Genomic DNA, 132,607 nt, shown 5'->3' with positions numbered 1-132,607 from the left:
GTATGTATGTGAAATGGCATTATGCTTGTTCCTCACATGCAGACCGAGGAAACAGGATGTTTCTAGCTAAATTCTTCGTTTAAATTCTACCTCAGAGCCGTGGCAGAAGACATGCCGAATCTACTAGAGGCCTGCGCTGCTACTGCGGCGAGCTGCACATCGACTCGTCGAGGCGAAGACCTACTGCACCGCACCGCAAGAGTGCACAACCGGAAAGACGGAAGCGCGAATGATCCGATTTCCATGTGAACAGCAATGTTCTTTGTGCTTAGCCTGCATCTTTTTCTTGTCGTTGAATTTTGCGTACATGTAGTTTAAACCCCCGCATGCTCGAGGTTAGCGTGACCCGACTGAACGGCCGCGCAGCTTTGAAACGATCGGGATCGATATGCATGCATCGCCGGACTTAGGTACACGGTAGAAAATGTGCGCTGCACATTTCGTTGCAGAAGCTGACTCTTGGAATTTTGCAGAGTGTGCCATGCAAGTGATCGTTGCTACAACCACGCATCCATGTTCCAACGGCTGGCCTACCCCGAGGCGCATAAATGTTCAACCGTGGACGTATCAATGATCGAAGAGAGGACAGATTTTCACAATATTGGGCGCGAAATCGATAGCTACCAGTGCTCAGTGTTAGAGAAATTCTGCCTTGATCATGCGCAATTCAGTGTTTCAGGTGTGGTCTGTAGCTATAAGTTTGAACAGTTCGCCTGTCAAGTCAGCGGCGCCAGCGATGGACCGGCGGAGCGATGTTCCACATTACACCGCTGGCTAGCTAGAAAGCCTACCTAGGCGGCGTTTGACATTCAGCTGCTTTTTGTGGGCCCCGTAATTTAAAGCAACGCCTTCAGAAACGCGTTAAATGTTAAAAAATGTATTCTCTTCAACAGTTTCACTCCAGGCTGTCAAAGCAGGCGGACGTTGATAAAACAGTTGAGCACTCGTCTTTAGAAATCTGTAGAATCGCCTTCAGTTTGTAGAATTATTGGAATAGGTCACTTTCCGATCGCTGGGACATAGACCCGCGTGACAGCGCTGTCACGTGAATAAGGACCACACCAGACCGAAAGCTTGTCTCATATAACATAGCTAACCAAGGTATACCTTACAGCATTGTATTGATTTTTATGGTGCATAAGCAACTAATTCTGCCATGCACCAAGAACAAGGTGTAATGTATTTATTTTGTGTGTAATGACTAAAATGTTCTTTAGGATGTAGCTTGTTTAGGAACATTTTAGGAAACCAAAAATGCAGGAAATTTGCACGTCTCTCCTAGAATCATGCTGGTATGGAAAAGGATCTGTTGCAAAATTGTACAAAATGTTTCCTCTTATTTTCTCGACTCTGGTGCACGTGTAAGATATGGTTTATTGTTAGTTCATCTCCACACTCCTTGCATAATGGTTTGTCCTCTTTCATAAGTATAAAGCTGTGTGTGAGGTGTGGATATGTGTTTTGTGAAGATGACCTAAAGTGGCCTCCACGTTGTGTTTTTGATTACTGCATGATTTCCATTCCTTAATGACAGGTTTGACAAGTATAGTTTGTAGTTTATTTCATTGTTTCAAAAATCCTGCCATTTCACTCTCACTTTTCTTTGTACAAGCTTCTTGGTATCTTCATGCAGCATATTCACCCTCTGTAATTTAGCATTGCGTCAAGGTAACCTAGTTATTTCTTTTCATCACCTTTCAAGACAACTGTCCCGATTTCATAAAGTGTAGGGTTTCTGACGACAGGAACTCCTTGGAAGTCGTAGAAATAAATGAGATCCACAATCATGAGCTATCTAGGTAGATAGGTGTGCATATACATGTCCATCGCTCAGTGGAATGGTGTCAGTACGCTGTTAGAACAGGTCTTGTGGTAACAACAACCATTGTCTGAGGTGGTCCTTTAATGGGCATTGAAATGCTATGTAACTACAGGTACTGATAGAACTCTTGATCATGTAATGTGATGGTGCGATCCTTGCATGCATATTAGGTATACATTTCAGAATCTGCAGTGCACCACTTGACCATTTGCCACCAGTTTGTGTGAAAATGTATTTGTCATGCATGTTAACCAGTATTTAACAGATGACCCCTGTGCACAAGCCAAAAGTGCCATGAGCCAAATGTCACGAGGCCACACGACATGACAGGAGCTGTTAAGTCAAGCTTACAAAGTTATATTTGAAATATGTTCTGCGACGTTTCAGCTCCAATTAAGAAAGGTTGAGGCTTACAGAGGTCTATGCCAGGTTGTCTATCACCTAACAGGGCAGCCTACGACCGTATGCTAATGAGTATATCTGAGATAACAGAGACATGAATTAAGGAATTAGTAATTATGTTTGTAGCAAAGGGCATGTAAATTAACGGGAATCCACAGTGAGATCTGCAGACAAGAACCATTAATGCTGGCACACCATACCCTTAAAGGTGGAGATTAGGAGTCTCCCTAATTTTTTTTCTGCTCAACGCTTGTCATTTCCTTCGTTCTTCCAGATGAGGAAGATGTGAAAATGATAGCATCGAAAATTCCAGAGACCATCGTTAACAAGGATGCTGATCCCAACAGCGTAAAAAAGGAATTTCAGAAAAGATGGGTAACTAGTAATGCTGGCAACAGTTGAAGCTAAGTGGAAAGGCATGAAATTGAAATGTAACATATGCAGAGATATGTTGCGAGACGACCAGTCTGTGGTGTGCGACATCTGTCTCCGTTAGTTTCATCAAGTGATTGGCCAAAGCAGATGGGGCTTGTGGTTTTGTAATAAGTGCAGTGTAGTAGCATAGATGCAACCTTGCCCATTAATAATTGGAGTTGAGTAAGTGCATTGTTTTGTTTTTGTAAGATGTTCATGGTTTCCATGCAAACATTATGAGAAATTTTTTCCTAGAGAATGTTTGCTGAAATGTGAATATAATGTGCAATAAAACTAATGTTTTATTGCTATTTACTTTTTCTTGTATACATTAGTTCTGTGAAGAAAACCACAGGCTAGAAGGAAATGTAATGGCATGCATTTTGATGCTTGGCCCCGTTGTGCTGGCTCAGTAGTTAGAGTGCTTGGCTGCTGAACCCAAAGATGCAGATTTGGTTCCAGCCACAGCAGAGGCATTTCAATAGAGGCGAAACAATAGGCTGTCATGCACCGTGCGGTGTCAGTGCATGTAAAAGAACCCCAGGTGGTCGAAATTATACCGGAGCCATCAACTATTGTGTTCCTCATAGCCGTAGTTATTTTGGGATGCTAAACCAGATATATAACACATCATACTCTGAGTATCAGTTAATCATACACTAAATGATCAATTTTTTTCTGCATGGTACAGCAGCTGTTGTACAATTTTACTTTAGCCTTCATGAAGAATATCACACTGGCTCCACATGGCTTTCTGTTGACCCTTGATATGCGTCACAATCACACACCCGAGTATGTATTTGTCTAAAGGCACCTATGCATGCAAGGAGGGGACCATTACTTTCCACTTGTCAGAACTGAAATGCATGATCCACATCATTTCTGTAATTCAACTGCTTGCTATTTGAACTGTCCAGCATTGATGCAAGTTTCAAAGAACTGCAATTAGAAAATTAATCTAAGCAGCAAACCATGCCATGAACTGCTTCGGTTTCATCTTTAGCAACTGTTTGGGAACTAAAATTAGCCAAATGTTGCAAAACATAGATGAGAGGTTACAAAATCTAAAAAACAATGCAGCCTACCTGTGGCATGTAGGGTTTCACATCCTAAAGTGACATATGTAGCTATGAAGAATACCATAGTGGAGAGCTCCAGACTAATTTGACTGCCCAGGCTTTCTACTTTGCATTGACATCTTGCAGAAAACAGAAGCATTTGCATTTCACCTGCACCAAAGTGCGACTGCCATCACTGGTATTAAACATCACGACCTTGGGGCAAGTAGCCGAACGTGCCACTAAGATGTCGCAGCGTGTACATACATGCTATACATGTCAACCTTTCTAGCATTAAAGCTGTCACATGCATGGCAGATATTCATGTTCAGCTTTGGACTGACAAGTTTAAAAGTGTACTATTTGTGTTTTTCTAGCATGAAAAACAAAGGAAATTAAGGAAAAGCGAAAAAAAATGAACATAATATGTTGAAAAAACACTAGTCATTAACACATAAAGCATATTCGTTCCTTTATTAATGATAAAGTGGCCTTCAACAATAGTATAAAGCCTGAAAATTTCGAAAGGTGCTGTGCCAGGCAGCTATTTTACTGAAACCTTAACCATTTCACCTGTAGGAATGCGCATCCCGGCGGTGTGGGCTGGGCACTTATTTTTCGGTCCACTCCAACATGCGAAAACTGCATCATGTGCATTCCCATTTTCCGAGTTTTGAGCTCTGTAGTACAGGCTAACAAATTGTCGATGACTTATTTTCGTCTGATTGTTGCACAGCGCGTGTAAATAAATTACTACTGCACCTAATAAACACTGACATGCACGTGCAACATCGCCGATCATAAACGGACACACTGATGTCCGTCCGGGCATCGGCGCACTCATCACAGCACTCTTCGTAGTCTCACACAGCACTCTAGTAGGACGTAATCCGTAATCACAGCATCTCACGGTAAGCACAAACCACACCTCCAGTTGTACAACAAACACGAATGACGCGATGCTTGGGCTAGAGACACGCCGGCGGTGCCCAGCTTTTTCAGCGCCGCTTGTACTACGTAGAACTTGCAGCACCAAACCTCAATGCGAGCAGAAAGCGATGCGTTACGTGACGCATCTCATCACATATGGAAGTGAGGAAACTTTGAAGAATCAAAACTACATAATTACATAACGACCGTCGTAGACGCTAATCCACATGATAACGAGGACCAAATGAGCGGGCGTGCGGGCCGCGGGCTGGCCGTCAACACCGCGATTACATGCGCTTGCGCTCTGGTCGTGCTTGCCACCCTGCCGCGGTCCAACTCACGTAAACCTATCATCATGCCATCACGTAGTATATCACCCATTCTAGGCACTATTCTTGCCACTGTACTATTCTTTGTGATTTCACATTTCACGCATGCAGTATGTATACATACTTCTTGCACCTCGTACGTATGTACACCATGCGTACACCTCATACCAACTTCGATTTGGCTACATATGGCTACCATGTTGTTGCTACAACCATAGAGAAAGAGATTGGTAAAGAGCGGACACTCCCATAGGGCCCAGCGGCCCATTTGACTGTAGTGCACCAAGCGGCCGGCGGCAACTCTTTCCGGTCTTGCTGAAAGGCGCGCGATTTGAATGCTAGCCATGCGCTGCGCCCTTCCCTGCCCTTCTGGCGCATTATTTTGGTTTTAAATAATCTGCTAGTGTTTCTATTTATTTTCAGCATGCATAACGACAGGAAAAATAGATTCCCAGTTCTCTAAACTGACCATCAACGCAGCTGCGCCACAGCCTTTGCAAAACAGTATTGCAGAAAAGACGCCAAGTGCTTTGTGAAATGAATTTATTTTGCTGCATATAAAACACGAGATGGAACAGATGTAGACGGATACATTGACAATACTTGACACACATTAGGCGATGTGCACAATACAGAAAAATAAAAATACACAAGGTGAAAAACAGCACTTGGGTAGAGACAAAAAATAGCATAACTGATTTCCGAATTATTGCAAATGATATGTAACAAAACGGGCATTATACATAAACTACACAGTCCCTTAGTGGCTACCTTAGCAAGGGTAACTTGTATTGTCCAGGGCAGAGAGGAGTACTGACGCTTAAGGGAAGGCCACACCATTCACTCGTCGCATCTGCCGTGCTTCGGCTGCAGTCCGTAGGTCCATGCAGTGCTGTTGGAAAAGGAATGAACATGATGCAGAAGGTTGCAATGAAATGTAAGGCCACTGCACCGCGCACTCATCTGTGCATGTGGGTGGGTACTGAAAACTTAGTGAGCAGCAATTATGGTCCAGAACAGAAAAGCTGTCATTCGTAAGATTGATACAAAAGCTACTCTTGCAACGTAGAGGTCTGGAAATGCAGGCCTATCTGAAAATGCATTTCTACAAAGCGTGAAATAACAGCCACTAATCTAACAATATTCCTCAAGAGCACTGAACAGCTGAAGCAATGAAGCTTGCCGCATAATAAAACATTTTTCACTTTAACGTTGTCCCGTTAAATGTAACGTCACACCACGCAAAACTAGCCGTTCGCAAAACCGCGGCCTGGCCTCACCGCGGCCGGCGAGCATGCCATGTTGGCTTGCCTTTCATACGCGACTTTGTGAAGCGCAGACCACCGCGCTGAGCTACACTGCCCGAAATGCCTCGCAGTTTTACAAGAATGAAACATTTTTCACCTTGCGGTTGCCCTGTTAAACGCGACACCACGCAAAATTAGCCGTTCGCAAAACCTCACGCCAGGTCACATGTCATCGCGGCCGGCGAGCCATATTGGCGAGCGCCTTGTCATGCCTGTTGGCTGCCCTTCACATGCGTCAGCATGGCCGCACCGGCCGGCGAACACGCCATTTTGGCGCAACGGCGTGCCTTGGTGCCTTCACATGCCACTTTGTCAAGCGTGACGAGCTAAACTGTTCGAAATGAAGCTGCTTCCCGGGAACACAACATATTACACCTCGCCGTGGTTGGGAACTGCCAGAGTTACGGCGTAATGAACTGCGCCTGAACAGCCGGCGCGCCTGTTCACGAGCTGCGAAACTTATTGGCACCGGCCGACATGGTCAGCGTACACTGCTTGAAATGCAGCGTAGTTAAGCAAAAAACGTTGCTCACCGTGCCGTCGTTTCCAACCGCTGTCGTTCTGCGCAGCAGTCCACGAGGGGTCTGTGCCGCACAAGCGCGGCGAGGCACGAGTATAGTGAACTAGAATAGGTGTAGTGGGGCGAGGGAAGCGCCGCGCCAACGGAGCGCGTGAAGCAGGCGGCGCCGAAATCTCGGGCCACCGCGCGGCGGCGCTGCTGCGCCTTTCACTTGGCAGCCTCCTATACTCCGGAGCTCGCTGCGATAGGCGCCGGCTTGTTACACGGAGAGCGCGCTCTGCCTTGGCGTGCTTTTTCAGTGTGTCGTCCTCTGTTATGCTGTTTAACATAGGCGTAATTCCCCAAATCCCATTGTCAAAAGACAATTCAGTGTACCCCGTGACTTTCTCCAGGAAACAGGTAGGGGCCATCCACTGACCGTACGAGAAACGGAACACTTTGTGCGGCAATCTTAGCACGTGCACGCATCTGCGTAGGGTACGCGCGCTGGTTTCAACAAGATCGTCGTGGGCAAGCCTTTTTCTGTACGTTAATTCATATGCGTCTTGATTTCATCTCTGCTGTGTTGTGCAGCCCATGATATTACGAGATGAGCAAACCTCGGCAGAGAAACTATTGTTTTGCTCCTGGATGTAGGACCGGCTACAGTGGAGTGAAGGATGCTCCGAAGTTATCATTATTCGGGGTTCCTGAAGACGAAGCAAGGCGACGCACATGGCAGCGCAACTTGCACCGTGCGGACAAGCCCCTAGAAATGGCGGATGCCGTGTGTGAGCTGCATTTTGAAGAGAAGTATATATTAAGAGACTATGTGCATATCATCAACAGCAAAGAGGTGCGCATACCACGTGGCAAGCCATCTCTTTCACCAGATGCAGAACCAACAATTCTGCCCAACCTTCCCGCGTATCTCTCCAAAAAGCCCTCCCGCGAGAGGCCAGCAAGAAAAAGAACGTCTTCGCAAGTGACTATCGACCTGTCGGCCAAGAGGCAATGCACACAAGGGGATATATCACCGATCACTACGTCCCAGAATGACGAAGCAGCGGAGTTATGTGAGCCTCGCGAGAGTTATGCTAAGCGTTTCAGCTAAGCGAAGTCCCTAAACCAACTGAGCTCTGGGCACTGCACAAGTCGCTGAATTGGAAAATTTATTTACAGAATGCTTCAGCACTGGAGAATTGCACGCCAACAGCATCTCCGACGTGATATCGCTTGTGAGGCAAACATTCATTCATTCTAATGCTGTTGGGTGCAGTGTACACAAGGAAGAGATTAGCATGAAGATGGTCTCTTTCTATGTCCTTAGTCGCTTGCACTTTCTCGTCAAAGGACTGAACAGCGGAAATAGCGCAAAGCAAAAAAGAGCCAAACTTGCTAAGCTGAGCAAGAGTGTGTAAAATTCGCGGCAGTCAGTTCCACCAACGCTGCTTTGCATTTTCTCGGAAATATTTGCTTATTATTGCAAATAAAGCCATTTTGTATATATTTCCAACGCAATCAGACTTTTCACATGCCTATGGGAGCTACATGCAGTGAACGCACGCCAGCCATACGTCACACGGAACGTTTATGACTTTACAAGAGAGGACTATCTGCCTTTCTTCCATAAATGTCTGATGCAAGATTAAACCTCTTAGAGCCCGAATAACTTCAGGAGCATACCTGCCTGATCACCAGGTACTCGCCGAGCTGCTGCGAGCGAGCGCTTGCTTGCCAGGTGAAGGGAGCGGCAGCGCCATCTGTCGGCGTCGGCGCAAACAGCTTCAGGCCGCCGCCTTCCCTCGACCCACTACTCCTATTCTAGTTCACTATAGCACGAGCACACGACCGCTCCCTTTCACAACTTCTTGTCGTCTGCTCCGGCGGGCTACCGCTGCACCGAGTGCCGTCGCGCGTGCGTCCGCGCATGCGCACGTTGGTGCCGCCATCCATCAATCGGCGGCAGCGCAAAAAGTCGCGCGTCATTTCCTGGGGCCAGTTTTCGCCGAGTGACCGCTCTTTACCAATCTCTTTCTCTATGCTACAACCACATCTGGGGATCTCGGACTCGGATCCGTCCGGCTTTCCCGACGGATCCCAAGACCCATATCGGAGAAAAATGCGTTGGGTCCGTCGGAAGAACCCTACCGATCGGGTCCGTCCGCCGTACCTCTGAAAAATATTTCCCGGATCCGTCCGACGGATCCCGAAGAAAAACGCACCGGGTCCGTCGGACGTACCTTTAAGACCACTGATCGGGTCCGTCGGACGTACCTTTAGCCACAGCCTTTTTTTTATATAACCCACTGATAGCGAGCTGGGCTGGAAATGTCAACTCAACAGTGGAGCGACATTATGGCTATGGCATAAATCTCTCTCATGAAAGGTTTTCCATCTGCGATTGGTAATTTTCTTCCTTTTTTGTGTGGCCATTTAATAAGCGTACTCGGCTGCTCGCTGAATCTCGGCTGCAGTTGCGCTCTGAAGCGTGAACATTCTTGTGATCGCAGATAAGAGTTTCACAACAGGAACACTCGATGCGCGTTCTTCCATTGAAAATTACAAACCAGCAAAAATTGTACGGGTTTGCGAGCAGCCAATAAAAATGGTAATAAAAACTTTCGGCGCATATACGTACACCTTGAGGCAGCCCGGCTCTATGAAGCGCGCTTAGTTCGGTCATGTAAAATGCAAGAAGCCATGACGGGATAGCCTTCTGGCGTAAAAAGTTTAAGGTCTCCAACTGAGTCGGAGATCCCAGGTTATCATGTAGATTTGACCTAACAAACATCTTCATATTTCCAACATAACATTTGTCAGAATGAGATAGAAAGGGTGGTTACATGTGGCATTTTCACAGAGGTTGCTCACAGTAGGACAATATATTTTTATTGGATAGCGCTGTCAGCTTAGAACAGGTTTACATAAATTTGTGTATAAAAGCTGTATGCACGAATGAGCAAATGGTATGAAAATGACCCACGGAATTCGCGACATAGTTAAGTGGTTATGCATTAGGCTACTATGGCAGCTGAACAGCTTCGAATTGTTCACAGCCGGGTGACATTCTCGTGTGACAAACAACTTGATCTGAATGCAACATCACGACAATGCGAGCTCTCCAATCGAGTGGCCTTGATCCACCGTCACATTAAGTTTTTCGGGGTACACTCCATGCAGTATGCATCGTTGCCGAGCACGCGCTAGGTGCTGACATGGTCACACTAGACTTGACAGTATATACTAATTCTCGTTGCCTAATTGTGTGAAGCGGAGCTCTTATATCCTTAAAATAAAAGGCTTCTAACACGCCCACGCCTCCCTGAAAGCGCAGCCAGGCGCAGCTCTCCGCGCGCGGCTGTCCCCGAACGGTGGCGCCGTGGCGGTGGCGACGGGAAGTAGGCGCCTCCCGCCGGTTTCGAGCGACGTAGCAGGCCGCACCTAGTGCGCTTCCATCGAGCGGCCGTGAAAATACAAGACAGAAGCCACTGGTCTTGAAAGCTGCACATGTACCCCGTCGGCACTGAAATAATTATGTTTTGGCTTCTTTTATATTGCGGCTTCTATATTGCTGCATCTGAGAAGCAGCACTGTGAAGTGTGTTTCTTACTGGTGCAACACAGCTTGTTCCGCTGCCTGCTGCTGAGCCCAGCAGCAGCTGGGACCAACACCAGCTGGTCCCAGTTGTAGTTGGTCCCAACTGCAGTTGGGAATTGTCAAAAAAACCAGTTGAGTTGGGACCAGCTCATTCCCAACTGGAATTTTTCACCTGAGAAGAGAAAGAAAATAATTGCGATACCACTTTTTATTCGGCGCAGAATATTCCGTTAGCATTCAGGAACACACACACACACACACACACACGCACACACACACGCACGCACGCGCGCACACACGCGCGCACGTGCACACACACACACAACACACACACACACACGCACGCACACACACACACACACACACACACACACACACACACACACACACACACACACACACACACACACACACACACACACACACACACACACACACACACACACACACACACACACACACACACACACACACACACACACACACCGGACGGTGATGTCATGTGTCCAACCAGCCCTTGCCTTGAGGATGTCGAGGACGTGATCCGGAGGCTCCGCCAGCACACAAGACGCCTAGAGGGGCGGAAAGCATGCCGAGGCCAGCTTGGAGGAGAACCATCCTGTTGCCCTCAATAGCCTGATATCGAGCGTGGAGGCAAGGTCATGGCGTGCATGGTGAACATTTTCAACGAGGCGAACACAAATGCCTAATCGATTGTCTGCGGGCTGATATTGCTCACACGCTCACCCGCTTTTTTGTTCGGGCGTGTTCTGTAATGATGTGACACGTTTGCTTTAGTGTTATTATCGTGTGTTCTAATAAACTTCATAAGTAGCGAACGCTTGGGCGACTCATTCTCTCATTTTAATGGCTATATATGCGGCGAGTGGCGAAAAACAGAAAAGGGTTCGTTGTCGCACAGTTGTGTTCGTCAACAAGAAAGTATGATACACGATGATTTGTCGAGTCTGGAAATAATGACAGTTTCGGTTCTGGAATGAATAGTTTAGCGGGACTATCTTTTGCTTTATTTTTTGAGCCTTTTTATGAACAGTTTCACTGGTTTCACTGGCTTTATTTTCTCGTCAGAGATCGTGCGCAGTTGATTTTAAAATAAAACTAAGATTTATAACTAAAATAGTTAACTGCAGGGTAATTATGAAACAATGAATACTACAAATAATACTTTATTACTATATATCTGGCATCAAGTAATGCTTGAAAAATCCACCGTGAATTATCTTAATGTTGGTGTTGTTATTTATTTTTCTTTTTGCAGCCGCTTCTGGCTGTCAATCCAATCCAGCTCCTGTTTCCCCACAACTTTCTCTGCGTTATCCATGATACTGTTGGTTTAGAGTAGCAGAACATTTTTGGCGACGATGAGTAATTTAAAACTTCTTGATGCAGGCAGTGTAATGTCCAAAATGGTTTTGTAATGCTGCTTTAAGGTTAAAACCCACAAAATGTGGTTATCTTAGGCAAATAACGTGGAGACGTTTCGCTGAACGGCATGGCTGTCAAGGAGGTCAGGGAGACCCGATCAAGTAAGTTGTTTTTGGTTTGTTTTGGGGCTTAGGAATGGCTGATTTATCAGTATTTAATAGATACGAATATAGTGTTATTGCAGTGCTGACCTGTATGTCTACTAAAGCACAGTGTGACCTTATCTTTGAAGCGTGATCTCTATCTCGTGAGCTTATTATGTGATGGTAAGTGGGCGTTTCATCGTTTGTCTTTACCAGATTTCTTCTCGTTTCTTTCGAGAATTCTCGAAGATTTTTTCCCCCACTTGGTTGCACCCAACATATATCTGCTAGACCGTTGTAACTGAAAAGTTTGTAACTTACTTTTGCTTTAGGGGTCTTGTCCTGTTCCACTTAACCGCGAGCCGTGCCAACCTTCACATGTATTTCACTGACTGGCGTGCGTGTAAAAATAGTAATTCTAGTTGGAAGCACGGTTTTCTTAATATGTTCTTGGGCAGTCGAGTGTCTGGTTCGTTCCTGGGATTTCTTTTTCCTGGTGTCTCTAATTTGAGCACCTTGCATTTTGTTGCAGCACTTTTTTTTTCGCAAATGCTAACGCGGTAGCGTTAACGCTTCCGTTCAGCGGGAAATCCGGTGGTTTTGTAGTAGCTTTCCGCGATGGGAGCGAAAAATCATGGGCGTACTTCTGGAAGGTGATAGTTGGCAGGTGAAATGGCCGGACATGATTGGGTGGCGAGGCTGTGGACGCCAGGACACCACATTAGATGGCCGAGTTGGCTCGAGCTCGCGCACGGTGAGGTGGGAATCGAACCTGGGACGCTTGGGTCCCATGTCTCATTACCCTTAAGCCACGCAGGAATGTTCATCGTGCTTGGTTAAAGCAAAGCTTTATATCTGTGGAGGGCGGCCTTTCACAGTGTGCAGTTATGACTGTATGCTGACCAGTATGTGTGAGATAAGGGCAGTGAAAGTCAAAGGATTAGTCAAATGATTAAGCAGTGCATGCACACGGACAAAGGACTGAAGGGAAGCTGCAGATGGGAGCCATTGGTGGTGTCGCATCCTACTCTTAAAATCGGGGCTTCACACATAGTATGTTTGAGATAATAGAGGTAAGTACAATTTAAAGGGTTAGTTAAGTGTGTAACTCTGTGCATGCATACAAAGAACAGAAGTGAAGCTGCAGATGGGAGCCATTAGCACTGGTGCGTAATACTCTTAAAATCCGGGCTTAAGTTTCCTCCCCAATTTTTTCACCTGCTTTGAGTCCTTTTATCATTTTTGGGGCCTTCAGTTTGGCCACAGTAGAACCAAGTAAGTCACAAGTTGTGCTCTATAAAACTTGCAATGGATCTCGCATACCTTTTGGTGGAACATGGTGTGGGCATACGTTATTGCTGAGTAAGTTCATATGTTTTGTTTGGTTGGCATGAAAGGACTCATAGTTTTATATAGCACTGTTATTTGAATGTTTGCATTTTGATTATTTTTTTTTGTTGAATATAACAATTGTTCCATTGGAACTTAACTCCTCCGGTGTGCATTTTTGATCTCAGCAGAATAATAGATTTCACTTCTCTTTTGAGTCAGTCAGTACTGTGTACAAACATGCACATAGGCTGAATTGTTAGCATAGAGTGTGTTTTAGCATGTTTGTTTTGCAGAAAAGAAATGGTAACATTAGCATGTGGTAGCTGTATAAGATATGGCCCACAAAAAAACCCTGAATCTTTTCTTTGAAAGTACCTGTGTGGCAATTAATCATGCCATACCCCCACACCCATAACTTTTTTTTTTTTTGGTAGCAAGTGTTTGGCTTAGGTTGCAAAGATGCCTGTGTATTTTTTCCAATAATGAAGTCTACTCCAAAAGTGTGGCAATTTTTGTGCCGTTATAAGTGGCTAATTCCAAAGCGTTTACACCATGAAGCCTCATAATTACATCTCTAAAAAAATGGCAGATTGCGCACCTCTGTTGCGTTAACAAGCCTACATGAAGCTAGCGTAAAAGCCTGTGTTCCTTTGTTGTTTTAAAGTGTATAACGCAATTCTGCCATTATGTTAAAATATTTGTGGCCCCTTAATATGTTATGGATTTTCAAGAATCACCAAAAGTCAATTTCTACTCATAAAACTGATTAGGCTAGCAATAAATCTGTTCATAATGGCACAGTATACTTTGTAGATAAAGCAGGAGACGAAAAGAGAAATGCAACACTTAAGCTGTGTCGCAACTGCAGTTTCGTTCACTGATTAGAAGTAATAAAGATATGGGTTCTTGGAAAGATATCGCATCATTTGTTAATATGTGAAAAACGGGCACATCTTATCGTGTGCCATAAGACACACTGATCATATATATCCAGTTAACATTTCGCATTCAGGAACACCAGCTGTTAGACTATCATGCATGTGATCGGAATATGGCCTGTACTATGTGGCCAATTTTATGGAAGGCACGAAGACCGCGTCCTTTCACAACTGTGGAGTGGCTAGTGCTGCAATTCACCAAAGCTTTCTCTGTAACATGGAAGCAGTCCTGATGTATGTTGTCATGCAGGAACTAAACTTTGAGGTCTAAAAATCAAGATTCGACTTCACCTGGTAATTTCTCAATGAATCACGCTCACATACCAGCTGTCAGATTTTTTTTTTTTTGTCAGTCAGTGAGTTTTTTCCAGTAATCAGTGCCAACTCTTGTGCTGCTTTTGCTTTCATTGTTTTGCTGACACAAACTGTGCTTAAGGACACTGATAAGTATTTTGTATTCACTGTTATATTTGGGTCTCGTGGCATAAAATAATGATAGATATTTGCTAAGAGGTCTTTCTTGAGCAATTCATCAGTTAGAGCATGCTTGCATTGTAGTCATGTAAAATGCTTTGCTTGTTCTGGATAGGTCAGTGATATTCCATAAATATTTAGTTCAACCAACCATTCACTGATACCATTGCAGGCTGAAGCCATGCAATCCGTTATTTTAATTTGTGTTGTTGGCACCGTGATTTAACAGAGTACTTTTTTTTCCCCCTCTGTGCTGTCAGAATGGGATAGCCCCTTGCTGAAGGGTGAAGGGAAGCGTCAGCCCATCATCTTGCAGCAAAGTGTCACAATAATGGCCTACATGGACAAAGACAACCGCTCAGTGACACAGCCGGGCACGCAGCAGACTGGCTCTTTCCTGGACTCCTTTGTTCCTGGCCACTCCAGGGACCTGCCCATTCTAATTGGAGCTGCTATGGGTCAGATTTTTGCTTTTTTTTTTCCCTTGTGTTGACAGTATTGCACTTTTTAGGAATGCAGGGCTACTTGTAATGTAGAAGTGCATTCAAGTCTCTTGAATCGTATTTTTGCCCACCTTTGCATTCACATCACGTTTGCACTTAACCTGGATGAGTGTAAAGCTCATTTGCATGGGATCAATGTCCCATTGACTTGAGTAATGACCACCGTTAGCTTTAAAAAGATCCACCACATTTTGTTCTCAACCACGTCATTATATCAGTACATACATGGTGACATGTCCTGGCATACGTCTTTATTTGTGGGTGGCCAGATAGCTGTGGTATTCAGGTGAGCGTGTGTATGTTAGAAGATTGGCTTTTCCTGAGCACATGTATCATATTGTTACAGCCACAAAGTTAAATGCAAAAAAACCTGCTGTTTGGTTTTCCTTTGTGTTTCAAACGCACATCAAAGCATAACTGGGCTAAAAGGGAGGCCACGAGACAGAACACTATGATCAGATATTGCACAATCCTGAATGAAAGCATAGAATCATCTTTAAATATCAGAGCTGCAGTGGTCACATGATTAGCTGATCTTTGGCACCTGCCTTCTGTGGCCATGGATAAGTATCAAAAGTGTCTAATGCGAGGTTGCAGGGGAGGAGGACAGAAAAAGCAGTTGCTGTGGAAGAAACAGAGGTTACAAAACAAGATTATGGAGGGATCATAGCCTGATGTTTCGAAAACTGTGGTGAGGCTAAAGTTTGAAGTGATAGACTGATTGCTGTTTTGTGTTGCTTGTAGTCGTATCTACACCACCTTGTTTTTGTTGGTTTAGTTGTTCAAATACATCACAGGCTGCAGCAGCAGTATTACATATGAGGGGGTTGTCTGAGAAATGGAGAGAGAAGCGAATTGGACATTGTCATAGTAAATGAAACTACCAGTTAGTGTTCCATTGATAAGCAATGGTTTGGGGTCTCTCTATGAGCCCTTTTATGCATCAAGTATTCAACAGCACATGTTATACAACCTCAAAGAAGGACTGCATGTAGCAAGCGCGTTTATCCTTACAAAAAACTCACTTTATGAATTATGTGACCTGTGGTCGCATGCTGGACATTGTTGTCACAGCTCGCATTGCAGGAATAGGTGACAATTGTCACATTGTCTGGATGATTAGTACGAGTGCGCTTTGCTTGCAGGGGGATGTTTTTATGAGGATAAGCACCATCTTCTCCGTGGCTATAAGAACTGAATGTGCAGAAATTTTGCAGGTATGCCTTCAATAGTTTATTTTACACTTCAGATATTGTTACTTCATTGCAATCCACAAGTTGTGTATAATTACACTGAGGTGCACTTTTTTTTTTTTCTTTTCAGGATTGTGCCAGCTGTTAGTGTTGCCCGAATCCTTAAATTGCAGGGTTGTAACCTCTTAATCAAGGAATACATCGTAGAGTCTGCTTCTGGTGCATTTGCCCCGTGAAGTGTGTCTAAGCACGCAGCTCATTTTTTGCGAATGTGCAGTACTCCCCGTTTTGACTATTCCCACCTATAGAAACTAGTGTGTGTGTCAAATAACTCTAGTTTTGATCACTTATTTGCTGTAGGTAGTACATATGTCATATGTCTTTGATGAGAATTGCAAAGTGTGCACCATGCTTCAGCGTTGCACCGGGCTTCAAGGTGTATCGCACAATGAGGACCATGGGAGGAGGGAAAGAATTTGATCTTTTATTTTATGGAAACCTAAATGAGAACGATGATTGCTTATGCATTGCAATATCTAGTCACTGCAGGAACTTGCATGTAAGGCAAGTTACGAGTTATTTGAATGGGACGTATTATAAATGTTTAATGAATGAAGCGATTGAATGATGCCCTCATAGTTTATGATGAATAAATAGCACTACAGACTAGGACGAAGATCAAGAAGCAAACAGGATGGGCGCTGACTCGCAACTGAAGTTTATTGAAAATACACACAGTATAAATATCCAAGCCAAGCCGCTAAACAAAAAACCAAGTCATAATGACCCAGCACACATACCACGTTCAGGAAACCCAACCTCATTATCTGTTAAAGCGATTGAAGGTTCACTAACACATTTTTCACCTAATCGCATGATATGCCTTTCCTCAATGATTTCCTGGTTAATCTGTGCCGGATGGGCATCCAAAATACCTGTTTGTGTTAGAAAAGGATGGCAGCCATCACACCCCTTACAATGTGCAACCAGATTAGAGCCTTTACCAATCTCTAATGATCTCTTGTGCTCTCGTAACCGAACATTAATACACCTGCCTGTTTGACCCACATACACTTTATCACAAGATAGCGGAATCCTGTATATCACTCCTGCTTTACATGGAACATAGGAAAACTCATGCTTCACCTGACAAGTGTTTCTTTCCCGGACTTTTTTCGCTGCTTTGTTCTTAACTATGCTGCACATGTTTAACAGTTTATTTGGTGCTGAGAAAACCACATTAACGTCAAACCTTCTGGCTACATTTTTCAAATTGTGTGATAGACTATGCACATATGGCAGGGCCACATATCTTTTTGTATCTCTCTGTCCAGCCCTCTCTGGCTCCCGTGAACCTGCGCACGACTGTTTTACTTTATTGATCGGTTTATCACATGTTCTTAATATGACGTGAACGGGAAATTCTGCGTTCGCTAGCCTAGATAGTTGTTCATTAAAGCTGGTGTTATGGATCATCTGTCAAAAGGTTAGAGGTGCAGATTTTAATGAAGCTATCGAAGAAAAATTAATTACACTCAATGCAGGATGTTGATGACAGGCATGTACAAATGTAATCATATTCATCACTAAGCTCACTTTCTCCGTTCTGCTATTCTATGGTTCAGCAGTGTGGTGGACAATGAATTGATCTTGTTTTGTGTTGCTTGTTTGATGACAGGTGCTGTGGGGCTCATTGTGATAATCTTGGCCGTTGTCGTGGTCTGGCACTGCTGCTCAAAAAAGACAAGTAACGACAAAGCTTACGGTAAGTGTGATGTGTAAAACGCATTATGCATAACTGGGAAACCAGGGGTACATTCTGATATCCTAGCAATTTACCATGTTTACGCGATTCTGACCACCCCCTTTTTTTTCACGATTGCGGTGCTGAAAGGGAGGGGAGATCGTTAGATTTGAAAAATTTGAAATACACCCACCCACCCCTTTCCGCAGTTTCAGGTCCGATACCTGAACAAGACGGGCATGAGAAATAGCATTTTATTTGGCAAACATCTTTGGCAAACACGATGACATTCTGTGTGAACTTCAAGCTGAGGCAGCCCTCTTCAAACTCATCCCGACTTCTATTACGAATGTCGAGCAGCTGACACCAAACAAAACAAAGCAGGCTGCGAAGCCTGCAAAACCTTCCAAGCTGCGCCAAATGGCTACTACACGCTGATAAAAGTTATTGGGGTCACTTTCGCCCCGCTTTTGACGTTCTGTACCACCAGCTGTCATGTAGTGTAGGAACACAGCAACAAAAGAAGTAGGGGATCATGCCACGGACGCCTCACCACCTCAGGGCTCCAACGGCTCTAGCTCAACAAGGGGGGAATGTTTAGATTCATGTGCTAACCTTTTTCCAAATTTCTTTTTTGTGAATTAGAGGGGATGCTGAAAATAAAGAAGTGCTTATAATCAGGGAGTGCTTAGAATTGTGAAAGTACAGTAATTGTATGCAGTTTCTTGTCCATTTCTTTCCGAAAGCTTGAATTTGGGATCTCTAGACCTCATTTACTGCATTTTATGCATGTTTTATAATATTTCTTGAAGAGAAAAGGCAGTGTCAGTGAAGTTATTTGTATTTGCGCCATGATTTCAGTGCAACTGATGGCATCGTTTGTGACATCGCTACGCAAACCTTGATGCGGGATTTTTGGGCAAAATTTATTGTGACACAGAGGCAGCCATCTTGGCCCGTATCGACTAAGCAAAAGAAATGGGGCACTTGTTAAAATGCACTGTACAGAGGCATTGTAACCAAAGTGGTACGAATGTAGTGATTGTAGCTCATCCAGTAGTTCATGTGAGCGCCAGCTAGCTTGCTGGATATTTGCCGGGATTTGTAAACAGATGAAAGCCATAAAGTGTGACTCATGAGCTTTATAGCATTTAATACAATCTATATTGTACAAAATGATGACCTGCCACAATGGCTCACTGCCTTTGGTATTTGCCTGTTGATCTCAGAATTACGGGATTTAACTCACCTGTAGCGACCACATTTCATTGGAGGTGAAATGCAAAAACATCCGTGTGTTGTGCAATGCCATAATTAAAATTGATTACAATAGTATCCCTTGAAAATGGTCTTTCACATGTGGCAGATATCGTAGAAAGGTGCAAAAATGTGAGCAGAATACCCCAGTCAGTCGGGGAGGTTGCAGCCTGTGTTTATTCCGAGCGATAACCTTTCCTTTGAATTTGTAGGAACTTTTTTTGAAATCATAACATTTGAACTTGGTGCAATGCCTGTGAAATTGTTGCAGCAGTAAGTTAATCTATTTCCAGAGAGCAAAAAAACTTTGCCCAGTAAGACATTTGCTACAAATTCTTTTTCCTTCTTTCACTGTTCTGCTTCATTGCAGTTTTCATGAAACAGAACTAAACTTTCATGTTTGTTTAAATCAGACTGTATGAATCACATGCTTCGAAAAACCAATAGCAGTGCATGTTTTGTGTGCATATTCTTAGAGTGTTCAACTGATGCTTAAATACAGGGAAAGCCCAAATTGTAACCTCTCAAGCCATAACAAACTAGTGTCAGTGGAATGCACATTTCTTGAAATGTGGGCTTTCAAAGTTTAGAGCCATGGGTGGGAGGGTACCACACCTGCTCTAAGTGTTATTAACGCAATATCATTAATGGCCTTGATCTCCAGAAAACTCAGCGATGAGATTGTCAGCATTGCAAGCGAAAAATCGCAGGTATGCCTCTGGCAGATACATAGTAGTGGACAGATGACATGGCTGCATTCGTAGGTGCTGCCAACTCTGGCTTCACCTTTGCTATGAGAAAGTGAGATCTAAATCCAGCCTTCTAGTGTCTCTAGGCCACGCAGGCACTTTTGTGAAGCTTGGTTTAGAGGGGCTTTATATCGGTGTTAGGTGGTCCTTCATATAATGTGGCAGTTTACAACAGTATCAGGGGTGCAGCAGCTGCGCCTATTGCACCTTTTTGATACAGCGGCATATTTCTGCACCATAAGTGCGAACTTTGTTGAATTTGCGCCAAAATACGCTGAATACCCGCAAAAGTATGTCATGCTCAGGGACAACTTTCTGCGACCGTGATATGGCCAGTCACGACGTTTCACACTCTAGCGCGCGTCACTGGCCTTTTATTTTGAAATGGCGTCACGCCGTTCTAGCGCCTACTCATGCTTTCCTCTAGCATTCACATGCTTCCTCCACTGTGAGTATGCTGAACCGTTTGCGGTTTGAGGATGCTTCAACGCACGGGTCACAGTTCGTGCGGTGAAGCATCCCTTTAACGCAAAGGGGCCGTTTGTAACGAGGCACCACTGCTACTGCGTCGCACTGGTAAAAGGGCCGTCGTGGTGCTTGTGATTTTGGAGCAATACTTCAATGCTTTGTTTTAAGCGCCGCATGCTTTTAATGGATGTATCTAGTTTTTTTTTATGTGGCTTCTGGAAGTATTCTGTATTTCGTTGGACCATTCATGTGCAGCAAGGTTGTTATTTTGCGGTCTCGCCGATAGACTCTACTCACTTTCCCTTCATCAGGTAGTTTAGGAGATGCATCAGTTATGGCTTCTGTTGGTGATAATATAACTTGATATGTTAGACGTGAATTCTTTTTGTGAATTGGGAGGGGGGGGGGGGTTGGGGGGAACGCGCAGAAGCCCAGATTTTGAATTCCATAACACCATAGTGTAGCCCAAGACTGTCAAAATTAACGTTCACTAGTGCCGGAACATCGAAATACTGTAAAGTCTGCTGTGTGCATGAATATCCTGAATATCTGTGCCTAATATCCTGAGTCATCGCCCACCTCCCCTTAATCAAAATATCCAGTGAAAACCATAGTCATCACCAGCCTCTAGAAAGCGTATATCACCAACCGAGGGCGTGCTCGCTCATCACTTTTCTTTGCTTAGGACTTGCTTTTGTATCTGCTTTCGGTATTTGCCCTTTCGCCTTTGGTCACTATTTTTCTTTTTTTTTTTTTCTGTGTTTGCTTTTGAATCAGTATTGTATTTTTTGGTACTGCACTTGCTTTTGGGCACAGGCTGATAGCAGTCACGGCTTCGTATTAGGCTCTTGTGGAGCTGCCGTCGCGCGACACAAGGTGTGGATTTCGCAGACAGTAAAACATTGTTTTAAGAGTCTTGTGAGCAAGATCTCCGGATTGAGATTGTCAAACCGCGCTAGATGCAAAAAAGAAAAAAAAGCACATTCTGTAGCTTTTATTATTATTATTATTATTTTTTGCACCGCAAAGTTTGAAAAATAAACTTCCTTGATTTTATGGCTCACTCTTTTTTTGTGTGTGTGTGATACCATGCCTTGCGGTACAAAATGCTTATTTAAAGAAATAGCTGCACGTCGGATTCCTGAACGAAATATGCCAAGCGCCTGTGATAGGTGGCCCTTGTTAGATTTCCTTTGAACCACATCCATACAATCCAATATTCACATTTTTTTTTTGTCCCGAAGGTAAGGTTTCTTCCCTGTTTAATGGCTCCAAAATTTTAATTTATGCTACAAAGTGGAGGTGTTTTTTTCCCGTGAGCTGCTCCAAATACGGATTTTACTGCTCCGGAACTAAGATTTTGCTGCTCCAAAAATTGCTAAAAATCCTATTTCTGCTACTATTGCACCCCTGCAGTAGGCTAATGAGCATGTGTGGGATAATAGCGGCATATGTTAAAATGCCATGAGTAATAAAGCGAGTTGCAAGGTGCACATACTCGAATGAAAAAAGCAAGGGTCGCCAGCAAATGAGAGGCAGTAACATTATTGCGTCATACCTTTAAAGTCTGAGCTTTTGTGTCCCATCAATTCTTTTTTTTTTTTTTGTACCTACATTTTGCAGGTAAGATGTGGAAAGGGTTGCAAAAGTGAGAGGACTGAAAAACGGTTTTTAATAGAAATATGTACGGTCCCCTTTCTCCTGTGAGCACAAAGAACAGTTTGAGGTTTTCCATGACATTTTGAGCCTCATGATAAGAACCTTAACTGAGGATGAGTTCTTCATCGCGTTTCAGCATTTCAGGCAGTTTCATCTTACGATGCAAGAGACAATAGACACAAAATGCAGAAGCTCAATAGTTGTCTGGAGCCTTTTTCTGTATGTACGCCTCGGCGTGTTGGCATAGTGGTTAGGGCGCTTGATTACTGTGGTCAATGATGCGGAATCGAATCACGGCCGCGACGGCTGCTTTTCGTTGGTGACAAATAGCAAGGTGCCCACATGCTGTGCGATGTCAGTGCACGTTAAAGAACCCCAGGTGGTCGAAGTTTCCTCAGCCCTTCACTACGGTGTCTCTCATTGCCTGAGCAGCTTTGGGAGGTTAAAACTCATAACCCAACCCAACCAATCCCAAACCCCAACCCCAACCCCAGTCCAATCACAACCACAAAACATTGATAAGATGGCAGATGGCTAGTTTGTGTGTGAGCTTTATTCCTGCTTCTGGTGTTAAGCTCCACTTAGCTCGAAATAGGTCTATTTGCATGAGTGAATCATCTAGCTCTATACAACAATGGGTGAATTAGTATCAGTGGATAACATGACCTTGACTTCACTGCCAGCTCAGCAACTTATGAACTTAGTTTCCACCACAGCACACAACTAGCCAGCGAAAAGTTTGCATTAATGGAAAGAACAAATGCCCAAAAATATATCCTCAAAGAACTTGAAGCTTTTTTCTTTCTTTTTCAGTAAAATATTATCATCATCATCACCACCACAACAACAACAACAACAATAATAATAATAATAATAATAATAATAATAATAATAATAATAATAATAATAATAATAATAATAATAATAATACAGTATCAGAGGTCTCCTTTTTTTTCAATTGCTTCATTAACCTTTCTTTCTCCCCTTGCATTGCAGTTGTGGAAAACTTGAGCCGCAGTAGCAGCATATCAAGGCCACCAGCTGCAAGCATGGTGCAAAGGTAGGGGTCACTACTGAATATTAAATGAAACCCATTTTAGCACAGACCCCGCCGGGGTGGCGCAGTGGTTACGGCGCTCGACTACTGTTCCCAAGGACGCGGGATCGAATCCCGGCCTCGGCGGCCGCTTTTCGAAGGAGGCGAAAAGCAAGGCGCCCGTGTGCTGTGCGATGTCAGTGCACGTTAAAGAACCCCAGGTGGCCGAAATTTCCGGAGTCCTCCACTACGGCGTCTTTTATAGCCTGAGTCGCTTTGGGACGTTAAACCCCACAAACCAAACCAGACCAAACCAACCATTTTAGCACAGTACTTTTTTTAATACGACTGATTCCAGACCGCAATAGCGCAGTGGTTAGGGTGCTCAAGTGCTCTAACCAAGGATGCGGGATTGAATCCCGGTAGCAGCGGTTGCGTTTCAATGGAGGATGTCAGTGCAGGTTAAATTACCCCGGGTGGTCGAAATTTCTGGGGCCCTCCATTATGGCATCTCTTATGGCCTGAGTCGATTTAAGATGTTAAAACCCATAAATCAAACCAAGCCAATGCCACTTGTTCTTTGGGGCATCACGTCACACAAGCTGAGTTTCAGCTGCACAGCCTAAATTTCTGTACAGTCGAACCCGGATATATCGAACTCGAAGGGGATCGCGAAATAGTTCGATATATCGATAATTCGATATACAAAAATCGGCTTGTGATGGCACTTATGATGCCAAAAAACGATACCGTATTTGTCGCGTCAGCAACCCACTTGCACAATGAACCCACCCTGCACTTTTGCGCGGAGAATTTCAAAAAAAAAAAAAAAAAGCGTTAAGGCCAGCTCGCTCACATGCAAGCGATTGAGCGATCTCAGGGACGAGCGGCAGCAACAGAGCAAAAATTTTCAAACTTGTTGGAACTGCGTCCCTCTCGCTGCTCGAGCCACCGCGGCAGCTCTAAACTAGGTTTCTGTGTTGCCGCGGCAGAAATCGCGAGCGTTTTCGCTTGCATGTCGATGGCGCGCGTCACTCTGTTTCGGTTGTCTCATCCACAGCTCATTTTTTGGCACCGTGCCAAGATGCTGCGCAACGATAACGTCTGGGCGCGTTTATCTTTTGACAGCTCCTGCGGTGACAGGGAGCGAACTTGGCAGAGTGCCCGTGATGGCTTGATTGCACAAGTCTGGTTCGATTTATCACTCCGCGCTTGGGGCGGCCGTCATAATCGCAGCAGTTGACCGCGTGCTTTCGTTGATTCATACATGCAAAGATAACGACTCTCGCAAAAAGAAAAAAAAAAAAAAAAAAAAACTGCCGCTTCTTAACGTTCGAATAGCACAACGATAAGAAAGGATGACTCGCAAAAAAAAAAAAAAAGAGAGAGAGAGAGAGCTGCCGCTTTTTAACATCCGCAGGCACCATAGCCACCTCAGCCGCCGCGCGCGCAGAGGGTTTGCAACACATGCTGGAGAAAGCGTTGACGCCTGTCTGAAAACGGGCTGAGCTGGCTTGGCGCATGCGTAGCGCGTGCTGAAGGAGAGAGATAGCTTGGCAAAAGGACGGGCAAACTTCATGTGTTGGCGCGCGGAAAACGATAACTGCAGATGCGCGCGCCTTTGGGGAATGGGCGCGGCGCTGCCCAGACCAGCCGTCGCCGAACTGTCCCCTCTCATTCCTTCCGCACGTGGCTTGAAAACTGCATGCGGCAAACGGCCAAGGGTGGTGCGATCGTCTCTGGGGAAAGCACACTTTCCAGTGCGTGGTGCGGAGTTCGATATATCGAATGAGAATGACCGGTGAAATTAAGTTCGATATATGGCGTGGCTTTCCTATACTTTTACATGGGATTTTCAAGGGGATATTCCGCGAGTTCGATATAACCAAAATTCGATATATCCGGGTTCGACTGTATTATAGGATCCAGCTTGGTATGTCATCCTGCATTGTTTGTGCTGCAAATTTAGATGCAAAAGCAGTTTGAAGTTTGAGTGTCATATCAAGAAATGGCTGGAAAAACAAATTGGCCGATTCTTGTGCACAGGACTGTCCTGGCGTGAAGTCTAGTGCTGTGATGTACTTTATTGCTAACATACGCATGCAAGGGCTAGTAGGTCAAAATTGGCAATCAGTGCAAAAATACAAAGGAAAGAGCAAAGAAGAAAGTTTTGTGCAGGACAAAGTTCTAGGAGCACATGAGCAAGCATCAAGTAGCAACCGTGACCATTGGCATCACTTAATGCACACCTAATTTCAGCGCATGTTTCAAGCATAGTCAGGCATACCACTGTTTGTGTTCTTATGAGGGATGCCCAGAAATTAGTGGTCCTTAAACTTTTTTCTCATTCATTTTTTATCATTCTCATGATAATGCTGGGAAACCTCCGAAGTTGACCAAATAGTACCTCCTGTGTATGTGGGTGTATTTTCACCGCAGTCGCATGAATGGCATCGTCATACAGGTGGATAAACGTGGTAGTGTTGTCGTGTGCGTATTATTCATAAACTGCCATATTATGTGAAAGACCACCTAGCACAGATATATAAAGGCCCAGTTTAACGAAGCCATATGAACAAGCCTGTATGGCCTTGGAATAGCATGTCTCACTCGGGATCCAAGGGACCCGGAGGGTTCGATTTCCATTTTAAGGAGCATACCAAGTTAGCAGCTGCTCGTGACTTACGGGCGACCATCTCTGGCTGGCCTTCTAACCTGCCAACTACCACCTGCCAGGGATCTATGCTCCTGATTTTTTTCGTTCACATCATCGACAACTTCGGTGTCAGTGTCAAATGCTGGCTTTTCTGGAGAATGGGGCCTTTAAGGGGGGATACGGCTCTTTGAGACAAAAAAATCATGAAAAAAATTGATTTTTGAAACTGACATTTTCGGAGTCTGTAGCTATTATTCTTTTAATTCGCCAGGTTTTATATCTCGCGGTGCAGTATTTGGGCCACAGAATCAATTTATAGCATTACTGTCAGCTGAAATCTGCGCAAAAACGTTTTTTTCCGAGGCGCTTAGGTCGTTTTCTACACGCGCGATCGCAGCCATCTTGGTCTCGTTGGAAAGAGCGACTTTTCTTTTCCCATTTCCCGCCACAAGTGCCTCCGCCGGCTTACTGGTGACGTTGAAATCCGAGCATAAAAAAAGTCCAAATGCGCGGTTCTATTCGTCGAGCTAGCACACGTGATTAAAAAGCGCGCTGTGATTGGTCGCGCAAAGTTCCCATCGTCTGCTCCTCCGCAGGCGACGCGTCTTTCCTTGTTCAGTCGTAGGGTTGTGACGAGTGCTGCACGATGTCGGAAGCAACGCCGAAGTTTGCCACGAGTCACAAGGTTGGCAAAAAGAAGAAACGATCGGCCTACAACTTCAAGAAGCGCTCAGTTCCTTTGGCCGGCGTCGAGAATAGTCCGCTGCCAACAGCAAGTGATGCCGAAGCCGTGGACAGTACCGAAGTGGACTTGGGTCTAACCGGATCGCCGACGAGTGAATGTATTCCGGACAGCAGCCGCATTCGGCGCGACACCGAAATATTGCAGCGTACGGAGTTGTTGCAGAGAGAAATGGAAGTCCAAGAAAAGCTACAAGTTCTTTCGTCAACACCAGCCACCAAGCGAAAGATGGATTTTTTCACTCGCGCTGACGATGTTGCGGCCGCGCTATCGGCCATCTTGACGGGCTTCGTTGTCGTCAGTTTGGACTCAATAAACGTGTTGATGTCGTTTGTGATGTGTAAGGTGTGCGGCGGTAGCGTCACGGTAGGGAAAGGTGAACGTGAATATGGCCTCGCCATAAAGATTATTATCGAGTGCGCGTGCTGCGGTGATGTTGTGTCAGCGTGGAGCTCGCCCCATGTGTACGGAAAAGAGAAGTGCAACCCGTTCGTTGTGAACGTCCTTGCTGCGCACGCAATGCAAGCCACCGGGAATCGACAAACGGCACTCAATGACGTTTTTGCGACCATGAACATTTCGCGCAGTGGCCTCTACAACAAAACTTGGCAAAGATACGTGAAGAAGAAGAGCTGCCGCGGGCGCCAGCTCTTGCTGCCGAGAAGTAAACGTCTCTGTGCGTGCAATCGGTCTGGGATCTATATGATGAGTTGCAGGTTGTGAATCCCGGAAACATTGCTGTGTCATACGACTGTTCCTGGGTGACGCGCGGCCACTCGTCCCATATCGGCGTCGGCACGGTCATCGAGCTGTTTACAGGACTGGTTCTCGATCACGTGGTCCTGAGTAATTTTTGTGCTGGTTGCGAGCGTGCCCCAAGCGAGGATGACCCGGCATACAAGGCTTGGAAGGAGACCCATGCATGCCAGAAAAACACCACCAAGAAGGCTGGTGAAATGGAAGTTGAGGCTGCTCTCACCCTCTTCCAGAGATCACTGCAACGGCACAACCTGAAATACACCACCCTGCTCTCAGATGGTGACAGCCGCTCTTTTCTTGCGCTGCAGGATGCCCGGGTGTATGGGTACATTTCAGTTGAGAAAGAAGACTGTATCAACCATGTACAGAAACGGATGGGCACGAGCTTGTGAAACCTCGTCACAAAACATAAGGGCCCTGGTTTGGAGAGCCTTGGTGGTAAAGGCAAACTGACCGCGGACCTAGTGGCAAAGTTGACAAGCTACTATGGCTGTGCCCTGAAGACTCACAAGGGTGATGTGCAAGGAATGAAGAGGGCAGTGATGGCCACTTATCGCCACATAACATCAAATGACTTGGTGTCGGACCACAGCTATTGCCCACCAGGACCGAGCTCATGGTGCCGGCAAAATGCAGCAAGAGCTAAGGGTGAGACAGCCCCTAAGCACCGCTACAATCTGCCTCAGCACGTATGTGAGGCCTTGTTGCCCATTTATGAGCGCCTGTCTGATGAAAGGCTTCTTGAGCGGTGCCAACGGGGCAGCACTCAAAACACCAATGAATGTCCACTTCCTGATATGGTCACTGGCATGAAAAGAACAGCATGCCTCACTGTTCACGGTGCAAGCTGCTGTGGCTGAGGCTGTTATGAGATTTAATGCTGGTTGTCAAAACTCCTCTGCAGTAATGTTGAAAGAGCTGCACCTCAACCCTGGGACACCAAGCATGAATTGCATGGCAGAGAAATACCACCGCCGAGCAGTGGCATCTGCAAACAAGTGCAAGACCACTGCGGACATGTAGCACGCTTTCAAAAAATGCCATTTAGGTAGCCATAGTCAGTCTGACTACATCCCTGGTGCCTTCTACTCACTTACATTGCAAAATATTGCAATATTTTTCTGCATTTTTGATTAAAAGAGAGCCAATCTCTTTTTCTCGTTTTCTCAAAACACCGATTCTTGACTCCTTGCTTATTTGCAGAAGCGATATCTCTGCCTTCAATGGAGGTAGCACCATAATTTTTGTTGTGGTATGTAGCTAAAAGTGCGAAGCACACAATGTTAGGAGTAGATTTTGCAATTTACGTTTAAAAAATTTTTTAAATTTGCTCTAGGTCAGACAGTAGAGCACCCACATTTGAATAATGGACTTTGAAATGCTATAACATCGCTAATATTTGTTTTATCAAAAAAGGGCTCCTAGCATTGTATACATTATGCTTTCTAGTACCTAGCAAAGTGTCAATATGAATTTTTTTTAGTGTGGTTACTTTTTCATTGTTTCTGCAAATTGTGAACAATTAATTTCATCTATCTTTTGAACTAAGTGGCCAATTGGAAAAATAGTTACATATTTGAAATCAGCGCAAGAAACTGAATCAGACTGCCTAGTTGTGTCAAATTTGGTCGAAAATTAAGAAAAATAGCTTTAAGAGCCATGTCCCCCCTTAATGTTATCACATTAACACAGGGGGTGATCGCTAAATTTGTCTTGACTGTACTTCCTCTTGCTGCTGCCTGCAGTGCTGACTTGGCATTGTCGCATTCTCGGCTTTCTAGCCCATATTGAAGTGTTTGCTCCGCGAATTCATATTTAAGAAGGCAGATAAGAAAAGTCTGGTATAAGAAAGCCATGCATGCCTCTGCTTCATGCTGATATAAAGCCATGGGAGCAGGCGGAGATTACACTGAAAAATTACACTGAGATTACACTTACCTGAAATTTTGGGTGCGGGGGTTATTCATTATGGGCAGGCTCCTAACTCAGTACATTTTTTAAAGTTTAGTTGAGACAGAGAATGTGTAGGGCACCACTTAGTGATGTCAGTGGCTGTTAGGAGGTGTTACAGGTAGTAAGTTGCAGGATCCTTACTAAAATGGTAGGTAGATTTGAATCTTCAGTGCTAATTTTATAAACAATTTGGCAGGCACTTATTCTCATTTTCTCGATGTAGAATTTGGCATTAACTGGTGCCTGTTTTTAAAACCACAGTTTCTTTAGGCATTGCAGCTCTTTAAACGCAGTGGCGTTAAAGGTCCCGTAACACAGAAAATTTGGTGTTGTCAGCATCGGCGGAGCTGGCATTGTGAGTGAAAAATTAGGGGCATGGCTCTGATAATTGAACCATGATGATCGGCAGGTGACACAGCCATGTATTGATTTCCCGGCATGTTGTGTAATGTTACTAGACCACATGACATGGCAGGAGCTGTCAACTTGGGATTCTACCTTCAGGTGGGTGGGTGAGATGGAAATCGAATCTTTCAGGACCTTTAGTCGATCAGTAAGACACACTACGCTTCGGCCTGGGCCTTGCAGGCATGTCCGCATGACTTGGTTAAGGCGGGGATTTACAGATATCTATGTTGGGTGGTCGTTAACATAACTGGGTTGCTTACGGCTGTATGCTAATGAATATGTTCGAGGTTATTAATAGAGGCACAAATTGAAGATTAGAAATTAAGTAAGTAGCAGAGTGAATATTCGCAATTCAGCATCTGCAAGAGGAGCTGGAGGCAGGAGCCATCAACCCTTTCGCTGTCATTGATGTGCCGGTCCTTCTGGCATTGTTGCTGGCGTACCCGTCGTACGTTCTTCACTGTGCATTCAGAGATTCACTCTGGAGCACAAAGCGGGCATGTTTGTACTCGTCACGTCGTCTTGTTGAACCGTTTTAGAAGCTCCTAGTATCGCCCGCGCTGCGGGAATACTTTTCTTCTCAATGGGGGAGGGGAGGGGGGTTGCTCCCTACATGCTTCGCTTTTGCTCGCTCACCACGGCCTCGCTCACCACTATCAGCAGCAAGTGAGGTTGTTGTATTCGCTTTCCATCTCTGTCTTTTTTTTTTCAGAACTTGCCACTTGTATTCATTTTGTGGGGGTCCATTGAAAGTGCTCCCTCCACACACGCAATTGTTTTTGGATGGCTGACCGCGCAGGACCTTCGACTGCGGACTGGAGCAATGGCTCACTGATTTCGGATACCAGTCGAGCTCATTCTGCGAACACTAGATGTGCATTTTTAATTAACTATTTTATTTGAATCATGTTCATAATCTGAAAGAAATCACTATACTCATTCCCTGATGATTCTCGAAACCAAGCCGACACTAGGGGTGCATCATGGCCAGAGACACTCGACAGTGAAAGGGTTAACAACATCGCATCATGCTCTTAAAGAAGCTTAGGTGCACTCCCGATTGTTTTCGTTGTCGAATTGCTTATGCTTATCTTCGGTGGCAAGTAAGTGATATAACTGTTCTTTTTCATGGAGGGCAGTCAAGCTTGATGATGGCAGTGTCAACTTGTCAGAGTATGTTCACAGGCAAATAAATATATATGTTGAAAATGTTCCCAAAGCAGTGCACCACTGGCACAAGTGGAGTCACTTGTATTTAAACGAATGCACATGCGATGCATGAAAGTTTGTGCATCCCTTACAAATTTTTATCTCTATCAAGTGTTGCATCGATAAATGCAGTGTGCAAAATGCTTTCCTTGGCTACACTGTTTGCTTATTCGTTCTATAATTTAATGCATGGTGCGGCATTTAATGGTTCCTTTTCTGTAATAATGACATGCTGTTTGCCCGATTCAATCGGAAATAATGTAAAATCCGCATCGTCTGCTGCTTGAGAGAGTCAAACGAGCAGCCATAATTACGGGGTATTCAGGGCAACACACACAAGAAAGAGGACACCACGGGTGTTTTTTACTCCAACTGTTTAATCGGGTGAAAGCAGGTCACATAAATAGCCTTCTCGGCTAATGTGCACGCGTACAAGGTATCAAAGGGAAGGCTTTGCGTGACAGAAATGTTTGCTCTTCATACAGGAAAACAGCTGTGTCACTGATCAAACCTGCTTTTTTTTTTGTTTTGTTTTGTTTTGTTTTAATAGAAGGCTTCTAGAGTTTCGTGAGCCGTCTGATGTCTGCCTCTACCCAGAATTCTCACGTCGTGGTACACAATTGATGCAAGCCCTACAGTGCAAAAACAAGTCGCTCACCCTCATTGTTTTCAGTGTCTTTTGTATATTCCCTAAGTCAGTCATTCACGCAACGTCCTGTCTGTCCAATGTAGGACTTTCCACAAGGCAATGGAATTTCACTGGTGGCGCACTTAGCGAACTGCTGACAACGTTTCTTCTGAGAGCCGACCTTTTTGCTTTTGCACGTTATGCGGCGGATTAGCTGGGCAGGCGTGCCGGGGACAGAAAACTCCACTGGTACATTGAACCGGTTTGCCACTTTTTTCAGGCCGTGAGAAACTTTGTGGACGTATGGAGCCACAACAGGCCTTTCTTTTGCCGCCTGTTGATTACGGCTTTCACTAGCCTTCATCTTCTTCAGAAGTATTTCTGCCACTGGCACTAAGACTGACTCGTGGAAGCTGGCTTCAACGAGCCTGTCCAGTTGGCCATTAAAGCTGGCTTGCATCTCATGTATGCACGATTTCCGGAGTGACGACTCCAAGCAGTGGGTTGCGATGCCCCCTTTTTACTACCTTTGAGTGGGCAGAATCATACTGCAAGAGACCCTTTTGCGCACGAGGGGAAAAAACCGAGCATATGTGCCCATCCAACGCAAGTCAAGAAACTGAAGCATGCCATTATCCGGTAGTTTAAAAGCGAAATTTAGCCCTTTTTCCAAGTTGTCTAAAATCATCTAAAACACTGTCGACAGACAGCGGTGTGCGTCTGTGTTGCGCTGAACACCCTGTAAAACTAGCTCAGTATTTAACTCTCTCAAACGAGCAGCGTATGCCACGATTATTCTTGTGGTGCATGTGCCATAAAAGAATTCACTGCTGCTTTCACTTTAGAGTGGTTGCCTACCCGGAGGAAACGAGATGGAGTAGAACCAGTGCTGCATATTCTGCTTGATTTGGTTCCAAGCAAGCATTCCTGCCTAACTTGTTACTGGAGAAAAGGGACCATAATTTACTTCACTATCTGTTGAATTCATACACTGAGAAGCAGCCTGTGTAGCTGAGAGAAGCAGTTTACATGTTTCGGTTACTGATGCAACACATGACATTGATAAAAGTTTGGAAGGCTGTACGTACGGGTGCCTGAGCAGTGGGGGAACTTCTCTGCAATGTCTTCAGTGACTCAATTAGTGACTGGTGGATCATTGCATCACAATAGCCATTCGAGAGGGCAGAAACAAAAGTTTTCTTGCCTTCAAATGATTTTAAACACTAGGAATGTATTATGAGCAACGCGGTATGGCTTAGAAACAAACGCCTTGGACTCTAAGCTTTTGACAAAGACTGTATATGTTGAGGTTCTGAGTACAACAGCTGCACCTTACGAGGGTGCGGGCTTCTAAAATGATGCAACCGACAGCTTCTTCTGCTATTTTGCTTATTAAGGACACCCTGTGGGGTCACGATGACTTGCTGATTTAAGCATCTATTTCGCATTCAGGAAGTATAATGGGTTTAACTCTTTCGAGACGATGCAAAAACAAGTGATTCAGAGTCTCGGAAAAAAATTGTTGCTGAATGAAAAATTTGCGCGATCCTGCTATAACATGTTGTTACGGAGTGTAGTTGAGAAGTCTTGAGACGACAAGCATGTTTTGGGCAGTGTTCCAAGTGACAACGATGCTGAAGTTAGAGCTGGTGTGTTCGTCTGTGCACTGGTCTTATGGAGGTGTTCACGACTGCGGAGTGGGACTCTAGCCCGATTGCTGCTTGGGAGTGCTCCATAACAATATACTGAAATGCAGCCATTTTGACGCTCTTTCGAGCACATGCGAAATTTTTTTTTTGAAGTATTATACATCACGTGAAGAGAAAGTCACTTTCCATAAATATAAAAAAAAAATGTAAGAATAAATTAGGGCATACAAAACATGCTACATTGCCTCTTGTCCTAGTTGTGAAAATTTGGCTTGCTTATCTGTAAGTTTGTATTTTTTTTGCTGTTGTTCGCGGCCATTGGCCACCACCCAGTTCCCATGGTAGTTGATGAGCATCTGACATACCAATTCCCCTAAAGACACCGACAAAGTATAGTGAAGCCAAATTACCAAGGAACAAATATGCGATGTGGTGAAGTCCATGTTGAAGGCGGGCTGTTCTTATAACAACATTGCTAAACTTCTGAGGCATTGATTTTTGGCTCAGTCTTTTTTTGCTCATTGCACAGCATTTTTTGTGGAGGGGGATGGAAGGTCAGCTGGTTTGCCATCAGAATCGAAAATCTGTTCAAGGAGCTAGTCTCTGAAAGCTAGGTGGTTGAACTTGGCTCAATGTAGCCGAAAGAACTTGATGTATGAGCTGGAAAAAAGTTGATGTTCTGGAGGAGCCACCACACATGCTGGAGCTTTCCTTGCTGCTGAAACTCCAGCGAATAGAGGACACACAGGGGGCATGTGTAAATACTCGAGAGCGGGTTGGACATACGCTTACTTTCGATTACTAGTTGAAGTTCGAGGCTGACCGTCTCATGCAAATTGCCTGTACATAGACGCCCCGGACAGCACAAACAGCGTGATGTAGGATTGGTTCTGCTTTAACTGTTGCTTAGCTATGGGACCGTTTTGCATAAATGTGGTATTATGTTAGTGAACCTGTAATTGGGTGTGAGGACATACCGTGGCACCACCTGTCTGCATCCCCGCTTGACGCACTAAGTGGGATAATGCCTGTTGAACTGCTGCTGTGCGATCGTTTCCTGCGCAGTTTAGTTGCACGCTAATGCTGCATTCACATATTTATTTATTTACACTTCGGTTTGGGCCTATTTCAGCTTAATTTGAGATAGGACTAAGGCTGTCAACCCTGTGATAAGCCTTTGTTTGTGTGTTTATCTGAAGCCTCCAAGCTTGCGCAGCAATAGTGTCAGTGTTCTGTGTTGGCAGTTTGTGTGACGTTAATAATGATATAAGACCATGTGTCATGGCCAAATTGACAGGAGCTGGCAACTTGGGCAAACTTTTGAGTCAGGAATTCAACACACTGGGAACCTTGGATCCGGGTCAGGCACACAATGCTGCATTCACATATTTATTTATTTACACTTCGGTTTGGGCCTATTTCAGCTTAATTTGAGGTATATTAGGCCCATTTGTTCAGCAAGACAGTGCTTCATTGAGTCTGCTAGCTGCCGAAGCGTGGGCCTGGCCGATAAGTTTACTTGGCTGAGGACGTGGACCGGCCAGTGTTGTTGTTGCCATTAAGGAAGGAACTGAAGCTTTCGCACAACCAGTCAGCAGCAATCTGGCAGTGAATCTCAATGATAAGAATACTTTGCTAAAGGAAGCAGACCTGCCAGGCGCTTGACAGATGGTGAGCACTTTCAAATAGCACCAGCGGAAGCGGTGCCGTTCACCTGCTCCCTTGAGCGTATAGGCAAGCGTCATGTTTGTAAACAAAGGTGGCGCTGCGATCGGCAGCGAAAGGGGTGTAGGCAAAAACGCAGCGTGCCTAGACTGCGCCAAGCGACACCACCTTCGAAACCAGTTCGCGCGTGCGAATTTTCTAAAGCGTAAGCTTTGCTTGTGCGTAGAAATAGTTTGGTCTATGTCTGGAGAGTAGTTCAGCACTTTACTAGCCGATTACTGATGGAATTACTTGCAGAAGAGCGCTGCTTTGGGCATCAACAGTGCGCGGGTACGGTGGGCGACTGTAGCAACGTTGGACTGTAGTGACTGATTAAATTAAATGAAAACGAGCAATCGCAATGTATAAAAAAACCAATATATAGTCAACACTGCCCAACTTCCGAGCCTATTGTTTCGCATGGAAGGACGATAATATGTATGATTAGAAGTGCGTTTTTCATGTGACGACTATTTTGATGGGTACCTTTTCTGCTGCTCCAAGCACCTTCACTCTAAAGAACAATATTACCGGCAACTATACCGAACTAGAAATCGTATTTTTAGCTCACTGTACCAGCAACTTAAGTCATACAATTTCACTGAATAAAAACTCTTCTAGTTCTTTGTAACATTCACCTAGTGGGTGCGCTGCCAACTTGTTTTATCCTGCTCGATAAAAAAACGTTCGACGCCTGTTTAATCGCACAGACGCAGTCAGGGGCATTCACAGGTTAATATATAAATAAAAAGCTCGTAATAATGCTGTTCCTTTTTTTTTTTTTTGCTATGAGCGCAAATGCAATGTTCTCCACAATGTCCACGATCACTTGCAGTGCAATTTGCGCGATCTGCTGAGCATTTTTAATATATTGGGAAAATTTTTATTCAAATGCGCGTCATATTATTCTGCTTATTTTTCATCCCCCATAGCCAATTCTACTTAGGGACAATAAACGTAATGTACCGTGTATATCACAATTAAATATCTTGCTCAATCAGAGCTGGTTGTATGGTTAATTCGTTCATTATAATCTTAATGACCTTCAAAAATAAAATTTAATACTCTGAGAAATAGCGCTGCTTGACTTTGTCTGGATCCTAAAGATATTCACTCGATTTATAGGACCGTTGATGAAGAGTGCGTCACTCATTGAAATTCGGGAAAGTGAAAACAGAGAAAAACTACTTCACTATTCTTTTGGCCTGTTTCGGCAATGATCGCGCTGAAGTGACCGCTAATTGCAGTTTCCTTTGCAGCAGCTTTTGTGTCCTTTTCTGTTTGAAAATGTGCACGGGTAGTACCGCAGATGAATGGAACTCGCAGCGCGGTTTCCTAGCTGCGTTTGATTAAAATCATGCGCACACGGAATATCAAGCCTAAACTTCTTATGGCCTGGTAGTATATACACCAAAACGTGAACGAGCTGCAGGCGTTTGTTATTGCGCTATTCGTCGTGTGGCTGAAAAACAATCACGGCAATTAAGAGTTTCAAACGAACTGGTCAAGTTTCAGAGCAGAAGTGCAATGCACGTTAGCTGCCAAGGCAATCCGTCGTCGAAGGGTCTACAATTGTTGCGCTCAATGCCTCTGTCATTCGCTCTCATCTTCATCCGACCGCGAGAAACAAGTGAAAACAGGTACCACTTTCTTTTTTGTGCCTTGTGGCGCGACCAACCGCACCACGCATTGCAGGAATATCGGGAATAATGCTCGAAAACGCAGCAAGCGCCGCGCATCCAATGCAGACGGCCTATGCTTTTGCCTACACCACGAAAGTCACTGCTGTCGCCAGCGCCGCCGCATCTCCACTGATGTCACGGACTGACGCTTGTCTATAGAACAGACAAGTTAGAGTGTGTGGAAGATGTGGTTTAATTTTTATAGCAAGTGCGAAGAAGTGCTTCCCATACAGCGAATTGCTGCGCGCTGGATACCAGTCATTGACAATCTTGGTTCGGGTGCACATATTTGTTTTGTCCGCTCAGAGTAGCTTTGCTGACGCAAACTGCAGCATATCACAGTATTCAATGCTCTATTTCCCATTTATTCAAATACTTTGTCATTTGAAATTACATCAGCACTGCAGACGCTGCCATACCACTGCTCGTGGCTGCAGAATCGATCTTTAGTTCACTTCAGTGAAACTTCCGTGTGAACGCCTCCATTCAGTTGAATGAGACCTGTCTTTCGCACGATCCTTCCTTGTTCTGGGAGCGTTCTGCCCCGGAAGGCAGTATCTTTTCCATCTTGCCAGCAATAGGTCTTCGTTACGTTCACAATTGATTAACACAAATTAAAGCGTGCATCGTTACTTCTGCCGCTACTCACCGAACTGTTTAGCGCGAACTCCATGGATGAAACCTTGCTCGCTGTAATGTCTTCTTCACACATGACAGTGACCACTTGCTTCTTTGCCCATTCAAATCTTGAATAAGGAAGATTCCGTGAGCTTATGTTTTTTGTAACAATGGGAGCTTGCGCCGGGTTTCGTCGTGCATGTCCGGATACAGAACACTAACGGACCGTGGCAACAGCTTAAATAAACTTCAGCAACCTCAGCTGTGATGCAAGATAAAAAATTGCAATGCTAGCCTTCGTTATCAAGCATAACTACAGAAAAAATGTGACTATTAGCATTTAAAACGAACAAATTCGATCGAGCTTCTGCTCCAGCACCAGTAAGAGGGGTCAGGTGATCCCACTTGCTCCCCTAGGTCGTTGCTAGCGCTGTTCGTTCTAGTGGTGGCGCTCGCACTCAATACTTATTGAAATGTTAACTTTTTCAGTGTTTGTTAACTTTTTCAGTGTTGGTAGCTTTTCATGAGTGAAAAATGTTTTCCTTGTTTATATGACTTAAAGGTGACTTACTCTGTAGCTAATAAAAACAGAGCTCTCATAAATCTTGCTTTGAAGGTTTTCTTCCTTTTTCTTTTTTTTGCGTCATTTACTGTAGTTTTACTTTAAGGTGCACTCCAGCATAGATTTGCACCTGCAGTTTTTGAATGCTTGGAAGCTATTGACACTCTGGCATGGGTGGTGTCTGAAACTGTAACATGCGCGGTATGTGAGCAGGATCGTCCTTGGTCATTTTTAACAAAACTGTGGATGATATACGTGGCTTGAGGGCTGCTGACATGCTCTTGTTCTGTGTGTGTGTTGAACACAGTGACTCTGTGATCTTCTTGAGTACAAAGTCTCGTCATCCAACTGGCACCAGGCTGAGCGGAAACACGCCGGATGGGACAAGCTCAGTGGAGAGCATGTCACAGCTTCACTTTGGACATCATGGCTATGTAGGAGAGGTAAGGTTTCTTCTTTATGCTCACAGTTATGAAGCTGCTCAGCATGGCTGAAGTATTTACGCAGGGTAGTTATCAGCTGTGCACATGAAACCGCATATAGGGAAAATCTGAAATGGATTTATTTAATGCTGTACACCCTTAGAGAGGGAGTGGTCTCAGAATAAAATTGAATACTGGGTTGTGGCAATGTTACCAGCTGGCTTCCTCCTTTCAGTGATAGCTAATGTGTATTTTGCTAGACATGTAGCCAAGAAAACTATTGTGATCTGTGGGGGTGGGGGTTTTTTACTTGGCGTTAGCATCAGGCTCTGCAGATTAATTTTCTTTACACACACACACACACACACACACACACGCACGCACGCACGCACGCACGCACGCACGCACGCACGCACACACACACACACACACACACACACACACACACACACACACACACACACACACACACACACACACACACACATGTATATATATATATACATACACATATTCTAGCACCCACACTCAGTGACTGTCGTAAAAGAAGATGAGCCTAAGGCGAAAGGCTCCTAGTGAAAAAGAAGGCTTAGTGTGGTAGACTCACTTGCTAGTTGAGGGCTTGACCGGAACGCTTGACTGGAACGCTACGTACAGCCATATAGGAGAACTCACCTTTACATTTGGTAGATGCTGATCTTTGTTCTCTGCTCTCACGTTGGAGTGTAGCCGTACCCATGCTTCGTTATACCCTGCCAGACTGCTGCTCCCATCTCTTCGACTACCATTTTATGGGCTCCGACAGTGTGACCCCAGCTTTTTCATTGGCGCTGATGACCAGGGTGTTAGCTTTCCTCGTACGAACATGTCAGCTTCTACAATAAGTGGGACTATAGCACCAAGCTCGGTAACATTCTATTTTACCTGAATGACGTAACCAATCTGCGGTTCCACAATCACGAACCCGATTTGCCAACGTGGTCGGCCTTCAATGCAAGCTTTTTTGAGGCATTCGAGCGCTCTGCGGTGTGCAAACTAGGTGCCGAACAACACCTCCGCGCCTGCGCTTTGCTTCCAGGTGAAACATTTACCAGTTATATAGAGGGCGTTGTGGACCTCTGCAAATGCATCAGTTTTTCTGTGCCCAAAGCTTACAAGATTAACAACATCCTGAAGAGTATATATTTCAATTGTTGCTAGCCAGAAATCTGCAAACCATCGTCGAAGTTGTCCAACTGTGTGATAGTTTTCGACGTCCTCAAGAGGCAACGAGCTGCTACTTAATGTTCTGGCGTGCACGATGGATTTTTCCCACTGCTGACAATGTGCAGTCTCGCTTTTGAATAGCCTTCCATCTTTCCCGAGGTCAAGGCATTCATACGGGAAGAAGTGCCTCATCAGCTATTGCTCCTCCGTTTCTGCTGATACCACACCATCGCTCAGACCCACATTTCGATGCGCCATCCAGTAACAAGCTGCAAACGTTTTGCTGCCAAGCCCTCTGCTTTCGCCTGTTCTTCTTGTGCTATCTCTCTGCTCTCACAATTTGATTCTGGGCTGCTGCTTCCTCATATTTCATCATGCCATCATTGACTACCCCCATGCCAGGATCGAATGGTCTCTGCTTTCACCTGCCACCTTGTCTGACAACCCCATCCACGCCGACAATATACTGACGTCCCAGCCTGCTCTGCAGCCCTTGTTCCTGTTTCCTGCGCCTGTTTTTCCGATTCAACTGTTGGTTGGCTTGTGGGGTTTAACGTACCAAGCAACTCAGGCTATGAGAGACGCCGTAGTGGAGGACTCCGGAAATTTTGACCACCTGGGGCACTTTAACGTGCACTGCTGATTCAACTGTTACTTTCACTCTGGCTGATGCCTCTACACGTCGCCATTGCTTACTCCTTCCCTTTGCCTTTTTCACCTGCTGCGGTGGCTACAGCGCAATGTACGTCTACAACCCATTTCCCTGCCCGTCAGTGTTTCTTTGTGGTGAATGTCTTGGTCATTTAGAGTCACTTGATTATGCTATGGCGTATGACGTCTCTAATTATCTGGCACCCCTTCAGCTCGATGCCATCGATTTGCCTGCTTCTGCACACAGCGAATGCTCTACTTTGGCATTTTCTCTTTCTATTTATGCCAGCCTTTCACCCGATCAACGCGACCAACCCATCGACTTGCTTGAGCGTTTGTTCCCTTGTTGACTTTGCCCTGACATCTCTGGGCTGCACTTCCATTGTAACCCACTGCATTGACACTGCAAGCACCCATATCATGTATCAGCTACTGAACGCTATCACTCAGCAAGTTACCGACATGCCTCAGCGTGGTGTCATCCAGCCTTCTCGCAGCCCTTGGACCTCCCCCATTATTCTCGTGAGGAAGAAGGATGGGACTATCCGATTCTGTTTTTATTACCGTTGACTCAACACAATTATGCGCAAAGATGTGTATCCCCTTTCAAGTACAGTAAAAGCTCGTTAATTCAAATTCCACGGGGCCGCCAGGCCAGTTCGAATTAACCAAAATTCGAACTAATGAAAGTGAGCAAAAATGAAGGCGTTTGATGCCCGGAGGGCACGAAAAACATTTATTTAGCAAAAAAGTCTGTTATCATCTTCTGCTTCTTCTCTCTGAGGGCTACCGTACTCACTCGGTCTTGTAGCATGCGAATGCGAAGCAGGGAGTCTTCTTTGGCTTCTCCAGACAACACCCGGAAGACAAGATTATGTCTGTCTTTAAAGCGGTGAAACCATCCTTCGGAGGCGACAAAATCTTCCACATTCAAGCGCAGGGCGAAATCGGCCGCCTTCGCCATGATAATTGGGCCGCTCAGTGGAATGTCAGCGCTTCTCATTTCTTTCACCCACGTGATCACAGCGGTCTCAATTTCCGGATACTTGGCTAACCGAAGCCTTTTTCTGTTGCTGGCGAAATCTTCGGCTTCATAGGCATCCTCGATGGCCTTCCTATTTCGGACGTACGTCGACAACGTGCTTGGTGGAATCCCGTGCTTTTTCGCGATTTCCACTTTGCTGGCCTTCCGTTCATCCACCTCGCGTAAAATAGCCACTTTCTCCTTCACCGTCTTGGCACAGTATTTCCCACGCGAACACATCTCGCGGACACAAGCTCACAACAAGCGGCGTGCAAAACGAGGGCTCACGAAATGCAACACGAAACCACGACCTACAGTAGGTCGTGCACGAAACGTCGTTCCTCGAAGGAGTCGCGGCAGGAAAGACTGTTTAGTACTTGTTCCAGCACCATCGTTCTGCCGTGAAAGCTTCCAACGATGGTTTTTAACAGCGCCGCTTGGCGACGCGCAGTTCGAATTATGGGTGGCGGCGCCAATTTTTGAGTGAATTAACAAGCTGTTACGCGCATAGACTTCTATGCACTGCGGACCGGACCACGATGACTATTTCGAATTATCCAAAATTTCGAATTAACGAGTTGTGAATTAACGAGCTTTCACTGTATTGATGATGCTCTCGACTGCCTGCAAGGTGCTGAATTCTTTTCACCTTTGGAGCTGCGCTCGGGCTACTAGCAGGTGCCCATGGCTTCTGCCGACCGACCAACCGGCCGACCGAAAACCGCTTTTGTGACCCCTAATGGCCTGTATGAATTTAACGTCATGCTGTTCGGGTTGTGCAATGTGCAGGCCACCTTCGAGCGCATGATGAACACAATTCTGAAAGGACTCAAATGGCACATATGTTTATGTTACTTGGACAATGTCGTCGTGTTTTCAAAAGATTTTGCATCCCACCTGGTCCAAATCGAGCATGCCCTTCAGCGCTTGACTGACGCCAGCCTGCAACTTTGGGGCTCGGTACCTTCCTATCATTGGACATTGTACATTGGTCTTTAAGGACGGTGTTCTCCCCGCTCCTGCGAAAGTCCATGCAGCTGCTGAGTTTTCACGCCCGACATCACTCAATGAGGTGCATAGTTTTATTGGGCTGTGCTTTTGTTTTCATCGTTTTGTCCGCAATTTTGCTTCAGTAATCTCACTGCTGACTGAGCTCCTCACCGTTGACACCATACTTTCGTCTTGGACTTCTGACTCTGATGAGGCTTTCTCTATGCTTCGGCGACATCTCATGTCATCTCCGATTTTCCACCGTTTTGACTCTGGGGTGCCTACCGAAGTTCACACTGATGCCAGCAGCATGGGCCTCGACACTGTTCTTGCACCAATGGAAACCTGGCTTCAATAAATATGTGGTTGTGTATGCCAGCCGCATTTTAACGAAGGCTGAAAAGAACTATTCTGTAATGGAAAAGTGCTTGGTGATTTTTGGGTCATTGAGAAGTTCCGACCTGACCTATATGACCGTCCCTTCTTGGTTGTCACGGATCACCATGCACTCTACTGGGTGTGCTCCCTTAAAGACTCATTTGGCCATCTTGCTTGCTGGGCACTGCACTTGCAAGAGTATGACATTCAAGTTACCTACCGGTCTGGCTGTAAGCATTCTGATGCCGACACCTTTTTTTCATCACCTCTCCCGTGTAACTCACTCAACATCTCTCATCATTGGTGACCCATCTTTCCTGGACATTGCCGACATGCCAAATGAACATCGGCAGGACCCTTGGATTACTTCCTTTCTCACGCTTTTATCCACACTGTCTCTGTGCCCGCCTCTCAGACTCTGCTGTCAAACCCGCCATTTCGCCATTCATGATGGCGTGCTTTACCGCCCCAACTGCCCCCCCCCCCCTTCCCCCCAAAGGGAAGAAATGGCTCCTTGTCGTTCCTCGGCACCGCCATTCGGACATATGTGCCTCATATCACGCCAACCCTCAGTGTGTGTGCCCTGAAGCGTTGAAGACTTGCACTAGTTTTTAACTTCACTGTTGCTGGTGGGTATGTACCGCTTTGTCCATTGTTATGTCTGCTCCTGCCAGAAATGCCAGCGTCACAAAAACTCTTCTCGCCAATGCAGCCCTTGCCCAGTCTGAATGGCCATTTGACCGTGTGGGAATTGATCTCTACGGTCCACTGCCCATCACTCAAGCTTGTAACTGTTGAGTCATCGTCACCATGGCAGTCTACCACCTTACCCATTACGCAGAAACATCTTCTTTGCCCTCTGCGTTGGCACACGACGTTGCATCTTTCATCCTTCACCATCTCGTTGTGTGCCATGGTTCACCTAAAGAATTGCTGAGTGACCGCGGCCGTGTTTTTCTCTTCGAGATCGTCGAAGCCCTCTTTCGGCAATGCCGCATTGTTCACCATTCTACCTCAGCCTGTCACCAGCAAAGAAGTGACATGACTGAACGTTTTAACTGCACCTTGAGTGATATGCTGGCCATGCATGTCACGTCTGATCACTCAAACTGGGATCGACTTCTCCCGTTCATCACGTACGCCTACAACACTGCCACACAAAGCGCAACTGGATTCTCCCTTTTCTTCCTTCTTTACGGTCGTGAACCCACCTCTGCTATGGAACCGACCTCTCCCCTATTGCCCTAACGTCTCCGTATCGACCACAATATCTCAAGCAGCCGCATAAGCTGAAGAATGTCGCCAGCTTGCCCGATCTTTCACAATGCAGGACCAGTGTCACCAGAAGTGCCTGCCCAGGATAGGGGTCGTTGCGGCCATGAAGCGGTGCATGCCGACCGCCTCAAGCTCTACTACGGCTCGCTAGTTGTGTATACTCCAAGAGTCAGCAGGATGCCTCCTCCCTCTCCCTGGAGGTAACGTAGCGTAGCACCCACACTCGGTGGCTATTGTAAAAGAAGGTAAGCCTGACGCAAGCGGCATCTGGTGAAAAAGGAGATGACACGGTGTGGAAGACTCACTTGCTAGTTGAACGGTTGACCTAAATGCTTGGCTGGAACTGGATCGCTACACACAGCTAAAGCAGGAAAACTTACACACACATATCCAGACATGCACTCACACAAATAAATTGGTAGATTTGGGAGGCAGATTGGCTGAATGGAGATGTAATTAGTGTTGTTTTATAGTAAGTTATGCTGCGGGAATACCTGCGAATTATAAATAATATATTTAGACAGTCTTGCTACTCAAAAATGTTTAGCTCCAGTTTACATCCCTGTTATTTTGGGAAGCCTCCAGTAATAAAGTTCCATCCGCTTGCTAGGTTCTAACACAGTGCATTGTCTCATGATGCATGCCTTAAAGGAAGATGAGCATGTTCAAGACCAAGAAGGGGTTCTTTCTTAGTTTAGTCATCGCACATGTCATCAAACGCTTGTGCCTTGTACTAAATCTGAGTTGACATGTGGCCGCAAATCACTAGAAATGGCACTGGTTTCATTTTGGATTGGGCAGTGTCTTGTGCACTGTTTAGTCAGATATAAACACACTTGTTATGCAAGTTAGATTGATGCTACTGCAAGCATTAGGCATTTGTTGTGGATGAGCTCCTCCGACTTTGCTATGAATTGCACTTTTTTGCAGGTTGGTGGTACGCGTCCTTTAAGCGAGTGTGGGGTTCACACTGTGGATGTGCCCTACGCACAGCCATCATCCGCAGCCAGTCTCGATGGCGAGGTGACTTTGCAGGTGCCTTCCCTGAGCCAGTGCAGCTCCTATAGCCACAGAGGTAAGCGCAGCTCTGGCATGCTAGTAGTCAAGTGGGGAAAGCTGTTGTTGCATATATATGTAATACATAGCTTGGGGTTACAGGGCCAAGACGAGTAAAGGTAATTTGGGTGGAATTTTGTGGATTGTCTCATCTTATTGAGTTCATATGCTTTTAATGGTCTTGTATTTTATGAGGAAGATTCTAACAGAGTCCTGCATGTCTCTTTTGTGTGAGATTTGTGTGAGCTAGAAAAATGTAATGCCATCCGCAAATGCATAGGGCCTCGAATATCACTTTTGCCATGAGCCGTTAGCAGGAACAGAAAAGGGTCCTTAAACCTCAAGGGTCGTCTGTTAAATCAGGTTTTTAGTGTATTGTGTGACACCACAGATTTTGAGCACCCAAGCTTAGCCTTGCGTGGTATCGCTGTGTGTGGGGAAAAGGGGATCATGGGGAGGCTAGGGTTAACCTTGTGTAAAGCAGCTACCCTAAGTTGCCCCACATTTCATTATAGTTGTGGCGTACAGCTGATGTGGGCGGGATTTGCTCGCAAGTACCTGTCCTGTCTTCTAGTTGGACTCCACAGTGACTGGCTGGCACAACTGCCGAAAAACAAATTCTTTTGTGGCTTCCCTTTCTTCTATACGTGGTCCCCCTTCCAACAAAAGAGGGTGAACTGATTTAGCTGGTAAGTTTTTCCAGAAAACAAAAAAAGGAATCTTCCCAATATACAAAATACCAGGTGGCATATAGTGAACAACCAGAAACTCCATTTAGGAAGATCTCCTCATTCATAGTGTCAAAATGCCTCATGGATAACCTAGCCCCAAAATATAAGATAAAAAACTAAGCAAATGGTGACCTCTTACTCAAAATGCGAACCAAATGTCAGTTCTTCAACCTGAAAAACAGTCACTTGGGGAAATCTCCATTACTCCTGGAGATCCTTGAATGCTGTATAAGAGGCATAACATTTGAAATTGGCTTCTTATCTCTAACTGAGAACACAATGGGAGAAGGACTTGCTGGTCAAAATATTATAGGTGTAAGTGAGATCAAAGCCTAAAAGGATGTCAAAGAAATCCCAACAAAACATCTAGTTCTGACTTTCAGCTGTAGCAGCACACTCCCAGAATCAGTTGAGGTGGGAAATACATCAAAATAAATGTCGAACCACTCATGTCTAATTTAAGGAGATGTTTCAAATGCCAAAACTACGACTGCAAATCAGAAAGCTGCCACAGCTGTGAAACCTCTGTCAGGTATGCCGCAAATGATCACCAATCTGACAACTGTATTGCAGCGTTGAGCTTCATGAACTGGGGTAGGAATCACTTCGCCTAATCTGTAGCCTAACCAACATGGACAGATGAAAAGCAGATTATCATAATGAAAACAAAAGACTAGCGTTCAAAAAGAGTCAATCCTGTCAAAGAGCTCATTCCAATTCATGGCAAAACTGAATCTTGCTCAATGGGGTGCAATGGTGTGGGGGCATCACACCGACCGTTGGCACCTGCCCAGGCCACATAAAGTGAGCATCGAATTCCATGCTCGTGGTGAAAGCGGCTTGTTCTACCACACCACCTCCAAAACAGGCTATGTCCCCAGGGCCGGAGGGTCTTGAGACTTTTGTCCATGAAGCGAGCTCTAAAAACACTGAACACTGTGTGGCACGTTCCTCCAGCACCTCCAAAGAGGTGATGGACATGACAAATTAAAAACAGCTTTGTACTGTCATAGTCACAAAGATGGCAGAGCTCCTTGAAATGGCCCAGAATAGACAAGGCCCGAGTCACATGCCCTAGGTGAAAAAAAACCTTCATCTTCCAATTTTCAAATCATTAAGATTGTGTTCTTTGTATAGTGGAACTGTTGGGCACTTCTAGATAATATTGTTACGGGGAAAGTTCCACAGTCTGATAGCTGTCCACACAACTAACGTTAATTACTGCACAGATCACACCAGCGTCATCTTCTGGGAGTCTGTCGCACTTCATCATCCTCAGCACGACCAGCGAATACCACTAACACTACCTCCTCCCCCCCCCCCCTCTCGGGAAAAGCACAGTCTCGGTACGTTCTACGTTAGCGATGTAGAACGTGCATGGTAGGGCTTCAGACGGGACACATGCATTATTTCGGAGGTTGGCGCTGTGGACGAGGACTTTGGATACACAGATTCAAAATTGTATGTGATGTCAGTCGCAGGGCGCAAAACACTGTAAGGGCCTGTGTAACGGGGCAGAAGTTTTTCGCTCAACGGCGCGGGAGCCACAGCAAGACGAGAGATCCAGGAGTGTAGTGAACATCACAGTGATGACTGTTGTACCGGAGCTTTTGGGAGTCGGGATGCAGAGAGCCTAGCACGAGCTATCTGGCGGGTATCATGAGCGCGGGCGACGCCATCACTGGCGTAAGTACTGGGGGCGTCTGTCGCGGGTAGTGAGGTGTCGAAGGGCATTAAAGGATGTTGGCCAAATAACAGATAAAATGGAGAGTATCCAGCAGTAGAATGGACAGATGAGTTGTAGGCGAATGTCACAAAGGGTAGATGAACGTCCCAATCCCGGTGGTTGTCAGACACATAAATGTGAGGGTACAGTTTAGACGTTCCGTGAGGCCGTTGGTCTGCGGGTGATATGATAGGCTGTGGTGAATTTGTGGTGGACGGAGCACGAATGAAGAATTTCGTTCACCATTTGCGACAGGAAGCAGCGACCACGGTCAGTTAGTAGTTCACGAGGAGCACCATGATGAAGAATCGCGTTTTCTAAAAGGAAGGCAGCGATGTCTGTGGCGCAGCTGGTCGGGATGGCTCGGGTAATAGCGTGCCGCGTAGCATAATCGGTGGCAACGGTGATCCATTTGTTCCCTGAGGCGGAAACTGGGAAGGGGTCAAGAAGGTCAACGCCTACACGGGAAAACGGGTCAGTCGGTATGAGGATCAACTGCAAATGACCTGAAGGCAAAATTGTGGGCTTCTTCCGACGCTGACATAGTTCACATGCGGCAATATACTGATGGACAAAGCGGTAGAGCTCCGGCCAGTAGAAACGCCGACGCAGGCTGTCGTATGTGAGACACCCATGTGGCCAGCCATGGGAGCATCATGGAACTGTTCAAGGATGGTGGAACGCAGGTGTTGGGGAACGACAGGCAAAAGGTCTGCCCCATCTGGTCGCATATTACGTCAGTATAGGGCGTTCTCGTGGAGTACAAATAAGGCAAGAGATGGATAAGGGTGGTCGGAGGTAAGACGGAGGATAAGGGAATGTATCGAAGGATCTAAGTGCTGTTCATCGGCAATGTTAGAAAAGGCCGAGACGGACAAGACACATGCCATCGTCAGAGTCTCTTGGACTAGAGGAGTCGACGGGATGACGGGACAAGCAGTCTGCATGTTGGTGAAGCCGGCCGGACTTGTAGACGACGGAAAAGGTATATTCTTGCAATCATGGCGCCCAACGCCCCAAACGGCTAGCAGGATCTTTGAGGGAGGAAAGCCAGCGCCCAACGCCCCAAACGGCTAGTAGGATCTTTGAGGGAGGAAAGCCAACACAAGGCATGATGGTCTGTTATAACAGTAAAAGGGTGCCCAAACAAATTAGGGCGGAATTTAGTAATAGCCCAAACAAGCGCCAGGCACTCTCGCTCTGTGATAGAATAATTTTCTTCGGGCGTTGATAGGAGGCGGCTGGCATACGCAATCACTCTTGTACAGCCGTATTGTCGCTGAGCGAGTATAGCTCCTACGCCATGGCCACTTGCGTCAATGCGGAGTTCAGTATTGGTGGATGGGTTGAAATGGGCCAAGACGGGTGGAGTAGTGAGAGCAGCAATAAGATCCGAGAAAGCTGCAACTTGGTCAGGCCCCCAAGAGAATGAAACGTCTTTCTTGAAAAGGTGGGTGAGAGGACGAGCAAGGGCTGCGAAGTTTGGGATGAATCGTCGGAAATAAGAACATAGTCCAATAAAGTTTCAAACATCGCTGGATGATCGCAGAGTGGGAAAATCTCTGACTGTACAGATTTTGTCAGGGTCATGCTAAATGCCAAAAGCATTAACCAAGTGACCAAGGACTTTGATATCTCGGTGACTGAAGCTGAACTTTTTTTGAGAGTAGTTGAAGTCCAGTGTGGTGAAAAAGCGTCATGATTGTAGAAAGGCGAAGGAGATGGCTGTCAAGTGTAGAGGAGAAAACAGTTACATCGTCAAAATAACACAAACAAGTGGCCCACTTGAAGCCTCTGTGCAAAGAGTTCATCATGCATTCGAAGGTGGAGCATTGTAAAGGCCAAAAGGCATGACTTTAAGTTGATAGAGGCCGTCAGGGGGGATGAACGCCATTTTTTCACGGTCTCTCTCGTTGACAGAAATCTGCCAGTAGCCGGAACGAAGGTCGATGAACGAAAAGTAGCTGGCTCCGTGCAAACTATCATGCGCGTCGTTGATATGTGGCAGAGGATAGACATCGTTTTTGGTTATCTTATTTAAATCATCATCATCATCATCATCAGCCTGATTATACCCACTGCAGGGCGAAGGCCTCTCCCATATTTCTCCACTTAACCCAGTTCTGTGCTAGCTGCATCCACTTGACCCCTGCGAACTTCTTAATCTCATCTGCCCACCTAACTTTCTGTCGCCCCCTGCTACGCTTTCCTTCCCTTGGAATCCAGTTTGTTACCCTCAGCGACCATCGGTTATCCTCTCTTCGCACTACATGTCCTGCCCATGTCCATTTCTTCTTCTTAATTTCTACTAGAACGTCGGTAACTTGAGTTATTCTCTGACCCACTCTGCACGCTTTCTATCTCTTAATGTTACCCCTGCCATTTTTCGTTCCATAGCCCTCTGGGTTGTCCTCAACATAAGTAGAACCCTCTTGGTTAGCCTACACGTTTCAGCTCCATAGGCGAGTACAGGTAAGATGCAACTGTTGTATACTTTCCTCTTGAGCGATAGCAGTAAGCTGCTAGTCATAATCTGCGAGTGCTTGCCAAATGTGCTCCATCCCAACTTATTCTTCTTGTTATTTCCTTTTCATGGTCCGGATCTGCGGTTACTACCTCTCCTAAGTAGACATATTCGCCTACTACTTCCAGTATTTCGCTACCTAATGTAAACTGCTGTTCCTTCCCAAGGCTGTTGAACATTACCTTAGTCTTCTGCATATTGATTTTCAAGCCTACCTTTCTATTTTTCCTGTCTAGGTCATCAATCATTATTTGTAGTTCATCCCCCGAGTTGCTTAGCAAGGCAATGTCATCAACAAATCGCAGATTACTGACGTATTCTCCATCTACCCTTATCCCTAACTGCTCTCATTCCAAGTCTCTGAATACTTCCTCTAAACAAGCTGTGAATAGTACTGGGGAGATTGTGTCTCCTTGCCTAACACCTTTCTTTATGGGAATTTTGTTACTTTCTTTATGCAGAACTATGGTTGCTGTGCAGCCACTATATTGATACAAACTATAGTCGACGACGAAGCGGAGACAATCACTGGCTAGTTGACGTAGACGATGAAGTGGTTGCTAGTTGGCGTAGACGACGAAGTTGGTTGCCTGGAACCGCGCTCAGACCGCTCTCGGACTTCGGCAGTCTTCTAGGCTCAGGGCGTTGCCTGGACGGTTAGTGCAATACCTGTTACAGTCTGGTGGAGTGCGCTGGGTACTTTTTCCCACGATTACACGCTTCACGACGGATCTAACTCTGGTCCACCAGCGACTCAGTCGCCGCCTCCGCGGACAGTCGCTTGAGGTTGGGCCCCTTTCCACCCCTACGAGCATCACGCAGCCGCAACTCTCGAGCCACCTCGACATGGCCGCTGATCCCAGGCTCTCAGCTCCGATCCTTTGCCACCCACCACGAACACCACCCTCTTTTCACGGCGACGTCTTCGAAGACGCTGAGGATTGGCTGGCTACCTTCAAGCGAGTGGCTCGGTACAATGGCTGGAGTGACGAGCGTAAGCTCAATAATGTTTACTTCGCCCTAGAAAAGTGTGCGTGCGTGGTTCGAAAACCACGAGGGCACCCTTACCACCTGGCAAGCATTTTGCCATGAACTTCTGACCACCTTCCCCAACGCCGATCGCCGCGAGAAAGCTGAAGCTGCACTTCAGTCCAGAAACCAGCGGCCAAATGAAAGTGTACGCATGTTCTGTGAAGACATGACCCGTCTTTTCCAGCGCGCAGACCCCAATATGAAAGAGGAGACGAAGCTTCGCCACCTCATGCGTGGAGTTAAGCAGGAGCTGTTTGCGGGCCTCGTTCGCAGTCCACCATGTACCCTTGCTGAATTCCTCGCGGATGCAACGACCATGGAAACGACGCTCCAACAACGGGCCCGGCAGTACAACCGAGATGTCAGCAGCCTGGCCCCAGATGTTTTTTCGTCGTGCCATGGAGGCGGTGCGAACGCCTTACGTGACCTCATTCGGTCGGTTGTTCGAGAGGAACTCCAACGTTTCCGTCTGTCTCAGAGTGCGCCAGTGACATCACTGACCGAAGTCGTCAGAGATGAAGTACGCCAGGCTGCTCGTGAATTCCCGGTCACCAACGTACTGCAGCGCGGCGATGAAATGCCCACGCACACATCCGTTGTTCCTCAGGCAGCTGCCTACGATCCTGTCGCTACCATGCCTCCACGGGTCGACGACAAACGAACGTACGCGTTCATTGCATGTCAAGCAGCTGCCTGTGGTCCTATTGACCCGACTCCGGTGGTTAGTCACATCAGTCCGTATGACGCATCGGCTCAAGCTGTTGTGCCTGTTACACGCCCTCACAAGTCGGATGTGTGGCGTACGCGGGACCGCAGGCCAATCTGCTACCACTGCGGGAAGGCCGGCCACCTTTACCGTGCATGCCCGTATTGCCGAGTGGGACTTCGCGGCTTCGGACCCGTAGAGCCCTGTCCACGGAACAGCGAACGGCCGCTCGAAATAGAAGCTCATCTGTCGGCCAGTCAGAGGCCTGGGAGATACAGGCGCTATGACTCAGGATCGTCATCTCCGCTGCGGTACCGTTCCCCAAGCCCTCGCAGAGACCCCAGCAATACTGAGCGGCGTTCTTTCTGTCCACACCGGGAAAACTGATTCCAGCGGTCTCCGGAGGCAGGGTCGCTGCTGTCGGAAAAATTGAAGATCCTCCGCTGCCGATACACCGATACGCTGATTTCTCACAGGGACAGGGTAACGACAGCATCCGACGCGCTGCTTCTGATTTGTGCGTGACACTTGACGGAACTGACACGATCGCGTTACTTGACACCGGTGCAGACTATTCAGTGATGAGCCATGCCCTCGCCCAGGAATTGAGCAAAGTTGTGACGCCATGGTTGGGCCCTAGCATTCGCACGGCTGGAGGTCACCTCATTAGCCCGGCCGGAAGGTGCACTGCCCGAATTGGCATCCGCGGTTTCGTCTACGTCGGGGAATTGCGTGAATGTTCTACGTCTTGCGTGAATGTTCGAGAGATTTGATTCTAGGGCTCGACTTTCTGCAGGCAAACGATGCTGTCATCGACCTACACGAGGCACGAGTCACATTCTCGACCAAACGGGCAGTGGCACGCTTAGACACCCGCGATCCCTGTAGCCATGCTCTGCGTATTGTGGAGGATGATGTCACGGTGCCACCACGGTGCAGTGTCGTAATGCGCGTGCAGAATGACCTATTTCATGACTTTGAGGGCATGGCGGAGGGTCATATCCCGCTGCTGCTTGAGAGGGGTCTCCTTGTTGCCCGAGGCCTCGTCCACCTACGGGATGGCTGCACTACCGTTCTGCTGACCAACTTTTCGAACGAATTTCAGCACCTCGTCAAAGGCACGGTGATCTCCTTCCTCCAAGACGTCGCGGAGTGTCCACATTTGTGCACCGTGGAAGAAGCCCTTCAAGACGACACTGGACCTCGTCACGTTCTGCCACCTGTCGAAATAAACATCGAGTTATCGCCGGCTCAGAAGGATCTTCTTTCGGCTGTCTTGGCAGATTTTGCAGACTGCTTTGCAACGTCTTCCAAAGTGGGCCGAACTCCGGTCGCCAAACACCGTATAATAACAGACGAGACCACGCGCCCCGTATGCCAACGCCGATACCGTGTTTCTCCAACGGAACGAGCAGCGATTCAGAGACAGGTCACCGAAATGCTTTCCGACAATGTCATTCAGCCGTCTACAAGCCCGTGGGCTTCGCCGGTTGTTCTCGTCAGAAAGGACAATACTCTGCGGTTCTGTGTCGATTACAGAAAACTTAATCTCATCACTAAAAAGGACGTTTACCCACTTCCCCGCATAGACGACGCACTCGATCGACTGCGAGATGCCCGATACTTCTCGTCGCTAGACCTAAAAAGTGGGTACTGGCAAATAGAAGTGGATGAGAGAGACCGGGAGAAGACGGCTTTCGTGACACCCGATGGCTTGTATGAGTTTAAGGTGCTACTGTTCGGCCTATGTTCTGCACCGGCCACGTTCCAACGCATGATGGACACCGTTCTGTCCGGTTTGAAGTGGCAGTCGTGTTTGGTTTACCTGGACGATGTCGTCATATTTTCGACCACCTTTGACCAACACCTAGAAAGGTTACGCCTTGTGTTAAAAGCTCTCTGAGACGCCAACCTGACAATCAAACCGGAGAAATGTCACTTCGGCTTTGAGGAACATCGCTTCCTTGGTCACGTGGTCAGTGCGAAAGGGGTTTGCCTGGACCTCGAAAAGACAGCTGCCGTTTCCGGTTTTCCGCACCCTACTGACAAGAAAGCGGTTCGACGGTTCTTAGGTTTGTGCTCCTATTACAGACGCTTTGTACGAGACTTTTCGCACATCGCAGAACCGCTAACCACACTGACTCGAGATGACACGCCGTTCCCGTGGGGAAGCGAACAAGAGGCCGCTTTCCTTGAGCTTAGCAGCCGCCTACAGAATCCTCCGATACTAGGCCATTTTGACGAAAACGCCGCAACTGACGTTCACACTGATGCCAGCAACGTTGGGGTTGGTGCAGTACTAATTCAGTGGCAAGACGGTGCAGAACGGGTCATCGCTTACGCGAGCCGAACACTTACCCGCTCCGAAACCAACTATTCAACAATTGAGAAAGAATTTCTGGCGGTAATATGGGCCCTCACCAAGTTCCGACCATACCTCTACGGCCGACCTTTCCGCGTTATAAGCGACCACCATTCATTATGCTGGCTCGCGAGCCTCAGAGACCCCTCAGGACGATTGGCTAGATGGAGCCTTAGATTACAAGAGTATGACGTAACAGTCGTATACAAATCAGGACGGAAGCATCAGGATGCTGACTGTCTGTCGCGCTCACCCATCGCCATATATCCAGAAGAAACGGCCGATGATTTTCCCTTTCTGGGGGCTATTAGTACAACCCAAATGGCGCAGCTGCAGAGAATGGACACAGAGTTAGCGCCACTCGTCGACTATCTGCAGGGCGTCGACGCCCATATTCCCCGTGTTTTTCATCGTGGGCTTCAAACGTGGTAACGTGCTCTACAAGCGAAATTTCGCTAACAGTGAAGAGACGTTTCTCCTTGTTGTGCCCTCCGAGTTGCGCCGAGATATATTGAGTGCCTGTCATGATGAACCCACCGCCGGCCACCTGAGGGTGAGCCGTACACTTGCACGAATTCGTCAAAAGTATTATTGGCCCAGGTTACTCCCATCTGTGCGGGCCTATGTACGCTCATGTCGTGACTGCCAACGTCGGAAGTCTCCGCCATTGAAACCCGCCGGATTTCTTCAGCCTATTGCTCCGCCGAAGACCCCTTTCCATGAAGTGGGCGTGGATCTTCTCGGTCCTTTTCCGAAGTCCTCGTCTGGCAACCGTCGTTGGGTAGTCGACTACCTAACATGGTACGCAGAGACCTTGTTAAAGGTACTGCAGCCGAAGTTGCTCAATTTTTCGTTCATAACATTGTCCTACGTCATGGCGCCCGCGCCGTGGTAATCACTGACCGTGGAACAGCTTTTACGGCTCGCCTAACCCGGTTGGTCATGACTCTGACTCACACTAACCATCGACGTGCGACGGCGTATCACCCTCAGACCAACGGGCTGGTGGAGCGCCTCAATCGCACCCTCACCGACATGATTTCTATGTATGTGGACGCAGAACATCGCACCTGGGATGCGATTTTGCCCTATATAACTTTCGCGTACAATACCGCCACTCAAGAGACGACGCGACTGACCCCGTTCCAACTTGTCTTCGGTCGCCAAGTGAGCACGCCGTTGGATGCCATGATGCCAGTTAGTCCTTCTTGCGGCTCTGACGCTGAACTTGACGCCGACGTCTTTGTTCAGCGTGCTGAGGAAGCGCGACAACTAGCATGCCTCAGAATCCACCGACAACAGGCGAATGACGCTGCTCGGTATAACCTCAGCCGAAGAATCGTCACTTACGAGCCGGGCGACCTCGTCTGGGTTTGGACACCTGTTCGTCATCGTGGCCTATCTGAAAAATTACTACGCCGATACTTCGGCCCTTACGAGATTGTTCGCCGTATCAGTGCAGTCACCTACGCCGTTGTTCCCGTAGCTTCAGCTCCATCCCGAAGGCCACAGCATCCTGAAGTCGTGCACGTGGTTCGGCTGAAGCCCTATCATGATCGTGCATGACTGAACTTTTCGTCCACGCCGCTGGGTCCTTGTGACACTTTAGTGCACCCTTTCGCTGACTTCTTCCTAGTAGCACCGCGTCGCATCGAGTCGATGCTACAGAGGAGGGGGGCAGTGATACAAACTATAGTCGACGACGAAGCGGAGACAATCAGTGGCTAGTTGACGTAGACGATGAAGTGGTTGCTAGTTGGCGTAGACGACGAAGTTGGTTGCCTGGAACCGCGCTCAGACCGCTCTCGGACTTCAGCAGTCTTCTAGGCTCAGGGCGTTGCCTGGACGTTTAGCGCAATACCCGTTACAATATATATCTTCCAGCACTTTCACGTACGCCTCATCTACCCCCTGATTTCGCAATGCCTGCATCACCGCCGAGGTTTCAACTGAGTCAAATGCTTTTTCGTAATCAATGAATGCTATGTATAAGGGCTGGTTATATTTCGAGCATTTTTCTATCACCTGATTGATGGTATGGATATGATCGATAGTAGAGTACCGTTTTCGAAACCCTGCTTGACCCTTTGCTTGATTGCAGTCTAAGGTTGTCCTGATTCTATTAGCGATTACCTTAGTAAATACCTTTTAAGTAACAGACAGTAAGCTGATTGGTCTGATATATATAAGGTCCTTAGAGTCCCCTTTCTTGTGAATGAGGATAATGTTTGCATTCTTCCATGGTTCCGGTACCGTTGATGACACCAGGCACTGCGTATACAGGGTGGCCAGTTTTTCTAGCACGATATCCCCCCGTTCTTCAGCAAATTTGTAGTTATCTGATCCTCTCCAGCTGATTTTCCCCTTTTCATAGTTTCTAGTGCTTTCTTGACCTCGTCTTTCGTCACTGGTGGAACGTCTGACTGTTTTTCCCTACCGCCAATCTCATTACGGTCCTGACTACTTCGGCTACTGTAGAGATCTGTATAGAACTCCTCGGCTACTTTGACTATCTTTTCCATATTAGTGATGACGTTGCCCGCCTTGTCCCTTATCGCATACATCTGGTTTTTGCCTATGCCCAATTTCTTTTTTACCGCTTTAAGGCTTCCCCCGTTCTTTACAGCATGCTCAATTTTCTCCATGTTATACTTCCTTATATCAGCCACCTTGCGCTTATTGATTAGCATTGATATCTCGGCCTATTCGATCTGGTCTGTTGGATTGGAAGCTTTTATACTCTGGAGTTTCTTAGTCAAATATTTCGTCTCCTTAGACAGCTTACCGGTATCCTCTCTAACTATCCTACCGCCTACTTCTACCGCACACTCAGTAATGATATCTCTGAAATTGCTCCTTGCCTCTAGGGTAATGTCGCCATCCTCAGTTAGAGCTGAATACCTATTCTGTAGCGAGATTCTGAACTCTTCTGCCCTCCCCCTCACCGCTAATTCGTTGATGGGTTTCTTTCTTACTAATCTGTTGCGTTCCTTCTTCAGATTTAGGCTAATTCGGGACCTCACCATCCTGTGGTCACTGCATCGACTTTCCCGATTACCTCTACATCTTGCATGATGGCGGGGGTTGAACACATTATGAAGTCGATTTGATGTTTAGTCTCTCCGTTCAAATAATGGTAGTCAATGTAGAATCTCCAGCTATTATCTTTCTTCTTTACCAAAACAACAGGGGATGCCCAGGGGCTACTTGAAGGCTCGATTATGTCATTCGCCAACATCATCTCGACCTCCATTTGAATAACACGTCCCTCGGCAAGCGAAACACGGTAGGGTCGCCTGTGAATAGGACTGGCATCACCAGTGTCAATGTGGTGGCTGACAACTGTAGCTGCAATCATGCTGTTAATAGGATCAGGGTGCGATATGGAGGACTAGGGAGGGGTTGCAGGGACGGCAGTTGGATGATCTGTAGTCAGAGCGGAAATGGCACAATCGGTGAAATTCCCTTGGGCAGAACTTGAGTTGACAAGCTGAAGTTAAGGACCGGGAGAGTGGTGCAGATATGCACAATTAGATGAGGAAGGGTGATGTGCTGCTTCAGCATGACATCAGTAATGGGACACTCGAGATAGTCGCAGTCTTGGACGGGTGGGAATGGCGACATAGGGATGTAAACGGCAGCTTCAGGAGGTAGATGGCAGAACTGTGCTGATTGAAGGCGGGGTGAGCAGGAAGGGTTTTTAGAGCAGGGCGGGAGGTCCAAGCGAAGTAGGCTGGTAGAGCAGTCAATGAGGGCAGAGTGGGCTGTTAAAAAGTCAATGCCAAGGATAATTCGTGTTGGACTGTGAACAAAACTGGGTCCTGACGGCTAGCCAGTTATGGGCAATATCGAAGATACGTGTATCTTCAATACTATATTTAGATACATTTTGTGTATCGATATTAGGTATCGTGTGCTGAAAATGAAAGTATTGGAGTATCGGTATTGAAAGTGGATTTTTAAAATATCGTGTATTTTTAAGGTACTCGATACTAAAGAAAACTTCAAATTTTGTGAGACTGGGTTGACGGCGCTCGCCCAGATGGTAGTACAGGCCCTGAAACAGCTTGGCTTGTAGTATCGTCTGAGTTCCCTACAAGGCCTCAACCACATTTCAAATTCTCTTTCTTTAAAACTGAAGGAGGCAATGATAAGTAGGTGCTCACGATGTGCTTTACTTTTGAGCACGAAGCTGCTAAGCCTTTAACAGACACACAAAGAGACATGAATAAAGCGGAAACGCAAGGCGAACACGCAGTAGGGATCACACACACTGCTGTACCCACTCTTCCCACCCTTTGCCATCTGCCCTCCGTCTCTGAGGCGTTTGATTCAAGCAGTGCCCTCAGTGTGCTGTTGGACACAGTAACTTATGCACAACCCAAAACCCCTGGGCTCCATGTGCTGGCTCTGCTTGGCAGCAAGAACGCAAGCTTCTAAGGCCTCAGTCCACCACGATGCAGTTGGCTAACAATGTTCTTGTAGTTAAGGCGTTTCACGGAAAACAAATCCATCCTTCGTAACTGCACAGAGAACAGACTTTCACTAGGCTTTTTTTTTTCCGGAAAAATATTACGACCAGAATTTTATGAAATGCACGACATGGAAGCTATGAATGAAATTTTCCAGCATAGCTCGAATAACGAATTACACATTGTCAACCCATGTTTTTGCGAAAAACATTTGAGAAAACCTTGAATAAAACTTGTAAATATATCTCTACATGCGAATTGATTGACACCATATTAGCCACCTTTTGTAAAAAAAAACATAGTTCTCCCTTTATCAACAACCAGCCATAGTTCTCCAGCGACGCTAGTGAACCTCGAGTTTCCTACCTACCTCCAGGATGCTTGAGTCAACACGGCTATGGTTCACTCTTACACGCTGATAAAAGGCATCTTCATCTAATACAACACTGCGGTGTGCTCGTGTGCGTATGAAGAAAGGCTTTTGTCATTTGTGTCACTTTTAGCACGCCCACATCGCGCTCTTGCCGAACTAAACATTCAGCCATTTTATTTTTCTTGTTTTTCTTCTAGCTTTTCAAGAGTTTAACAATTTTGTAGCACTAATGGCAATATAACTGCTCAGTTCTCCAAACGAACGTAGGTTGCACCTTTGTATTTGCATGTATAGCTAAGTGCTCACAGGTCGGTTCGCATGAAGAGCATTAGTTTAAAGAAATATTTCGCTAGGTTGCTTATGGAAGCAATTGCTTAACTTTAACCATGGCTTCAATTCAATGTGCAGTTCTGACAAGGACAGCTGCCCTAACAATAACTTCCTGCTGGCGTATTTGTTAAACCCTTTCAGAAAAACTATGCTATAGGAATGCTCTAAAAATTCCAGAAAGCACGGTAAAATTTCCTAATGCCGCTAATTGTATTACCACCTTTATTATGTTAGAATTTCAGGGATGCATCGAAATATCGGCGATACAGTACCGAGTATCTGTATCGAAACTCGATTCTGATCCTGTATCTTGTATTGACATGGAAATACAATTTTTCAGGGTATCGAGTATCGGTATCAACGATAATTTTCGAAGTATCTTGCCCATCCCTGCGGCCAGCAATGGTAACTTGTGCCGTACACATGCCAACCACGGCAGCAGGGCTGCCACTGGCAATGCGAACTGTAAACGAGACGGCTAGCTAAGGACTTTCTTGAGGCGACGGTGAAATGAAGAGCTGAGAGCAGGCAGTTGGGCGCCGGTATCAATAAGAGCAGAAACGGGAACTCCATCCACAAGGACAGCGATACAGTTATTTTGTAGGGCAGGGGTCAGCAGAGGTTTTTTGGTCCGAGTTATAAATGCAGCGTCTCCTCCGGGAGCTGCATTGACTAGTTTTCCGGTAAGTGGCCGGATTAGGATGGTGACTAGCTGCGGCGAGGAAGAGAACGCGAACGTCGTGTTTGCGGGGATGTATGGGAATGGTTGGCAGCATGGACAGTAGCACCGGTGTCAACACGGGACTGGTCGGGGAGAGGTGAGGAATAGCGACGGGCATAGTCTCCATGGCAGTCGATGTCAGTGAACTGATGAGATAAGGCGATTGTCATGGGTACACCATTAATTCGGATTGCGGTACTGATGTCGGGGCGCAACCGGCGTTGGATGAGGCAGCAGCAATCACTGGAAGGGCATGTCCAGAATCTATGGTGTCGGCGACGCTGGCGGAAGGGAGGCTCATATTTGCAACTTCTTGGCGAACAACAGCCTGAATGAGTGATATAGTAGCCAGGGTGTTGTCAAGCGTATGCGATAGTGAGGCTGCGGGAGTCATTGCCTCAAGCTCTTGGCGGACGATGCAGGTCAAAGTACTGTCGTTAGCAGGCGGTCGAGGAGTTGGAAGATCGATACAGGAGGAGCTAGCAGCCGTGTTCGGCAGCTGGTCGAAACGATGAGATATGCGCCTCTGTTTCGCTTGCTCGAAACGTCGGCACACCTGCAGCACAGAGTCCACGGTGGAACAATCCCTGCACAACAGGAGGTTGAAAGCATCATCGGCAATGCCTTTTACTATGTGGCCAACTTTATCCTCCTCAGGCATGGCTTAGTCGACTTTTCGGCACAGAGATAGGACGTCTTGGATGTAAGTGATGTAAGTGACGTAAGACTTCGTAGGCGTTTGAGCATGAGAGGCGAGTGCTTTCTTCGCAGCGAGGTGGCGGCCAATAGGCTTTCCAAACAGGTCGTGGAGCTTTTGCTTGCAGGTATACCAAGATGTTAGGCCATCTTCATGGGTTTCAAACTACACCCGCACAGTCCCAGCCAAGTAAAAGATGACATTCGCAAGCGTGGGTGTGGGATCCCACCTGTTGTGCTTGCTCACGCGTTCGTATAGAGCCAGCCAGTTGTCTACATTGACGTCGTCGGTCCCGCAGAAGGTTCCAGGGTCACTGGGGTGGGCCATGACGACAGCAGGTGCAGCGGCCATAGAGGTAGCGGCGTCTGTGGTGGTACCGACGTGGCTGCTGCTGCGGAGATCCAGCTTGTCACGGGATCGAATGGATTCACCTCCACCAAGAGATGTTACGGGGTAGTTCCACAGTCAGATAGCTGCCCACACAACTAACGTTAATGACAGCACAGATCGCACCACCCTCAGCGTCGTCGTCTTCTGGGTGTCTGTCGCACTTTATCATCCTCAGCACGACCAGCGAATACCACTAAGTAGCACTATAAATGGCATAAAAGATATCTTAGCTACACTCACCAGTTGCACGTTGCAGACAAGTTTTGTTCTTGAAGATTTAAATATGGTAAAGAAAATAACATCTTCTGCCGAGACAGAGGACAGGCAAGCAGGCTTTCGGTTGGCACTGCTATCAAAGTACCAAGTGGTGTTGCAGCTAAGGAAGTGAACCTAAATTCTAGAATAGAAACTGTAGTAGCAGCCTCAATAATTACATCCAGAACCTTTACAGTGTGCTCTGTGTATATCGAACCCTTTTAAGATAACTGTTTATGGCTTGGAAGACCTTTTAAATCAGTTACCAGAGCCATACTTTGTAGTTGGAGGCCTCATCGTGCATTCTCCACTGTGGGGAGGTGAAGAAACTGTTACACAAGGCCACATTATGTAGGGTACCTTGTTTTGTGCACTAACATTTTTTTGTCGATATCTGGGAAGCCTACATACTGTTCCTCAACCTTGGAGGAAAATGGCCTTAGTTGCTTTTGTGCCATAAAGCCCAGCATAACTCAACACAAAAAATGTCATTTGGAACTGAATGCTAGTAATGTTCACGAAAGCAATAGGCATCTGAAATTTTAAGTGGTGTTTAAGCATTCTAATACCACGTTTATTGCTTGAAAGTGAAGAAAATGTGAACTGCTAGTTCATAAATTGATTAGAAGCATTACTGTGAAAGTAATAAAACTAAATACCAGTGCAAAATCGGAGAAGGGAGCAAAGCACCTACTTTCCAAGCTGTCAAAATTGCAGTTTGTATCATGTGGGTTTTCAATTCCGATAGTCAGCGGCTGCATTTCGATGGAGGTGAAACGAAGTGGCGTCCATGTGCTGTGCGATGTCAGTGCACGTTAAGATCCGTAGGTGGTCGAAATTACTCTGGAGCCCTCCACTATGGCTCCTCTTTCTCTCTTTCCACTTTCTCTCCCACCTTCCTCTGTTTCATCACAGCATGGTTGAGGTGTCCACAGAACAAATGTGACAAATATTGTGCCTTTCCTGTGAACTGATTATTATTATTATTATCATGTAGGTTTGCTGTGGTCATTTCTGTGATTGACAGACATCCAAAGAGTTGATGGCCACTTCAGTTAGGTAGTCACTGAAAATTACAGTATAGTAGAGCCCTCCTGTTGCTGACTCTGCTTTTGCACTATGGTATAATTTATAGTTGCATACAGCACTTTGTCTCAATAAATTTAAAATAAATGGTACTGTGTAAGTTTTTTCAGTGCACCACTAAAAAGCCATTTTTTTCTTGCGATAAGGAAAATGATAAGCCCTCAGTTGCCACTTGGCAAGCATAGATAGGGCCTCACTGCACTAAATCAACCATAATTTTTTTTTTGTGTGTGTCAAAATGTTTGAGTGTGTTAGACTAAAAGCCCTTGCATTTTAAAGTAGTATAAACTGAATTTTTGTGTGTTGTAATTGAATGCTTAAAAAAGTTCACATATTCTTCATGAAAAAAATTCTTTAAAAAATGCCCTCCAATTTTACTCTGAACACTTAAAAGACAGAACCACGATTTTAATTTTGTGAGGTAAATATATTATTACTGCAATATTTTCCATATTAGGTCAGCAACGCTGTTTAGACTCAAAATTTAGAAATTTACTCTTATCATTGTTGCTTACAAATGAGCTGTTGGGACAACAGGCTTTTTGGTCATGTTCAGTTTAGATTCTAAACAAAGATAGTGAGGGAACAAAAGTGTTTCTTCTGTCAGCAGACACCCACAATTTCTGTATGCTGAGGTCTGTTAAAGGTCTGTAAGCCACAGCTGTCACAAGCTGCATACCGACAACCAAAATGGGGAAAGAAGAAAACTTACGGATAAGTAACTGCCACCACAAAGATTGCAGTGGGAGCCTTAAGCTCCGTACTGAATAGTAATAAGCAGTTGGTATTTTCAGATGGATAAATTGATTTGTTGTGAATTCATGAAGGTGGCGTTGCTATTCGAGCCAGACACTCCAAATAACCTAAGTGTTTCTATTCATGGCTCCCCATTTAAGACTGATTATCATTTGGGACTCTGTGGATAAGTAAAATGTTCCTTCACTCAGTCTTAGAGTAATTTGATTATGGCCTGTGTTTCCCAAAGGTTACCTTGGAACAGACTTACTTGTCAAATGAGTTACCTAGTCTAGAAGTTTGTTTTATATAGGTGGATACATTTACCTGAACCTGAGTATTTTTTTCAATCTCTGAACTGTCCTGTGGGAAACATGTTAGCTTGTTGCTGCATACTGGGTGTCCTGTTGTGTGTGTCAAGACAGTTGAGAGCTTGTTTTCCTCTTTTGATAGGCTTGGAGGACTCTTACTATAGCATCTATGGCAGCAGTGATCTTACGCTGAAAACCAGAAGCCTTCCATCGTGGGGACGAGCCAAGCAGCGACCCCTCTCAACCGAGGATGACCTGAGCGAGCTTTATGCTAAGGTATTTATGACACTGTATTTAATTATTGCCGTAATCTATGTTGCATCTTCAGGATGATGCTTCATATGTTTTTTTCTTTATGTGCAGGCTATCGTGTCAGAATTGATAGCAGTGAACATTCCTTGGGCGAAGTTAATTGCTATATGTGTAGGGGTTGTGGAGCACTAATGATAGGGGACTTAATAGGTGCGATAGTGGCAACTGTTTGCTGAAAAAAAGTGATAAGATGTTGTGACAGGACATGATCAAATTGTAGTTCTCGACAAGTTGATTACCCTGCTTACTCCCTGAACCTTTACTGGCTGTCAGCTGTTCAGCAACAACAGCGCATTGCTGACAGTTTCGCTGGCACCCAGAAAGTTTTGCTAAGCTCTGATGTGATATCCAGTAAGTGCTTGTGAACAGAAAAAGGTCTTGTATTGAAAATTGGGAGACCTGAAAATGTGGATGTATAGCTAGCTAAGCCAAACATGACCTTACGGTGCCTTCAGATTGCAGAAGCTTCCGGGGAACCAAAAATTTATGCAACGGGGTGGTACATAAACAGCATCTGTCAACTTAGTCTGGCCACAGAAGGCTATCACTTAATTGGGTTGCGATTTAAAAATCTTGCAATTTTAATTTCCTAAGAATAGCAGAAATGTTTGAATTATCGGAAAGGTTAAATGTTCAGTACATGTATATACTGTGAAGAGAGTGGGAAAAGAAAGGCTTTCCCACTTCCATGCTTCAATTCCATAATGGCAAAGGCTTTCAGACTGCCAAGCAAATGTTGCATTGCTCAATCAGTGAGATGTATGTGCTTAAGTGCTGCCAGCCTATGGGAAAAAGAGGATCTAGGACTGAAAATTTTTATCGAGGAGGTCACAGCTGTGAAGCTTTCAGGGAACATGTATTTATTTCTATTGAATCCAATATCTCATTTAATTTTGTATATAGAACAAGCCCTTGCAAATTTATGCAATACACAATGCACTGTTTTTGTCATGACCCTGTTTATCAAGTGAAAACTTTAAAATCAGGTAGCTGAATTGCTGATAGGCAGGATGATAATTTTACGATTATTTAATTCCTTAATGTCAGGAAGAATGATTGGAATGCATTTTAGCAGTTCCCTCTGCTGGAAACTTTCTTCAACAATCACAACAAAAATTATGTTGCATAGACTTGCAAGGGCTTACTCTACACAAAATTAGATATATTCATAATCAGCAGGAAAAAATGCATGTTCTCTAAAAATTGCAATAGTTTTGTCTTCATTAATAAAAAGATTGGACTGAGACACTCTGTCCCCCTCATTTATTTGTTGACAGACTTCACTAGAGAGAGCACATTAGTAGTGGTTTTTGTTTAATAAATTACAGGTGCACTTAATTAACATTATGCGATGATATTACATTAGCATTAGGTCTTCTCTTTGCTTCTAATTGCTTCTCTTGTACTTCTCATATTTTCTCATACATTTTTCTATGTCATTCTTTAGTCATTAAAGGTCCTGTGCTCAGCTTTGCTACACTGTCGAGTCATTCTTAGTCATTTTCATTTTTGACATAGTCAAAGGAAACTAAACAAGGGTTGAGGGGGAGCCTCAGTCCTCTAGGCAACGTTTCGACAAGAGGGCTTGTTGGCTAGTGGACTGGGGCTCCCCGCCAAACCTTGTTCGGTTTTCTTTGATTTTGTGTTCTCATCTTCATCTCATTCTGCTCTAGATCGTTTTTGATGAGTCATTTTTAGTTATCAGTTTTACAAAGTATTTTATTCTGAGGGGCTTTTCATATGGCAACCACCTTCTGACCTCTCCCTTCCCTCTTCTACGAGTACAGGTGTTTTTTCTCAAGTTCAAGCTTAGCACTGCCTTTTTCTTGAGAATAAACGTAAGCATAGTACCATCGGTGGCAGTGCGAGGCCAGAAGGGTAAAACTTATCTGCGAGAAGCATAGTTGCGCTATTTGTGTATAGAGTTGCAGGACTACTGCCTGAAATATCCTTGGAGCTCACTTTCCGAGTGACAGGCATTGTCATTGCTGTTTATGATGCAAAATTGCTTTCCTGGCCTTGCATCATCTTGGGTGTTTTGCTCCATGTGGTTTCCCCCAGGGTTGTGGCAGCCTGCCATAAAATACCGGGCACTGCCTTACACGGAGACTCAGAGGCAGAGCCCTACGTCCCCTACCCTTCGTTCCCTGACCTATGGTCCCTGCACAATGGTCCCTACCCTTTTGTCCCTACTCTTTTGTCCCTAGCTGTTATTTGTAGTCCTTCATCCATAGCCCTTCGTCGTTAGCCTTACATCCTTGGCCCTTGGTCTCCTGCCCTTTGACCCCTGCCTTGTGTTCATTGACCTGTTTGCCCTGTAATTCAAGGGCAGAGCCCCTCTGTTCCTTTGAGCAACTAGGGTTGCTGCTGTAATGCTTGTTACTTTGCCAGGTGAACTTCAGCAAACGGCGCAAGAATCGCATGCGTAATGACAGCGCAGCTGCTATTGCGGCCACCCGCAGCTTCCAACATCAGCAGTGCTACCTGTCGCCCTTCCACACACTGCCATCTGCACATACTGACACAGATTCCCTGGTCGACAATGAAGCTGTAGTGGTGTACGATGAGCGCACTGCTGTCTGAGAATTTGTGCACTTCTCAGCATTGTGATGTTAATTTCAAAGGAGGGGAACCACTGCTGGCTTTTGATGCAAGCAGGGACCAATATTCTGGAGACATTTGTGTCTTTGCCTTCTAAGTTCTGATGATTTTCACGCAGCACTCTGAGGCCACGCTTTGTTCTCATAGCTGTTGTGCAGTTTACTGGTTAGTTACTGGTTAGTGCAACTTCGTGTTGCATATTCACAAAATTAGTATCCCTTAGCAAAAGACTGAAATGTGTGCCAGGCATGCTTGTTGGATATCCGTGACCTTCTCCAATATTTGCCTATACCTGTGAAGTTTCTGTATTTACTGAGTACCAGCATAATTAATTGTGGCCGAAAACAGATGGACAAGAGAATGCAAATTCATTTGTTCACACCGCTGTCTAAGACAGATCGCATTTACTAGCACTCCAAGTTGCTGTGAAGCATATCGTAGGAGTGTTAAAACAAAGTGTTTAAGGCATGCAAAATGCTGAAAATCTTGGCACTAACAGTTACCAGTTAGTTCACATGCTTCTGCAGTAGCATTAGAGCATGGCTGGAGAAGCACTGATGGCCGGAGTCCGGTAAAAACTTAGCTGTGAGCCTGTATGCTATCTACTACGCAAAATATTTTATATTTTTTAACCACGATGTTTGGCCAAGCCTGATAAAATAAACGAGAGCTGTATTTTCGTGTCGGTGTGTTGCGTACATCATTTCTGCCACCCGTCCTTGGATGCCAAGTGTGTAATGTGAGGGGAGCTATACAATGGCCAGTGGACGAGAGCTGCAAACCAGTCGACAAATGCGGCCGGCTGAAATCTCTATAGCTGAGATTATGATGATAGGACGTAAGTTTAGCAAGCATGTATTAATGGTACCACTGTCCCCATCACATTCACTTGTCGAACATGGCTTTCCCTATGGAAAAAAATGCTGTGCAGCAATTTTCATATGCACTTCATCACTGAAGTAGTTCAACACGCATGCCCAGACAGTGAGAGGGTGCCCGTGTGACTGTGCTAGCAAAGCATTCCTCAAGCACTTGTGTATAAGGAGTGAGGTGAACTGGTTCACATTTATGTGCACGGCAAGCTACGAGACCAAAATGTAGTGCGATATTTGGCTTCTGTGTCTCTTGGAACTCGGCATCGTCATTCCATTTGATTGTGCTGTTGGGGCAGGGGATACAGAAGTGCAGCGTTCCGCACAGTGAAGCACACACCTGTCGTTGACAGTCGGGGTCAACACGCCTTTACCTTGCAAGTTAACTTACATGTACCATATTGTGTGTGTGTGAGGGGAGCCTTTTTGTAGGATATGCATTTCAGCCAATACAAGACAGACAAGGTCAGCATTACAAGAGGGGCCTTGTTCTGGCAGTGGTTTTCAAGCTGCGTAGAAACAATCTTAGATGTCTTTTCTCAAAGCATTCACTACGTACAAGGTCTCTGTATACTGTGTGGTGTTGGCTGCTGAATATGCAATGTCTCATAACTTTATACATTTTGCGCAGTGCTGTTTACTGCTGGTTAGGGTGTAATGACTGTCAAATGAACTGGCCTCGATTGTGACGTGTGGAGTAGGCTTCCAAGCATGACACCACACTCCTCATTGTGCGAGCTTACACTATCTTATGATGTTAAAAAGGCTAGCAGCTTGCGCGTGCATATGCATATCAGCAAACTTGTTCTCATGCATATTCTCATTTTAAAGAAGCAGTCATTCACTGGGAAGCTGCAGACAATTTTTGTAACTTTCCAGTTCAGGAAAGTGGGGAGGAAGGAGAGGTTTGTGGCGAACAATGCACTCACTCTGTGTGGAGTTATTGCAGATGCTGCCATAATTCTTACCAACTTTTCTTTTTACATTTGCGTAAAATTTGTATCCTTGAGTAGCAAGAAATGTTATCGACTGGTTGATTTATTTTCGCCATCGAATCTTGGCAGCAAGTACTGCTGTGTGATCAATTTTGAAAGTTTTGTTAAGTTTAAACTATTTTTTTGTTTGTTCTGTGCACATGTGCACGCAATTTCAAACTGATATAATGAAAAGAGTTACAGAGTAAACTATGTTGCCTCATACTGTTTTCTGTTTTTTTTTCTTTTGCGTGGGTATTTCGTTAGTGTTTATATATTGAAAATATCTGTTCTTGCATTGTGGATCAATGCATGGTTCATGTGCTTTCTTGGGCATGTACTATCATCGAGCAGATTTTAAGAGAGGCTTTCAATTTTTCTTTGTTATTGTGCACATTTGTTAATTATTGAAGCCTTACTGTACATCTTTTTTCACTGACTGGCTGATGGCAGTAGCTAATCAACATTCTTCTTTTTTTTTTGCATTCTGTACTTACCATATGTACTTACCAGCTTTTTCTAATGCATTGAAGGTGAGTGCTGTTGTCATTAACAGTTTTTTTTTTTTTTTAGTATAGGAGTGTTCTTTGGAGACGTTGTGCTATTTTGTTCTTGGCTGTGACATCAGCTAGTCAAGGAATCTGCACAATAGTTTTATAGTCTCTACTTAACTTGCCTTGATAATGGCATATTCTCCTAAATTCACTAGTCAGCCTTCCAGACTGAAAGGCACTTGATCTTAACTTTGTACTTTCATTTCTTTCTTGTAAAGTTTTTTCATGCCTGTGTATTATTGGCAAGCAATATTTCATTCTTACATTTGTGCTTACGTGATAATATATTGTGCCCTGCACTGTAAACTAACATAGTTTTGAAAGCAGCCTTTACCTCCATAGTGCATGAGGTGGCTGCTTGGGCTGATGAAGTCAGCGTGCAAAACAGCAAATACATTGCAAGGGCAGTTTTGTAAGCAAAAGTTTTTTACTCTGCCGTCCTTGCATTATTATGCTGTTCTACGGAGTACCCACAGTTTCTGCTAAAGTATAGTTTTTTGGAATGCTAACAGTGCAAAAGGCATTGTACTGTGTGGTACAAAAGCAGACCCAAGTGGGCTGTGTATTTTTAGCATGAACTGTGCACCTCTGGTGAGAAGTTTAGAGGCCACATGATTTGCTTTTCGTCCATTCAGTGGGAAGCTTATGGCGCTTCAAGGCTCTAAATCTCAGCGGGGTGAAAGGTGGTCTCACTGACTTTTGTCTTTAGAGGTGCTGTAGGGGCCTGGCTACAGGGCTCAAGAGTAACACATTTGGCCTGCAGATTTCTCACCAAAACTGTACATTATTTTAGGTGAGTGCTGCCAGGATTCTCGTGATTTCTTTTTCTCACTGCCCAAGTTTTTCAGTGACAGTGCTTTTTTCTGCGGAAACTATACACAAAAACTTGCTGTTGCATCAGTCAAGTCCATGCTTATTGTTTCCGTTTATGGTTATTATACTGGGTTTTGTTTGGCCTTGTTGCTGTGTTTTGATTGAAAATGAGTTTGCAGCCATATTGGTGTGCACAGTGGAGGTGTTGTGTGTGATTTTACTTGCGGTTTTTTTTTTGTGCTCTCTCTATTCGTTGATAACTTTTATAATGAGCTCCAACAGACACTTTGACAGTGGCTTACCAGGCTACTTTCTTTACTTTTGTGCATTCTAAAGCCATTTGAATGTCTGATAGCAGAACAGTTGCGAACATCGAAGAAAAGTTGGCACTGCCAAAGAAACGTGCACCTCACTGTTACATTTACATCTCGGTACTACAGCTTTGTGGTGCAGTGAGCCATGGAACATGTTTTCTTCTTTTATTTTGCCCAGAATGCAATCTTAGTTTTTGCTTCTTTTTTAGAGCTGTATTTGGAAGTAAAACCTGGTTAATGCCTTGCACTCAAAAATTAGGATACAGGTTTTCATTTTATAATTTACGTACTGATTTTGAGTGTAACATTGAAACTTAAGCATTACAAGTACATCACGCAGGAGGTCCACAATGTTTTCAGTACAGTGGCACTGTTAAGCTTTTAGTCATTGTTATTGGTTTCTAACAAGGATGTAGGATATAAGCTAGAGTCAAAGTAGCCTTGCTGTGTATTGAGTATATTACAGGATAAATGAGTGATTATTCCAATATGTTTTGAGTGGTCATTCCACTCAAAGAAATAATTACTTTCCACCGGGGTTAAAGGAATGCTGTACATCTTCTGAAGCTTTGCAGTGGAGCAACAGTGTTTGAGGGACTTTCCTGCACAGGCAGTAGTGCCACGTTTGAGTCTCGGAGCAAAGCCAAATTTTTCAACTGTAAAGTTTGAGAAACATGGGTCCACCTTTACTTCATAGCCACATGCCTGCGCTCGAGGGAATACTGATAATTGCTCCGCTAGATTAAACAAGTTTTTCGTATCTTCCCATATCTACCAGCAGCGATGCCACAGGATAACAATTTTATCAAATCTGCGTTCATTTTGCGTGTCTGCACAGCTATCTTATTAAAGCTGTTGCCAAATTCATTACACCTGTTGCAATAACTTCATTTTTGTTCACTGCATGTGTGTTTGTATTTTTTTTATAGAAACATTTGTAGAAAAGTGATTCTACTTTCATATTTGAACTAAATTGTGCAACAGTAGTGGCCCTGATTAGATAGTATTGTGCTTTAGTAGCTTTGTTCTTGTGTAGGTCTCAAAATAACTTGCCGTCAAAGTGCTGTGCCTTGAAGGAATGTCACATCTTCAGCATAGTAAATACATAGATTGCATACTTTTTAATTTTTACTGGTGCGCTATCATTACTGCCCGCAGGTATCATTGTTTTCTGCATATGTGGCACTGTAAGAAAGGGTTAAGCAAAGAGCAAATGCCATTAAAGCCGTTTTTATAGTATATTTAATAGTCACTACAAAACTAGATATTTTCGATGCAGTACTTGGGCTGGAAAAGAAATTCTCACAAAACTAGTTGCTGATGTGAAGGTCGAGTATCATTGTCACTATTTTTACTATGCGATTTTTGCGTCTCAGTTCATCTTTTGCCAGCTAATTTGTTATTCGTTTTTCTGTAGCACTGATAGTTAAATCAGCCTTGCAAGCATTTGCTGAGACTAGATTAACTAGCACAAAGTACATTTGGAGAGCATTTTTTTTTTTAAAACGAAGCTGTGTATAATGGCATTAAGCAAGAACAGTGTCATTACACAAATATATATTTATCAGAAATCACTATTGTCACAATTTTCTCTATTTTCTTTTTGTCCTTTCTTTAATGTTAAAAAAGAAAGTCTAGACCTGAAACTGCTGTACTTTAATCAGTGCTCGCATGTTGAGAACGCTATACATTTTTGCTTTGAGAGTAGTTTTTTGGTGTGATCAGTTGAAGCTGTTGTTAAGGAAAAAGATGAAATGGTGGTGCCTGCTGAAATGTAACCTCTGTTTACAGTTACTTAACCGGAAAATTGCAAATTTGGAAAAAAAAATTTATAGACAGCTATTTTTTGGATTGTGAGCTATTAGTAGCCTTCCATTGCTCTCTTGTTTGTTATTGTTCCTAAACATTACTCATATGACAAAAATCATGTCATCTGCAACTCAAACCAGTGTGTAGGTCTGAGAAAGGTGAAGAAAACAAAAGTTAGACACTGTACTTAGTTTATACAGTTAAATTTTATTAATTCGACCCCCATTAATTTCGCTGATTTGAAATAGGAGAGAGGTCTTGGCTGGCACCTAGACGCTTATTAATTGGACATGGCTGGACTCTCCCTGGTAAATTCGGACTGGGAATTGTATCAACGTATGATCCGTGCAGCCAGTGATTTCTGAAGTAAACCTCCCTGAACCTGAATTGATTGGAACGATGATGCCTGCGCTCGGTTGCAATTTCACATCGTCCAGTCACGCCATTTCAGATGCTACTTGGGGCATTTTTTAGGAGAGAGCATACTGGGCTCATGTCGAAAAGCTGTCGCCGTACCCCGTATGATTTTGTGTCAAAATTATTTCGCTTCAGCTGAAATGGCATTGCAGCATTCAGAAATTTCACTCACCATTTGGCGTCCATCTGGTAGTCAAGTTAGAAGCTAGTTTTCGATAGGGATTCAAACCAACAACTTGTACAGTCTTGGTCAAAAGTCCTGAAGCCAAAGGATTTTCGTCTCGGCCGCAAAATGGAGCTGTGATGGCATCATTAAAGGCTGAAGGGCCTTTAAAATGCTAGGAAATGGTTTCTTGTCATAGCAAAAAACTATCTCACAGCATTTCATGGCCTTCTAGTCTTTAACGGTGATGTGATGGCTTCATTTTGAGACTGAGACTAAAATTCTTTGGCTTTAGGACTTTCGACCAAGACTGTACCTCCAATTTTTATGCCGTTAATTGTAAGTGTAGGTGTGCACCGAGGAGTGAGACAGATGCTGCACCTTCCTTCCCCCAAGAATCTTCTTAAACAAAAAAATATGAACATTAGTGAAATGACAAGGTGTTAATATTGTTACGGGGTAGTCACGCCTAATATGACAATATTAAAGGAGCTATTGCGTCAATGTACTGTTAAGGCGAAGCTTGACCATCCCGCTAATATTTTTGTCATTATTTTGTCGTGGCATCGTGCTGTTGTAATGCCTTTGAATATGCCCCTCACTTGCATCCGCATGCTGCTTCCAGTACACTAAACTGCATTCTGGACGCGTGTAGTTTCACGACACTGCACATGTAATTACGATGCTTCACTGTAAGGTGAAGCATTTTCAAAATACAATGGGGCTGTTTTGTGAAGAGGCATCACTGCTTCTGCGTCGCACTTCGAAACGGGTAGCGGAGGAGGCCTTTATGGTTTTGGAGCACTTATTCAGTGTTCCCGGCAGTGTGCGAAAGGCAAAGCACTTGACGAAACTGGGAAAAATCATCATTCTCACTTTGGTTTACCTCGTATGCAGACAAGCATCAAACAGGTATTCGCTAGATAAAATTACTGTGGTGTAAATGGTTTTTGGCAGTTTTCTTCAGGCCCATTCAATAATTTGAGCCTTTGATTAATTAGAGCATTCTTACTGGTCCCTTTAAGACCGAATTAAATGCAGTTTACTGTACTGTTCTTGTGTCCCCGGGGTTCATTGCCATTAGCTGTAATTTGCAACTGTTAGGTCATGCATTAATTATTAATTTGCCTTGTTATATATGAAACTTAACTTACGCTTGTAACTGCTTCAGTTCCATATGACCAGCATGTTTTGCAGAAGCATTGGATCAACACTGCTGGAGATATCTGGATCTGATTTACAAAGTCTATTAAAGTTTTAGAGAGATGTTTTGGTGTGTGTGTGTGTGTGTGTGTGTGTGTGTGTGTGTGTGTGTGTGTGTGTGTGTGTGTGTGTGTGTGTGTGTGTGTGTGTGTGTGTGTGTGTGTGTGTGTGTGTGTGTGTGTGTGTGTGTGTGTGTGTGTGTGTGTGTGTGTGCGTGCTGTCAGTTAGTGTTATAATTTTTATACTGCTAGGAATTGCAGTAGCTAATAGTTTGTAGTATAGCAGCACTTTGCTGGTGTCTTGAGTGCTCAGAAGACAGTACACATGTGCTGCTGTTTTTAGCCACCTCTCATATGTATTTTGTTACTGTGGGATGAATCTTTTGTTTGTTGGGGGATTCGTGTTTTTGCCGTATAATTGTAGGTCAGCAAAGTGGCTGCATTAATGTGATGTGCTTGAAGCAGCTTTTCTAAGTCAGTGCCTCCATTTAGTGTGAACCAAATCAGCCAGTTCTGGCAGATAGAGTCCTCTGCTATATAAGTAGTAGGCGAATGGCTACTCTCTCTTTAGTTATCGCTCATTAGTTGGCCTTGTGCCTACTCTGCTCGTGCAATGAGAGGGAGAGGGCATCCAGTAACTAGAGAACTACCATGGCAAATGGTCAAATACATTATTGTTCTTTTTCTTCTAATTGTGAGGTGGGGGCATTTCATATAGAGGGGCACTCAACAGTTATGCCAACATCTTGCACTGTGGGGATGATGAGTAACAAGAGTGCAACCAAGCCTACCGAAGCTTTTGCTTCATCTGGGTTTTGCAGGGTTAAATCACAGCAATTTTTTGCAAGCGATGTCAAGCAGAGGTGTCGAAAAGGGTTCCATTTTGAAGTTAGCTGAAGCGAGGCCGTAGCTTGCTACAAACTTTGCTAGTAGTTGTTTCCATAAATGCAGTATCTTTTGTAGATGCATATAGCTGACACAAAACTGTTCGTCTAGCCAGTTGTTTTCTTTAGAAGACTGATTTGTGCATTGTTGGCTTCTTTTTCTTAGTTGATAAAAGGTAGTGTGCAAGCATTTCATTCTTACAATGCTGAAACAGTTGCTGAAGCATTCAGCTGTGGTTCTATGTCACAAGTTCATTGGCTAGCTTTTTGCAATAGTTTTCCGTAGAGTAACTTAGAGTAGCATAGCGTAAAGGATAGAGCGCTGAAGTTTATAACCATGGGCTGACATTTCGACAATGCAGTGTGCCTGGCATAACATGCTCTGTGATTTAGAACAGGAGCCTAAGCATGTCTCGGCCTTTTCTCTTGACCCCCTTTTAACCCTCCAACAGGGCTCGCATGAAGCCTTCTTAGAGGGGCTCATAAGTTTAAAGTTCCTGTGGCATTTTACAATAAATGGTTTGGTTATACATGGTATGTATAATGGTTCTTGAGATGCTTGCAGAGTATGAAGTGGGGGCCATGGCAAATCTAGCATTACATGATCACCTTAACAATCGCTAGCCTTATATAATTTCAACAAAAATTAGACTTTAATATGCAGCTCTACACTAAGCACTTAGACCCACTATAGTGGCTATGGCCTTCAACTTCCGAACACAGTCTCTCAGAATAGAATCCCGGCCTCTGTGGCCACATTTTTGTGAAGATGAGATGCAAAAATATCTGTGTGCTGTACGATGGGGGGGTCTCTGTATTCAAGAATCCCAGGGAGTAATTTACTATGGAGCGCTAACATATTATTAGATTTGACAATGCTTTGGCCACTATAGTATGCCGTGCATGTTATTGCAGTAAACTAAATAGACCTAAACGCTGCTATAAAGCAATCAAGTTGCAAATAGATCATGTCAGTAATAAGGGCGGTAGTAATGGTCACCACTTTCTTTTGAGTTCACGTTGTTAAACCAAAGTCCTTGTTTTGCAGTGTTTCTTTTTGATATGCAGCTTTTTTTTTTTTTCTTTTAAGTAAAACGTTCAATGCTAAGTAGTTGTTTTGATGTCTGAGCACATTAAAGAATCAGAATGTTGGTGGGTCAGCGCTATACTTTGAATGAACTGTGTGGATTACATAAATGGAAGTAGCACTGTTGTGTACTGGTGGTGTGCAAATTATGTAATAAAGTGCCCAATCAACTACTTTTTGTTTTCCTTTAATCTCGTGTGCATTTATATTCATAGTGCATGAATTTATTAAGGATGTCACTTTCCTTAGTGCAGCATTTTTTGCAGATCTGCCAGAAGGAACACAAAGAATGGTATTGAAGGAACTAGAATTTTTGGCATAAGTCCACACTTTGATTTAGTCCTCCGTGTTGTGAAATTCAAATTTATTTCATTTTGAGACTTATTCAAAATTTCGATTATTGAAGAATAAATACTATTCGGTTTGAAGTCCATACTGAAAAATATTTCTGAATGAAGTTTTTTTTTTTTTGTAAGAAATAGTGATGCATAGTTGACTAAATAGCAGTTAAAGTGATAAATTGATAGTATTTATCTAACACAACAGTTTCTGTGGCAGACTAGGCTCATTGCTGTTACTACAAAAATGCTGTAAGTGGCTTACATGTGAAGTTGCAAGCTTTGCAGTGGTGAGCCATGCGAACATGAGTGACTATGGATTCTGTATAGAAGCACACAGGTTCTCTCTCTACTCCTGGCTCAGCGTGGCAGCTGTGCAGTTGCCAGAGCTGACTTGTTCCAGTTTGCTAGTCTGCTGGCTCATCTGCACGTTTTATGCCAACAATGGCACATACATGGAAAGAGAGCCTCACCACAGTGGCTCAGTGGTTAGGCCACATGCTTGCATACTGTGTGTAGTCTGTTACACGTTTGAACGTTATTTAAAAAATGAGCAAAATAATATATATGCCTTACTACAGAAAGAGATTTCAGGCCCAGAGTATGGGTAATGAAGGGGAACCTTTTAATTTTATGAGAAAATGAACAAATTACTATTTGTTAGTGAGAAAAGTAACAAGCTACACAGCACCAAGGTTAAAAGAACGTGATATTTGTCCAAAGTTCTAATGGTTACGAGAATATAACAGAAGTACAAGCGAAATTCGCAAGATGGTTGTATACAAGCAGTTAAAAATATGCATATTAAGTTGGTGTTTAAAAGACAATGGACATGATGCATGTTTGATATCATTCGGTAAAGAATTTCAAAATTTCATAAAAGAAATTCTGACTATTTAAATGCCAAGGTTAGTAGGAACTTTGGGCATTAAAAATTTTGATGAAGCTAGAGGTAACATTAGGCTTGCATTAGGATTGCAAGAGGTTGCAGTTATTCACGACATGGTAGCTAAATTCTCTATTGACTAAATCATGGATGCAAAAGTATACGGAGGTCATAGTACAGTAAAGATGTTTAAAAGTGCCAATTTTTTCATGCCATTATCCTTATGGTTATTCTCAATGTGTTGAAAAGATGAGAGATGGGAGCTATACGTTGGACCATGAATAAATGCATAGTAGAGTGTAACCAACGCAAGCATATGGTAATAAGCCCTGAACAGAAGACCGTATGACATTTTCCTTTGGTACTCCTGAATGTGCACATTAATTTTCAGGCAACTGTAGAGTATAATGTAAATTTCTGTATAACGGTGATAAACTGACAAGATTTAGAGACTGGGAAATATCACAAACTTTGATTTAGAAGAATTTAGCAGAAGTCTGTTTTTAGAACACAAATTAGCAGTGTTTTTCAGTTCTTGTTTAGTATCATGGTAAGAGAGTTCAAACATCTATCAGATAAGATTGTATAGTATTGCCTGCATACAAGATATACTCTCTGAAGCCACGGTTAGACAGGTAGCTTAATGATGAATATTAAAAATTAAAAAGGGATCGGTGTTGAACCATTAGGTACACCAATCTTTATAAGCTTCTTGTCAGAGCAGGCGCTAGAAATACTAATGATTGCATATATTCAAGGAAATCTCCAAGGTGGAGTGGATTTGTAATAAGAGTAATTACTGAAGCACAGCCATACAGCTACAAAGGAAAGCTATACAGCCTTCTCAGAAACTTTGTAGGTAAAGAAAATTTTCTCCTGCTTGACCCATGACTTGTGACTGCCGCATTTCTGGGGCAGTCGCTTTACCAACTGAGCTAATCGGGACGGTCAGCAGATCAGATGGTAGGGCGAGAGCGCACTGATCATTAACTTGAAGTGGAAACAGTGTTGATAGAATATTTTTAGGGGAATCCCCCAAGGTGGAGTAGATTTGTAATAAGGAAGTAATTACTGTTTATTCCATCTTGGGGGATTCCCCTAAAAATATTTGATCAGCACCGTTCCTACTTTGAGTTATTGATCCATTCGCCCTCCCCCTACACATCGAAAATTTCGTGTTCACCACAGTTTCTCTGCACTGTGCTCTTCGCCGCAATGCTTGACCGCGTAGGTTCTGTAGTGAAACGTTCTCAAAACGCGACGGGGCCGTTTTGTGAAAAGAGGCCTTCCCGGCAGTTTGCTCAAAGCGAAGCACTTCGAAATCGGGGAAAAAAACTTCGTTCTTACTTCGGTTTCATCTAAAATGCAGACATCCATTCGTCACATAAAATTACTGTAATGGAAGTGGTTTTTTTTAACATATCCCCTTTTCCCATCGGGGTAGGAAAGTACACTAGGTAATGTGTAGCAGAGGGACTACAGTGACACAGCTTGGATATAGTGCCTAGAATATAGCTTGGAGCTTGGACAAGGTCAATGGCTATAGCCTTAACGATATGGAGCCTTCTTCGATGCTAGCCATGCTGTAAGCTAACGCTTGCACTCGTAAGGACCTTGGCACAAATAGGGACCTAAGCAACCTAACTAAGGACCTTGGCACCACAGAAATTGACCAAAAAGAAAAGGCGCTTAAGACGCCTAGCAATGCCAAAGGTAGCCAATCCAAATCCACATCCGCATGCGTGCATGCATATGGCATTCATTGCTAGCAACTAGCAAGTTGCTTGTACACTTTAGCATTGCTGACGTTTGTGTTGTGTTGCATTTTATTGTGGGCTAGACATAACCGAAAGCTCTGTCGTGTTGTGATATGTCAGCTACTGCTGATGTCTCCTTATGCCCCGAAACGGGTCGTTTTGAACAGTGCGGTGCTGCGACTACGTAGTTGTGTGCTTACATGGAAGGAACTCGGTCTAGAAGCACGGTAAGTAGAATGCAATCTCCGCAGCCGGCTCTCAGGTGGTGGTCTGTCTCGCACAGGAACTGCGCCGTATTTGCAATACATGCAGTGCAGAATAAGAAAGAAATCGATATGCTGTAAGTTCAAGGAAGTTGTGGCAGCTTTCTACTCTTTTGTCAGCCGTCATCGATTGCAACGACTGCAACTTCACTCCTTGGCTTGTTCGGTGAAAACTTCATGTAAAGTTGCTTTTATTTTAACTGTAGCGTAACCATGTGCGTGTATTTGTTTTCTTGTTGTCATCACAGTTTTTGAAGTTCGAATAAATTTAGTTTTTTCTGTATGCCCCGATATCATCATCATCACTCTGGGAGGGCGAGAAAGGTGCTCTCGCTTGCTTTTCTTTCTTTTTCAAGTTTAGCTTTGTTAGTAATTAATTTGCGCTTAGAAATGAAGCGTTTTAGTGTACGTGTCTGCGACTGCATGTGTTCCAAACACATGTTAATGAAAAAGTCAGCAGCCTCTTGGATATTGCTGGTGGCTGGGACTGCATTTTTCTTGCTTTCCTTTTTGTGCCTGAGTTCATTTCAGGCCGAGTGTGAACGTGGAAGTGTAGATGCGAACTGCAAGGATTGGGCATATTGCAACACACTGAATGTAGATTTTACTGAATTCGATGTTAAGAAGTGAACATGAGTAAAATCAATTAACTGAGGCTCTAGCCCACTCTTGTTCGTTTTTTGTTTCAGAGTGCACTTGTATATTTCTGAGATGGATGTGTGCATGAAAACAACTTATTTGTGCTTGGACCGAGCCAACTAGCTCATCAAAATAAAAGCTAGCAAAAGCTAGAGCAGTATTGGGACTTAGCAACTGAAGGAAAGAAAGCAGTGCTTCTGCCTCTAAAATAGAGGCAAGAAGAAGCTGTTGCTTGAGCAGAAGTGAGAATATGAGGTGACCATCATCAGGGGCAAATACTATTGAACTGACACCCTGGTGTCTCCAAGTCTTTGGTACATCCACACTTTTGTGCCTGCTTTCCATCTGTTGTGACACAAACTGTACATTCAACAGAGTGGGTGTGAACATGTGTATTTTGTAAGCAATAAAAGCACCAAGACTGGATGCCTGCAGCTTTGTTGCCCAGGCATGGTTTTTTAGGGTATGCTATGATATTATGTAAAAGAAATTAGCAACTGCACTTTGGCTATATGCCTTTGTAAAAGGGATCCACTGTGAGAGTGTCCGCCGTAATTGTAATTTTGACCTGGTTTGATGTATTGTAGTGGGCTACCTAATGCTGTGGCTGGCTATGCACTGGCATATGTGGTATAGGCTGCTGAGCCTAACGATACGGAATTGAATCCTGGCCACATGACGGCCCATCTGCAGTGTGATGTGAGGGCATGTTAAAGAACCCTATGCCAAAATTGGCCTGGAGCCCTCCAAAACAATAGAGTCCCTGGTAGTCCATGGGCAGCTTTAGAACATTCAACTCCACATATCATGCCATACCTATTGTGGCTTATTTTCCAAGCTCACTTGACTCTGTGGGATTCAATCCTCAGTGCCACTATGTATACCAGTGATGCAATGGGTGCAAGCTTTCCCTGCCCTGCTGCTGTATTTTTCTAGGGTGAGCTGCTTGGAAAAGAGGTTTTTGACCCCACCATGTGGGGAAAAAAAATATACCTTCAGCTATGGCGTTCGGCCAAAGCTGCCTAGCACCATTGAAATTGATCCTCATCATTGTCATCCAAGCTCATTGCAGTGAAAAAAAAAAATAAAGGAAAGGATCTTAGATTCTTAAGCACATTGCTCTTTCTATGCTCAAAGACTGTATTTGACGCAGGCGCATCTCAGAAACCTATAACGACTGCAGATTTTTTATTCAGACGCGAGTTGTTAGGGTGCTTTGGCTTCCTTTTTTTTTTTTTTTCTTGTAAGTGCTGTCATTACCTATGCAGTACAAGAGTTGTGACTGCTTGTATTACAAAGGTAAAGAGTGCGTTAACAAAATGATTTACTTCATATATGTTGCCAACACAAGATTTTTACCAACAGAGAGGAAGGTTTATTATCCTGCCTCAGACTAGGGACTGTAAAAATGCTTCTGAAGGGAAGGAAAATGATTGCACAGAGAGCTAGTAGGGAGCCTGTCTCCTTCATTTGATGGTTTGGAAAGCACTCCACTACTCTGATCAAATGCTGGAATAACCCAAGAGTACCCAGATGAATGCACAGCTGTTCAGTTGTCCCGTTCACTGCTCGAACAGTGGTGTAATACCCAGAAATGTGGTGCAACAAACACAAGCAAAGAGACGCAACACACGCGCGTGTGTTGTGTCTCTTCGCTTTGTGTGTTTGTTGCGCCACATTTCTGGGTATTATGCAGCACCAACTAGCCCCTCAAGCTGTTATTTTGAACAGTGGTTTGGTAAGGTACTAAGTGATAGCTTATACAGCTCATTCGGTCTAGAAGCCAGCGGCATAGTAGTAGTCGTAGTAGTCTGCACTGCGTCTCAAATAATTGGGGGCTGCGTAAAAAATAAATAAATCATATGATCATTTGTGGTTGTAATGATTGATGATTGATTGGTGTCTGATATGCAGCGATGGCTTAATGAGATCATTGTAATTGATTAATAATTGATGAATTAAATAAATAAAATGGAAAAAGGGGGTTCAAAGGTGTGAAAATGCTCAAAGTTTAAAGCCTCGATGATGCTAATTAAAGGGGTGATGCCATGGTCATACAATATATTAGTTTTGGCACCTTGCAGATTATATTGGACCTAAATATTTTATTTTCGAAACGCGAGCGCCCTAGACGCATTCTTTATTTTTAAATAAGTGACAGAAGTTCAGAGACCGTGAAGCTCCTCGCACCGACGGCGATCGCCATGTTGAAACGCTTAAACGCCGACGACGCCGCCTGTCGCCAAAGCCGCAAAGCGTAGGCGGGCTCGGTGGCTCGGTCGGGCGCTGCTCGTGTCAGCGCCTATGTGCGCGCGTCGTGTTTTCGTCTTTGGTCGCGGTTTAACAGATATAACGCTGCTGTCAATCTTTAGCAATGTCCGGGAAGAATTACTGCTTAGTTGGTTTTTCGATCACATATAAAAACCTTGCGAGGAACATGTTTGTATGAGCACGGCCGGTCTCGAGGGAGAGCGCGTTTCAGCGCGCGCTCTCTCCTTCGAGACCGGCCGTGGTATGAGTTTCAGTGATGCTTCAAGAGAACGACGGGGGCCGTGAATCGCGGCTGTTCGACGCAGAAAGCAAGCAATCGCACTGAATAACATTTGTTCAGGTTAATGTCATTTTTTCGACGCGCTGCTACAAGAGTGCGTTCAATATGTTGCAAGATGAAGGCGCTGTAAACGAAAGCAGTCTTTAAATTGACATTCATGTCTTGCATACCTTGTAACCAACCTTTTGATTAGGACTATCGATTGCGGAGCTAGCGGCTGTGTAGGCGGCATTTGTTTGCGAAATGATACGGAAGGTGCGCGCATCTAGCTGCCCTCGACAGCTGCGAAACGCGTACGAGTTTCAACAATGTACACCTTCCGCACTGAAGCAAGTGTCAAGAGCAACACGTAAAATAGGCAGCATCTATAGAACCTTCGTTTATCGCCCTACATTTTCGCCAAATCGTTCGCTCGGCGTATTAAGGCCTGTCTAAAAATGGTCGAGCTTAGCCTCATCAAGAAAGAATACCGCAAATTCGTAACGCTTGCTACATCGGCGGCCGACGACGGCGCTCTGGCCGTGTGTTAGGCCCTAGTCGTCGCTAGGACTAAACGCCTAAACGGTTTCACGTAAAAACCGTAGCTGGAAGTGCTTTGGAAATAGTAAACTTCCTATTCATAAAACTGCCTTACTATCAGTTCAATTGTCTCACAAATTGTCTTACAGTACACGGAAGGTGTAACTTCGGCGATGCCTTAGCAGCGGAGCTAGAGAACGAAATCGGACGACCTGCGTCACACCGGCGGCAGCTGCTAAAAGCAGAAATTTGCTTGTATTGCTGTTGTCACTTCTTCCGAAATCTCGTTACATAGCAGCGATCCTCAGTAAAGATATTTTTTTTTATTCCTTCTTCAAATTAAGCGCGCATTATTTAAGATAACAGAGCATGGTTTTCTGAAGGTGGCTAAAGAAATCCGCTGTGTCAGCGACTGATGGGTCGCGGCAGCAGAAGCGACCTATTCCGCCCGCGCTGAGTGTGGTGGCTGCGGGTTAGCTGGCAGCCAGTTTTTTTTTTTTCTTTTTTTTTTTTTTACGATGCTATTTAGCATATTCACAAACATGACTAGCTGCAAAATTATAGGAGCACAGTAGTATGTAATGCAGGTGGCACTTTTGTAGTATATTTTGGGTGTATCTTCTCACCGAGGGTCTGGTGTCGACATAACACATTTCCTCGTTGATCGCATTCAGATGAGTACCTCAAAATCATTCGATACCTAATGTCGTTTTCATCGAATATCATTATATTTTCTCATGTTGCAGCAAACAAATATAATTTTGAACGAGCGTCATTCGATGGAAAAATGCATAAATTTGCCGTACGGCAGGGCTGAGTGATAACTATTTTTCAGTATTTTCTGCTTGTCATTGCACCTTCCGTGAACACTTCTTGCTTAAACTTGGTCGCGTCCGCTAGCCGGGAAGATACAACACGCATTAGATGTGTGAAACGCTTAGCCAGACGATCTTTAGCGTGCATTGCATTTTGCGTTTTTCCTCCACCTAAACGCGAGCGGCGTGGCCGACTTGGGTCCCGATAACTCGATATTCCTCACTAGCCTGAGCCACTGTGGCGGGTTATTGAACAGACATTTGCCAATATGCGTTTTGAAACTTGCCATGCAATTACTTTGAAAGCGCCCTGTAATTCTGCAGCTGGGTGCGAGGGTGACACAAATGAAATGAAGATGATACTACAATAATAAAATAGGATATAAAATTTAAATCTAATGTGCTCTTGGCTAACCTGTGTTTTCAGATATCAGAGGTTTTCAGATATTGCCTCTGCTATCTCACTCCCCCATGAAATTATGTGCTCGCTCTGTCTTTTTGACGACGGAATACGTGAAATTCATGCTGTACAGGCAGTGGTAAAGCGCAAGCATGAAAAATTAACTCTTGCTGCAGGAGACCAATATGCGCTATTTTTATGATATTCAGAATGCTGGTTTGCAAGCTCGCTGGCTTTTCCTGCGGTCGCACCGGTACGAAACCGCTCGCAGTTTCGACGACGCTACCTCGTTTACTGCAGCAATATATTGCATGTAAACGAAGTAAGCGTGTACCGTTAAGCAAAGAAAGAACATTGGTTCATAGGTCAAGGAATGAACGAATTAGCGTGGCGTTGTAATGAAAGCGGGACAATCAAATTGAGCTCCACTTCCTACGCAACCTTTTTGACGCTCGTCTGCCGCAGACAATTGCTGCATATGGAGGTGATGTAGTTCCAGACGGCCGTGATATCGAACACATGTCCACTATTATTAAGTACGATTCCATTGCGCACACTGTCACCGCGGAAGTGCCCGCGAGACGCGCACAAACGGTAGATCGCACGCGCCCACCACGGCACGCTTGCCGCATGAGGCCCGCCTCGGGTTCCGACACCCGCCGCTACGCGGAGATGCGGTGGCGCTGGCGACAGCAGTGACTTTCGTGGTGTAGGCGAAAGCGCGGGCCGTCTGCATTGGATGCACGGCGATTGCTGTGTTTTCGGGCATAATTCCCAATATTTCTACGAGCTGTGGTGCGGTTGATTGCGCCACGAGGCACAAAAAGCAAAATGGCACTTGTTTTAACACGTTTCTCGTGGTAGAATAAAGATGAGAGCGAAGGGCAGCGGCATTGAGCGCGACAAGTAGACTCTTCAGTGACGGATTGCCTTCGCGGCTAACATATATATGCGTTGCAGTTCTTCACCGAAACTAGATCAGTTCGTTTGCAACCCTTAATTATCATGATTGCTTTTCGGCGGCACGACGAATAGCGCAAGAACAAACGCCTGCAGCTCGTGCCTATTTTGATATGCTATTAAGTTGTAAGAAGTTCAGACGCGATATATTAATTCCGTGTGCGTATGATCCCGCAGGGAAGCTGCACTGTGAGTTCTATTCACTTGCAGTGCTGCCCGTGCATATGTTCACACAGAAAGGACACAAACGCTGCTGTGAAGGTAATTGCAATTACTTTGAGCGCGGTGACTCCAGTACGATATTGCTGGCTATAACAGGCCCGGACCTGCAAAGTATAGCTTTTCTCTGTTTGTACTTTCACGAGTTTCAACCAGTCTCTTCATCACCTGTTCTATCGTAAACATTGTTATGATAAGATCCTGACGAACGAATTAAATATCCACGTACAATCTAGCTCTGATCGAGCAGGATATTTAAGTATATATGGTACATGGAGTTCAATGTCCCAAAGAGGAATCGACTATGAGGGGTGCAAAATAAGCAGAATAAGATGATGCGCATTTGAATAAAAAATTTCCATGTATATTGAAGCTCAGCAGATCACGCAAATTTCGCTGCGATCGTGGAGAACGTTTCATCTGCACTCATGCGTCTCTTCTATACAGCAAAGAGAACAAAATGAGAGCTTTCGTACTGGCATTCATGTACATATTAACCTGTGAATGACCTTGCTACATCTGTAAGATGAGATAGACGTTAACGTCTTTTTTATCGGGCAGGCGAAAGCAAGTTGGCAGTGTACTTTGCCAACATGTTAAAAAGATCTAAAAGATTGAGTTCTCCTTTTTAGATACGAAATTCTATGACTTAAGTTGCCGGTAAAGTGATTTCTAGTTTACTATATATAGTTGCCGATAATATTGTTCCTTAAGTGAAAGTGCTTGAAGCAGCTAGAAAGGCGCGCAGTCAAAAGAGTCGGCATTTGAAAACACACTTCGAGTCATTCACATCGTCGTCCTCCTTGCATGCGCTAGGAATAGGCCTGGGAGTTGAACAGGGTTGACTATTAGTCTTTCTTATACATTGCGTTTTCTCGTTTTTATTTAACTTAATCACTCACGGCCGTCGCCTACGTACCGCAGCCGCGCTGTTGAGGCCACAGAGAAGGAAGCCAATGCAGCGCTCTTCGCCAAGTAATTCTAGCTGTAATCGACTGATAATGTGCGGAAATACTCTCCAGGCATAAACCAAGCTATTTCTACGTATAAGCGAAGCTTACGTTTTAATATATTCGCACGCGCGAACTGGTTTCGAAGGCAGCGTCGCTTTGCGCAGTGTAGGCACGCCGCGCTTTTGCCTACACCCCTTGTCGCTGCCGATCGTAGCGCCACCTTTGTTTACAAACATGACGCTTGTCTATAGGCGCTGCGCATGGCGTATTAGGTTTGGGGCTCGCGTGCGCCTGAGCATCGCACCGCTGCCGCCACTTATTACGTTTGGGTCGCGTGCGCCTGAGTATCGTACCACTGCCACCAGTTATTACATGCGGCTCGCGGCCCCTCGGTAGCGTTGGCCTGGCGGCTCCGTGGCTCGGTGGACGGCATCAGCATCAACGGTCCCAGCAAAGACGAGGCGTCTTCTAACGAAACAACCTTTACTACAACATCATCAACGGGCAGAGAAGCTGACCCAGAGAGAATACAGACACGTTCACACAGCTGGTGTCTGGCGTCGTCACAGTGACGCCTTCCAAAGTAGTCTCTGCCGCAGCGGAGTCTGCCGCTGCTTTTTATAGGCTTGCCAGTTCACAGGGAAAGGGAGAGCCCAACAAGTTTGGGCAAGACGAGATGACTCAATCGCAATTTGATCTGCAGGTGGCCCGACCGCATCTCCTCCACCTCCTGCAGACGGGCGAGGGCGACGCTCTCTCCCTCGAGTGCCGGGCTTGGCCAGCGTTTGCACACACACGCACGCACACACATTTGGCTCGTGGCAAGGTCACGCCGAGACGCCCGCGGGAGGAAGGGTTGGGCGGCCGATGGACGGCGCCGAAATGGCCGAACCGCTAGCAGTTCTGCCTGTTGCTATGCGGTGGCCGCGTCAGCTGTCACACATGTCGATGGCGAAACGTAACAGACTGCCCCGCCGGGGAAGGGAGATCCCGAAGGGCAGGGGACTGCATCCGCTGTCCGGAGGGATTGGGATGTTGCTGCTAGCCGGGGTCGTCCGACTCTGCTTCTCTTGAGCCCAAACAGCCTGAAGAAGTCCTTGGCAAGTCCGGGTTTCCAAGGCACTCTGCAACTTGTCTTCAGGAGAGTTTTCTGACAATCCACAACGTCACAACCACGCTAAAAACTCAACCGGTCAGCCAGCAAGCACGGCACAATCTTCTCTAAGTTATGCCAGACTATTCCCCTTTTATGCCCCCATCTATAATAAAGGGCAGCTCAGCAGCACTTGGAACGCGTCCACAAATTTGAAAATCGCGCTTTCAAAAACACTACTCTCAAACAAAGGTAATACAATACAATATGTTCAAACTCCTATGTCGGGAAGAAAAACACCAACAAGTGAAAACAGGCTTCTTCTCACGTTATGGGCTCCGACTTAAGCGATCGGCGTTACCGTTGAGATCACCCTTTTCACTAAAACTTCGGCTGTCCGTTTCACGGAACAATCTTACCTTCCTGTTTCTGTACAAAGAAACACATGAGCATGAATCACTCACTTTTCTGAACAACCTATTACCTCTCCTTACTGGTTGCGCACCAGTCACGCATTTTCTCGGCACGGGCGCATTTGTGCCGCTGGGATAGTCGCTTGTTTTCCTTTCGCAAACGTTTGCGTTGTCTCTCCTTACGATGATAGCATTCTTTTTCGTGCATGCCTTTCCGTGTTTTTCGTCGGCAGCACTTGAATACTAGCTTTCTGCTTTCTTTCGGCGCGAGCTCTGGCAAGCTAGCGGTAACCGGAGCTAGTAGGGCACCGGTGTCGTCAAAGTGGCCAAAGTGCGGCGCCGCGTCTGCACCGCGGCCAGCAGCGCATGACTCACTTTCATTCAAGTTCGAACAACTGCTCATGCCAGCCCCCAAACTATGCATTTCCTCTAGCGGCTCGCCACTCACGTTACCCGGGTCCTCCGATGAGCCGCATTGCTCAGCGCTAACCGGCGCACGACAGCTGGGGCGCTTAGGATTGCGTGAGGGCCATATGTGCCACGTCCGCGTTTGTGCTGGGGTTGCTGCTCTCGTGAATACAACCTAGCGTGGTATCGGGGCATGAACAATTCTGACTCTGCTCTGGACGTTCGCTGTCGCCTTCGCACGTCTCGCTTTCTACAGGGTACGCACACTCCTCGTCGGTCTGCCCTGGCTGATCGCAACTCGCGGGCTGCGCAGTTTCCCTGATCGGCACTTCGTTTTTCTGCGTGCCCTGCTCCACGACACCGCTGATGACGGCACTACACAAGCTTCTGCTTTCGACTCGAGAGGCGGTTCAGTTACTACCAGTTCCCCACTCTCATTTGATGGAACTGTATTTCCTACTGCTACTTGGGTCGGCGTGCAGTTCACAAGCGGTCGCCAACCAATCGCTTGATTTCTTCCGACGCTTCAGCGGAGAGAAGAGCTACCAACTTCTGCGCCCAACTATCTCGCTCGAAACGTTTACTTCTGCAGACATTGTCAAAGTCTGCCAAATACTCTGCCACATCCTCGGCGATGAGGAACAATGGCGGACCGTCTCGCGGTATCGAACCGTTACATTGAATGGCATTGAAAGATTTAATCTTTTCCACGCTCATTCGATGTGCTGAAATCTCCAGCTGCATCAGTTGCCTTACGTGGGCGTCCTCTTTCTCGTGACGTTCCCTACGTTCACGATCTCTTTCTCGTGACGTTCACGTTCACGGTCCTTGACGTTCGTCAAATGATCTCAAGGCATTCCGAAAGCTCGTCATCTTCAGCTTCCAACGCAAGAATAGCCTTTAACACTTCTGGTTTTCTGAATTGGACCAATTCAGACCCAACTCCTTCGCAAGCTCCAGCAATTTCGGTTTGCTCAACGACTTCAAATCCAAATCCATGGCTGTTCCGAGTGGTGCCTTCTCTACTGCCCACTATTGTCTTTCTGCAATTAACCCTGCAACAACGACAACACAATTACCAGCTCTGTTCTCTACTTAAAAGCCTGGAAAAACTCAGTAGAAGAAAGTCCCGCACTCACCAAACCTCGCAGCCAAGAATACAACGCTGCAGGCAACCAGTCATCACACAGGGCTCGTCGCACTGCTCCCGGATTTCCGCTGAGCTGCTTGTTGCACGGGTCACGCCTGGGACATCTCCACTCTTCCCACCAGATGTTGCACCTCGGTCAGGCCTGGCTCATTTCACCGATCACTGTCACGGCTTGGTGTTCCTCGTCCCTCCGCTGTTCACCTGTTGTGGACGACGGTATCGCCTGGCTCGTCTCACTCGTCACACCGACCACGGTTACGGCTTGGTCGTCCCACCGCTGCCTACCAGTTATTACGTTTGGGTCGCGTGCGCCTGAGTATCGTACCGCTGGCACCAGTTATTACGTTTGGGTCGCGTGCGCCTGAGTATCGTACCGCTGCCACCAGTTATTACGTTTGGGTCGCGTGCGCCTAAGTATCGTACCGCTGCCACCAGTTATTACGTTTGGGTCGCGTGCATCTGAGTATCGTACCGCTGGCACCAGTTATTACGTTTGGGTCGCGTGCGCCTGAGTATCGTACCGCTGCCACCAGTTATTACGTTTGGGTCGCGTGCGCCTGAGTATCGTACCGCTGCCACCAGTTATTACGTTTGGGTCGCGTGCGCCTGAGTATCGTACCGCTGCAGCCAGTTATTACGTTTGGGTCGCGTGCGCCTGAGTATCGTACCGCTGCCACCAGTTATTACGTTTGGGTCGCGTGCGCCTGAGTATCGTACCGCTGCCACCAGTTATTACGTTTGGGTCGCGTGCGCCTGAGTATCGTACCGCTGGCACCAGTTATTACGTTTGGGTCGCGTGCGCCTGAGTATCGTACCGCTGCCACCAGTTATTACGTTTGGGTCGCGTGCGCCTGAGTATCGTACCGCTGGCACCAGTTATTACGTTTGGGTCGCGTGCGCCTGAGTATCGTACCGCTGCCACCAGTTATTACGTTTGGGTCGCGTGCGCCTGAGTATCGTACCGCTGCCACCAGTTATTACGTTTGGGTCGCGTGCGCCTGAGTATCGTACCGCTGCCGCCAGTTATTACGTTTGGGTCGCGTGCGCCTGAGTATCGTACCGCTGCCACCAGTTATTACATGCGGCTCGCGGCCCCTCGGTAGCGTTGGCCTGGCGGCTCCGTGGCTCGGCGGACGGCATCAACGGTCCCAGCAAAGACGAGGCGTCTTCTAACGAAACAACCTTTACTACAACATCATGAAGGAACGGGCAGAGAAGCTGACCCGGAGAGAATACAGACACGTTCACACAGCTGGTGTCTGGCGTCGCCACAGCGACGCCTTCCAAAGTAGTCTCTGTCGCTAGGCTTGCCAGTTTACAGGGAAAGGGAGAGTCCAACAAGTTTGGGCAAGACGAAATGACTCAATCGCAGGTGGCCCGACCGCATCTCCTCCACCTCCTGCAGACGGGCAAGGGCGACGCACTCTCCCTCGAGCGTCGGGCTTGGCCAGCGTTTGCACACACACGCACGCACACACTTTTGGCGCTTGGCAAGATCGCGCCGAGACTTGCCCGCGGGAGGAAGCGTTGGGCGGCCGATGGACGGCGCCGAAATGGCCGAACCGCTCACTCTCTGCCTGTTGCTATGCGGTGGCCGCGTCAGTTGTCACACTTGTCGGTGGCGAAACGTAACACATCACAGACCGACACCAGCCAGTCTGCTGCCATGCCGACGCCGATAAGCTGCCGATACACTGTAATTTGTTTGCGCTTGCTCAAAGACCACAATGACTCCCAGTTAGTGTACTCAGCATTTTTCTCTAAACAAAACGCAAATTGTAGTCAAGCGCGAAATAGTAGTCTTGCCCACACATCCACCTTCGGCGCGACACCTCCGCTCCGGCCGTTCCTTCCGCAAGCTATTCGTCGGATGCCTTGAGCCAGTCCCTGGTAAAAGGGATTTTTTGCTGCGCTATCAGGTGGTACTAGAAAATTCTACTAAAGCGCGCCGTCGGACGGCACTCTATACACATTCATTTTATGTGTTGCTTCTGAGTCATATTTCAGTGCACAATGTGTACGTGGTTCGGAGCGGGCCAGCTCGTACGCCTTTCGTGCTCGGGCGCCGACGTGCACCTGAATCCCGCCCATAGACGTCGCTATTTTCTTGATTAAAAGCGTCGCTCAGTTGGCGGTAGCCGCGGTTAGTGGCACGATTGCTGTTTGGTTCGCCTCCGTAGGCGTGCACAGGGTTCTGCATCCATGGCAAATTGTGCTTATGCCATGGCATCCATGGCATATTCTGCATCCATGGCAAAGCTTGTTTTATTTATTAAGCGCAGAGCGTCGCAGCGCGCCCCACCTCCAAGGCCCTTATAGCCAAAACACAGCGTGAAATGGTAACGCATGCAAAACATTCTGCGCTTAAGAAATAAAACAAGCTTTGCCATGGATGCAGAATATAGTAAAAAAAATGTGCATGACCATAACCCTGCGCTTTTAAAAATGACGGCACATGTCCGACAGAGTGGAGGTATGGGGGTGAACTTGGCGTCCCCCTTAGAAAATTAGGGTAGGAAGGGGGGGGGGGGGATACCCCCTGCCCCCTCTGCGAATGCCGGATCTGCCTGATGCCGCGGTTTCGCGTAACTGAGGTTGACGCGCTACTCGTGCAAAACATGCAGCAGACGACGCGGCGTCAGCTCATGTCACCGGCTGCGCCGGTTGCCAGATCAGCAAGTTGTTCACGAAGAAACGAAAATACTGGTATTATAAATACCTGCAGCTCCGATTGAGCTGACACTTTGAGGTTTAGCTGCCTGGCACACCAGAACAAGATGCAATAAACAGTTTATACTCCGAAATTGGTGTCGTCGCCCCTTCAAGAAAATTCAGTGTGTAATTGATCAATTAATAATTGAAATAATTGCAAAATTAAAAATGCTTTTAAAGCAAACTGTTCAGAATGGAAAGCCAGTGTTTTCTGATACTAAGCATAAAACTAAAAAAATATAAAAATTTAAGAAATAATATAAAAAAAGTCTGGGTGTGCGGGCCACTGCTCCGTTCTCCAGAGAATCCAGCGTTGTGAGCGAAAAACACACTGGCAGGTGGGTGGAATTTGGCAGGTGACACAGCTGGACGCTAGTCGGCCAGTGTCTTGTGTGACGTCATGCAACCACGTGACATCGATTTATTTATTTATTTATTCATATACCCTCAGGGGCCGAAGGCATTAAAGAGGGGAGTAGGAAAGATACATTGGTACAGGGTACAGTGCAGCATGAAACAACATAGGAGAAACAATAACACGGCGAAAAGTGATAAAAAAAGAGGATTGGCGCAAAAAAAAAAAAGCGCAAAAGCAGTTGAGGCAAAAAAAAAAATTTCCGACAGTCGATCAACAATGTCACCGAAAACGAACAAAAACAATTGACTACCATCTATGAATACAGATTACATACGGCAGTCTTAAAAGAATTTGGGTCCGTAATATCAGCAATGTGCCTAGGAAGGTGGTTCCAACTGACAGAAGTGTTTGGAACAAAAGAATAAGAGGCGTGTTAAGTACGACATGACGGAACACCTACTTTGCGAAGATGATCAATGCGACCTGAAACATATGGGGGGGTAGTTAGTAGCCGGCTCTTAAGGACAGGATTGTGGTAATAAATTTTGTGAAATAAGCATAAGCGAGAAATTTTTCTGCGTAGTGAAAGCGGTGGCAATGATAATGTTGTTTTCATAACGGTAATACTGGAGTTACGGTGATAGTTGGAAAGTATAAAACGTGACGCGCGGTTTTGAACAGATTCGATTTCAGATTCTAGAGATGCAAGGCCAGGGTCCCAGACAGAGGCTGCATATTCCAATTTAGGACGAACAAGGGTTTTATAAAGAAGCAATTTTATTGAACTAGAAGGAAGGTTAAAGTTTCGCGCAGGTACCCCAACATGCGGTTAGCATTGTTAGTAATAGATTCCACATGCAGATTCAAAGCTGCGAACTCCTTTGAGATGGGGCAGTGGGATGGAAATCGAACCCACTAGGACCGTTGATCCTGAGTCAGACACGCAGCCAAGGTCACGCAGACAGGTTTCCAAGGCATGGTTAAAGGCACTTAATATGTTTGTTTGGTGCTCTTTCACGCAATGGGTTGGCTTACGACTGACTGTATGCGCCAAAATTCAATGGGGACGCTGATTCTTCGCTTACGTATGGGAATTGCCTCGCCACGGTAATGCAGTGATTAGGGCTCACGGCTGTTGTACCCAGGAATGCGGGATCGAATCCCGGTCGCGGCTGCTGCTTTTCGATGGAGGCGAAAAGCAAGGTGCCCGTGTGTTGTGCGATGTCAGTGCACGTTAGAGAACCCCAGGTGGTCGAATTTTCCGGAGCCTTCCACTATGGCGTCTTCATAGCCTGATTCGCTTTGGGACGCTTAACCCCATAACTAAGCTTACGTTTGGGAATTCGAAAGCACTGTTAGCCTTCTGCTTTACTTGTAGACATATGATGCGTGCAAAGTGAAATCGTATATGACATCGTCTCCCGGAACGCTCTGCGAAGAATGGTTACGTCATAATTTTGATACGAATGTCGGGGAATGCATACAGTTGGAGGCGTTTACGTCGTTGGTTGGAATCCCTGTCGCGAGCTAGCCTCTGACGTGACTATATGCAGCGGGAAATTGTATGGCACCACTCGGAACGCTGTCGAGTGGTTGCGCTACGAGTTTGTTAAAACTGGCGCCATACGGCGGTCTGCCAGTGATGCCGACGAGCAGCAAATGGCGATGGCGGAAGATGGAAAAAGGGGGGGGGGGGGGGGGGGGGTCTTCGCCGGTGTTTGTTGCTGCGTCATCTTTATGGGTGCCAAAGAGTATCGATCACACAGACAGACACTTTTTCGCGTAATGGGGCTAAGGATTTTGCACAAATTACGGAATCGTGGTTAACGAGGATGCGCATGGCGAACCTCTCAACTAACACTCAACTAAAGAAATTATAAAACTACAAATCGGAAAGCTTATACCAACACAGGAATAATAAATATTTTTATACCTTGTTTTATGAAAGAGGTAAGCTATTTTAATAAAACGCTTATTATTATTTTTAATTTGCAACACTTTTTGCGCCCCCTCTTAGTGTTGGTGCGACTTTGCAGGGCTTGTTATATATAGAAAAGGCCCTTTTTATAGGTCCTTGCGAAAGGGGCCACGAAGCAGTTTCTTATTGCTGTCGTCACACTGCGATGGTGCTCCCATGTATTATACGAAGTTACCTCGCTTGTCTCATAATGTGCCGGTTGCAAAGATATCTTGCATCCAAGTTGCTTCTCAGTCATTGCTATTTGGTAGGGTGCTTCCTAGTTTCGCAAGTCCGTTGTTTTCTCATTCTACGTGTTGCCAGCGCCAGTGGCGTAGCCAGAAATTTTGTTCGGGGGGGGGGCTCGGCTCACGTTGCAGCGCGTCCTCCTCCATATAGAATTTGTCGATGGATCAAATATGATTAATTCCAGCCAATAGCCAATAGCCATTGTGTACTAGGTGCTGCAAACGAATTCTTGAATGCCACGCAGTACGCACTGCCAAGACAAATGTAAAATATTAACTTTATTATAAAAGAACATATATGTAGCGCTAAGGCTTGTCTGCGCCGTTGTGGCACGCTTTTCGTTTCTTTCAATGTGGTTGACGCATATAAAATTGAGCTCGCGGCATGCAAAGGACTGTAAACCCTGCAATACCGTCGGTTTCACACTGAATTGTTTTCCCGCTGAACTTCCACACGTGAGCTCCCGTTTGGAGTTGTAGTCGGTTTGACGTACGCGCATTGGTCATCATTATATGTTGGTCGGTGCTGGCTCTGTTGTACATTTTGTTGGTATAGGACCAGACGGCCGTATACCATCGGTCACGCCTTGTCCGCCTTGTCGATGGTCGTCTGTGACATCGGCGCACGTCGGCTCGCGCGATAAGGTTCGCTGTCAGGTGCTCGCCATATATTGGAAGTGATCCGTAAAGTCTCATGAAGTCGTTAAATACTTCCACATCCAGTTTCGTTGTAGCGCCCTTTGGGCTCATGCTGTCTGAAATGGTATTTTCCGACTCCGGGACATAACAAAGCTACCTGCATATGTTCGGTGTTGCAACTAGCCATTCATCCTAGCAACAGCTCGACAGCAAAGGTGGTCGGGTGCGTATTACACGCTACACGACTTGCAGCTCATCAAATCCGTTAACTATTAGTTGCCACTGACGTAGGACACATCTTAAAGAGACGGCGCATTATTAATTGGCCCAATTCCAAACCTGATGCCGCCTTGAAACGCACATTTTCAGTGGCGGTAGTCGGTAAACTGCCGATCGAAGCTTTCACAGGCGCTGTTCCAGCAGTAAAGCGAAGCAATGCAGTTGCTTAATTTGGGTGACAGAAGGTCAAGCAAACACTTTCACGCGCTCGCAGCATAAACGGCACGGCCATCGAGAATGTTTAGCAAATTTAGTGTCGGCAACGTAGCTTTGCTTGAAATCAACATAACCTGGAACCTAGATTTGCCGCAACGCGATGTGCAGGGATAACCCTCGATACAGTTTGTAACACGTCGCTTGCAAGTAGGCAGAGATGACAGTTAGCAGTGGCTAAGCGAACAGAGACGTCACAATTTACTCACCTCTAAAAACGGCGCGCCGCTCATCGACGCCCCCACGCGTGCACGCGTGCTGCTTTGGCCTCGCCGCATTGCCAAAAAAAAAAGTAAAATGCTTTCATGGATTTGTACTTTTTAATTTCTTCACCTGTCGCCAATTTTAAGACCGCACCTCACTAGGCACGCACCGATGTCGGTGAATTCAACGCGAGGCAGTGGTCTCGTATAGTACGCCGCATACTATGCGACGAAGAGACGCGCCCTTCGAGGCCGAGAGAGCGAGCGCAGAGGCATGCCGCGCTGACTGGCCGCGGAGACCGCAGTCGCATGAGCCGATGTTTTCAAACAGTCGAACCTTTTGTCGGGACTGTCGTTTTTCTCGTTTCACGGAGTGTACGGGTGTATCCATGCAGTCACATGATTTTCGCTGGCGCACGCAGAAACTCCGATAAGAAGCGAAAGGCGCACCCCACGTATTACGAGTTGAATAACACATGCCGCGCCGGCCGCTAACGCCCCTTGCGGATGACGTCACTTGAATGCATCCTACACTTTATGGTTGCATTTGTGGGGTTAATATAATAAAGCACGATTTTTTTTTTCGAGCTATTGGTTCGCCAGTTATTTACAGGTCATTTAATAAATATGCTGAGCCTGTCCCTTTGGAAGAGGTGCTGATTTGCTCCCTTCCTGTGCTGCCTTCCCTGCCAGGTTTGATTGTCAACTTTTAAAGGTCAGCGAGCGCAGAATGGCATCCTTCAAAAGGATGGCATCGAAAATACGGCAGAGTTCATCCAGAAAAATGATACTTTATAATTCGCGCCAATATTATATGTACTCATAATGTCAGTCAACGTCACAAACTAGTTGTTTCCCCAGTTTTCTGGGGGCGCTGGAGTGCCCATGGATGTAAAGCCCCTGAGCCTTCATGTAGGCTCCCTACATGGGCCATGTTTTGAACGCATGGACGTCCATGGAGCCCTAAATACCAGTGTACCTTGCAGCAAACATCATCATCTTCATCAAGTTCCAATCGCAACATACTCTTGCGCTGTGCAGTGCATATCGCCGTCTTTATGAAGTTTCATCTGCGCCATTCTTTCAAGCGCGGAAGCGAGCCAAAGTCGAAGTGGGAGCATAGAGCCACTGCGGCTACGGCCGATGGCTTACTCTTTAAAACTTGGTTCAAGGATAGTTGAACCTCTAAAATTTCTTTTTTTTTCTATATTGCGCGCTTTATTAATTGTCCCCGCACATTATTTTATGTATTTTTTTTTTTGGGGGGGGGGGGTAGCCTCACCATAATATATGTCCCCTCTCCATAGCCCGTTATACTTAGTGGCACGGGCAGAGGCATATATTATTTTTTATTACTTTTTGACAACCTCACCATAGTATATGTCCCCTTCCCATGTAATAAATACCCTCTTTTAAGTGCCTCTAGGGGTGCATGATTAAACTAGGATAATAAAAATATTGTACCTTACCTTTTCCTTTCTTCATGCTTTGAACGTAACGCGTGAAATCCCGAAGGAGCCAACCGAGCCAGTTGATTTATTGATTGAAAACTTTATTGTTCCACCAATGTGGGAGGCTCCCTGCTCCCCGCCCCTGGCACGCAGGCTCGGGACGGGGGCAGGGCCTCCTCGACTAAACACTGGCGAAGACAAACTGCGTCTTCGCGTCTTCGGCCGCCAAGCGGATTGCTCGTGGATGTTAAGCGGGGACCTCGCTTTGCAGCAGGTCCTCCGAAGCATCTCCACTCGTGATATCCCGGGGAGCCAGGACACTCACCGATTTGTGACGTGAGCAAGGTGCAGTGGCGTTGCTGCCGTAGGCTGGGCCGGCTGTGATAAGAGCTGGCCGGTTATGGCCCTGAAGAATGCACATAAACAAGTCTTTTAGACAGGTTTAATGATTATACACTAAACCTACACTGTAATAGATGTGTCTGAAATCACATATTTTTGAAGAAAATTTGTGTTCTCATCCAGAGAATTTTTGTTATACGCTGTTTACCGAAATACGTGCTCGAAAAAGAAATAATTCTTTGTTTTGCAGCCGAAACCTTGGTTGGGAGGAAAACAATTCGAGGTAAATAGGGCGTCTGTTCAATTTCCTATCAAAAACTGGTAATAGATACATGCTGAATTGGAAGCGAAAGGGTATGACAACCACGAAGGCGCTGCCCGAAGAACGGTTGCGTAACAATTTTGATTCAAAAGAAGATAAGTAGTGGCGCCACTTTGAAGTCCGTTAGAGAAGCCTGTGAGCGTAGAGTGGGCCGTAAGGGAAGGGAAGCGTGGCTCCCTGCTGCCGTAGTTCTACTCGCCATTTCGGCGGCTAAACAACCGCTGTAGCAAGGCCAACTTTATGGGTGCCATCGAGTGTTGCCAGCGCCGACAGACAAGTTTTTCGCGTTATGGGGCTAGAGGCTTTCGGCTTAAAAGTGCTGTTTAATGGCAGGAAGTGGAGCTTTATGCAATTTCCCCCCTTTTTTTTACATGCAGAAAAACATGCGAAATAACAGAAAAAAGAAAAGATATATATATATATATACCTATATATATATATATATATATATATAGGCGAAAAGCAAGGCGCCCGTGTGCTGTGCGATGTCAGTGCACGTTAAAGAACCCCAGGTGGTCGAAATTACCGGAGTCCTCCACTACGGCGTCTCTCATAGCCTGAGTCGCTTTGGGACGTTAAACCCCACAAACCATATATATATATATATATATATATATATATATACACATCACAAACATTTTTTGATTAGCTGCAACAGGAAAACTTGTGAAACGGCAGGAGTGTAAAAAAATAAGAGTAAACGGAGTATAACATATCATTTCGGCCAGTTTACAGAAACTTTTTGGTCGTTCTAAACGAAAAAAAAATAAACTAAAAAAATTAAAACGTAGTAGAACAGAAAATTTCTGTATTTTTCTAGAAAATGTTTTTAGTGTATGAATGATCATGCCTTTTCATGAATAAAAACCGAGTTCCTACTGAACGAACATTCAACGGCAGTGTGAAGCACCGCTAGTACTGCGATGCAGACGGAGCCGAGCCGTCCCTCGTTTTGGGTACAAGCTAGCTGGAGCGCGACCCACAGAAACAAAGAACGTAAGCAAAATTTTCCGAAATATTTTTCTCGTTTCGCAGAGTACTCTTGAAGGAGCCTGTTTGTTATTAGCTGGAAAATCACTGCCTTGTCGTGGCGGAGGGGCTTGCGAAACTCGAAGTCGTGAGCTCTGTTTTGTAGGGCCACCCAAGATAGACAGGTCACGGCAGAGAGTTCTGACAAAATGTGATTCACTGGAGAAGGTAATGGCGACCCACTCCAGTATTTCCTGCCAAGAAAACCCTCTGGCCAGTCACAATAGCATTAATGATATGGCGCCGGAAGATGAAGCCCCGATGTTGGAAGGCGTCCCACATGTTACTGAAGATGAACAAAGGGAGATTCCTAGTAGCTCCAGGACGAATGAAGCGGTTGGGCTAAAGCCAAAAGGACGCTCAGTTGTGGATGTGTCGGGAAGCGACCGGAAAGTCCGATGCTGCAAGGAGATATATCACATAGCAACATGGAATGTAAGATCTATGACGTAAGGTAAACTGGATGTCGTCAAGCGAGAAATGGACAGATTGAACATTGATATCTTGGGTATCGGCGAGCTCAAGTGGACCGGAATGGGAGAATTTAACTCCGGCGACCATTATGTCTTTTATTGTGGGCACGAATCCAAGAGGAGTAGGGGCGCTCTCATAGTAAACAGAAGAATGAGCAAAGCAGTGCTAGGGTACAACCCCAAAAACGACCGGATGATTTCACTTCGGATCCAAGGTCACCCTTTCAACATAACAGTTATCCAAGTCTATGCACCAACCACTACTGCTGAAGAAGCTGACGTTGAGAGATTTTATGCGGACCTGCAATGCCTTTTAGACCGCTTTCCATCATCAGACGTCGTTTTTCTCATAGGAGACTGGAATGCTAAGGTCAGGAGTGAAGAAATATCCGGAATTACAGGCAAGTTCGGTCTTGGTGAGCCAAATGAAGCTTTGCAGAGGCTAACAGAGTTTTGTCAAGAAAACAACATTACCATAGCGAATACTCATTTTCAACAGCACAAGAGGCGCCTGTACACATGGACTTCACCGGACGGTCTGTACAGGAATCAGATTCATTACATTCTTTGCCGGCAGAGATGGAGAAGCGCTATATACAAGCAGTAAAAACAAGGCCCGGGGCCGACTGTGGCACCGATCATCAGCTTCTTTTTGCCAAATTTAAGCTTCGGTTGAGGAAAACACAGAACACTAGAAGGCCTTTCAGGTATGATCTGGATCAAATTCCACCAGAATATGCTGTGCAAGTGAGGAATCATTTCAAGAATTAGATCTAGAAGACAGAGAGCCTGAAGAGATGTGGACTGATGTTCGTGATATAATACAAGAAGTTGCTACTAAGGTAGTTACAAAGCAAAATAAATGCAAGAAAGCAAACTGATTATCTGAAGAGGCTTTTCAAATAGCTGAGGAAAGGAGGATGGCAAAGGTTATGGGGGAAAGAGAAAGGTCTCAATGCGGATCTTCAGAAAATAGTAAGGAGAGATAAGAATGCCTTCCTGAACATACGGTGCCAAGCAGTTGAGGACAACAGCCAATTAAGGAACACAAGAGCTCTGTATAAGACAATCAAAGATATCAAAGGAAGCTTCTGTGCTAAGCTGGGCGTGACAAAGGACGAACAAGGCAAGGACCTCACTGAAGCCTCGGAGTTAAAGAAGAGGTGGCAGGAATACACAGAAGAACTGTACAAGAAGGACCCGGATGTGCAAACCCAACATAAGACGGTTGTGATTACTGATTTCGAGCCGGGCATTCTGAAGAGTGAAGTTGAATGGGCCTTAGCCAGCCTTGCTAAGAACAAAGGTAGCGGAATTGATGGCATTCCAGCTGAGTTGCTTCAAAACCTCAACCATGATGCTGTTAACATTCTGCATACGTACATTATGTCAGAAGAAATAGACAACGCTGCAGTGGCCACAGGATTGGAGGAGATCAGTTTAAATCCCCATTCCAAAGAAAGGCAGTGTCAAAGATTGTTCCAACTACCGCACGATCGGGCTTATTTCGCAAGCTAGCAAGGTGATGTTGAAAATCCTCCAAGGTAGACTGCAGCAGTATGTGGATCGGGAGCTTCCGGACGTGCAAGCTGGGTTTCGCAAGGGCAGAGGAACTAGAGACCAGATTGCCAACCTTCGCTGGATCATGGAAAAAGCAAGAGATTTCCAGAAACCCATCTACTTCTGCTTTATTGATTATGCGAAAGCGTTTGACTGCATAGATCACAACAGATTGTGGCAAGCTCTCCAAGAGATGGGAGTTCCAATTCACCTCATCTGTCTCCTCAGGAACCTGCATGAAGGACAAGAGGCCAAAGTCAGAATTGGGCATGGTCTTACTGATTGGTTTCCGATTGAGTAAGGAGTGAGACAAGGCTGCATACCTATATGCAGAGTGCATCATGAGAAAGGCCGGTCTGGACGTGTCTTCAGCTGGAGTGAAGATTACTGGAAGACGTATCAACAACCTTAGATATGCGGATGATACCACTTTAATGGCATAAAGTGAAGTGGAACTCAAGAGTCTTCTGATGCGCGTACAAGAAGAGAGTGAGAAGTTTGGGCTTGAACTGAACATTAAAAAGACAAAGATCATGACATCTTGCCCTATCAAGTCCTGGAGCATCAAGGGACAAGAAGTGGAAGCTGTGACAGATTTTCTGTTCTTGGGCTCCAAGATTACCTCGGAAGGAGACTGCAGCCATGAAATTAGGAGACGCCTGCTTCTGGGAAAGAGAGCAATGGTTGCCTTGACCGCCTAGTAAAGAGCAGAGACATTAGTCTGCCAACCAAGATCCGTATAACTCGTGCTATGGTCTTTCCAGTTGTGATGTATGGATGCGAGAGTTGGACTGTGAAAAAGGCTGATCGCCGAAGAATTGACGCGTTTGAGTTGTGGTGCTGGCGGAGACTGTTGAGAGTTCCTTGGACTGCCAGAAGATCAAATCAGTCAATATTGTCGACCATAAACCCTCACTGCCTATTGGAGGGTCAAATTATAAAGTTAAAGCTCAGCTACTTTGGTCATCTGATGAGAATAGAGGAGTCGCTGGAGAAAGATTTGATGTTGGGAAAGGTTGAGGGTCGCTGGAGAAGGGGTAGGCAGCGAACGCGATGGTTAGATGGCATCCTCGAGGCGCTGCAGATGAAGTTATGTGATGTTAGGAAGATAGTGAGAGACCGGAAAGCGTGGCGTGACATGGTCCATAGGGTCACTAAGTGTCGGACACGACTGAACGACTGAACTGAACGGAAGAGCGAAAATTAACTTCTTTCGGAGGCATAAACGCCACGAGCTTTTCTGCTTAACTCTCGTCTGCTCAGTTATCGAATACTGTCGAAGTTTAAGTTTACGTAAAATACAAATTACGCCCCCCAGGTGTATTTCTTCCATTTATTGTAAGATCTGAAAGTAGTGACGCTTATCGAAAAATGTAAATTCGAAGACTGCGGATATGAAACTCCGGAGAGCAGCCCGTAAGTGCGTTTAGCAATTATTCATGGCCGCAAAGAACCATTCGTGCAAATTACAGAAGACGACACAGAAGACGCTGTGTCGTCTTACAGAAGACGACACAGCGGGAGTTCCTCGTATTACGTTGATAATTATGTGATTTTTTACTCAGCGAACAAAATTGGTTGTAGCTATCAACAACTTGACAGTGGACAGGACAGAGAGAGAGACTTATGCAGGTGTCTGGTTGATTCGTGCGTGTTGTTTTTCGATGTATGAGGCAAGTCTTACCCTATACGATGTTTTCTCTAAAAGACACGTTAGCAAACCTCAGACGGTACGTCAGATAGTTGCATGGTGCTTTCTCTGTCTACGTGTTCTTTGTCTTTAGCGCTAAATCTTTCTGACTCGGTGGTTTCTAATCCTGCGTTGTTTGATCGGGAGGGCAGGAAGGATTGAGCTGAGTGTGGCTGTCGTGGGACGGTTGCAACTGAACGCATGCGCGCATTAAATCCCAATGACGTGCTGCAACGGAGAGCAGTGCAATGCTAGTACTTAACACACACGGTGCGAACCCGTGCTTGCTATATACTGTAGAGGCGTGTATGTGTGTCAGGCCTGCGAGAATTCTTCAGCCGAGAGCGCGCACTTGTTCGCAGCGCGCGTGGTAGTTGGACGGAAGGAAATGAGTAGGCTAACAGCCTCGACCTCCCTAGCAGCACTTTGCTCCGGCTGGGACGATTTTCCTGTGACCGACTTTTCCGAGGTTGCGCATTTTGTTTTCGGCGCATCAGCCATCGCGCGTGGTGCATTTTCTATGCCACAGAAAATGGATTGCGTGCTTTTATTTGGAGCCGAAATGAAAATAAAGGCAAGATGTCTTGCTTCTGTCCGCCATATCTGATGAAAAAAGAATGTTGCAGCTTGGCTATTACTTTCAGGTTGCCTGTTGTCAACGAGACGCAATCGCAGAGAGGAGAGCGTGATATTTATTTTGGATGTTGGTCCTTAGCTGACTGTCATATGTGCAGAGCCGAGCCGACCGAAGCTTTGGATCGTTTTATGGGTGCATCGATATTAGCTCTTTTGATATCCTACTCGATGGGTTGTAGGAAAACAGTGCTGTCACTGAAACGCCCTCTAACAACGATGAGCTTTTTTGCTGTACCAGGCGGCACCAGGCTTGCTTGAGCGTGTTTATCCCATCTGACCAGTCATCTAGACAAGACCTTATCCGAAAGGACAAGTCTTGGACGTCTCACCTTTTGACATTATCTCGTTACGCTGATTTGAACATGTTGCCGGAATGCTCCCGCGGCGTGCTCGGCTTCGCATTGGTCAGCCTCAATAGCCACCTCTCCTGCTCGACATCTCCATTTTCATTCTCGTAGCCAGTAGGAAACTACGTATATTGGGGCTCGATATTTTTACGCCTAAGAGCCATTGTTTAGTCGTTATTGAGACTGTTCTTTTCGGGTGACGGGCGCTTGTCTGTAGCGTGAAATTTGGAGGTCGGCTCCCATCAGTCTCGTGTTTTTTTCTTATAATTTATATTTACTTATTATATTTAACCCATAAATAACCAGCACTACTTCATGAAAATTATCATCATCATCATAATCATCATCATCATCATCAGCCTGACTGTACCCACTGCAGGGCGAAGGCCTCCCCCATATTTCTCCACTTGACTCGGTTCTGTGCTAGCTGCATCCACTTGACCCCTGCGAACTTCTTAATCTCATCCGCCCACCTAACTTTCTGCCGCCCCCTGCTACGCTTTCCTTCCCTGGAATCCACTTTGTTACCCTAAGCGACCATCGGTTATCCTCTCTTCGCACTACATGTCCTGCCCATGTCCATTTCTTCTTCTTAATTTCCACTAGAATGTCGGTAACTTGAGTTATTTCTCTGACCTACTCTGCACGCTTCCTATCTCTTAATGTTACCCCTACCATTTTTCGTTCCATAGCCCTCTGGGTTGTCCTCAACTTAAGTAGAACTCTCTTGGTTAGCCTCCACGTTTCAGCGCCATAGGCGAGTACAGGTAAGATGCAACTGTTATATACTTTCCTCTTTAGCGATACCGGTAAGCTGCTAGACATAATCTGCGAGTGCTTGCCAAATGCGCTCCATCCCAATCTTATTCTTCTTGTTATTTCCTTTTCATGGTCCGGATCTGCGGTTACTACCTGTCTTAAGTAGACATATTCGCCTACTACTTCCAGTACTTCGCTACCTAATGTAAACCGCTGTTCCTTCCCGAGGCTGTTGAACATTACCTTAGTTTTCTGCATATTGATTTCCAAGCCTACCTTTCTACGTTTCCTGTCTAGGTCATCAATCATTATTTGCAATTCATCCCCCGACTTGCTTAGCAAGGCAATGTCATCAGCAAATCGCAGATTACTGAGGTATTCTCCATCTACCCTTATCCCTAACTGCTCCCATTCCAAACTTCTGAATACTTCCTCTAAGCAAGCTGTGAATAGTACTGGGGAGATTGTGTCTCCTTGTCTAACACCTTTCTAATAACAATACTAAATCATATCTTACTAATAAAAACAGTGAATTATTCCTTATGCTTTCTTTGACCTCGCTGTCTGTCGTTGAGCTGTACAAGCACATACCGGTTGTCTCCTGTAAATATAACCACGGTTTTAAGAAGTACAGCGTGCTCTAAGCCAGTGAAATCAGTTGAAAGCTGTTGAGAGTCGCCTATCCTAGAAACGAAGTTAAGCGTAAATACAGACAATTGCGGCCGTCTCGTAAAACGACTGACCGCGTTGTTTCCACCAAGCTATAGATTACGTATATAGCTTTATGTTAGCCTTCGAATAATTCGGTCACTGATCAGCAGCGTGCTTAAATCACTCGATCAGTGTGCACATGCACAGAGGTTCATGAGAGGCAGCCCTCTAGAGAAAGGCGGATATTTATTATCTCAGTTCCGCTGTCATGTGGAAGGTGTGTTTATTTATTTATTTATTTATTTATTTATTTATTTATTTATTTATTTATTTATTTATTTATTTATTTATTTATTTATTTATTTATTTATTTATTTATTGCGCAATTCATTGTTTACGGCCGGTAAAATCCGTCAAGCTAGCGGAAACAACGTTGCTAGCATCTTCTTGAGGCTGTCTACAACTTTCATGTTGATATCTTGTTCTTCAAGCTAATAATTAAAAATTACCTAATTAATTATTATTTGCTAAACTTGTCGCAAACGAAAAAAAAATACTGCAGAGTTGGTCAGGCGGCTCTCGACAGCCCTCGTTTAGTTTCACTACGCTAGGAGCCACCGTCTTGTCTTTTTTTTTTTAATTTGGTTGCATATAGCTAGGGACACCTAGTATACATATCTCTCTCAGATTGTTTACCTCCGCATCACGCAAAAGCAAAATACCTGAAGAGCTGGGCTCAAATTTTACATTGCAGAGTATATCGTAACCTTCCAATTTTACATATCGACAGATAAGGCTCCCATTCAGCGAAAAACTCGGCGGTATCCTCGCAGAAGCTCCTGATTGGTCGGCAGGGCCATAACGTCACAGTTGAACCACATCGTGCGGAAACTTCAAGCACATAACGCGCACGTGAAACGTGACGTCATGCGTCGAACAAAAGTTATTAAAACGCAAAAGTTGAGAGTTTGACGTAAGCTTGTCTGGTCGGTTATAATCGCACTGAAAGGCGAAACGTCTTGTTTTCGGTTTTAGTTGAAGTTGTCTTTCACTTTTTGGTATAATTAGAACATCTTGCTGAATGAACCTTAAGTTTGGCTGCGCGACTGCAGCGCGCGCTCCTCCGCAAGCGGCAAAATTTTGAAGCATTGGTTGGGCGCGGCGCTGATGCGGCGTTTGACCAGTTTGACCGAACGTGTTCTGGCGGCTTCGTGTGCTGCTCGCGTCGCTCGCGTTACCTCTGCTCGCGCCGACCCGCCGCCGTGGCTTCGCAGGCATGCAAACAGGTGTCACAGCTGAGTTTAAAACGCGGCTGGAGTGGTTTTGCGACGCTCGAAATGTGGGGAAGTGTATTTTTGTGTTGCGGGCTGTCGCAACAGCTCGCCTGTAGACTTTCGTGTCTTTGCGGCTTCTGCACGCGGAAGCAGCTCGCGTTCTTTGTCGCTCGCATTGTTGAAAGCTGCAATTACGCGCGCGCGCCCTAACCGCAGTCTACTCGCTTTGCGCGCGCTTGGTTTTCCGTGCTGAAAGAAAGCTGTCTTGCGCGCGCTCCTGCTTCTACTTTTCAAACTCGCACTTGGACGAAGTGGTGTTTGAAGCGAGTGTGCATCAGTGTACACGCTTCGATAGGGTTTTCAGAAAATAGCCGAAAGCGGTGGCTATTTTCGCAGCGCAAACATCAAAAAGGGAGAGCTGTTAGTCAGCCATGTGCATTCTGTTGAGCAGATTGTAGAAGACAACGCTGTTATCGTGAAGGCTAAGTGTGTGCCGCAGGTCAGCGACCACATCGTGTACGATGGGGGATTTGAGGCAAGTATTTCATATTTATTATACCCATTTCGTTAAGGCTCAGATGCTCTCTAAAGAGGGCTTCGGATTTTTGCCGCTGGGTTTGCCACATTGTTGCGCCTGGCTTGTGCAGGACATCTTCGTGGGAGTTTATGAAACAGCACACAGCAGTAACATGCTTGCAGCGCCCCTGAATTCCTGCCTTGCAGGTACACTTAGCACGGGAAATCGTAAGCTGGCGCTTTTCAGGGCATGTCCATGCTAGCTGCAAAAAAAAAAAAAAAAAAAAAAAAAAAGTCACATAACAGAGACGGGCAGTCTGGTTCATTTTGAACCCACGACATAAGGAGCAAAACTAACAAAAGAGAACAAGGATATACTGCCTCGCAACTCATGCTCAGACGCAGATTGTTTCTTCTTTAGAAAGCAGATGCTGAAGTTCCAAGGCAGGATATATAAAATGACCTGTAAGCAAGGATACAATTGAGTCAACATGTTCGTTTAGTTTTTTAACGTACACCTCAGCGCGACAAGGCTACGAAGGGCGCTGCATTGGAACCCCCTGTAAAAATCCCCCCCCCCCCCCCCCCCCTCCCTTCTGTGGTTATTTAACGGGAACGTATATTTCTAAAGACCTCCTTGCAGTTCGCCTCCAGCGAGCGGCGGCCGTTATCAAACCCGTGTCGCCATGACCAACAGTCCCTAACGCGTGAGCCACCGCGGCGGGGCGAGTGATTAAATAAAACAGTTATATACCAATATAAAAGCTATAGGAACAATGAAGTAATAACCACGCAGCAAAAAATTGTTTTTCTAGATATTGTCCAGAACTGTCTCATTTACTCCGTGGAATTGAAATTACTCGATCAATTGCGGGACCTGTTATTAGGAGCTGAATGCGATTCACGAAAATTAAAGCGCGAAAACATTTCGTTTGCAGCAGAAGGGTTGATGTTCCTTTGTATACATGTGATTGCACTTCTATTCAGGTGGAAGCTACGTATAAAATGTTCTGAGTATGCAATTGCACGATAATCGGCATCAAAATTAACATATCGGCATATACCGAAAAGCGCGCCTAAGTTGCGAACGAACCCACGTATCTTTTATTAAGTTCATAGGCACCAACTAGATTACATCTGCAAGCTCTTTAGAAATTAAAGCAAACAGCGCATGGAATGGTTGCATGCGCCTTACAATCTGGGCCTTAATGAAATGGGTATAATAAAAATAAATACTTGCCTCAAATCCCGCGTCATACGCGATGTGGTCGCTGACCTACGACACACACTAAGCCTTCACGATAGCAGCTTATCTTCTATAATGTGCTCAACAGAATGCACATGGCTGACTAACAGCTCTCCCTTTTTGACATTTGTGCTGCGAAAATAGCCACCGCTGTCGGGCATTTTCTTAAACCACATCGAAGCGTGTACACATTGCTGCACACTCGCTTCAAACACCACTTCGTCCAAGCGCGAGTTTGAAAAGTAGAAGCAGAAGCGCGCGCGCGCTAGCAGCTTTCAACAACGCGAGCGACAAAGAACGCGAGCGCGCGCAAAGCGAGTTGCTCCCGCGTGCAGAGGCTGCAAAGACACGAAAGTCTACAGGCGAGCTATTCACTCTGCCCGACCGATTACATGGCGTTGGCCGGAGAAGGCGCTGTTCACTGGCGCCCGCAGCGCCACCCTGCGATGCTTGGGTCCCCATATCTCAAATGATGTAATTTCATAAATATATTAATGTCGCTTCAAAGCAAAAGTCAATAATTTTAGTTTTCGGGTGGGATTCGAACCCGCGACCTATGCTACAGACCCGAGCCTGGCCCGGCTTAGCCCGACCTGACACTGAAAGGTCAAAAGCCCGGCTCGGCCCTGTGCTCAGATTTGAGGCCCGGACCCGGCCCTACCCGGCATGCTATAATTGCAATTGAAACGATTCTACAGAAAATTTCGGGACGATGCATTTATTCAAGGTTTTCAAACGTTGAGTTCTGGTGTCTGTAGAAGATATAGATGGAGGCACAACGAATACATAGAATTATCTTTCAACCTATTTATATATATATAAAAAAAAAAGACACGTTATTTATTGATAAAAGCTTGAGGCATTTGCGGCCCTCCCGTATGATGATTTTGTCCTGCGGCGCTGAAGTTTCTGCCGTTGCTCCAACTTGTGGCTGAAATGACTAACACGTTCTTAGCAAGGAAAGCGGATTCTTTGCTTCTACAAAAGTGCGCTTGCTTTAATTCTTAACAAGCGGCTGATTTCTGTGGCATGCATGTACTCAGCGAGCTCGTTTCGCTCACCCTGTGCGTTTCAAGTGTGTTTTTCACGGTACTGGCAAGGTGACGGCACTACGTTGCCTGCGCCGAGAAACAGGAGGACACTCAAGCAACGCGGATATTTTGAGCTATGTCCCCGCTTCAACCGAGATCATGTCGAGGCCAGCAGCAAGTCACAACAGAGAAGCGTGAGAGGCAACAACGTGGCGCAACTGTCGAAACCGTTACCTAAACAGCTTCTGCACTTGTGTAACCGAGACGGAGACGCCTACCTCTGCTCGGTCATTGACGGCTTGCAAACATCCATTCATGGCGAGGAGGCATGGAGGAAAGGAGAGTCGACGCTGGGAGAAAACTCGTAAGCTCTCACATGGGGAAGACGCAGGAAAATGCCGTGCATTTTAGACGCCTATCGCACCATGGCCATATTCGCGCTTTTGTAAAAATTGATTTTGCTCGGAATCAGGGTGTCCGGCCCGGCCTGCCTGAGTCAAATATACCCTGGCCCGGGCTCAGTCCGAGCCCGAGGCGGAGGGCCTCCGAGCGGCCCGAGCCCGCGTGCACAGTTCTAGTCACCACTACGGACATCGCAGTAGTAATCATTCACGTCACCAAGGAGCACCGCCGAAATGAAGTGCGCGAGATCGCTGTACTGTAGGTAAGGTGCGGACATCAGTAAACAGAGCACGCTTTTCTGTTCAAATTAAAATCATGCCTCAGCTGTATTCGAGATAAGAAAACAATATTTGTCCAAGTGAAAAGGCACTCGCGTCTACTATCGGTTCGCACATACCACGACTGCCAGTTTAAATTATGCAAAGTGTGAAAAAAAAAAAAAAGGAAATTCCGCGCTCCGTTTACTTTTGTCCACACCAGTACATCTACTGAAAGAGTGTGCAAAGGCCTGTGGGAGGTATTGCAAATGGAAACTGTGCACGTTGGGTGCCGTGACAGCCGAGTGAAAACGCTCGCGAAATGACGTTTGTTTGCCATGTTTGATGACGCTTAACCACGACACGCAGGATTTGTTGCATCGATTCGTGGAGTTGGTTTGACCACAACACTGCCGAGCTGGATTAGCGGTCAGAGGAATGTGAAATGTCGAGAGAAAGCACTGTAAAGAAAGCATAGGTCGTTTTGCTGGCTGGTAGTGTGATTACCGGTACTTTTTATATATACGAGGTTCAAATGGCTTCAATAGTTTCAATGACGGGCAGGAGCGTACTACAGTGTATAAGGTCCCTTTGAAATAGGATTAATATACGGTGCAGGATGACGGTTCACAGTTGAAAAATTGCGCCACTTTGGGTTATGGTTAATCTTTAAGCAGTGCTACGACAAGGCCAGTTGATTCTGCATGTTGGTTCTCAGCGCGCTAGGACACACTAACAGTTGAAAAAACGTGAAAACAAATAGGACGAACAGAGCGCCCTGTTCATCCTGCCTGCTTTCACGTTTTTTTTTTTTTCTAACTGTTAGTATATCCTAGCGCGCTGAGAACCAACAGGTTAATCTTTCTTCTCCCGCTCCATTTTTTGACTCCATGTTTTCCAAATTGAAAAGCTTGCTTGATGGCAAGAATTTTTCCTTCAGCAAAGGTGCGGATGATTGGCGCTATCATTGTGGTATTTCACTGCCTGAACATCATTTTGAGCAATGGATATCGGCTGTCAGATTGCAATGCACCATTACTTTTGGTCCCGGATGTATCGACCCCGATATTTAGAGTGGTTGCTTATATCGAACTGTCTGAATATTCCCTTCAAAATCCAATGCAAAAGTATAGCAGTTCGCGTTTATAGAACTCGAGTTTTATGAACACGAACTGCCCGTTTAGTGGAACGTTCGAAATACTTAAATCTGTGTACCATGTCCGTATACAAAAAGGCGCTTCTCATAATGGCGTTTCCACTATAGTGAACTAGAATACAGTATTTCTAGTACACTATAGTTCACACAATAGCGGCGAACATGGAGCCGGGTTGGCTGAGTGTCCTTGGGCACTTGCAAGCAGCGCTAAACGCTCTAAAACCTCGTGGCGCGGTGCAGGTCGAGTCCGCTTGAAAGTACCTCCGGTCTGGCGTGCTCGTTTCCAACGCGACACTTCTGTGATGCGGCGAAGCCGACGTCCGAAGCACCGGTTGTCGTGCGGTGAAGCTAGTCTAACTGATCTAAGGCTTGGGGGACCTCACGTGGCCTGCTTTAGGACTGAAGGCGACAAAGATATCAACTGTACCCAATTTTAATTAAAATATTGTTGCGCTTTTAGTGTACCAGTATCAGGACTTGACCTCTTGTGATCGGCGGTGAATTTTCCCAAAGTGCCGTCCGCTGCAGCTTTGACGCGAGTGCCATTTCCAACGGCACTTGTGCCACGCGAGCAGCGCCAGCACCGACGCTCCGGTGTGGCCCACGGACCAGGTGCGCCTGCACTTTGGACGCAAGGCGGCCGGCGCTCGGCGTGCGGGTGCTGGCGCGTGCGCCTCACGGTTCGGCGCACTTGCTGCAAGCGGTGCGTGGCTGAAGGAAGCGCCGCTGGCGTGAGCGGGTGCACCCTATCGACCCTTCTGGGTTGCATAGAAGCAAATCTATTATTAAATTTTCCGTACCGAATCATCTATATATCGAACTATTCGCTATCCTTTCAAGTTCGATATATCCGGGTTCAACTGTACTGCTACCTACTACGGTTACTACTACCACTACCACCACCACTTACTACTATTGCTATATTACATTTTGCAAGTGCCCTTTTTATTGTATTCTTTCTTATACGTTTCTATGCTGCGCCTACGGGCTGATTCAGATTATAACCACTACGTGGCGGCGCTGGGATCATTCACAAAAAGTTAATGTAATCTGATTGGAATTGAATTGTTATGCGTCGATGTGGAGCGCCGTTTTCGAAGCCGCATTTTGGGCCAGTTTCGATTATCTCATCACAGAACTTAAGAGAATCCTCGCGCTTACAAATTGAAATATATTATTAATATTTCTGATGCTGTTACGTTAGGTCGTGCGCTACAAAGGCGTTCTCTGCACACCGCCCAGCGTTAATCTAGCCGTACTCGTTACTCGTCGCGGAAGCAAAGGAAAGCAACCGACGCGCTTGGTTCCTAGCAGGGGGCAGCGACTTGGGCGAGGCTTTCCTTCCGGTGAGATGCACATCGCACCGTTTTCATTGTGTCCGCATGTAATGCCCAGCAGTCGGGAAGAGATAACCACCCGCGTCGTAGCGAGCCGCTCGCCGTTCGTGGCATGCCTTCAGCGGTGGTTTGTGGATCGGGTTCCTTGCATGTAGCTTACTCTCGTCCGTCGATATGCGCAAACCGGGGAGCCGTGGCTGCCCGGGCGTCCGTGGTCAGCGTGGCCCGGATAGATTTCGTCGCTCACGTTTTGCGCGTTGGTCGGCTGATGGCTTGGTTCCTCTGGCTGGCCGGCCCGGTTGCGTGGGCGCCAACGTGGGTGCACGTGCACCGGCCAAGCGACCAGGCTGCGTTGCTGCGGCACCACAAGTGTGCGCTATGCTGCCCCGATTGTTTTGAAACGAGCTGAATTGGGCCGCGGAGCAGGCCATTAGTCTCTGCGACCGCGGAATGAGGAGAGCAGTGGCAGCAGCGGAGACATGCCATGATGCGTAGATCACCGTCAGCTACTTTAAAACGGCTTAGCCCATTCATTATGTGAGTGTGTTTACTCCTTCGGCTCAGTGGCAAGCACGGTGTCTCTGCGCGGTGTTGAGCTTCGACGAGTTTCCTCCGCGTCAGACAACAACGGCATGGTTTTAGAGTGCAGCTCTTTGGCGCCCGTTCCTGGGTTTCTCGTCGGTGTCGGCCTCGTAACCAGCTCCGCCCCCCTTTCAGCCCCCCTCTTCCTGCGTGGCGCCGACCGTGCGTGTTATCTGATTGCTGCGCGCGCTCCTCAGTTCGCCGCTGCTTATACCCCCTCCCCCCTTCTTCCTGCGTGGCGGCGAGGGTGCTCTCCGGTTGCCGAAACGCCGGCTCGCTATCAGCGGATCACGGTGCGTGCATCCCAAGCCGAAACGCAGTCACGTTATCTACACTCGCTAGCGGCGTCAGCGGCATCAATCAGTCGCTGCTATCTGTTCGTCGCGCAACGTTCCTATATGGGCCCACACGCTGCCTCCAGCAACCTCCCGATAACTTAATTGCTCTCTTCATTTCTCCGACCATAAAGCTTCCTTCATGACAGCCAGAAACTGTTAGTGGAGTGTTTCTTGAAGGAATACGGGCGAAAAATTAAAAAACGTTGTCAGTAATTGTACATATGTGTCTTGCTCGAAATATTTGCCTCAATCTATCGAAAAGGTGAAACAGGTGATGAGCTGCGCTCAAATTTCGCATTAGGAAGTAACGTAATTGTTGACAATTTTCTCGTTTTTTTGTATTTTTTTTTTCGGCCGGCCGCATGGATGTCTCTTGGTTGCGCTCTCTCTTTCTGACCACTTACGCTTCCACGTTGCATCAGCTCGTCTAGGCGATGAAGAGATTAAGACGCAATTAAAGTTAAGAGCGAGATAAGCGAGCGCAATAAACGTCTGGCGTATTTGTTGCCAGCGATAACATAACTCGAGAGTGTGACGCCCAGATAGCAAAGAGCGAAAATGATGAGGAAAAGCTGCTGCGCCCATTTTTTCCTCTCTGTCTGTGACAGCGTCCATTCATTTTCCCTCTTACTCCCTCTTCTTATCGTCATGCATCTCTGTTCTCTTATCTTTCGTCCCTGGCTACTTCGGTCCGTGACCTTGGATGGACTTCAGCCACGCGACGGCTCAGGGTGGGCTCCATAACGGCTCACTGTATGAAGTTGTTCATATACCTGCCCGTCGTGCCCCTTCGTTTTTTTCTCTGCACAAGCTATTCCAGTTCGGTAGCATATGCTGGCGCTGCGCATTATGTACGACATATCTGCATTACCGGGTTAGCGAAAAATCGCCGGAGAGTTCGACAGTGCCCAGATAGCGAGAGCGAAGAGATAAGAGGCAAATCCGCTGCGCCCGTTTTTTTTTTTTTTTTTTCTGTCCGTGACAGCTTCTATCCATTTTCTTCCCTTCCTCCCTTATCGCCGCCCATCTCTGTCCTCTTATCTTTTATTCTTGGCTACCTCGATCTGTGTCCCTGCATCGACTTCAGCCACATGACAGCTGAGGGTTTGCTCGGTACAATGGTTCACTCCGTTAAGTTGTTACGCTTGCCTGCCGTGTCCTTTAGTTCGGTGGCATATGCTGGCACTGGGCATTGTGGGCATCCGAAGCATCCGTGTTTATGCTTCGGGTATAGTTTCAGGTAATCATGCTTTCGCCTGCACAACTGGTACTTTGTCCGTTCCGCTTTATTATTTTGCTGAAACCGAAGTAGAGAGCTCTGGCATGAGGGAGACGTACAAATGTGGACATGCGAACCTTAACGACAAAGCGACGGCCAAAAAAATTCTAGGGGACGCTTTGGACCACTAAAGTGCGATGAGTTGTTAGTCTTTAGCGCGAGGTTTACTGAAGGTGTAGCATATAGTTAAGATTCCCGTGTGGTTGACATTACTCCTTGTAGTCCTCCACTTCGGCACCTCTTTCTCTCTTTCACTCCTAGATTCCTTCCTTCCCTTACGGCGCGGGCTAGGTGTCAGTGGAGAATTGTGACAGATACAGCGCCTCTTTTCTTTCCTGTAAACCAATCTGAAACGCTGCTGACGCCTACTGTACTGCGTGTGGTTCTGTATGCTGTGTGGTGCGGCGTTCGAGGAAGCGGCAAATGGAAAGCGCAGCACGCACGCCGGGATCGGACTCCCGGCGGGGTCAGCTTCGTATACGCGGGAATTACCGCCGGATGTGACTTCAAAGTGACGTCAGTTCCGGTCATGGCCAGTGACGTCACCAGGTGACTACGTCATTCGTCAGCATCATCACTATCATCATCGTCACTATCTACCACTAACTAAAGTTCTTCACTGGCATCTTTTAAGGTAAATAGAAACACGCGGAATCTCGCGAAGAAGTGTGACACTTTTCGCGGACGCACGCTCGCACGAGCGGACACTAACGAGCCTATAAAGGCTTTCGCCTTAGAAATAAGGAGAACGCTTAAGCTTCGTCTTAAGAGTAGGCGTAATAGCGCCCTTGACACTGCAATTTCATTCCGCTAATTTTCGGTACTGAGAGGCTGGCATAGAGTTTGGCAAAGAAATCTTTTAAGTTGGAAATTGTAAATTCGTTTACAGGAATATCTGTCGCACTTCTCGGTGGACGCCTGAACCATGCCTTAAGGGAAGGGAGGGAGTGAGAGAAGAGGTGCTGAAGTGGATGGCTTACTTCGTAAACTTGTTCTTACGTGTTCGGCTCTTCGCGCTTCTTAGTTTTCTTTGTGCAAGTTGTTTCTGTTCTGTGGCACATGGTGACACTGTGCATTATGGGATGGGCACAGCGGAAGATTTTCGACCACCTTAGGATCTTTAACGTGCACTGACATCCGGAAAATCAGAATACAATACTCTCCAGTCGATAGGAGCTGTTTTATAGGTGGCCACACTGCAATAAAGGCTTTCGTCTTAATAAACCTTGACCCTTCTGCCTACTCCTCCCTGCTGTTTGCAGTGCTCCGCCTGTGGCTAGCCTAGTATAGCATGCTTGAGAAATATTGACACTGATCTCAGCTATTGCCAAATGTGAGGTCCGATTCGGGATTTGCTTTCCGCGCGCAAGATGCAAATCATCAGCGGAGATTCACATACATGTCTGTGCTGTTTATGGCTATTTTGTTTATCGACGGAGTGTTGCCAAGAGGTGGGCGTGAATTTTCGGTAGACAGAACGAATGTTCGTGGCAAGAAAAAAACTGAAGGTCTTCATTGTATTAATGAAAATATCATTTATTGGAATAATCGTGTGACGTTAAGGAGAGTGCATCAACTCGTCCCAGAGCATCCAAGAGTGTGATTTATAGAGGTACAAGCTACGGCGGCCGATTGAAAATAAACAGAGGAGACATTTTAAAATGACGTACGCCGACCTCTCCACAACGCTTTGACCGCACTGTTTCTCCTTGCTCATGTGCACTGACGTATACTGTTTCTGCGTATATGAGACGCTCTTGAGGATTCACATAGGAAATTTCTCAGCGATCGTTAAAATTAAAAAGGAAAGACGGATAGTAAGCGCCAGTCCGCGGTTGATTTGTGAGCTGTTAGATCAGCTTGGGTCAGAAAAGGTTCCATGCATCAGTGGATACCTTGATAGTTGATGGTCCGTGAAGCAAAAAAAAAAAAAAAAAAAAGAAGCGCAGTGCAATTTGCGATCCGATAGTTGAGTTACCGGCAGATTTCTAAGTCAGGCGGTGGCCGTAAATGGCGCGCAAAAGTGACGTGGTGAATTCATTAACAGATATATCATTCGTTCAGTTCAGTTCAGTCGTTCAGTCTTGTCCGACTCTTCGTGACCCTATGGACCATGTCACGCCACGCTTTCCGGTCTCTCACTATCTTCCTAACATCACATAACTTCATCTGCAGTGCCTCGAGGATGCCATCTAACCATCGCGTTCGCTGCCTACCCCTTCTCCGGCGACCCTCAACCTTTCCCAACATCAAATCTTTCTCCAGCGACTCCTCTCTTCTCATCAGATGACCAAAGTAGCTGAGCTTTAACTTTAGAATTTGACCCTCCAATGAGCAGTCAGGGTTTATGGTCGAAAATATGGACTGATTTGATCTTCTGGCAGTCCTAGGAACTCTCAAGAGTCTCCGCCAGCACCACAATTCAAACGCGTCAATTCTTCGGCGGTCAGCCTTCTTCACAGTCCAACTCTCGCATCCATACATCACAACTGGAAAGACCATAGCACGGGTTATACGGATCTTGGTTGGCAGACTAATGTCTCTGCTCTTTACTAGGCGGTCAAGGCTAACCATTGCTCTCTTTCCCAGAAGCAGGCGTCTCCTAATTTCATGGCTGCAGTCTCCTTCCGAGGTAATCTTGGAGCCCAAGAACAGAAAATCTGTCACAACTTCCACTTCTTGTCCATTGATGCTCCAGGACTTGATAGGGCAAGACGCCATGATCTTCGTCTTTTTAATGTTCAGTTTAAGCCCAAACTTCTCACTCTCTTCTTGTATGCGCATCAGAAGTCTCTTGAGTTCCACTTCACTTTCTGCCATTAAAGTGGTATCATCCACATATCTAAGGTTGTTGATACGTTTTCCAGCAATCTTCACTCCAGCTGAAGACTCGTCCAGACAGGCCTTCCTCATGATGCACTCTGCATATAGGTTAAATAGGCAGAGCGACAGTATGCAGCCTTGCCTCACTCCTTTCTCGATCGGAAACCAATCAGTAAGACCATGCCCAGTTCTGACTGTGGCCTCTTGCCCTTCATACAGGTTCCTGAGGAGACAGATGAGGTGAATTGGAACTCCCATCTCTTGGAGAGCTTGCCACAATCTGCTGTGATCTACGCAGTCAAACGCTTTCGCATAATAAATAAAGCAGAAGTAGATGGGTTTTTGGAACTCGCTTGCTTTTTCCATGATCCAGCGAAGGTTGACAATTTGGTCTCTAGTTCCTCTGCCCTTGCGAAACCCAGCTTGCACGTCCGGAAGCTCCCGATCCACATACTGCTGCAGCCTACCTTGGAGGATTTTCAACATCACCTTGCTAGCATGCGAAATAAGCGCGATCGTGCGGTAGTTGGAACAATCTTTGGCACTGCCTTTCTTTGCAATGGAGATGTAAACTGACCTCCTCCAATCCTGTGGCCACTGCAGGGTTGTCCAAATCTTCTGACATAATGTATGCAAAATGTTAACAGCGTCATGGTTGGGGTTTTCAAGCAACTCAGCTGGAATGCCATCAATTCCGCTAGCTTTGTTCCTAGCAAGGCTGGCTAAGGCCCATTCAACCTCACTCTTCAGAATGCCCGGCTCGAGATCAGTAATCACAACTGTCTTATGTTGGGTTTGCACATTCGGGTCCTTCTTGTAGAGTTCTTCTGTGTATTCCGGCCACCTCTTCTTTACCTCTGAGGCTTCAGTGAGGTCTTTGCCTCGTTTGTCCTTTATCACGCCCAGCTTAGCACAGAAGCTTCCTTTGATATCTTTGATTGTCTTATAGAGAGCTCTTGTGTTCATTAATTGGCTGTTGTCCTCAACTGCTTGGCACTGTATGTTCAGGAAGGCATTCTTATCTCTCCTTGCTATTTTCTGAAAATCCGCATTGAGAACCTTGTATCTTTCTCTTTCCCCCATAACTTTTGCCATCCTCCTTTCCTCGGCTATTTGCAAAGCCTCTTCAGATAACCAGTTTGCTTTATTGCATTTCTTTTGCTTTGAAACTACCTTAGTAGCAACTTCTTGTATTATATTGTTACGAAGCGGCAAGCCGATGAAGACAGGAGACAGAACATGACCGATGACGATGGTAGATGACGTTTAATGAATGTTCGCGGCGGGCCTAGCGCGAGCGCTCCTGCTTGCGCCACTGCCCGCTTCTTCTTCCTTGTCGTCCGTAACATGACCCGGGGCCACCGAGCGATCGTCCCGATCGTGGACGAGGAAGTTTAGCGATGTTAATGATTTTATGGCGTGATGATGAGCGTGTCTGGATGCTTGAAGAAGAAGAGGAAGAAGGAAGAATAGAACGGCTTGCCGGTACGATGTCTGATGCGTGGGTGATCCGCCTCCCTTGGAGCTGTCAACCATCCGTCACCAGAGTCCATGGGACCGATGGCTCGAGGTCACGTCGGGCAGCTTGGGCAGGGGTTGCGTGTTCGTGTCCATCGGTTCCTTCGGGTCATTCGGGTCTTTCGGGTCCTTCATCTCGGTTCTGATTGGTCTGTTCTCCTTGTCTTCAGGTCCGGGCTGGGGGCTGGGCGGTGGCAGTTGTTCAGGTCTGGGCTTGAAGGGCTGGGGCGAAGCTGCTCGGCGATGTTCCCGGGCCCTCGGTGATGGTCTCGGCTTGAAGATGGCCTCGATGCTCCAAGGCGAGGATGGGGATTTCGTACCCCGCACCTCCAACCAAATGTTACGAAGCGGCAAGCCGATGAAGACAGGAGACAGAACATGACCGATGACGATGGTAGATGACGTTTAATGAATGTTCGCGGCGGGCCTAGCGCGAGCGCTCCTGCTTGCGCCACTGCCCGCTTCTTCTTCCTTGTCGTCCGTAACAATATCACGAACATCGGCCCACATCTCTTCGGGCTCTCTGTCTTCTAGATCTAATTCTTGAAATCGATTCCTCACTTCCACAGCATATTCTAATGGAATTTGATCCAGATCATACCTGAAAGGCCTTCTAGTTTTCTGCGTTTCCTCAATCGAAGCTTAATTTTGGCAACAAGAAGCTGATGATCGGTGCCACAATCGGCCCCAGGCCTTGTTTTTGCTGCTTGTATAGCGCTTCTCCATCTCTGCCGGCAAAGAATATAATCGATCTGATTCCTGTACAGACCGTCTGGTGAAGTCCATGTGTACAGGCGCCTCTTGTGCTGTTGAAAATGAGTATTCGCTATGGTCAGGTTGTTTTCTTGCCAAAACTCTACTAGCCTCTGCCCAGCTTCATTTGACTCGCCAAGACCGAACTTGCCTATAATTCCGGATATTTCTTCACTCCCGACCTTAGCATTCCAGTCTCCTATGAGAAAAACGACGTCTGATGATGGGGTGCGGTCTAAAAGGCATTGTAGGTCCGCATAAAATCTCTCAACGTCAGCTTCTTCAGCAGTAGTTGTCGGTGCATAGACTTGGATAACTGTTATGTTGAAAGGGTGACCTTGGATCCGAAGTGAAATCATTCGGTCGTTTTGGGGGTTGTACCCTAGCACTGCTTTGCCCATTCTTCTGTTTACTATGAGAGCGACCCCATTCCTTCTCTTGGATTCGTGCCCACAATAAAAGACATAATGGTCGCCGGAGTTAAATTCTCCCATTCCGGTTCGCTTGAGCTCGCTGATACCCAAGATATCAATGTTCAATCTGTCCATTTCTCGCTTGACGACATCCAGTTTACCTTGCGCACCATAGATCTTACATTCCATGTTGCTATGTGATATATCTCCTTGCAACATCGGACTTTCCGGTCGCTTCCCGACACATCCCCAACTGAGCGTCCTTTTGGCTTTAGCCCAGCCGCTTCATTCGTCCTGGAGCTACTAGGAATCGCCCTTTGTTCATCCCCAGTAACATGTGGGACGCCTTCCAACCTGGGGGGCTCATCTTCCGGCGCCATATCTTTAATGGTATTGTCACTGGCCATAGGATTTTCTTGGCAAGAAATACTGGAGTGGGTTGCCATTACCTTCTCCAGTGAATCACATTTTGTCAGAACTCTCTGCCGCGACCTGTCTATCTTGGGTGGCCCTACACAGCAGAGCTCACGACTTCATCGAGTTTGGCAAGCCCCTCCGCCACGACAAGGCAGTGATCCGTATCCTGTGCTTTTCAGCACGAACACGACCACCACTTACTTACAGTAGGACGAGTTTTGCTTCTTGGTTTTCCCTGTAAAATCTGTACGCGCAGCGCCAAGACATTGTGCGAGTCGGGACTGTCTGAATGCGCTAAACCCATAGCGGTGAAATACGGAACAGAGAGCACCAATGGAACGTCTCTGTTTTTCACAGTGCCACCGTGAAGCTCTTAAAGCGTTCGAGCGATAATATTTCTTTTTTTGAAAACTATTTGCTGTTTAAAGGCCGTCAACATCAAGAGTGAGCGCCTTTTCTTCAAGTGCTCATAATTGACACTGGCCCGATGACTGAACGTGAAAAATACCGTTTTGGTAGAAAAAGCGCTAAAGCACACGAGGCAGCAGAGAAGCGCGCTCGTCCCGTCTTCTTGTGGCCTGGAGCGTATTAGCGCTGCTTCTACGAAAAATGACCTACCAACTTGCTCGACGTCCTTCCGTTTAAGTGCAGGTCAAAAATTCTCCCCTGAAAGCTCGCGCAATACACATTTACAAGATAGCGTCGATTGCATTTTCAATGCATTACGTGCAGGTGCCATTTGTGTATTTGATGATTTACAGAAGTTAGTATGAATTCTGACGACAGTACCGCGCACTGCAACGCCATTTATAAATGTGCATTGCGGCAAAGTTTACTCGGCGAGCTTTCGGACACGTAGTTTTGATGTTCGATATTTCGCACCGCACTGCTGTTTCAGAAAGTGTAAAGAGGGGACCCATTGTGGATGTAAATGGCGTTCATATCGCAATATATTTGGCGAATATATTTAAAATAATTTTAGTCAATATTTTATTCATTAAGGTCTATTACGTGCGTAATGTCCGTCTTGCTGTGCAACCCACCTGCGCAGACCGCACCTAGGTATGACTCGTAGTTTTTAAAACACAAATTTTAAACAGGAAAAAAAAAAAGAAGGGAATACGCCGTAGCTACTGCGCCACCTCGCCGTGGTGGCGCTGTGGTTAGGGCGCTCGACTACTGTTCCCAAGGATGCGGGATCGAATCCGGGCCTCGGCGGCCGCTTTTGCTGTGGAGGCGAAAAGCAAGGCACCCGTGTGCTGTGCGGTGTCAGTGCACGTTAAAGCACCCCGGGTGGTCGAAATTATTGAAGTTGTCTACTGCGGCGTCTCTCATAGCCTGAGTCGCTTTCGCCAAACCAGTAAAAAAAGAGCACCTGGTAATTTGCTAATAAGCAAAGAAGGTTCTCTCTCATTTTAGGCAGTTGGTGTGCTGGTTTACATTCACCGCACTTTTCTGCTCGTTTGTAGCAATTTATATCCAGCATACCAGCTTTTTTTTTTTGCAGTATTTATGGCCGAAATTTATGGTCCTGCAGTCGGCAGCATGTCGCCCTGTGATGCTTGTAGCACCCATGGTGTCTGAAATGCTCTTTCAAGAGACTTACACATACGATGGCGCCAGCTTTCTCTCTCTGTTGTAGTAAGGAACTCGGTGTCATGTAGTACTCGGGCAGCGCGTGCCTGCAAACAATGCATTCTCGGCGCAGTAATTGGGCGCTTTCCGAGGTGCCTGAAAAGAGGCGCGCAGGTGCGTCAGAAAAGGAAAACCTCGCTCCTTTTTCTGCGGGCGTTTGCTCGCGCCCAGCATCTTCCTTTGTTTCGTCGGTGCGTTTTTCTTCCCTCCCCCGTCGGCGGCGATAAACGGCCGTGTCATGGTCGGCCCCAGCAGCCTTCGGAAACCGGCGGTGCGGGCCAGCTGTGACCCGCACGCTCCTCCTACGCAGAGTTTTGCATGCGCGTGGTTTGTGCACCGCGGGTTCACGACGGCGTAGACGTTGGTGCGTGCGAGGCCTCCGTGATGATCGGCGGGGTCAGGACAGTCTCTAACACGGCGGCGTGGGGCACGCGACCAGGTGAAATCGACGGAGAAAACTAGCGCCCGGCGCGGAACGACCGAGCATGGGCGCACCGCCCCCGCCGAGCTTTCCTTGTTTCATGCGCGGAGGAGCCGGCAACGTTTTGCCTCTATTCATGGCTAAATCGGGTGCTGCTGTCGACCTCTTTGGCCGCGACCCCGTCACGGGCTCAACGAGCTCGCGATACGGCGGCACAAAGGTAAGGGTGCCGTGTGTACGCATTCGCCTAGTGGCGCGAACACCTACGCGGCTTGTTTGAACAGAGCGGAGCCTGCCGGCGTATCAGCAGCGCAGGCCGAGCGGCGGTTCTCCAGAAAATCCGGTCTTGTCGGCGTTGTGAGAGAAAAACCACGGCATGCCTGTGACAGGTGATAGTTGGCAGGTGACATGCACTGATTGGTCGGCAGGCGACGATCCTCAAGGAGAGCCGCGGACGGGAGCCATTAACGCTGTCACATCGTGCCATAAAAGGCGGAGCTTAAGGTGATTATGGTAGTATTTTTCTTTGCACCACAAAATAAGGGGGGGACTAGTGTTTCCCATCATTGCTTCGCACTGCTTTCTTATTGAACAGGATGCTCTCGCAGGTGCAGAGGCACTGCGCTGGGGCTCTGTTGAGAAGCTCCTTGGTACGCTGAGTAGAATGTTGTCCCATGCGTCGTGCCACTTTCGTAGGCACTGTAAAAAGAGAGTCCCCGAAAGGCTCTTATGTGTTTAATTTCCACTTGGAGCCCGCGAACGCCTCGATAGAGGACCTCCTGGCTGCAAGCACCGGTCATGTTCGACATGCATCGACGCGACCGCAGCACTTGCAGCCCCGCAGATCTGCAGACCTTCTGTTCGCACTTTTTGTGACTCGGGAGCAAATCAGCTTCAGTTATGGAAACTGTCAGCGTCCATGTTCATGAAAAGCAGCTCATCAGATCACGAAACGGCTGGCATGTGCCTCGTTGGAACTGTTGTGAGCGTGCCATGCAGTGGAATGGCAGTACGTCGCAACAACGACCTGCGGCGCAGGAGCACAATTTGGCTGTTTTTTTTTTCTTGTTCGTGGAGCGAAAATTGCTCCGATAGAAACACTCGTAGAGATGCTAGCATCGGCTATAAAATGCACAATCTCTTAGTATATTGTATTGAGCCTGTTGAGTGTGAAATTCGTGTCCGGTCATGCTACAAAGAAGAAAAAAACAACACTTTTTCACAAATTCAGTTTTTTTTTTTTTTTCCAGAGCGTTGTATATTTTGCTTACATTTCTACCAAGGGTTGTGTAGTCCCTGACAGTCTGTAAAACACGTCATCTTCGTGGTGACTTGAAAGGACGTCTGCACATTGTTCAAGAAAGGTTGCGAAGATGGTTTATTTATTTATTTTTATTTATTTATTTATTTATCTATCTGTTTATCTATCATACCCCCAGGGCCCGGCTTCAACGGTGCAGAGGGGAGAAAGTACATAACGCGTCCTGTATGAAAAAAAAAAAAAAAAAAGTGGCGGAAGTTTAACTCTTATATAAATCTGGTCGTAACGAGCGAAAGCACCCCCCACCGCAGTGGCTCAGTGATTAAGACCCTTGGTTGCTGATCCCGAGTACCCGGTTTCGAATCCGCTCCGATGTTATCTTTTTTTTTCTTTTTAGCGTGAAAGCTGTACACCGTGACTAGCTATTTGACCTTGCGAGACCTTGAAAGTCATTCGCCGACACCAGGCGAACTCGGGAGTTGCAGCCCTAAGAAAGGCGGCTCCAGTCCTTGGAAATGAGTGGTAAATTCTTTAGTGTGGCGTGTAAAGAGATCTTTCTTAGGGCGGAAGTAAGCGATTCGATGTGTGTGTGTGGCGCAGAAGGAAAATGTCGTTACGATCATTTCGATAGCATATTTTATGAAGTAAACTTAGCCCCGGTATTTAGCATAGCTCACTAAGAGTATACGGCTGCATGGTTTTGTATTAGGAAAAGGATGTAGCTTCTACGAAGGTTATATGAGAATCAAGACCGCAGTCCCACACAGAGGCCACATATTTAAGTTTTGCGCGAATAAGCGTTATATTGTGTAAGGAACGAAGCGATGTTCGAAACATTTCGTTTCTAACAGCCTAGTGAGCGGTTAGCGTTGCTAGCTGATGGGCTGTTATCACGAACGGTTAGGAGAGATGGAAACGACTGACTGTTTGTACGATGTTGCTAGCTCCCACAGGATACCCTGAGGGCGTCAACTTGAGCCTACGGGTCGAGCAGTCGCAGCGGGTAGGACCACAGAACGGGAAACCGCGAAATTCGAGCAGCGGCTCTCCTAACAGGCTATTTCGCTGCGCTCCCGTTTTCTCGGGAGCGTTCGCGCGTGACGTCTCCTGTGACTTCCACTTTCGATGGTATTGTCGAACGGTCCCAGCGTTCGCGAATCCCATACGAAGAGGTGGGGGGTGGGAGCACACGCGTATTCGGTCGGCGGTCGATGGATCCACGCCGGCCCTTCTGCTGCCACTTGCGTATGTACACTGCGCGCGCGTTTTGCGTGGAAGAAGAGTGGCGGGACGGGGCTTCCGGTATACGCGCCGAGGTAATTGCTTCCGTGTGCTCGGTTGTCTTCCTCGAATGTCCTCTCCCCTCCGATCACGCGTCGTGTGCCGCGAGATTGGCCAGGTTCCTTGACCCCCTTGCGCGAGCGAGGGCGAAAGCTTTCGACGTCTGGCTGACAGCGTTGTCTTCCGACGTGACGGCCGCTGCGCCGCGGGAGGCTTGGTCGCCGCGCGGAGGAAAGAAAGAAATGATGATGGTGGGAGGAAAGCAAGAAAAGAAGTGAAAATAACGGGGCCGCGTCGACGGGCGTGTACCGGCGGCGGCCCGCGAGGAGCGCGGTGATGATTGAGCCGTGGTTAATCGACGCTGCCGCAGTGGACGCCTATGGCTCTCTTCCCCTGTGGCAGCCCTTTGTTGCGCCGCTGTTTGGTCAAGTTACACTGAACTGGAATTTCGGTTCACTGTGGTCAGGTCGTGGATCCGCCTACAGCAGCCTTGCTTTTGGTGCTTGCACCCGAAGCAAAATTGAGTCGGTTCGTAATGTTGCGCTGCACGACGTGCACTCGATATTTGTTTTGTCCAGGCTAGCGCTGAATGGCGTAGGACGACAGCCTAGGTTGGGGGAAACTCGGGATATGCACCACAAATGGGGAGCAGCACACGCTAGAAAGTGCATTCTGTGCTGCCCCTTCAGGTACATGTCTTTGGTAGTTACGCGGTTTATGCTGCCGCCGCACCGTCTGATGTTGACGAATCGGGGTGTTCAGGCAGAATGAAATGTGTGAGCATCTTTTTTATACAGTTCGGGCTTCTTTTTGAGCTGTAGCCTTGGGCAGTGTGTCCACAGCATTTCCTTCGCAGCACGTATATGCCAGGAAAGAGCTAAATTTCTTGTCACTCGAAGAGTGCAGCCATGAACTATGGAAAGGGCTACTCCTCTGCGCGACTTTCAGTGCCAGGCCATGCCTGCGGGCAGCGATCAAATTAAGCTTTATATTTTTATTTCGAAAGCATCTGTAGGCCGTTGGATATAATCCTTTGTGCCATTCGTGTCTTGTGTTTTACCTTCTGAGAAAAGAGGATTACTCTCTTGGATTATCTCAGCCCCTGAGATGTCGATGTAGCGCCGTGTTCTGCTGCTACCAAGAAAGATTTTCGCTTTTCTCTGGTCCGATGGGTCTGTACTGGCACGAACTGCCACTCTGGTTTTATCTATTTATTTTAGATGAAACAGCGCGTGAACAAAGCGCACAACAAAGGACGACGACACACAGATGCCGACGAAAGGACTGAATGCGAGAAGACGTACACAACCACATTAACGCGTCGTTGGAATGAGTCGTGCAATTATGCTACTGAGATTATTCAACACGAAGGCAAACCACGGCCGCGCCCTGTACTTGCCTTTGACCGGTATGCTTTCTTTACGTTTGTATAAACCATTTCAACTTGTCCCCATTTGTAGCCAGTGGAGTTTGGCCGTTTAGATAAGACAACTCAGCTAATTCTCAGATTATGGCATCGCAAATCGTAGTCATAGCTGCACGAATCTAACATGCATCAAACCATTGATAGAAAGCTCGGCTACCTAGCATCACGTAGATACACGCTTGAACTGGTGCAAAGTTGTTCATGAAGCCTAAGAGCACCCGCACACTATTACGCACCCTTGCGCCCCATGTAGTTGCAATAACATTGTCCTTTTGACCTCGACTCTACACGGGTTCATTAACGGTGTCAGAGGGGTCCAGCGCACTTTTAAAAAGAAAAATAAACAGTAAGGTTGTGCAAAGGGTGCCCTTATTAATTTGTTTTCCCGCTGTGTAGTCAGCGCTGTGCTAGGTGTTTAGGGCAGACCCAGATGTGTCATGCGGCTCAACACACAGCGGGATGACGCAGGGACTGAAATGTAGGCTGGCGCGTAATATAACTCGCGAAAAAAGGAGAATTGTGGACATACGATTTTTTGATGTATTGGTGGCTAAGTGTATAAAGACAATGAGCGCGTCAGCCTTGTGTACAATGCTGTAGAAAAAGTCTATTCAGCTAACATAACGCTGTGGGACTGCGGCTGCTGGGTTTCTTGATAAACTATTCGTAACTTCACGAGGTCTTAACTGTGCGATCACATTGGCTTCTCCCTGAATAGAACGTTTCCATAACAAGAGGAACGGCATTCCCTTCGCTTGGAGGATAATAGTTCGGAAACTTTCAAAAACTACCGCAAGATGTCGCTGATGTTTGCCACCGAAACAAAATGACGGGAATCGAAAGCAGTTGTATACCTCAGCTAATTGAGCATAACAGTGGGAAACGGTGCATCGATTCGTCTCTAGTGACTACGAGCTCCATGGCCTCGAACCGCGCCGAGGTTTCGGGAGGGATAGCACCTCATAAAAGAGCATTTGCTTCTCGCGCAAAATTAAATCCGCTGCGCGGTCCCGTTCTCGTTGCGGTGTATGCAGAATACAGCCTTTTTCAGATACCCCAGTTATTGGGAAGGTGCTCCGGCCGACGAGGTAGACGCAGGGCGTCTAGAGGAGCGGACGAAAGGGCTGAAGTATTTATTGCACCTGGATTCACTCAAGCCCTTGCGTGACAGTTTAGCGAATTAAGTGCCCACATTGAAATCCGCGCTTTGCGGTGACCTCGTGGCAGTTTACTGAAAATTGAAAAAAATTATTTCCAGTAATATACAGGAAATGGGCCTCGGGCGAAAAGCTACAGCGATAGCTTGAGAGATGCTCGAGGCTCTATAATGGCAGAGCAACAGGACGTGTGACGTTCAGGCGAAGATATACATATATAACATGAAAATTATGAAGCACAGAAAGAGCACATATATACAAATGAAACAGCAAGTTAAAAAACAGCACAGTAAATTAACGACCCACAGTAGTGTAACAGTATGCACGAAATATGGCAAAACGTATTGAAAATGAAGTGACTATTCTAGATATGTTTAGCGCTACCGCTTACCGCTAATAGAGAGATTTAGCTTACCGTGATCCGCGATCCGCCACCGTGACTCTCTACCGCGCGTGGGCGGAGCGTTCAAGCTGATTGGTCCCGACAAAGCAGGCCTGTGTGCCGACATCCAGTATGTGGCGCCATCTATCGGCGTAAAGGGGGGTCTGGGTATGCGCAGTGGAACGCGCGGTGGCGGATCACGGTAGCGGATCGCGGATCACGGTAAGCTAAACCTCTCTAATGTCTACCGCTACCGCCCGAGTGTCAGTACGCATGCGCAGATCACCCCGAGGGCGACAGATGGCGCCACGTTCCTGTCACATTCTGGCGGACTACGCACGCAAGGACCAAACGACCGCGGTAAATGGCAGCGGTAAACTAAAAGCCTCTAGTGTATCGTAAAAGGAAAGGCAATTAGGCTACACTTCGGGAACACGTGACCGCCTTCTGAGCAGTCAGAAGTGTTCGACGTTCTACCCAAATCGATTGCGTCATCCGTGATCGCGTGTGATTAAGGGCCTGGGACGGGCCTCGACCCTGGGCGCGAACTAAAAGTTCGTTTATTTTTGCCGCGTGGTCGATGCTTACCGTAGAATGAGTTATGCTTTCCAGATATGTTTCTGGTCAAGTCCTTTAGGTACCAAGGCTGGTCATTGCAAATAGCGCATGCGAGCTTAATGAGTACTCACGATAGGGTTCTTAATGTCAGAGAATCTGGATTAACTGCCTATCGGCATCGCCTGCTACGCATGTATTGCCGAATGGAGAGCCGCGCCATCTGCGATGACTGTTCACAAACGGGGTCTCCCATTTTAGACCGCGCAGGTATTACGGTCGGCCGCGAACGAAAGGCGCGCTTCGTGCGGAAGGTCGCGGTGTGCACGATGCGCCCGCGAATGCGCGAACGTGCTCGGCGCGGCTAATGAAACGTGAAGATTTGTTTTCCGCTGTGTTATGCGGGCTGCTCCGCGGTACAGCTCGGCGCATATGCGCGCGAAAGTCGTCGCGAGAGCGCGCTTACAAGCCGCGCTTCGTGTAAACCGGTGTAAACCTAATTGCTCTCAGGTTCTTGCTGTCGTGAGACCGAAGCGAAGGCGCGCGGGCGCGACGGCGATCGAGGTTGTTCCGCTAAATGGAGCGTGACTGACCGTCGAAGGGACCCCCTACCCACCCTCATCGACAAGGGGAAGCACCCGCACGGCAGTAGCGGGCGAAAACAAGGGGCGGGAACGCCGGTACCACTGCTGCCGTACCTTCCCTTCCCCGCCTTGTGCCCGTCGCTTGCTTGTTACTTGCGTTGGCCGCCGCGCTCTGTTCTGTTTCTCCTGGCTGCCGATGCCGCTGCGCGCGCGTTGTCTTCTCCACGCTGGCCGATGGCGGTTACTTCCTTCCTCGAGCGATGGGCATCGCTGTTTTCCTTTCCGCGGCGTGCCCTCTTATGCTGTGTCTGCATTCCCGTGTAAGGCTTTTGGAAAAACAAGGGTTGTGAGAAAAAGGTTGGCAGAAAGCAGCGTTGTTTAAAATTTTGTCGAACAACCATGCCAATCTATATTTTTAACATTGACGATCAAATACGAGTTTCTGTCATCAAAACAAGCGGCAATGGTTATTTCTTTGTGTCTTCGTTCGTTTCTTCGGCATGCATGCGCCCAGGGAAGGAATTTATTTTTGCGGAGAGCTTAATTTTCCTTTCTGTCAAAATCAGGGAAAGGAGAGACGGTCGTTTGCGGGTGCGCTTTGCGGATTATACTAAATTGTGAGGCTATAAAATAATGAACATAAAGGCGGGAATTTTTCCTGCAGAGGCTTCGCGGAGATTGAAATCAAATAAAACGGGGAGGCTGCCTGCGTCGTCTAGGTTCCGGATGGCTAGTCTGGCCTGCAGACGTGACACATAAAAAAAAAAAAAAAAAATGGTCTTCACTTCACCTTCACACAATAGTGAGACACCTTTCTTCAGTATTCGTGACAGACTCTTGTCGGAAATTGCGCACACCTCAGAAGCGCTGCCCAAGTTGGCAGCTCCTGCCAACTCGGTCATGTAATGCGGTCTCGTGACGTCACACAACTCACCGACGAATCAGGGCTCTGCCATGTCACGTGGCAGCGACTGCCTGCCAGAGGCATGTGCGTAATTCGAGGCTTCACCGCCAGATAAGACGAATTTCTCGCTAACGAGGCACTTAGCGCTAACGCACTATAAAGGAAAGATCTGTTTACGAAACAGACGGCGTGTCATAAGCTGCCTCACATATAGAGCAGAAGTTACTGGATCTGCCTCACATATAGAGCTTAACTTACGGGATCTCCCCGCTCCTCCGAGCATGCTTCGACATGAATCTCCGGGACAGCGACCGGCCAGCGCGAGTCCTTAACGATGGGCCGCAGCGCACCAGCCGAGAGTGTAAAGAGGCAGACCGCAGCACGCCCACGGCAGTGCGCTCTGGGAAGATTCAGCCTTCCGGGCCTCTCTCACGGCCCGTTCTATTCGCCCAGTCGGCTTAATCATTAATCAATGCAAACAATATTTCAGATACTCCTTTCTGCACCGTATAATGGCCAGATGTGTACGAGAGGCGTTCATAAAGTTCGTATTATTGGCGTAAAGGAACACAAATGCAGAAATGAGACTTGAGTGGGAGTTTCATATTTGTCTACATATCCTCTTCTCAGCACAATGCACTTCAGTTACTGATGGACCAACTCCAGCAGATCCTTGCTTTTCACCTCCTCATTATGAGAGTTAATGAAAAGGGTCGTCTTGAGCAACCACTCTTCCTCGTCGTCTGGGAATGTTTCTGGCCCAGGGTATACTTTGAGGGAGGGAACGGAAAGAAATAAATTGGAGTGCATTCGGGATAATATGAATTATGGCGCAATATTTCGCCGCCTAAGTAATTTGCCTTTGTCATGGTCACCTGTGTTGAATGAACCGGTGTATTATGATGGAGCGGGCGAAAGATTTTCGCACGTGCGCGGCAACCTTCGTCATGTTCAGGCACGGCCAGTCTCGAGGAAGAGCGCGACCGGCCGTGGCTCAGGTAATACGCACCGCGCACCGCCTGTAGGGGCGCTACTGAAAGCCACCTACCGGCGGCTGCGGAAAGCACAGGCGGGGCACAGTCCCCGGCTGCCCCATTGCTGCAGCAAGCGTGGCAGAAGCTCGCACATTTGATCTACCGTTTGTGCGGGTGCATGGCGATTATTTCCATGGAGACAGCGTCCGAAAATGAATTTCATTGCTCCAAAGTGGACTTCTGTGTAAAGTCACTGTCGGACTTCGCGCGAAGCGGCACAACCCTACCCACGTTCACGCGAAATGCTTGCCTCAAATAGCAGTCACCAAGACCGGCTGCGCCGTAAAGCTTATCATGAGCACCATCTCTCTTTTGGCTTTTTAAAATCAATACACACACTTGGACGGCATGTTTGGAGAAAAATTGATAAGTTCTGTTAGTTTTTCAAGAGTGGAACGCTGTTTCGCGCGCCCGATCAAGCGGCCGTTGAGAGGTGAGCGGAGCAGGCGCTTTGGCGGCACGCTTGTGTATAGGAAAACGTGCTGGAGTAATCGGAAATAATTTGCACCATATTTATTGAATTCGACACGATTGTAATGCGTCGTTGAAATAGCGTGAGGGTATCGTTTGTAGCTCAAAACAACGACTATTTCAAGTAGCGCTATTTTTGGTGCGACTACCTCCCCGCATGCAGTCCCCTCTCGAGCTTCGTTAGATACTTTAGTGGAGAGCTTTGCATAACTAGACCGCCACCACGGCAGATGAAAATCGCACACGACGATCGTGGTATTATCTATTACTGCTTTTGAATGTAAGCTTAAGAAGCGAGTGCGGCAACCCCGGCTGCTCAGAAGTACCTTTTTACGTTTTCATGTCCTGTCGCCCAACGCTACTTACCCCGGTTTTTCGCGATGCCTACGCGCGTAGCTTGTACACATTGCAAGTTGCGCTTGATATGAAACAAGAAGAAAGCTGAAAGGCATTCAGTGATTGTTTGACCTCTTCAACTTTCATGCTAAAGTCTGCGTTTCAAACCCATGTTTTTTATATGAAACAAGAAGAAAGCTGAAAGGCATTTAGTGATTGTTTGACCTCTTCAACTTTCATGCTAAAGTATGCGTTTCAAACCCATGATTTCTTTTTTTTTATTATTGGCCGGCATCACGTACAGCAATTTTGCTTCATCTGTAGCAGGTGAAAAGCTTTATTTGAAAACTTTGTGCCATGTAATTACCTAGCTTGCATTACCCAGGTTGAAATTAAATGCATGAAAACTACCAAAAATAAATTTACACTTGCTACATCTTAGATGTTCCTCCCGCGGCCATCTGTAAGCTGTTGGAATATTGTGGGTAGGTATACAGAGTTTTCGGGTCATTTCACTCGTCGTCATTAACGAAATTCTGGCTGGAGACTGATGTCTGTTGGTTCCCACGAACTTTCATTTTTACGAAATTCGAAAGCAATGCAAACGTGCGTCCAGCAATCTTCAGGAGCTGTTAGTTACGAAATGAGTTGCGGCGAATAAAATATCACAACTGCCAAATAACTTTTCAGGCAAAAGATTCTTATTTAGATACAAAAAGGAAAGTTAATTAAGGTGAACCTAAGTAAAATTTCCAGTCGGGACACAGAGTTAGCACCCAACCATCGCAAAAGTGTTACACGTGTGGCAAAGTTCCAACTTCGTGCCTGTTAGAAACATCATTATTTCCACAAATAGAAGAGCTGCAGCCTGCCCTATCAGCAAGTGCACGAACCGAAATATATTCTATTACTGAAAACTTAAGAGCCAGCTGTGCAAAATCTAGATTGAGTAGCATGCACACGCTATCGGCAATGCTTCACGGCTCGCGCAGTCTCTGTAAACACGTGCACAAAGAGTTTCTAAACCATTGAATGTCATGCATGAAACGTGGTGCGATCTATGTCGCCACTAAAATTAATAGAATTACCCTTGATACCTCTCAGATGTCCTGGGGTCGAGCATCTGTAAACAGTCGGAAATGCTGTAGGTAGGTACGATAAGCTCTTAGGGTAATTTGATTTTTCGCCATTCACAAACTGCTGGCTGCAGATTGAGCTGTTTTTGTAGGTTCCCAGGGGCTATTATCTTTACTAAATTAGCAAGAAAGTAAATATGCGTCAACAGAAATCGACATGACGTGTTATGAATGAACCCAG

At 46.2% G+C, this 132,607-nt stretch overlaps 2 protein-coding genes across 4 annotated transcripts in view; both read left to right on the top strand.

The window, feature by feature from the left end:
* Nucleotides 1-11,645: 11,645 nt before the first annotated feature.
* On the top strand, nt 11,646-75,439 carry LOC146202245 (uncharacterized). 2 transcript variants are annotated; one of them, XM_084588044.1, is made up of 8 exons: nt 11,646-11,908; nt 14,895-15,092; nt 18,009-18,095; nt 23,204-23,267; nt 38,172-38,256; nt 44,690-44,834; nt 63,409-63,542; nt 65,970-75,439. In XM_084588044.1, the coding sequence occupies exons 1-8, from the start codon at nt 11,875-11,877 to the stop codon at nt 66,159-66,161; spliced, it is 939 nt and encodes a 312-aa protein (XP_084444170.1). In that variant the 5' UTR covers nt 11,646-11,874; the 3' UTR covers nt 66,162-75,439. The 2 variants fall into 2 exon arrangements, with proteins under 2 accessions (XP_084444170.1, XP_084444169.1); XM_084588043.1 differs by having other exon boundaries at nt 11,647-11,908; nt 38,121-38,256.
* A 2,795-nt stretch (nt 75,440-78,234) lies between these two features.
* The window catches only part of LOC146202244 (uncharacterized), a 369,509-nt gene continuing 315,136 nt past the window's right edge, over nt 78,235-132,607 (top strand). Inside the window, exon 1 of one of the 2 annotated variants that reach the window (XM_084588034.1) lies at nt 78,235-78,476. In XM_084588034.1, coding sequence (XP_084444160.1) covers nt 78,379-78,476 — 98 coding nt within the window. In that variant the 5' untranslated portion in view covers nt 78,235-78,378. The remainder of the gene's footprint in view (nt 78,477-132,607) is intronic. The other variant, XM_084588035.1, reaches the window with a different exon arrangement.

The sequence above is a fragment of the Amblyomma maculatum genome, chromosome 1 (assembly GCF_055883805.1).
Source record: "Amblyomma maculatum isolate TAMU_Amacu chromosome 1, ASM5588380v1, whole genome shotgun sequence".
NCBI classification, from domain to species: domain Eukaryota; kingdom Metazoa; phylum Arthropoda; class Arachnida; order Ixodida; family Ixodidae; genus Amblyomma; species Amblyomma maculatum.
The sequence above is the reverse complement of the archived record's forward strand: the minus strand, read 5'-3'. Positions and strand labels throughout refer to the sequence as shown.

Bases quoted from the DNA above. Each gene is read 5' to 3' on its own strand.
- LOC146202245 (XM_084588043.1), top strand. From the start codon at position 11,875: ATGGCTGTCAAGGAGGTCAGGGAGACCCGATCAA. The intron at 23,268-38,120 runs GTAGGGGTCACT...TGTTGAACACAG, and splicing joins GCTGCAAGCATGGTGCAAAG to TGACTCTGTGATCTTCTTGA. The intron at 44,835-63,408 runs GTAAGCGCAGCT...CTCTTTTGATAG, and splicing joins CAGCTCCTATAGCCACAGAG to GCTTGGAGGACTCTTACTAT.